We start from the raw sequence: 141,490 nt of genomic DNA on the forward strand, positions 1-141,490 counted from the left end.
CCCCCCCCCCCGCCAAGCCTGTTGTTCAGAATTGGCCATTCGATACGGCAGAAGACGCACGACTCAGTATGATCAGGCTATCGGAAAATCCACGTTCCCCGTGAAAAGCAGAGCCCGGTAGCTCGACATGTGGCATCGCGGGGTTGCTGATTCTCGTGATGTCACTGACACGTTTGAGGTGGGGGGGGGGGGGGGGGGGGCACAAAACGGTGGCCGTCCGCCAGCAAGATCTGTCCTTTATCCTGGCTAATACTCCCCCTCCATTACATCACTCCGAAAGTGCTGTGTAACTCCGATACGCTAATCGCATGGCACTAGTGTTCTCTCAATGTCATTGGCCTGTGAGCTGCAGCCGGGAGCCCGCACGCCGGTGCCCGGCGCTGGCACAACGACCCGCATCCCAGAGCCAGCGACAGCCCGTTCCTGGTTGCTAGGCTACAGCTCGGCCGATGCCTGGGCTTGTGCTCGGCCCGCAGATGCACTGCGTAGCGAGCCGCTATTAGCCACCGCCGTGCCCGCATGGGGCCTGCGGCATCTCAAAGGGCAAGCAGCAAGCAGGACGGCCTCGAGCGGGCAGCGGGGGGGGGGGGGGTGGGGGGTGGCGGGGAGGGAGGGGTGAAGTTTTGGGGGAGATGTGAGTGTTTCCCCGCGCAACTTAATGAACGTGCGGATAATGAATTTCCCAGCGTTCGGTAAATTGGGTTGTTAGGACATCAGACGGGCGTTCTCTGCCCTCCGCGTGAATGCCGCCGCTAATGAGACAGCCATTGAAGTCTCTCGTGGCCGGCCGGCCGTCTTGAGAAGCCGCCCAAAGGCACGCGGGCACACAATGGAGGACAGCGCCTCCGAGTCAAGCGCCCTGCCTGTATTCCTCCTGAATGAATCGTCCCAACAAAGGCCCCGTTAGCAGTCTCACACTCCCAGAGACATGAGCTCATTATAGGGGGGGGGGGGGGGGGGGTGGCGGCTCACGGAGGCGGGGGCACGATCAATGCTCCTCGGGTCCTTGGCGCGGCTCCGTCATCGGAGCGGATCCGCACTGCGGCTTTCCCAGCCTCAGCCCATCTGCCAGCGTCTAGAACCACCTGCCTGAACGCTGTAGAGCGGCTCGCAGGACGCAAACACAGCTCATGAATGATGTTCTGTTCCACGAGGGCAGATTCTGCGTGTAGGCTGCCGACAGGATGGATGGGTACTCATAACGGGCCGCAAAGAGACTGATAAATGCAGCGAGACCGGGTCATTGGCTGGGACATTAGAGGATTAGCACCCAGTGCTAACCGACAGCTGATGCGGACAGATACCGTACGTGTACAGAGAAATGAGACACAATCGTCAGACACACAGACCAGACGGAATCATATAAAGTAACCTGTGAAAATACAGCAGGTATAAAGGCAACAAACACGATACATTATTGTTTATTTAAAATGGACCATACCAGTTAATTCCAGAACGCGTGCAAGTGACCAGGGGTGACCTAAACCAGGAAGGACACCGGTAAATGTAGCGCCTAATATTTCTACAGGTATAAATACTTGATGTCCAAAAATGACACTGGTTAAAATGCTGCTTTTTCAAGAGAAGTCACACATGCCCACTAATATGAAGAAGAGAGCGTGGTTCACACATAATCAGGAGAACAGTGACCTGGATTTCCATAAAAAATCAATCAATAGCAACGGCTGGCATTTTCATTTGAGATCCAATTAAGCTTCGTAAGCAGGGAGTAACGTGCAAGCCCACTCCCTGCATTTCCGCAGGGCGATCCTGCTCCTATTGATCCGGCTGCGGTGGGGCGGCCCGGGGAGGGAACGGGAGGCGAGCCAGCACCCCCACCCTCCGGGACCATCATCCGCTTCCTCCTGAGCCGTCTGTGACCCGGCGCTCGGCTCTCCGGCACAGGTCTCCAGCATGGCTCGCGGCCGTCGCGCTAACAGACGGCCACCGCACCGCGCCAAGTCACGGCGGTAAACAAACGACGACCGAGCTAGGCTAACAGAAAAAATTAAACGCGGCGAGCAATTTTTTTCTTTTTTTCCCCCCCATAATTAGAAACAAGTCTAATTTCTTAAACGTTAATTTAATAAAGAGTCGTTATGAAACAGACACAAAGTTGCTCTGTATTGTCTTCGAGTGTCTTAACTCCTGCGATTGCCTGCAATACCAAAACCAGCCAACAGACGGCAGTACATGTCTCCTATTGGCTCAGGCTCCTAGCTTTTCTCTGGTTGGACAAGCAATCCAAAACAAATAACAAGGATTCGAAATGCACATAAATAAATCCAACTGGCAGTTCAGTAATGATGACAGAGTCTGTTTTGTTGCTTTCTGTGGCATGTAAGATTGAAAAGAGTGTCTCGAAATTAGCCACTGCGACTCAAGGGAACTGCTTTCTGAGTCGAAATACAGGAAATTCCAGCCCTGTGTTACCGTACTCCATGGACTGTTTTTAAACTGCAGCTCGGCACTGGGGAGTTCTTGTAGTCGACGCATGAAGAAAAGCACTGGAAAGCAGAACAGCTTTCAGAGAATAAGATCTGGTTGTGGTTCCTTAGTCTTTTAATGTTTTTTTGTCCTTGTTTTGAGAAACAGAACAATATTTTGCATCAAACAAAAAAAAAATCCTTTCCTGCTACCAGCTCGTTTAAAAACCCACTGAGAATGTTACACGTGAGATCGTGCCATGATCACTGAAGGCCTTGGAGGAAATAAATTTAATAATTTCGTTCTTATGTGTGCTAAGGGCGCCCTCTCGTTCTAACAGAGAATTGAAAGGAATGTCCTGTGTTATGGATAATTATGGATAATTTAACACACTGCGAGTTCAATGTGTCAGAAATGGATCCAGTTAGATATCTTTTCCAGTATTTTTTTTTGCTGTGATTTTGAAAAAATGTTCGGAGGAGAACTTTCACCATGAGCGTTTGTGCACAGACCGCCAGGTCAGGGCGCAGTCAGCGCACAACCGAACTCGTGTGGCTGTGGCTCTGCTCTCTGGTTTAAAAAAATGCACCATTTCACACGCAGTTTCTGTGTTTCACCCTTTGACTATTGCTCTCAGCCTCCATGTAAGAATGGCCTCCTGGGTTCCTTACAGCTCGGGTCCTTGGGCTAGCATGAAATCTCCCAGGTCGAAACAGACTGTCTCTTAAAACGCAACAGAGAGAACCTCAGGCCTGTGACCATTCCCACGCCTTCTCATATACGTGAAGCTTTTCTTAAGTGTGTTTCAAGAAGACTGGCAACCCAGGGAAGTCGGCAGGTACAGAAAATCTGCAAATCCGAGACGCGGTATGGGGTCTCTTCTGAAATCTGAGCTCATAAAACACTTCAAAGGCTTCTTTCCACATACAGGTCAAGGATAATCTGGACTGAGGTCCTTTCTCCAGGACCACGCCGTCGTTGCGAGAGTCTTCTCGTTCGACATGGCCGACAACGGAACAGAACATGTTGATGCGCAGACTGTTCCTTTACGGTACCTTGATAAGCTTATCTTCTGAACTGACACAGGGCGTGATTCGGGTTTGGGTTCCGATTACTGGATTTCGTTCAACTGCCTTTTTTTGACTTAAGCTTAATTGTCACGGAATGCATCCCCCCGAAATATAACAAGCTTGGGTGTGGGGGGGGGGGGGTTGTGTGTGTGTGTAATACACTCAGAAAGCCCAGGTGCACAACTACTCATGTGTCCGATGAAATCGCCCACCCGAAATTCTTGGCCCCGTGAAACAATGGCTTCTCACAGGTTTGAGGATTCTGGAGGGCACTGGTACTATATGTTCCTTCTGCTGGGTCGTCACGGCGACCAGAGATCGTCACTAAATCGCGTTGTTTCGCACACAGGGGAGACCGCAGACGTACGGCAAGCGAAGTGGTACTGAGGTGAAGATGTGCATGTTTGCATGCATGCACACATGCGCTGCTCTGCTGCAGGTCGCTGCGCCTTACGTGTACCGCACACGTGAAATGCAGACAATAGTCAGATAAGACAAAACCTTAAAGAAACGACTTCAAAGGCGACTGTCGCCTTTGATTCTCATCTGCAGCACTTTCGCTCTCTCCTGTGACGCTCCCTCTTCCTTCATCCCTCATTCCTCAAGGTTTTAGCCATCTCTCCGAGGATCCCTGAGTTCCCAGGGTCAGGGGGAGGTTCAGCTCATGATCGCACCTGGAGGTGGGGGCGGGGGGGGGGGTCCCAGCCGGTGACAGGTGGTGCTGGAAAGCCGGCCTCATTAGGGACGCCTTATGCTGCCCCTGGCCTGCGCAGTCAGCATACGGAGGTCCGCCTCCACATGTTACCTCACCTCACATGGCGGCCAGGGTGGGGGGGGGTTGGGGGGGGGGAGGAGGCAGGAGAGGAGGGGCTATGGGGCCTCAGATCACAGTTCTTTAAGCATAAGGAATTTTTGTTTTTTTTATTTCTGGCTTCCGGATAACGCGTTGCATGGAACATCGCCGTGCCATACGGCTGTGCCAGTTCAGCAGGTAGGTGGGGGGAGGATTGAATCACGTGCCCCCCCCCTCCCCCCTTGCATGTGCAGCTTATCTTCAGCATGACCGGGACAAGACATCCTCTTAAAACGAATCTGGAATGAAACTGCATGAAGTCGCAAAAACTGCACGCTGCCCCCCTCCCCCTCAACCCCCGCCCCCTCCGGTCATATGGGGCCATGTGCGCATCTGTTCAAGCGGTTCTGGTGCCGCCGGATTTATGGCTGCCTGCTCCGAGCGATGGAGCGACACCATATCGGATGACTCAGACCGCTGCCCCAAGATCGCCCTGTTCCGGACCATGTGACATTACTGTGCCACACCAAATTGGCTGCCCCCACTCCGGCCTGCCGCGCTGATTCAGCATGGAGCGGTAGGGGGGTCATCACTCTGGTTTGGCTTAGCCTTCTGGGCCCCCACATGGATGATTGGTTGGTACCATCAGGTTAGATGACTGTTCACATTATTTTGCTATCTTGCCTCAGCGACACTCCTGTGTACCATCCATGTCAGTAGTCTGCAATTTGTAAATTCATGGCTGTTTCTACAGAATCATTCACTTACCTTCCCTTATGGGTTAAATAAATGATCATCAGTTTTTCCGGTAACACTCTACTTGAGGGCCAGAAATACTTATATCAATAACTCAGCTACTACTGAGGTACAAATAATGAGCAAATCATAAACAAATATAGTTAAGTTCCTTGAGAGAAAAGATGCGTCATGATTCATTATTGTCAAACAAACATGAGATCAGTATTTCACTTGCTGTTATTCATGACTTGTTCCTTCAGCAGTTCACAAAGGTTTACAGAAATAGTTAATATAGTAATGACTTGGGATAAAATATGCGTCAGGATTCATTAATGATAAGTTAACATGACATCATTATATAACTAAGACTTAGTTTGTGGTTAATTAATACATAAGTAATAGTATAATACTATATTATTTCTGTCCCTTCAAGTGAAGTGTTACAGTTTTCCATATTGGTAAAAAAGAAAAGGTGGCTCATCTTTTCAGTCGCTTTCTATGATTTACTCTAACATGCTCTGCAACAATTTACTTTTGAAACATAGCAAAACTAAGAAAAGACAAGCGCTCATCGTCTGATTAATCGACTAATCAACCCATTTAGCATTGTTGTGTGTCAATAAGAAGGGTCAAAGCTGTCTGTTAGAGATTAATGAATTGGGAGGAGGTATGACTGAGAATGCGGTGCGATTTAGCCATCATCTTCTGATTCCATTTTGTTTCCCAGAATGCTCAGCTGAGCCGTGATGGGACGACGTCATAGCCTACCCTTCAGCGTGGGTTACAGTGGATCCCCGTTCTTCATGTTCCTGAGCCAGGCTGCTGAAGGACACCCCCGGACACACAGATGCAGAACACATCACTGCCTCTGGTGTACTTTACTTATGCCCGAGAACGCCGGTGAGACCCACCTCGCGTAAAACCAAGCGCAGCCGAGCGTGACTCATTTGCATCGGGTGTTTGCTGGATTGTAGCTTTATTTATTAGCTAGTGCAAGTTTTAGCAGGTCCTGGTAGCTGGGGGGTGGGGGGGGGGGATGGTCAGGTTTAGGGGCAAGGTTTTATTCAGAAACCAGTGACTGTACAAACTGGTGTGGTGGGGGCCCTGGGAGGTGGGGTCAAATTCTTTCAGGGGCGAGACCGTCTCTGGATTAGTGCGTTCTGTGCACAAACGAGTCTGGCAACAATGGTAACTTTGTCTTCTTGGGGGGTGCAGGTCACGTGGGGCCAGCCTGCAGACAGGCGGGCTCTAAAGCCATGATATTCAGCGTGGGCCCCATTCTCGATGTCGCCACCTTCAGGCGAACCTGAGCAGTGCAGCCCCCTTGCCGACGCCCATCAGGCAAATCCTTAACCTTCCGATTCATGTCATATTAAATGCTTACATAGCTCCTGCTCTGTCATGGCTACTTTACTTTATTTTACTTTATATTATTTTACGGACTTTATTTTATTTTTATGAACATAATCATTACTTTTACATTATATTATCAGTATTCTATTTTTATAAAGATAAATTGTTATATTGTGTTGACTGTTCTTGTTTGTTTTGGACAACACCCGAAGTAAATCCCTTGTATGTAAAAGTACTTGCCAATAAACAAACAATTGCGATCATATCAAAATCTAAACACCGCAGTAACAAAAACACAGCAGCATTTTGAGAGGATCTGACGACTGGAGAGATATTGTCTGTATATCTGTTTTTTCACAGGCAGTAAATCCCAACCCGCATGGCCTGAGCGAGCACAGCAAAGCCACAGTTTTCTTTTCCCTCATGTCACTTACTGTAAAAGCCCCAGGGCACAGTGTGCGGTCGACTTCTGGGTTTTCAGAAATATTCCAGTGAATAGCCTGGGTATGAATATACCTCAAAAATGCATCTCTAACTGTCCTGTGAGCATAATAGCCCGCTCTCTCAGGCACAGCGAGCCGGCTTCCCCATGGCCGATGCACGTAAAAAAGTCACGATCACTTGTTCCCATAGCCCAGGCGCCTCCTCGCTCCAAAGCGGCAGGTAAAGGAGGAGGCCGCGGAGACCGACACCTGACCCAGGTCCGGGCCCAAGGGCTGTCGAGGAACAAACTTTTCTCTTCTTTATTTTTTTTTGGAGACCAAAAAAAAAAAAAACAACAACAACATAGGGGCGATGACAGTTCATGCGAGGGGGAAGCAGGGAGTAAAAAGTGTGCACATTAAAGCTCTTAGGGGTGGGATGCAAAAAATTCGGATGAAAGGAGGGGAATGTTTTCCTAGGCTTTCCCCAGGCCTTTGTGGTTCTGTTTGTAAGAACATAAATACCAGCTTAAATTTAAGACGCTGCTGTATGAGAGATTACGGGTAACTCAGGCATGCACTAAACTCAGTGGGAGTTCACCCACCCCACCCCCCCCACCCGGTATTTAAACATACTTGGCAAAGGTGTAGTGGGGGTCTGGTGCACCGGGTGGGGGGTCAGTTTACTCTAGCGGTGAATAAGTTTGATGGATGCGCTGGTGTCACAGAGCACCAACTCCAGGAAGCCCCCCCCCCGCAGGACAGGGCCGCCGTGAGGCATCCTGAGTCCCCCAGGGAGGCCCCTGGCAGCAGCGTAGATGAGCCCCTCCCCCAGCAGAGCCTGCGGAGGCGGGAGCCGCACGCCCTGCGGTCGCACTGTCGCCAGCTCTGCGGCAGACGGCTGGCCGATGCTCCCCGCAGCCATGTGCGGTTTGCCGTTCGGGGCCCCGACACAATACCCAGCTGTCTGCTTACCATTAGCGACCGTGAGGCCGACGTCACAACACAGTGGAAAATGAAATGGGGGGGGGGGGGGCGCTATGGAGCTGCAGACATGGGGGCTGTAAAGGCAGCACAGAGCAGCCCTTAGAGACCCATGGAGCACACAGGGCAGTAAACCAGGCCAGGGAGCGGGTAGCACCATATAGGACACACAGACCACCGGGCTGTGACAGAAAAACCCTGGCAGTTAACTGTACAGTGGAGCTCTTATTGGTGGAGACACTGGCCAATGAACTGCTGTGATCCACACGGCTTGTTGCGGCAGCCTGTTTGGGCCAGATCCACTTGCTGTTGGCGGTAACATTTCCAAAGCTATAAGCGGGCTTACAAACATGAACCTAGGAGCTCGCAAACAGGGCAGTGGCCCAAAAGGACATTAAATGCAAAGCGGGTCATGTATGTAAGGCTGATGATATACAATATCCGTTATAAGAGGGCTAGCATCCCACCACCCAAAGCCTCTTCCCTCAGCGTGGGAATGGACCTCCGCTTTATGGCAGCTCAGCACAGAGACTGAGGTCAGCAAATCACGGTGGAAATCTGAAATCATTTAGGAGCACTTATGGTTTAATGACGTGCTGCAAAGATGCCTTCCTGTGTCAGCCGCGGTGGGCGTTTGTACCCTAAAACTGTGTCGTGCTCAGGGAGAGCCGTGTTGCAGAATAACTCGATAGCAGCAAGCCCCCAAGGCCGGGGGGGGGGGGGTTTGTGGAGCAAGCCATCACCCCCAAACTCATGCCGCAGCAAGCCCCAAGGCACAACACATGGTTTGGCCTGCGATCCTGGCACTCTCTCCAGTACCGTCGCCTTTCCCACTAACAGCAACTTCCTGGCTGCGCCGCAAAGACCGACGAGGGGTCCGGGTGGAAAAGGGGTGACAAGCTACAAGATTTGGGAGACCCAAGGAATGCGGGGCCCAAATCTACAGCTGGGACAACTCAATGAGTCCACAACGCGATGCTGTCAAGGTTGGAGATGTTTTGTGGGCCACGAGCAACAAGTGCACAGAGATGTGGCCACACCCACTACGAAGGACAGCTAATGGTATACGAACAAAGAATAAACAGGTAACATGTATTCTTTGAACGCGGAAGAGACACCTGGAAGGGTGGTGATTAAATTGACTAGTAGATCCAACCAGGAGAGAATAATGAAGTAAACAGGAATCACAGGGAACCGTATCCCGCGGATTCACTCCAAATCAGCGGCAGCGGCCGGATCGGACCCGGCCACAAGCTGTTTCCATCAACGCTGCTCATCACGGCGTCACGGACGCATTCAGCGTCCAGACGGTTAGCGAGTCCGCCCGCCACCCCCCGCCTCTGATGTCGGGAGGGGGGGCCCAACCCGAGGTCACAACACGTTCTCAAGTCTCACACAGCGTCGCTTCACTGCAGGGTTGGGGGGTAGTGGGGGTTTCAGATTTCAGCCGGTTCCGCCGTATTTCGGTTCCCGGACCCCAACAACCAGGCAGCTTCGGGAACCAAAATTAAATAACCTGCCGAGTGCAGCCTGTCGCTAACGATAATTGATTTTTATGCCGCTAAATCGCACACCTCATGAATGCACTTTGCTCTGCACGGACCCATCGAGTAACCAAATCATCTGTGCCTGTTTTGTTTTTTTTTTGTTACATTAAGGCATGGTGAGCAGACCTTGGCATCCGTCCAGCGCCAGGCCCTGTTTGCGGCTGTATGTCTGTGAAGAGCCCGTACCACAGTGTGGGTTTGCGATGGATTCGATTTCCTTTCAAAGCACCTTCACCGTCGTCTTGACTCTGCTCGACGCCACGCCATGATGTCTTGGCCGGTTGTAGCGCTTTCCATTCGCACTCCGGCCGTCCGCGGTCTCCAGCTATGCGGCGTCAGAAACCGCGGTGTCTGCTCCAATCTGCGGCAGACCTGGCCTCGTAGATCTGCCATGCTCTGGCGGGAGTCAGAATCCCACACAGGTGGTGGTCCAACCGAAGCCAGGGACAAGAGGCGTGGACCCATCGAGTAACCAAATCATCTGTGCCTGTTTTGTTTTTTTTTTGTTACATTAAGGCATGGTGAGCAGACCTTGGCATCCGTCCAGCGCCAGGCCCTGTTTGCGGCTGTATGTCTGTGAAGAGCCCGTACCACAGTGTGGGTTTGCGATGGATTCGATTTCCTTTCAAAGCACCTTCACCGTCGTCTTGACTCTGCTCGACGCCACGCCATGATGTCTTGGCCGGTTGTAGCGCTTTCCATTCGCACTCCGGCCGTCCGCGGTCTCCAGCTATGCGGCGTCAGAAACCGCGGTGTCTGCTCCAATCTGCGGCAGACCTGGCCTCGTAGATCTGCCATGCTCTGGCGGGAGTCAGAATCCCACACAGGTGGTGGTCCAACCGAAGCCAGGGACAAGAGGCGTGTCCGCAGGCACCATCCAAGACGGCAGAGACCCCGGCAACGAGCTGCGGACCGGGCCAGTCCCATCTGGGGCCGCATTTTTCCTGCCTCTGTACTCACGTGGTGCATCGTACCGTCGCAGGAAACGAAAGTGTATTGTTTTAGTATTTTCAGTTTATCCACTCTTCATCCATTCCTTCTCCTCAGCGGGATGCAGGCAGTCACATTTCCAGCATATGAGCATATTTTTCTTGCTTTCAAAGCAAGAAAAAAACAAAACAAAAAAAAGAGACTAAAACAACAGCATTTACATGGATTTAGCGAAAAGCATGTGATATCCATCTATGTCTACTGGTTATTTGATAGACCTGTTTTGTTGGAGCAGCACAGACGCACACACACACACACACTCAAAGTTTCGCTTTGACTGTGCTCGGGGATAGCTTAAATAAAAGCCAGTCAGGAGAATTCGATCATGTGGAAAATGAAAACGTTACCGATCTCCGAGCACTAGTTCATGTCAAAATGATGTATCCGGGAGGTCCTTGCACAAACCACCAATGTTTCACCCACATGCCGTTAAACGTAATGGAAACCAGGAACCACGGTCCTCGCTCCTAACTCTGAACATGCTACTGGTTGTGTGCCGGGTGCAGTTACCCCGAAGCACCACCGGGGCGATTCCACCCATGCAGCACAGACTCAGACACCATGGGAGGATAGTTCACTCACAGGAAGCCAATGGGGCAAATGTGTCAGTTACACAAGCAAAATGGGCCTTTTGCTGCTCTCTGCCAGCTTTCCTTCCTCCCCGAAATGTAGACACGTTCCCCAAATCCGCGAAAAACGACCTAGCGACGATCAGAGTGTGAGCAGCAATGAAAGAACCAGAAGGTGAAATGCCCAACAGGCCTTGAGTGTATGTGGGAAAAAAACAGCGAGTGGGCAGCCCTCCATAAGCTCAACGTTATGATGGTTTTTTGTTTTAATATCTCAGCTTGCGGCTTTCTGTCGAGGCCTCACTTCAAACGGGGCGTTAGCCGAATTTGATATGCTTGTTAAAAGAGCCCTTATGAAATGGCTGTAACTATTTAAGGTTTCTATTAAAAAAAAAGTATAGAAAGCCTTGGAGGAAATTTATTGCATCCCAACCCCAAAACTTGAAACCTTTGTTCGCCGAATGATTTAATTGCACTTTCTCCCCATTTAAGTACCTCAAATGTGGCTATTTATAGAAACAGTCATGTGAATCCAGAACGCGCCTCTCAAATGAGATTGGGCTTTCTTGCTGGCGCTGGGCGGGTCCAGTCGTTGGAGCTCTGCTCCGGTGCAGGAGTTCCATCGCCGGGTTGTCAGGGCAGGTGGAGCATCTACAGGTGAAGTGGGAGATTGAGTCCTTCATAAAATGAGGGACGGAGTAGAAAAGAGCGAGAAGCAGGTTCTGTATTTTGGCAAAAGGGACAACATTCATTCATCCTCCCGACACTAGAGGGCGATCTCCCCACCAGTCTTCTAGAAGGTTATGCCTCTCTCTTTGACTTCCAGCAGCCTCTGCAAGTTCGTGGCAGGAAACACCATCATATGGTTCACGGGCCGTGCCCAACCAGTGACCACGGGGTTCGTCCAAGAGGCTGTTCCTTGTTTTTGTCTGCAGCTCTGGACGCAAGTTCCCTGGTGCTAAAAATGCAATAAAACAACCCAATATGGCTAATAAGCAATAAGCAAGAGGTGTTAATGCCAAATGGTGGGCAAACTGCAACACAGATGGTTCCAGCACAGATCCTCATATTGACGCATATTGGCTCACTCTCTCTCTCCTTCTTCATCCCCCCATCTCTTACTCTTTTATTGCTTCATGTTAAAGTACCCACAATAGCAGGGACTCCTGACTGAACCAAGATGATAAGTGGCACCACTGAACAGAAGCAAAAACACGACCCCGTTTGATTAAAACACCCCCCCCCCCGCAGGTCTTAATGTACAACTGCAAGCCATCTGAAGTTCCATGTTTATCCTGCTTCCAACCAGGAGTCCTGTTGCCTATTAAAGACAAAACACTCTCCTCAAAGGACAAAGAAGTTGGCCATGGCGTGATCATTAAGCATGCGGCATTTTGTCGTCGCCTTTGAAGGGAGCGAGCGCATGCCTAAGACACAGTGTGTGTCGTTCCGTCGCAGTAAACGAGCCAGAGACATTTCGACGCGAAGAGAGGCGGCGTAGGGGGGGGCAGAGTGGGAGCACTAGAAGCCGCATATGCAAATCGGTCCGCGGTTCTGGACATCTCACACGACATTAATTTCAATCAATCTGCCCAAGTTGGCCGAGCTTCTGTTCGTTTTCGGGACTAATGAAACAGACACGCATATGGGTCCGGCTCGGCGGCGAAGCCCGTGTGCAGATTCACACGCCATATGGGAGCGAGTGAATGGAAAGATGCCTGTACCAATCGCAGGCCCAAACTTACAAAGGCAGCCGGCGGCTCGCTCCTCTGATTACCTATCCCCCTCGTCGCATGAAAGCGAAGGTCACTTCTCTGCATAACGGCTCCTTTGTGTCGCTCCATCTCCGCGTCTCCAGTCGCATATGTTGAGGTGTGCAGGCGGAGGGGGAACCGGCTCTCAGCTTTCAGTCGGACACCCACCTCTCCCCGAATCCATGTTTTGGGCTCGTGTTCCAAGGAGGGCTAAAGGCTCAGAAAATGCATAAAGGAGAAAACTCACGCGATTGCTGTTCAGTAAGACGACATGCAACCTGTATCTCAGTCTTGAACTCATAAAGGAACAAGCTGCACCTGTGTAAATCCAAAAAAACAGCAAAACTATTATGAATAAGAATAAATATCCTTCCATTTTTCATGACCGCTTGTCTTATGCAGAGCTGTAGTGAATAATTAGAGTCATAATAATAATAATAATAATAATAAGAAGAAGAAGAAGAAGAAGAATCTACTATTATTGTGTGGATTAGCCAACGCTAGTCAGCGAATCAAAAGCCACAGGCAGCTGCCCCCCTGAATACAGTCAGCTGGTTCACCGGAGCAGTTCCAGATACATTCTCACCGAGGTTTCAGATACCTGTTGGATGTCATGTGGAAAAAGACAAATTCAATTTATACCAGTTTTTACCCCCCCAGAGAATTTAATTTCCCTGATCGTGAGACACAGGATTGCCGGGTTGCTTGAGTTTGGTGATGTCCCCGGATTGCATCCCACCGTGCCTCTTTGCAGAGGAAAGGGTTAAATCAAACCACCCGGTGAGTGAAGTGCTCGGGGGGAGAAATTCTCATTTCATTGTGTCACGGCCAAAAGCGACCACTGCCAATGCTCTGGAACCGATTAGGGCGGGATCACACTAGCAGGAGAAAGCGCATGCTCATGGCTGCAAGCTAAATGCGACGCAGGGAGGCTCCAACCTGACGAAAAACATCACAGACCCTCATCAACATTGCCAGCAGCATGACGCCCATTTGCTCCACCTGTGCCAGGCGACAGTGACTACACCCAAATACGCATGGCACACCTCCGATGCAGCTGCCAGCGTTCGGTAAGCATGCCAGTGTGCCATTCCTTGCATCGTAGCACTGCAAGAAACTGCATTAAAACCCCATCATTTAGTTTTTATACCTCTCATTCTTTTTAACGAACAATTGCTGTCAATCTTTAAGTATGATGTCATGAGTCTATCTGTGATGTCATTATTAGTTTTGATCAACGTTTACAGTGGAGAAACCCTACATTACGCACTGCGGTGTTGTGAGGGCGTGTAATTTCCATGGGATTAATACTAAGTCCACTTATTACCAAAATGGGACACTCCCAGACTGTATGTTTCTGCTTGTCTGTCCCTTTAATTCTGTGTCTGTTCCTTCAATATCCTTAGGTATATTCATCTGTCTATCCGCCACCCAAAACCACCACCATAAGGAACTGTCCATTAATTTCTATCGGAAAATCCCTAATCCCAACAATGACAATCTTAAGCCCTACCCAGCCCTAACCTTAGCCATAAGTAATCAAAAAATACAAGATTTTTAGCATTTTGATTGTAGTCACATTGATGTTTTGATTGCACACACACACACACACACATGCACACACACACGTGCGCACTGGGTGGGGGAGGAGAGGCTCTCAGGGGTCTGGAAGAGCCCAGGAGACCACAGGGGGTTGGAGAAACATATGGCTGTGCTTACATCTGACCAGCCTTTCTTCAGAGCCCCAAACCACGCTGGAGTGTAGATTTGCTTCAGGTCATTATTGCTCAATGTGTGTTGGGAGTGGGTGGGGGGTGGTGGCAATTATGAAGAAAAGACTGGCTGTTAAAACAATAGCACTCATGAAGAAGTCCATATGCACCAAGCCCCAGCCCCCCCTTTGCACTGTCATTATCGCCCATGAGCCCTGAGACCCTAAAGGTACGTCATGCGCTCAGTTTCCCACTTCCCCTTTTCCATCACGGGAAAACACAGTGCATCAGCATAACCACCACATCCCATAAAGTGTACAGCAGAGCTCATTGTGTTCGCATTGTAGCTTTTTGGGGCTTGAGGAGACCAAGACATTTATATTAAAGGATAAGGTTAAAGGCAGACGTGTGTCAGTCATTCTTGAACTCATCCAAAGGGTCAATCATGTGACCTGGATGGAAGGTTCTTTATGGGTATACTTTATTTTTATCTTCATACCTGACAAATGGAGGCTAGAAAACAAACGCTGACTGCTTGGGCCCAGAATTCAAAAGCGACAATCCTCCTTCTGAAGACGTGAAGTGGTAAAACCAAAGGTAGAATGGAGCTAGAAGAAAGAAAGGAATCTGATAAAATCCAAAGGCCAGAGGTGGGTAATTCAGGTCCAAAGAATAAAAGTTCAGACCATGAGTTTGTTTCAACCAACCAGTTGAGTATAAAGAGTCACAGTCACAGAGTATTCAACTGGTTGGTTGAAACAAAATCTTAGTCTGGACTTTTACTCTCCGTGCCTGAACTACCCACCTCTACCAAGGGCTTATTTTCAAGCCCACTGAAATACATACCTGAAAGAAAGTCAACAAATAGAATCTAAACATGGAGCTTTTGAATGTTGATTCTGCACTGGTGCTGAAGTCCAATAATTCTTAAAAGCAGAGCCCAGTCGAAGTGTGAAAATAGCACGGCGAGATGGGGAAATATGTCCGTCAAGTTTGCGGCCTACTGTGAGTGGCGGACAACGTGGGAGCTCAGATCGAAGCAGGGGGGAGAGGGGGTTGTCTGGATGGTGAGGGGGGAGATTGGGTGACTCATGGAAACTTCCCGGGGGGCCTGAATATAATCACAGCTCCAGAGGAGCATCAGATGGCAGCCGCCTTCAGGAGGAAGCCCGCAGAGCCGGCCGACATGGGGAGGGTGCTGAAGCTGGCCAGGGGCCGCTCCTACGCCCGCTAGCGATGTGCGCCTACTCTACTTACGGACGATCCACATTCGTGAAGAAGGGGGTGTATATTCACAAAGAGCCCCCCCCCCCCAACATACGATATACCCAATAATTCATGTGAAAAGACAACGAACCAAACGAATCAATTCACCCATTGGATAAAGTTACCCGCTAACGCCAATTCATCACGCGCAAAGAACACACGTCCGCTCGCGTGTAAACAGAGGCGAGGCGCTCCCTCACGCCTGAGCTCCCATGTTTGTTTGCACATATGCAGCATATGTAGTAATACATTTTTTAAAAGACCTTCTGGATGATTCCGCATTGGCGTGGCATCCCGATTGTTCTGACCGCAGTGTTATTAGTGTTGGCCGTGTCCCCGAATCCGCCTTTAAATGTGGGATATGGTACGAGCGAGCATTTGGAGCGGGAGAAGGAAAAAGTTCGGATGAGCACGGCCGTTTAGGGGGAAAAATCCCATTATTCAGAGCCGTTCATCCTGGAAGCTGCTCCAGATAAGCCAGTGTGGACGGTAGGTCCCTGCGTCTACTTGACAGGCACGCAGTCCGAGAAAAGACCACCTACCGTGAAAAAAAAAAAAATAATAATAGCCCATCGCCGGTGATTTGGGCAGGAAAGAAACTTCCTTTGTGGAGCCAGAAGGCACGGTTTTCCCTGCATCTCCAAATCATTTATCCTTGTGCTTTTATTTTTTTTCCCTGTGTGATCCTGACAGGAAGACCTAAAGCCTTCCTGCGAGGGGAGAGTATGAATCATGCCTTCAGGCACAAAAAGTGGCATGGTGCGGATGTCCACTCCGCGGTGAATGTGGAGCAGGACTGGACCCCCCAAGTGGCCAACGTGCACCTTTCCACCACAGCCTGACTCCTACTGGAAACACTCCTGGAAAATGGTCAGCAGGCTAAGAGCCATTTACAGTGGTGTTTCCAGTAAGGAACTGGAGCTGACCTTCAGCCTTCCTCATGCAGGAAGGAAACGTAAGGAAGGAAGACCCCTTATCCTGGAAAAGGTTACCTGTGGTAACAGCTGGATAGTACCCAAGTGATACTAACCTGCTGATATCCAGTGTGACTGTACTTGTAGAAATTAAAAATGCAAACATTACTGTGTAATTGTTTAATTACTCATTTTCATTATCATTATTATTTTATCATTACTCATTCTCTCCGTTCTCAGAACTTCAGCAGGTAGGAAGTTCAGTGGGGGTTCTTGTCGCCAGGTTAATGTCAGAAGGAGAAATTAAGTATAAATAAAACAAACTCAGCCCAAATCCGAAATGTAAAAAATGCTTGTGCTAAGAAAGATCCCAGATCACGGCGTTATGCTTCCACTGTCCCCAGGTTATGATGATTTAATGAGATGGATCCACATCGGACTCCGGTTCCAAACCAAAAACAAAACCTAAAAATGAGTCCCCAAAAACCGAAAGATTAGCCCAAACCGTCAAGAAGACCTGCGTCGTCTTCACCACACACTAAAGACGTATTTGCATGCTGAACCTTAGTTTGAAGTACACAGCCAGATCACATGACATGTCTCCAGTGAACCACCGTCCATTAAGGAAGCATCATATGCTGACAAAGAAATGACCAGAGACACCAGCAGCAGAGTTTTTGGAAATTCAGCTTTGTGGGTATGTGCGCTTTATCATGCGTGACCCCAAATTCACCCAGCCCCCCACTCTCCAGTGCCGTACCTCGCTTAGTGCCAAACCTTCCTGCAGAACCTGCTCTTGACAGAAGAGGCACTGCTGAGTTCACTGGCTACGGTCGCCATGGCGCCGTCTCTTTGGACAGTAGCCTTTGTGTCTCTCCGCAGCAAATGGGGGTTGCTTAAAACTTTATTGCCTAGATAAGTATTCCACCCAAAGCAACTCATTCTTTCACACATTTAAACACTTGGACGGTTTTACTGGAGAAATTCCCATTAGATATCTTGCTGAGAGTTATAGCAGTCCAGAACGTCAGGCAGCAAACTTACAAGCTTTCTGCCTTTGAAACACAATGCTACCAAAGCTAGCTTACATTTCTGGTACCCAGAACATACATTTACAGCAAACTCATTACATATAACAAAAAAAAACTACTGAAATCAAACCAGCTGAAGAAACCACAAAGGATTTAACACAAAAAAAAGCAGTTGACCAACTTGACCTGAAATATTCACTGCTTCAGGTCAAGCTGTTAAATGTCAGTGAGTAAAACAGTGGCTAAATTGTACTTGGCAGCAAACATTGTTAGGAAGTCCTCCCAACACTGTGCTACCATAAACTGCCTTTGTCACCCACTTTGGAACCTCCACTACTGCTTTGAATTAACCTTAAACCAAAGCAAGGAAGACCTGCACTCCAGCCCTGGTCTTAAGGCCATTTCGTTTTTGCTTTTTTGGAAAATGCTTGCGCACCGTGCACATGTTACGAGTTTCCTGTACTTTCGCTGTTAATCAGTGACCCATTAATCATTCTGAGTCAGTGTAACGGTATCCCCCACTGGCAAACAGTGACTGGTCATCGTCAACGATTTACACCCCTGATCGGCCTGGGAGGAGAGTCACACAACACGGACCGCAAAAGGACCACCTGTCGTGGTGGAGTGGGTGTTTGAGCCATTCTGTAAACTCATTTGTCTTGAGCTCCTCCTACCATCTGTGGTTATAAGCAGGACGTATGTAGCTCCACAATCGTCTCTACAAAAATGCTGAACAACAGGTAAGCTGACCAGTAGCCTTGAATAAAATTTGGTTGGTCCACTTAAGCAGCCTGAGGACGTGCAGAGCTAATTTCAGCTGTTCACATTCTGGGTTTGCTGCATTAACGCTTATGAAATGATGAACTCCTGTCAATTGCCGGATACAGGTGACACCAGGTGCAGGACAGCATATGCTGCAGTCCCAGAAGCCAGTTGGGCTTGCAAACAGAGCTGACAGTCAATCATCGTTACCCACAGATGTGTTACAATGTGAAGACAGCTCATAAATTTGGCCCATTAAAGCCTAAGCTGTAGAATTAGTGGATTGAAAAGGTGGCACATGTCAAACGTAAGCGAATACTCCAGACTCCAGGCAAACACTGTAAAAACACACACACACACACACACACACACACACTGACATCGTGCACTCATAAGGTCGGCACGTCCATATTCTCTTCATCTCTGTGCATTTTATCCATACTGATAATTATAGGCAACTAAATAAAATGGAAACCAGCTTCCCTTAAAGGACATTTATATGACCCATCTCGCAGGTTTACATCAAGGTCTTCGGCCAGACCTCTATACGTTTCTTCAAACAGTCATCCCCACCCAAATCCCTATCACTCAGACATTCTATAGTCATCCCTTCCGTCTCACATGACCACTGAGGACCTCCTCTCTCGAAGCACCATCCAAGAAACACTAGCCCTGTTCATCACCCTCCATTAAGAAGGATGTTGTGTCTTTCCAGCATTGCACCATAATTTACAACATTGCACCATCGGACAACTTTTTCTCTCACAGCTGGTCTGTCTGTGTTTCACGCTGTTTCTGTAATACTGATACCTCGGGTCCCTCGCTGAGTGTCCAGTAAGACTATCACAGAATTAATTAACATTTTTAATTTAATGCTTAATGGTATGTGCCCGTGGTATCACAAACTAACCCAATATGCCAGGAGTGGATTACAATCTGTTGGGCTACATTCCTCAATTATAGGCCAACGGTTGTTCTTGTACCTCATCATAGCTAAACTGGAATAACAAACACTTATCCTCACAGACATGTACGATGTAGGTAAATCAGACACGCAATTTGTAAGATCATGAAACACTGACACATTCCATTGAAAAATGTTTGTTGGAGTCCTGGGTGGTTGGCATCTTTGATGTTTGGACTCCCACTGTTGTTTCAGGGGGAAAGTCTACAGCGAAGTGTAGAAAGTTGTCAAAAGTGAGCGCAGGCCTGGCATGGCACACGCAGCGGTACGTAAGCGCATGCATCGCATTGGATAGTACACGGGCCAAGCATGTATGAAGGTTCGACGAGTGCCATTATTCCTGCAGTGAACGGGCTTTGATGCGACGCTGGTAATTACGCAAATTCTTCATTGGCGACCATCCCAACAATGGCAGTAAACGCAGGCTCCGTAGCGTGTGCTGCTTGATTGCTCGCGATAATGAGACTGGAGTATGGTTATGGCTGCGTGGCAATATACAGATGCCCCCCTTCCCTCTGCCCCACCTTGAACCTCCCTAAAATCTGGATATGGGCTGTCATAATGCTCTTGTGGCATTACTGTGTATCCCCACGTGCCGAAATGTCCAGACGGGATCCCGATATCCATTAAACCTCAAACCTCGGATTCTCTGGCCTCGCTGAGCCCTTAAAAAGGTTTCCTATGTGTAAAAGCCTGTGATTTGCATGCTACTTGAATTACTGTTGCGAAACATCCCCGTTTTAACACATCGCCAAACTGGAAACCCTTTATCTGCGCATTAGTGTGGATTGTAAGACTACGTGGACACTCAATACCGTCCCAGGATTTCCTTGTTATTCTTTGCTAATCCAATGTAAAAAAAAAAAATCTGCGTAGTTTAGTTCCCAGCCGTACATGGAGGCCACCAAGCTCACTGAGAGCTGCTTGAGCTCATTAAATGCAACTCTCACCCATTACATCCATGTAGGCACAAACAAAAAAGCTATAGGACTGAATCGTATTAAAACCTTGATTTTATAGTGACACATGCATGACACACAAAACACAGTAGATGTTGCTTTGCTAGAGTGTGTCTATGTGTCTATATTGTAATGAGGGAGGTCGAGTGAGTGATGAAGACAGAAGTAAGAATAGGAACATTAAATTTCAGATGGTCCGGGACCCATGATGGTTGTAGGGCATCTTCAAAGACCCTTGCTGATGTCACAGCTCTCTTTACCATCCTCAAGTTTGTAGACAACCGTGCAGACCAGTGTTTCCCAATCCGGACCTCTGGGACCGACAGACAGTCCATGTTCTGTCTCAATGCTGAGAGCAAAAACATGGACCGGCTGTGTGCCCCCAAGGACCGGATTGGGAAACACTGGGGTAGACAAAAGAGAAGCCTTTTCCACGAAGCCATGAATCCTTGGTTCAGCCTTCTATGTCCTCTGGAGGTGCCGTTGATGCTCATTTCCATGTAGCTGCTGTGACTGGCATAGTTTCCTCATGCGGGCTGTTTAGAAGGCCAAGACCACAATCTGCCAGTGTTTACACCCAAACAGGCCCGTTCCTCTGTCTCACAGAGCCTTTTCTTCCCGATGCAAACATCCCCCACCCACTAGCCAGCACACAGAGAAACTGTCCAACCAAAATGTCCAACCAGGATGATTTCTATCGGAAAAAGAAAAGGCCTCAGTCATCCTCCGTCGCCTCCGTTTGCCCTTATAAGGAACATTGCAGCTGTACCGGAGTTAACACTATCACCATGGTGATCTAAGGAGTTATAGGCCCCTCTGGACGCCCATTGTTCTCGGGGTAATAAATCCCCTCTTCCTCGACTCCTCCGGAACGCGGCGTGCAGATTCCGCTCGCGATTAAACCACAGTTGGTCTGTCCTTGCCCACGGTAATCAGCCCTTGAAAGGCGTCCGAGGGGCCGATGGGCATTTAGGCCCCTTACAGGTGCCTCAGAAGTCCAGCAGGAGGCCACAGTCCTGGGCCCTGCCCAGTGCGGTCGCCGTGCTGTAAATCTCTGCTTACAAGCCAGCCGCGACAGGCTGCCCACCAACACCTAGCAAAGACCAGTTTGTCTGCAAATAAATCTGACAACCGTCGCTTTCTTTGAGGGAAATGAAGTACCAGTTAAAATCGGTTACTGGCGTCACTGGAGGACAGGAAAAGATTTAGCTCAGGTGCGAGACAAAATTACAGGAATGGGGACCTTATGTGTGTGACATAGGATAATTCTCCATGTAAACCCAGAGAAAATCCATTTCTTCTAGTCATAATTTATATCACCCATTGATCCACCTTCCAACTGCATTTCCTGGACAGGGTCGCAGAGGGTCTGGGGCTTATCTCAGGCAGCAGAGAGCATAAGACTGGCATATACACCATCTCACAATCCAATCACATTCCACGGGTGATTTAAAGAGACCAATCAGCTCGATTCCATGTCTTTGGACTGTCATGAGAAACTGTAATTCCTGTAAGAAACCAACATGACTCAGGGACAACGTGCAAACTGCTGATTCTGTGCCGACACACACACAAAGAGACTCAAACTGCCAACCCTTCTTTAAAGATCTTCCAATCATAAAAGTAAACAACAGCGTGTTCAGAAGGTGTAAACCTTTAAGTACCTTTTAACCTTAGTTAAAAAAGTACCTCATTTTAGGTAAAGGACGCATAAAAATGGCGATAGGAAAATGCCGTAAATGCAATGAAAAAAAAAGGCTAAGAGGTGGTTATTGTGGGAAGAGAGGACCACACAATACCCATGTGACAGAAGCTATACGTCACCTTATTCACCATACAATTACCGGGGTATTATGTCCTTTACTCCTCACCAACTGTCACGTTTACCCCTGGCTCCCAGGCTGCATGACTACCTTCCTCCCTCACACGCCGCTTCATGCCATCTACAATTTTCCCTCTCTTCAGATCTACAATATTGCAATTAAAACATTAGAATAATGAAATGTAATTAGCAACAAAGCCCGAAAAAAAGGGAGGGAAAGATACAAGCTTTCTTGTCTCCCTTCCCACTGCACTGTAGAGCACTCGAAACTCATTTTACTGCGCTGCTTCAAAACATAAAACAAATGTGGTGGGGGGGGTGGGGTAGAATGACGGACCGGCTGCCGGCAACCACGGTCAGCAGCATCATCAAAGCAGACAAACAAACAAGCGAATGAAGCAAACAAGCAGTGGGTCACCGTTCCACTTGGCCTGAGCGGTGCACCTGTGCCTCGTTCAGCCTCGATTAGCGGTGGCTGAACCCAGTGCAGGTGTGGGGACAACGGCCCCCCATAAGCCCCTTCTCACCAGACTCGTCAGAGACGTGTGAAGAAGGAACTGCCTCCCCCGTTACGTGCGCGCAGACTAAAATTTGGCCCGTGCCCTAAGGAGTCGCTGCTGTCAGGTTTCCTCGATGCATTTCCAAGCAGTTCGTGCCGGCCGATCCAAAGTGGCCCATTAGTGACCCGGACTAGCAGACCTGTTCTTCGCCCTGGGCAGCCAGCGATCCATTTCAAAATATGCATGGAGCTTCATTCGATATGCCAGCCACCCCCCTCCCTTCTCCAGACTCAGCGGGATTCTGGTTTAGTGCGGAAATACCAGGTCCTCCCTGTGCAGGTCCCTCTCGGTATCACAGAAACGGGCCCATTTGCAAAGGCCGGGTCTGCACCACTCCCTGGAGGGAAAGCAGGCGACAAGAGAAAGGCTTTAGCTGCTCAGCCTCTGCGATGAGATGTGGCAGGTGAGAGGCGAATAGGGCTGGGGGACCTCGAAGGACACAAGGACAAAGGAAACGTTCACACACACACACAAAAAAGAACAAAACAAGCCAGATGTACTTTTAGTGAATCTCCAAGCTGGGCCACGTATATAATACATAGATTTTTTCACAACTTTGTCTGTGTCCCCTAGTTTGCCAATGCCTGCATCTGCCCCCCCCCCTCCCAGCTTAGCATATCTAAAGGGTGCCGGCACTGTCTGAAACACTTACGAGGAAATCAGAGGCACTGCTTCCGGGGGGTGCCAAAGGGCGTGCAACGTGCCAACATCTGCTCTAACACCGCGATTCAAGGGCCAAGATTCAGGAGTCAAGAACTTAATTCCAGGTGTGCAGTGTCTCCGCAATGGGATTCTTAGTTTCTTTACTCATCTTAATGCTGCATAAAAAGGAAACAAAAAGCTATAGCACAGTGAATGAGCATATATACTTATACATACCTGGCATAAATAATAAACATGTTGAAGAAAACGTAAAAGCAGCTAAGGCTTAGGTAGCATTGTGCTAAAACCGTGTACCGTGGTGTTTTCCTTTGAAAATACTCCCATCCCCCTAAAGTTTATTGGGAATTACCATGAAAATACCAGCATCACCATCACTGCTATCAAAGTACTGTATACCGTGGTGTAGAACCTCTTGCTAGCTATTTGAACCACCGGTGAACAGCAGAACAACGGATTTCCAGGACACTGTGCATCATTCTCGGGTGTCAGGGGGCTGCTGTCAATTTCTGAGAGACTCCTGGAACTTTCCGGAAAAAGTGGGATGTTTGCATACATGCATAAAATATACATAAAAATATAACACATGTGTATGAACATTGACAGGTAATGTGCAGTTTATCAGTCCAGTAAAACATCGGAAATATATTTATATGCATATGAACACTCAAGAATAACACCAACACCCTACCGGTGTAACCCCCAACGGGACCACAAGGTTTCTCCCTGAAACTTTCCCAGGTGGTGCCACCCCCCCTCCCTTAGCATTAATCACAATTAGAAGGTCAGGCGTGCAAAGGGTCAGGTCCCCCTCCCACGCAGTGAGAAGAGCATCGTCCTACCCGAGCCGTTGTTGGCCGCTGTCCTCATCAGCCGGCCGTGCGGCCAACAGCGGTAAGAGGTGTTTTTCTGACGAGAAACATCTTTGTGCAGGTCTCCCCTTTAAATTGATGCTCCAGAATGACCCGGCGAACGTCTTGTTTGGAAACTGTCAAAAGTCATTTGAGAGTGTTTGGTTAAACATATATAAAAACAATGCATGCAGAGCAAAGGCGAGAGCCAGGCCACGGGCCGAAGTGCCGGCTCAGCTCAGCTGTGGGAGCTCTCTTCACCGAGAGCTCCATCATTTTCATGTCCCCCCCCCCCGTTTTTTTTTTTAACAAGAAGGTACATTTCAAGAGTCCAGCCATTTCAGCACGTGTTCAGAAAATAACTGTGTTAATACAGGATATTTGGGAAATAGCATAATTAAAAACAGATAAATAGCCCAGTTATAAGTGAACCAAGCTGGAGAATGAGCAGTAATGAAAACCATCGCATACGAGAACGACTTGGGTCTACGCTCTTAAAGTAGGAGATCTGCTCTGAACTTTTGCCGCTAGAAGTTTGAGTTTTCTTATTATTTTTGGTCTTCCCTGCTAACTTGTGTTCTAAAGAGAACAAGCCTACGTGCTCATTAAAACCCCAACTTTTAGGCAGCTGGCACCGAGGATATGAACTCATTAAATAGTGGTTATGAACACAGACTCCTCACCTTAAGGTTGCCGGTTCAAAGCCCGGGGGGGATGGAGGTGTTCTGCATTGCCATTGAGGAGCATACTTAACCTGAATTGCTCCAGTAAAAATACCCAGCTGTGTAAATGGACAAAATGGTAAATGGCTTTGGAACCAAGAGTTAGGGAAGGATACAATAAACTCTGTCTTGTGTGTAATCTGAGCCTTCGTTGAATTGGATTGGATTAGTTTAATCCTTCAGTTTGCCTTCTGTGACACTGGACCAGGATTGTAGTCCATCATCCGCCCAACAGGCTGAGCTCGCACACATGATGCTGTGGTCGGCTTCATCCCCCTCATGGGTCACATTTGCTTCAAAGGGTCCTGTCAGGCCTCGCTTGGAAATCCAGGCGGCGCCAAGGCACAACGAAGGCGTAAGTCACTGAGCGCGTGTCAGTGCATCTGCATTAATAAGGCCGGGAACGGGGCGCGCTCAGCCCGAAACGCTGTACTGTGGCACACCTCTGCATCCCGGAAGACCCCGCCTCCACGTCCATCTGCGGCACGCTGCCCAGCTCAGAGAGGATCGCGTTCGAGATATAGAACCAGAACCGGCAGAAGAGGAGGCAGTAAACATCAAGCGATGCCGGATTAGATCAAGTACAATCAGGGGCTCGAGTGACAGGGAAAGACCACGGCGCATGAAAACACAGTGATTCAGGGTAAAGTTTGTGATGTTCATGATTAGGCGACTTGGGACTGAATGATTTTGGCCAACAGAAAACAGAAAGTGAACTTCCTACACACCCAGAAGCTCTTATCTCCGGGGGACATTGCGGTGACGTCCATTCAATGCGGCACTTGACTCAAAAAGAAATCGATATCATTTTTTCTTTGGAACTAAAAATGTTCAGCGTGTCCCCCTGCAGTCCTCTTCTCAGTGTTTACTAAGCTTGCCCCAAAAATATCACCACCGTGTTTGAAATGCACGCACGCATGAATGTCAGTATGTGGCCAGGCAGTGCTCGCTAATGAAAGGAATGACACCTCCGAAAGCAGAATTTTGTTTTCAAAACGAGCAATAAATGGTCCCAAATCATTGTAATGAAACTTGTGGTTAACATCTGGTTTGATTCAGGAAAATGCCCCCAGCACTCCAACACTTTAACACCAGAATCCAGGTTACAGAAAGGAAAAAAAAAGAAAGTATGAAAGTACATGCAGGCCAATACATTTAAGAGTTTTACTTCAGCGGCGACTAACTTTAACATCCCTCGTGGAGGTGTTACTGAAAAGGCTTCGCTCCATTTCTCCTTACAGGCCGACTCTGGTGATCCTCCACAAAAGTTTAATAAAATAGCGGCGGGAATCTCACTGGGCAGTTTCCTCACGTGCTGCCTTTCTGCACGCCCCCCCCCCCCCGACCCCCCAGGCCCACTAATCGACTGCATCAGAGCTCCTTGGATCCATTAACCTCCATAACGGAGCAACGAAACCACCTAAGTGCAGGATACAACAAGAGAGGCAGCAGCCCTCCGTAATGAGAAGCACGTGGGCTGTTTGTCTGATAATAAATGGGCACCATGGATAAACAGCAGATTGAGGAGGACAATTAGACCGGCATCTCTAGATTTACAATGAAATCACTGCATCGTAAGATGGTTAATAAGGACTTAGCGTAAATTTAGCTCCCCGCTAACAGCTTCTTATTCTCAAGCTAATCTTTAAAACACTGGACTTAGCGCTGTTAAATTTGTCGGTCCTAAAAAAAAAGACTCACAAATTATACATGCCCGAGGCTGTTCAAAAGGTGTTTTATATAATGCTATATTTTAAATGTAATTATGTTGAAGATCCTAAGGTGTGCATTACTCAAAAATTCTGCATTTCATTCAGTGTTTCGCTTGCTATGCTAGCTTCTGACAACGACTCGATATTTCATGATTTTCTCCATATGTTTTTTTGGTACGAACTTGTTTTCTATCCCAGTGAAGACATTGGTAAGACTGCGTTGCGTTTTCCAGCATGGAAACATGAGACGCACACAACGCAAAACTGCGTCTGCGGTCCGCCTGTGTTTTTTTACGCATTAGCGAGCAGCTTTGCTGTTGTAATCTTCTCACCGGCAAGTCAGGGGGAGTAATCCCTTGGAATTTAACACTTAAGGCGCTGACCGTAGTTTATGTTCAACTTTAAGATGGGCCTTCTTCACACGGGTCGCTGAGGTCTTGCCAATGACGCATTTGTACAAATGGAGATCTCCAGACAGGCTGAGGTCGCCACGGAAACCCGAGAGCAGACAAAGCGAACGTTCACGACCCCAGGCAAATCCACAACGTGTTATCAGAGCAGTACGGTTGCGGTTGACACTGTGGTCTCACACCTCCTGTGAACTGTTGAAGGGTTCAAATCCCACCTCTACACTCAGGGATGTGGCTTGAAATGCTGGGGCCCCGTGGCATAATGTCCCCTTGGGCAATTAATTTTAGATATAATTGTACATATTTGAGGGCTCCCCTAAAATGCTATGCCCCCTGAATCTGCCAGGGTATCCAGACCCCTACTTTGGATATGTGTGTTGAGTTTGCATGATCTCTCTTTTCTCCCACGGTCTACTGATATGATGTTAGGCTAATTAGTGTCTCTAAATAGCCAGTATGTGTGCAAGCTTATGTGTGTGCGCCCTGCAAAGGGGTAGGGTGCCTTCCAGGGTGTATCTTTGCCCTGTGCTCCCTGGGAGTGACTCCAGGCCCCCCCCCCCCCCCCCCCCCCATGACCCAGAGCAGCATAAACGTTCAGAAGATAGATGGATAGATGAATGGGAGGCGATTGTTTAATGTTTAAAGCTTCAACGAATCGGCGATGAACTCACAAGCACAGCACCGCCGACCTCCTCCTCGCCCCGAGAAAAGGCGACATTAATCACGGAGATGTTACTGTTAGCCGCCGCGATGCGTGCCGAGGTACAGCTGCGAAACCTCAAACAGGGATTACAGTCGGATTTGGCCTTCTGTCTGTAAGCTGCCATTTGAAAAAAGACACGAGGGACATCTCCCGGCGGAGCAGGAGTGACAGGATTTATTATTTAAATGGACTTTTGACAGAATGCGGTTAGCAATTAATTTAACGAATGTGGACATGGTAGCTATACTGTATAGCCTGTGACAGAGCTATATATTAACTATATTATCCATTATTTCCATTATATTCACACCTGTATTACTACATGTACTGTAAAGCTTATTCGCAGTTTGAGGCCGTTTCCAACTGTCTCATCTTAAGGTTTAGATTAAGGTTTTCTTTGGGCATACATGAAATAGTTAACATAAGATCACCCGCATAAAAGCATGAAACCTTACAAGACGAACTGGGAGAGTGTGTCCTTACGCTTCCTCCTGCAGATTCCTGCATCAGTACCATTGTAGTTGAAGGTGAGTTCTTAATTGTCTTCACCTCAAACAGCAACAGAATATTCATAGAAAATGTCCACCCTATTGCACGCGAAGTGAACATAAACATCACGTCTTACATAAGCTACACTGACGGATCGTTGATGTTCAATTGCCCTATAGCGTAACGGAAAATAAATTATCGCACTACTTAACCATTCTGAAATGAGTACAACCACGTGTGCGCCGTAATTTAATTGGGCAATTAGTGACTGCTACACGCCACATGTCATTTATATATATATATATATATAAAATATGAAATATATAAAATCTTATGCTTTGCTGCAGTTGAGAATCAAAACATATTTTACACCAAAATTGAATGATATGTCTAAATAATACTTGTTGGACAGTTTTAAATATACTGTAATGTACAGTAGTATTGCTAAGGAACATGAAGTAAATTTCAGCTGAAAGCTGTAACCCTTATAGGATACTGTGAACTGGAATCAGCTGGTCTATATTGTTTGCCAGGAAACCAGACCCATAGCTAGAGGTAATGTTGTTCTTATTGTTGTTTGTTGTTGTTGTTGTTGCTGCTATTGCTGCTTATGTCTTTGTATATTTCCTGAATTATGGATTAGATTTTACCTTTACATATTCTTACGTCCATAAAAAACATGTTAATGTTCTGGTTTAGGCCCAGTTAGTCCTGTCCAGGGTGCCTTAGTGAGATTAGCAGCGGGCTCAGCTGTCACGTAACGAGACTTCGGGGTTCTCTGCGAAATTGATTCAACAGCTTGTTCATTTCACCATTCGGGACTGCTGGCAGGTAAGGCACTTTGGGGCTCCGATCCAATCAAACCCCCAGCAGTCGTTATCGCGTTTGCTGTCAGTTTTGTTTACTCTCTTGCTGAGCCCAGGTGATGGGATTTTTAAGGGCCTCTTGTAAATATGTGGTATTTACTTTTCTGGTAATATTATTCATTGTATCATAATGTGCTGTTCCCACATAATCTCTTTTAAATCCAGGTTTTTGCTTGTTCTATCTATATCTATCTATCTATCTATCTATCTATCTATCTATCTATCTATCTATCTATCTATCTATCTATCATCATCATCATCTACTTTTTTGTTGTTTTTCTGTTTTTCTTACATCACATTTCTTTTGTAGCTTTTGTCCCTCTATAGTCTTCATTTCAGGAAAGTAGTAATTTTTTAGATCATGTCCCGTCTGCGGTGTAATTTTTTTAGCAGCTTGGGCTGCTCTCCATGCCGGCAGCAGACATCGACATTCCGTTGTCATCTTTCGCTCTTCGATCGATGTCGACACTCTTATTTTAGCCTTGTAATACGGATTATGACCCTGTCGCGTGAGTTTTTGCCCCGTATCTGCTGCTACCCCTTGAAGCGTTCGGGACGATCGATGTGGAATGTGGTGCTTTTCTGAAAACAATGCGCCCGGTTTGCTGCAAAGGGCCGCAGCTGAAGCTCCACAGGAAGCTGCTGTCAGGGCGCTTCAGCGCAAATGAAAACCAGGGCCCTCCTACTCGCTTCTTCCAGGGGGGCTGGGGGAAATGGAGGCAGCCTCGCTCCAGAAAGTCCCAGTACTACATACACACACCTCAATTCCAGCCCTCCCCCCCCCCCAATGCTGTGTGCTCAGGTCTGAGTTTTCCCCTCTCTAACTCCCCCCCCCCCCCCCCCCCCCACCCATCTTTCTCCAACAGGCCCTGCTCACATTCATGTGCTGACTCTCAAGATTTACATCACCAGAGGGCCAGTGGACAGGTTTCGTTTATGTTCGTGTTTGACTATGACTGCCCTGTATGCAAAAAACAATTCGACTTGTGTGGACGTGTTACGACGCATTTTAGCGGGATTTCTGCGCAGCCCTGAGAGTATCCTCAGAAAGACGGTTTTTGAAAAGCTGGTTCTCTAAGACGGAAAAGGAGGAGAGACCTCTGCTGAGAAGAGTCTACAGGAGCACAGACAATGGGCCGGGGAGTGAGTGCCGACGTGTAGCACATCATGTAATAAGGTGTGCATGCTCTGGCCTTGGGTCTTGTCTTTAGCGCTGGTGGAATCTCCTCTGTCAAACCCATCTTCCTGCACCTGCATGAAATTTGACCACTTTTACCGTACATGACAGGGGGGGGAAGGGAAGCCTGGGTTTTTGCAGTTAATTAATGTATTTTTTGTGTAATTTTAGATGCTGGAGGTAGTGTTTTGCAAGCAACAAAAGGGGGTTTTGTGACTGTCTGAATGGCTTCACGACAGCTGGGTTACAGACCAGCTTTTTTATCTGACAAGCCGCGTTGACGGACTCGACAGCCCTGGCATAGCAAGCATACTTTCCCTCTCGTAGGTATTCCTTTGAAAAGATAGCAAGGCCTAATTATCATCAATTGAAGTTTCGCCTGTATGAATTAATGAGCCTCTTTATGTTTGATTGATTGCAGGGGCCACTTCTCACACGACGTAAACACAACGTTTACGGAAGTACTATGCAAACTTTATTCGAACGCATGTTTACGTCGAGAGGACCGGACCCAGACCTGCCACCGGCGTCCTGACTGCATTCTCTGCCTCAGCTTTCTCATATTTCAGCTAAATGGCCCCCACTGGGGCTGAGGAATGTATTGAGTATCATAAATCAAGGCCCTGATAGAACATTGGCGGTTGGACAGCGCCGCCGAGCAGCGAGACGGACAAGAGGGATATTTTAAGGTGAACTTTATCATTCCGATGAGAAGTTCAGACTTTGCAGGAAAAGAAGAGATGAGTGAAAAAAAAAAACATGAATTGTGCACTTTCTTTAATGACAGAGCAGCGGATATGAATAATTCAGCCTCTTACGTGACACATTTCCAGCGACTCCTTTGCATTCCTCACCCACAAATTACTCGGATTGCTCCAGGAGTATAGAGATCAATTCAGACCTAACCCTCGCTTTTGTTGTTGCGTGCCTCCTGACTGTGATTGGGCCTTGATTCGCTGTTCCTCCATTAGCGGGATGTTTTTTGAAATAAACCCCCTCCTCCACCAGCACCCCACCCACAGGAACGATTTTTGTAAGTGCAGAACTGGCTTGTGAGAGACTTCAGGACAAGCAACTGAATGGGAGATACACAGTATCCATATGAATTTAATTTGTATCAGTGGTCTAGGGTTTGTGATTAAAAGCACACAGGAAATACCGTGCAAAAATCTCACCCTGCAGTCCGAAAATCCCAACAGCAGGTCAATCCCGGAATCGATCCGCGATGTCAGCTACGGAAAGCCCGTATTGACTGCATAAACTTCCCACAATGCATTTTTCATTAAAATAACCCCTTCTGTTGTGACTTTGGGTCTGTTTCATGTCTACAGTCTATGTCAGCTGTTCGAGCAAGAAGACGCCTTTAAAAAATTCAACCAGTCCATCAAAATTTATTTGACGTTTACAGTAGATCCTCCGGAGGTCATACGACAGAAAACCGAATTCGCCTGACATTGTGATTTTTTTTTTGCCTAATCACACTGCGGGTAAAGAGCGCCAAATATGTTTGTCCTTACATACAGCAATCGCATACTACATTTGATTGCAACCGATAATGGCTGAGGGGGTCAGAACCAACATCTGGAGAGCTAAGCAATGAATTGGAGAGTCATTTTCTCAATGGTGCCGTTGCACTTTTTTGCAGGCCATTTTCCTAGAAACCAGCGTGCCCCGTTCTCAGGTAGGGGGCAATGTGGTAACCCAAGGACACACCTTATATGTCAAAAATCCATGTTTTTATTGCAATGACTGAGACGGAGAGCAGGTGAGGAACCTAAGGTGGAGACTTTACTTTGCTATTCCTGCGATGCATCGCCGGGTGAAATGCAGTCTATTTAACTTCATCAAATCAGTGACAGGAGCCGCTGATAAAAAAAAAAAAAAAAAAAAAAGATTTTTTTTTTTTCAAAAATATGTAGGACATGAGAGCAGCCAAAACTCTATAGACTCTGCACCGCTATTGAAGCCAGATGTTTACTTAACAGGCCAATTTTGATAAATGGTGTAATGATAACCATTATACATAGGGTAATTTTATATCAGTACAGGCCCACATTGTTTTTTGTTTTACAGCCAAATTAACTCCTTTCTGCCCAGGGCCAGGTGCCCGCTTTTCCTTAATTGATCCATGTTCAGCAGCGTTATTAATGTCCATCTAGAATAGCACGTTTTTTTAACGCACGTGACTCCGTATTCTATCCAATCGAAGGCTAAAATATCAATAAGACACAGTGTTACACAGAGTCCCGGACTAGAGGCCAGTACCAGCAGTCTGTTTAGCGGTGATGTGTTGCGATCGCTGGCAACAGACGCAGCCACAACTGAGTGAAAGTGCATCGCTGTCAGTTCTGTCGCTACTAAAGTGGTGCAAAGTGGTAAAGAACTCAGCCTGACTCAGAAGGTCAGGCCTCCGTGTCTGTGATCGGAAGGCCATTGGTTCGAATCTCATGCTTGGCAGAACAGTCACGGTTCCCGGGGGGGCGTTTAGACGGCCGACCCCGTGCTCTGATTCCAAGCTTTGCTTCTAACTCTGTGTGTGTCTCATAGCAGAGCAAGACGGAATGTACGAAAAAAAAAAAAAAAAATTCTTTCGTGCATATGAAGCATTTCATTCCAAATTCAGGAGTAACTCTTCTGGTTTTCCTTCCCTATTCAGCTCATGCCCCATGACTTACCAGTATTTCAGATGGGGACAAGGGATTCAGGTCAGACGTACTTGATTTCCATCGCAGACACCAGCTTTCCCTTTCTAAAGATCTCGTGTCAAATTTCAGGAAAGGCCTAGAAAGTAAATGCCAGCTGTTTGGAGGGGAGCGACAAAGCAGGAGGCCAAAGTCACCTTCCCCCATCTTACCCAAGTGACACATCGTCGCACAATTACACACACAAACATTTTAGTTCATAACAAATGAGAAACATGTATAGGTATGCTTGTTATGTGCAGAATTTTACATATGTGGCTGGTTATTTTTGCGGAAGAAATTCGGATGAAGCGTAATCTAAAATAAAATAAACACCGGGGGCTCCCATGGGATTTGAATCAGTAACGTTTAGGTTACAGCCCAGTATAGGTTGGGTTAAGCAGAGGCCTTGCGAGAAAAGGCACCTGGGCTGTCATCCAGAGGCACTTTGTAAAGGACCGAACCATTTTAAATTACATTTACCTTAATAATAAAATTTTAAGAGCACATCTTTCATAGTTGTGTGGAGTGAAATATTTACATTAAAAAAAAAAAAAAAAACCTTGCACACAGCATTATCAGTATGTGTATGGCAATAAACCTTCAGTGGATGAAGTGCACAATCCGCAAGATTTCTGGGCCAGGTGTACAGGAGTTAGGTGGATTGACTGAGCATTATGCAGTGACAGATTTACGAACGCGTCATGACAAATTGATGTTTCCTCAGCGGGAGAAATTACGCTTCAGGCCACAGTATTCAAATAATTTCGGTGAATGGCTGCTTTGCTATCGGTCCCCTATGCTCACGTCACAAAATGACGGTTATACGTAAAGGTGGGTAAGAGAGGGAATGACACTGACACAGAACGGCGAGGGAAGACGGAGGAGATGAGCACCGTATTTTGTAGCATAGCTCATTTTATTGTTTAAACAGTTTTGCATAGGAAATATGTCCACTTCCAGTAATTGACTGCATCAAGAGCAGCTGCTAGCAGAATAGGCTGGATATAACAGTAACAATCACAATAAGTCAAGCTTTATTTACACTGATTTTTAATCTTGTGGCAATTTTAGCCCCTGCACCAAATGCAGCTTTTAGCCAAGAAAATCTAAAACCATTCAAACAAAATCAAAACTGGAAAAACAGTCTCCCTGTTCCAGTAGCTACTCAAAGGACACCCGGGTTTCCTAAACTGCAAAATATAAGAAACAAAGAGTATAAATTCCTCTAAAAATTACATTCAGGTACCTACAAACTGTGCACATACCTGCAGTGTTACTACTGTTACTACGACAGCATTTTTTTTATCAATGTAGCTTTTTTTTGTTGGTCGTTGTTGTTGCTTTATTTTTAATTCGCCAGTTTTATTGTCGTCGTATTCGCAGAAGGTGTAAAAGTGCCACAAGACCCAGAATGGATCAACCCTGCTGTTTAGCTAGCAAGCTTTTTTTTTTTTTTTTTTAAACTGACAACTTGTCACCTACGGTTGTACTAAGTGCAGCACTGACAATCTAAAGAAACACACTGCCCTACTACTTTTTAATTCCTCATAGACAAATCAAGAGACAGGGGCCCTTCATCCCAGCTGACGAAAAATTAAATGAAGCACAAACGTTCTGTTGAGGACACATTCCAAACCAAACACAAAAGGAGAACAGACCAGAAAAGAGGTGCCCCTCACATTGTTTGTTTGCTGACAAAATATCTAACAAGAATTTTATTTACAACTGAACTCCACTGAGACTGTGAGCTTGAACAGGCACTGCTTAAATCAATTTCTAAATTTTTTTAATTATTGTTTTTTTCTTTTTTTTACTTTTTTTTTTTACTTTTTTTGGTAAACATTACATATGCTGGTTTTTCGTGACACTCTTGTTTACACACACCTGATGTTAATTCATGCCATAATCAAAGCCCTCCGAAAAAAAAGGGAAAAAAATATACAGATCATATCGCTTAAAAGTCACTCTTCAGCTAGTGCTAATACGTTTGCTAATACCATCGCAGTCCCTGCAGTGTGGTTTTACAGCACATTCAGTAAAAGGTCAGGAATTACACAGAGATTGCATTAGCGTCACTGGTCCTCCTTGCATACGAGGGGCAGGAAAGCTTTGTGGGTGTTGCCCTCTAAACAGGAGCCTTGGGGTATGCTAAGGGCTGAATTCGTAGCACACTTCTGTAATAGGACAGTGTCACTGATGCAATGAGAAGATGCAATGCTGTGAACGAATTTTAATCATGTACACAACAACCACACTGTTTAAAACAATCAGCCCTTTTAAAAAAAAAAAAAAAGTGTCAGAATTGCAACAAAAACAAATAAAAATTGATCATACAAACCTTTTATCCCCCTGTAACATCGTGTCGCAGCAAGAAAGCATAACAAGGAGTGACCATTGCATACAGGAAAACACTGGTGTGGGAACGTCAGAGGAAGTGAAAGGGTAATTTATAGCACTGATCGTATGCAATGTAACCCTTAGCTGACAGTGATATTTCTGTTTCTGTGGCTGCAAAAATGACACCTCCAACATTTATGAAATGTCTCCATAATCGAGTTAATCAATACTAAATACAACAAAAAAAAAAAGACCTTCATAAAATATAAATTTTCACGATTTACAGTTCTGTAAAGGATAATTTACCTCTACTTTTTAAGTACAGGAATATGAAAATGGATAGTATTTTTAGATTCATAAATTAAGAGGAACTGGAGAGTTGTAACTCGAGTCCAGTTCCCATTGCATGTTTTTTTTTCCTTTTCGTTTTATTGTAAAATGGAAAATCACACAAACCCCTTAGCATGGTAACGTTACTACCTTTACAGGACAGGGCATGGAAAAAAAAATACTAAGAAAAAAACCTACAGTGTACAAACTGCTGTCTAGAAGGCAGGCATTTCAATAGAAAGACCCTCAACTGTCCCCCATCCTGCAGCTTCAGAGTCAAAACACAACACTCTGCAGAGCTACCCGAGCTGACGATTACCCCAAGGCCTATTGCCACCATTTCTCCTTTATGTACACGTCTCCTTCACTGCGTTGACTTCCTCGAGAATTAAATAAGGCCCGAAACATTCTTGTCATGCCAGGGGAAATGCACTTCAGTGTCGTTCCAGTGGCCAAAGAGCTGCAAAGCACATACGTTTTCTAAAAAAAAAAAAAATAAAATTAAAGAAAAATGCAAAACAGTGCACATAGAATGGGGCGGCTTGTTTTTATCATTTCTTTTTAATTTATAGAGATTAGTATCTAGGTGAAGCAGGAGACGAAGCCTGACTTGAGCTGTGTGAGTCGGACCCCTGCACGGTTGCTATGGAGATGTGGGGCGGGGCTGAGTCGACGCACACGTTCCTCAAGCACATTCTCGCTCGCTCACACGCTCTCTCTCGCTCATTGGCCGTCCTGGAGACGGAGCTGGTGGATAAATAAGTATAAATGGTATCGTGAGGGCGTTGGGGACGACATGAGATTTAGGCTTTAGGCGATAAGGATCTCCGATGGGATGCGACTGAAACCTATAATGCCCCGTGACTCGGTATGCCTGAGATCTGTGGTCGCGGATTAACGGCAGGGTGTTTTCCTGAAGGACACCACGGAGAGAACGACTGCCAATGCAATGCGAAGATGCCTGCGTTTGACCTGCTTCTGACCTCGACACCTCAAGGCAGCTGGCTCCGCCCCCTCTTGCTGAAGTCCATAGCTTATCTAACTTACATTGAAACGATAACACCTCCATATGGAGGCCCTTCCCCAGAAAAAAAAAACATCTGGTGCACACTTCCTGGATAGCATTATTGAAAATAATTAAAAAAAAAGATCAATTCTGATTTTGTCCAGTTTAGCATGCATTGTGGGTCGGTGATTGTAACACGTTATTTTAAGTCACTTAGTTTTTTTTAAGGCCTCTGCTTGGGAACTGATTTGCATACAGCTACTTGTGTCAATACAGCGTCGTCGGCGAACGTTCACTTTAACGTCAACGTCAGAGATGCGGCAGCAGCGAAAAGGCCGAATCCAAGGCGGGGATTCATGCTGCGCGCAGTTCGTTCGTATCTGCGCAGGACAGGGAGCAAACAGTCAGTTATAGGGGTTAATTATAAGGCTGGCTTGCTCTGCCCTGCCTCTCTTTAACTGTACGGGTATTCATCGCGTGATTATTCTCGTTTAAATTTTTTATTTGTGTCTTCCCCCCCCCCCCCCCACTTGATTGTCCCACTCAAGTCACGCCTCCTCTCCTTCGAATGTGAGCCTCTTCCAGGAATCGTGCTAGCCCCCCCAGGTGGGAAGTTTGAAGAAGGAACTGGTTTGTCACAGTAGACAGAACGGTGACGTTGCAGCCAAAAAAGACCAAGGGTGCATTTCTCACAGATGCACTGTAAAGTTCAAGGAAATAAGCCTCCCCCTCCCACCCCCGTCACCCAGAATTAAAAAAAAAGAAGATCAAACACGCCTAACCATCTTTCACTACACTAAAAAAACGACCTTGTCACACACTGCATAGAGAGCAGCCCCCACTTTGGTCAATAAAAAAAAAGGAAAACGACAACAATGACAAAATAAATGTGTACGATATTTTCTATCTCAATGCTAGCTTCTAATATTCAACAGAGCTAAAAGCACTACCTACATAGGCAAAACTTGGTATTGCATAATTCTTATAAATCTGAAATCCCCCCCCCCCAAAATAGTAATTGGAAGATGAAAATATAAACAAAATAAAACGACAACGACATCAACAACAAAAAGGAAGGGTTATTAGAAAACCCGCCAAAAATACTGAAAAATAATGCTGGTTGATTATAAACTTTAAAACGGCAACTATACACAGCCATGATATGCATTATAAATGTGAGATAAAGTAGTAAAATGTAGTTAAAAATCAATGATGTCACAATTTCATCCAGAGTACAAAATATTTTTATCATAAAAATGTTAATTTTTTTAAAATGGTAATAAATGCAGCAAAAACAAGTGTAGTGATGTCTCTTCTATATTCAAAGGCAAGGCACGTAACGTGGGCTATATATCTTCGTGCAAATTAAGAGTATTGGAGAGAGTAGTGAAATATATCTGGGTCGGAAGTGCAGAGGCGAAGAGTCAGCCACGCACACTGCAGATCCCTGCGCACGGGGCGGTCGAGATCCGTCAAACGTCGCGTTCGCAAACACTGTGCAGCTACACTGCACCTTCACAATCACTGTAGTGTTGCACTGAGTGCAGATTTTAGAGGTTCACTCCTTTCTTCCTGATTTTAACAGCCTGCATTCCCATCATGACGCTCTGTAAACAGTAGCTTTTTAAGCTTACAGCCGATTGAGTTCTTCCTTTTCTTTCCTCTAAGAACATGTAATCATAAGCCATTTATACACTATTTGTGTTTCGCTTAATTACGAATTTCTGATTACGTAATAAATAACTGCTTCCCGGCCTCAATAGAGTATAAGTGCTGTTTCGGTCATGCTCAGTTCTGTTCAGTTACACACTCCCTGTCAAGCGTCGTCTGCATTCCGGCATCTATGTTTTTCCCCTAATTTATAATTGAGGATGCAACTTAAAATTGTTTACATTTTCTTTTTTCTGTTTTCTCAAAAACATTTAACCTCCCTCATTTAGAGTCTCGGGGCTGACAGACTGCGATAGCTTCCCTTCAGTAAAACATTTAAATTGCACTTGCCTCTTAAGAGAATTTTTTTTGTCTTTTTTTTTTTTGTTAATCCTTTTTAAAGGTAATAACCAAGATTAATTTTGCTCCAAAAGGGGTAATCGGCCTAAACTAATAATTTAGGTTCTCGCATGTTAGTGCACATGCTAACCCTTAACTTATTAGCACTGGGTCAACAGAATAACAGGAAAGATTTTAGCTAACAAATAAACAAACAAAACAACTCAACTGCAGATATTCAAAGAAACACATCTGATTTCGCTATTTGTTCCTATGGAGGTGCAGTGATTGGTTCAGCTTATGAGCCTCTGTTAGAGAAGGCAGATGTACCTTGAGAAGAAGCTTGCATTCTGCAATATACCAGCCAGTCTCTGTGTGTTCAGATCTATTCAACCTGCTTGTAAACCAGGACCAGAACTCCCAAAAAAAGAACTGGAGAAATACAAATAGAAACTAGCATGTAATGCAAACATTAAGGCATCTAACGTAGTATTAGTTACGTCACAGTATTTAACTGGGGGGGTGAGGGGGGGGGGCTTCACACAAAGACTGTCTGGCGTGAGCATTGTTACATCATTAAAGAGCTTCAGCCATTGCTCTAGTGTTCGTAGCCAGAGTCCCTCTCGGGACAGTGGAGATTGTATAAGTGCCACTTGCTGGTTCACCCGCTGCTCCGCTGCTTCGGGTCACTTCACTTCCTCCCAGGTCTGACTTCAGTTGCTTGTCTCTGCCTGAAGGAAGGGCTCACCAATGATGTTTATGCTGTAGTTCTGGACATTTGCTGGCAGAATCGGAGTCCCGTTCGACACTTGGAATGGAACTAAGCTCGCCCAGGTACCAGGACTGCTAAAACACAACAGGAGCAAGCAAAGGTAATTGGGTTAACAACAGGCCTTTCGGGATGGTGACACTACAATGAAATACACTCCTAGACAAAGAAGTCTAAGTCGACAATGTACCATAAAACTTCCACGTGTGGCCTGGCCACCTGTTCGCTTTTGCTGTAAAGGTTCTGCCGCATTCAAGAGCAAGAAGCTAATCTACTCCAAAGCTTTTGCAGGTCAAGTTAATGCCAACTACTGCTGGGGAAATTACAGAGCGGACTGTTAAAAAAATCTCATTACTAGGCATTTTATAAATTACAAATTCATTCTGCAATTCTTAAACATAAACTTTTTAAAAAACCATGCCTACTTTGTTAGATAATGCTTCATCTATGTCAATGGTCATTATGTAACCGGAGAGACCTGCTTCTTCAAAAAAAGGATACAATAGCTATCGACGGAGGCTGGCTATCAATGGAAGTTTTACAGTACAGAGATCAATGAGACATTCAGGTATAACAATACTCAAGAAGGGTTCTGTTGACTCTTCATAACACCCAGCCAGAATGAATATAACATGCAACGTCTTGGAACTTCATGTACCTCTCAAAAAGACATTCACTAGAGACACATTGCAAACACTTGATTCAACACCGCTTTGCCTGCATTGGTTACATGACTGCACCGGGAAAAAAATCTCTTTGGTAATAAAATCTCAACACGTAAGCAAATAATGTGTTTTTCAAAACCATTAACGCCAATCTCCAGGCCCATTTAGCTAAACCTAAATCCTGAAATAAAACGTTAAATTGCACCTGTTCATGGAGGCCTGCGCTACCGCCTACATTTCCCACAAGTCTCTGTGACTAGCTGCATTGCATAGAGGTGTGGATATGAACAGCGCCGAATAATAAACCATCTACAGCATTGGGCTGAGGACCAAATTCTTTTATGCACAGAACTTTTACTGGCTTGAGAAACCAGCACATCTGTCAACACGCATCTGGTTTATTGGGACGAGGGCCTGAGGACTGTCTGCAGCCTTCAACACCGCGGGAGACATCTCTGCAAAATCTAACATCGCTTATGATTCGGTTACCCACAAACCACTGTGCTGGGGCACACGGTCAGGCAGGATGGGTTGCCAGAGTTTCTCTCGACTCCTGTTTTTGGAAACTGTGTTTATCCTGCATTTCATTATATGGAATATTAATAATAACAAAAGTGATATCTTTATGGGAAAGGCCTGAATATTTAATCTTGATAAGTAACAGATTTCAGTCTTCGTTCTCAGTTATAATAAAAAAAATCTGAGCCTCCCAATGTCTTTGATCAGATGTTTCAACACGATGATGCGGCTACTTGTGTAAAATCATATATATTTTTTATTTGTGTAACTTATCCGGACTGGCTTATCTCTGAACACAATAATCATCTTTTTAAAGCAATTCCAGGCAGCTTCATTTTATTAAGCGCACTCAACTGCCAACCCTTTTTGTGAAAATAATCCCTGGCTAGATAAAGAATTTCCTGCGAGGAATGCATGTATCTCCTAACCACAAGCAATCGTGCCCCAAAAAGACCTTGCATGAAGGGCATTTAAAGTTAGAGCCAGCGGTAACTAATATTGCAGTTGTCAAGCATTCCTCAAAAACAGGCTGAAAATGTTTTACTAAAGCGGCACGGCTTAGACCCCGCATATAGAGCCGTCCAAGGGATTGAAGTGGCGATGCACCTCACCACCTGATCCTCTGAATCATGCCGCTAAATGCTTCCATATTCCACTGAGCCCCAATGTTCTTTAAATTCAACCAAACAAAGGTGTGAGTCATGCATCCGTACTGCAATAACGATGTATTCTAAATGGATGGCACAAGCCACAGTTCAGGCACCCTGTCACACTGCACAGGCAGGTAACCTTAAATTACACACAAAACACGCGTCGATTGTTGACTTTAACACATATTAGTGCTGCGCTTGCAGCTTCCACGGCCTTGCAGTACATCCGTGTTTCTTTAAAGGTAAACAAATGCCCGTCACGTCGCACGCTTGACTGACGTGTTTCACATTTCCCCTTCCCCCGACGGCGTTGATCACATGACGGCAGGCTGAGCCGGGGCCCGGGACAAAGGGCCCCAGTGTGGGATGGCACGGCATCTTGAGTACTGAATGATGTCAGATGCCCTCAGACGCTTCTGTGCTAGATACGTTCTATTTTCATCAATAACGGACGAGCGGGGCTGCGATGCCCACCGGCCCGATCTTTATTCATGGCATGGTAATGGAAGAAACAAACAGCTCCGCAATTGTTAATTGGGGGACACGGCATGTTGCGAACAAAGTGCCAGCTCCATGCAGCTGGGTGCTGGGGGGCCCTTAATAGCACGTATACGTGTTGAATAATTAAGAAGACAAGAACCCCCCCCCCCCCATACTAAATACCTGTTTTGCACAATCGCTTCTTTCTGTTTTCAGATTAGGGGGCACGGTCAACATTCCGTCAGCTGGCCCCCGATACAGACAGGCCTGCTTTTGTGTTGGGGGGGGGGACGGGGGGTGGTTGTTTGAAGGGGCAGAAAAAAAATTGAAAAGAAACTCAACTGTTTTTCTGTCCGTCTCACTTCTTATTTGCAGGTGCAAAGCTTCCATAAGACAAAAAGAGGCTCTTGGGGGCCTGTTTGTTTTTTGTGGGGGGGGGGGGGGGTCAAAGCCAATACATTGAAGAAATAAGCAGGGGACCTCGGATGTAAAACAGTGGCCTTATTCTTTCGGAAGAAGCCCGCAGTGCCGGGAGCACCCACTGGGGGCATAATTACTGGGCTGTTTTCTGCGAGTCACAGAAAGACGGGCAGACAGACCCCTCACCAAAAATAACAACCTTTGAAAAGATCACGGGCCGAGCTGCTGGATCGCATTTCACTGAATGGGGGAAAAAGCCAATCGTTTATTTAGCTAAACTTAGTCCCAAAAGGGTTAAAAACTGTGGATTATGCGTACGAACTATCTGGCATGGCCCTCTCCACCCACTACGCGCGCACACACACACACACACACACACACACACGGACACGGCTCCCACCGAACAAACACGCACATACTTCTCTCTCCCGCTCTTTCTGCAGCTCACTCTCCGCGGACTGCCAGAAATCATCTGACAGGAAATGAGAGATTAAGTTTTTCCTACCTTGCTGAACAAAGGCTGTATAGAGGAGGACATTTTTGCAGCAGGCCAGGCAGGAATCCACAGGCCTGCTCAGATACAGGGCTCTGTGGAGTGTAAAATACTGGGGGTGGTGGTTTTGGAGGAGGGGGGGTTCACTCCTCCCTTATCCTGGCCACTCACACTCCTCTTCAGAGGTTAACCTAAAAGTTGCCCACGTAGGTTTGCGCAAATGGGAGTTTATTGATCGCTTGGGGTCCATTGTCCTCTTTCTCTTAAGTCCCTAAAGTTCAAGTTCAATCTGCCATTACCTCATGTCTGGTTTCCCCGGGATACCAGACGGCTTGAGACATGACTGCCACAACAGAGAAAACAAACAACTTTCCTCACGCTTCGCCTCCCTTATCAATTCAGACCCGAACGCCTCCCCCCCCACCCCCCCACCACTCTAACTGCCCCCGCAGCCTCCTTCTCTTTCCTCCGGCCCGAAACTTTCCATCCGACCCACCCTTGCAGCACTCTTCCTAGCATGCGGCGCATACTGTATGCGGCATGGGTAATTTAGGGATTAAATTCCAAATTAAATTATCAAATGGCATCTTAATGGATTGGCGTCCCATTTCCTGCAGAATGTCAGCATGCAAGTCTGGTTGCAATTCAATTTGGGTGCCGGCGCAGAAGGAACACGACCCCCATCTTGTCGAGCACGGGCAAAATGTTTAAATGCGTTTCAGAGTGACTTCTACGCCTTTTCATTTCTATCACATACAATACAATTATCGCTGTTTCTGTCACTGGACTGAAAATATTGACAACAAAAAAAAAAACGAGGCACAAACGTAAAGGGACGCCTCGCTCCGGAGCTGTAGGCTGCTGTTTCAGGCCTGCAGGCTGTAATGTACCTCCCCTCTCCCCTTAGAAACATGTAGGTTCTGACACCCTGTTCCCAGGCAACCATACTAGCCTTTAGCGAGAGCCGCGGTAATGACGGAAAACACGTTAAGACGTCTGCAGTCTCCCTTCTGGTTTTTTAAAGCTTATATTCACTGCAAATGTAAGCGAAAGGAACATGTGAACATCGGCGTGCCTGTTCAGTGAGGCCCTCTTAGTGTTCCTGTCTCTATTAGTAATGTCTGAGCGGACACAGAATAAGCCAGGAGAACTAAGCGCTAACTTGCTGCTTTGGCACATTTTTGCCTTACCTCCTGTGCTCTGCTAGGAGGCACAAGAAAGGGGTCCCTGCTTTTAGGCTTAATGTAAAAAAAGAAAAGGAGGGGAGGGCCAGAGGCTGCCAAGAGAGACCCCCCCCTACCCTCAGAAACCCAACCAGCCTGGCAGCTGTGCCCCCCCCCCAACCCTCAGCATAAATGAGCAGCAGGAAAATGCTGACCCAGGAATTTTGCCCATGTTAGACTCCTTGAAAGGAACGGCTGAAGCGCTTTACTTTTTCCCCTCCTGCCGTTTTCCGACAGAGGCAATAGGGGCTCCTGTCCCTTTAAGGGCGATCGTGGGCCGGAATGCAGATGTGCAGAGGACAGGGAAGGGGACCGGGTCACGCCAAAATCCGTGTCGCCTGACGGCCTTCTCCAAAGCATGACCGCTAATGTGCTGTAATCATTTATAAGTGCACCAGAGCCGATAGTGAGGCCAGTGTTACAAAACCGGTTTCTGTAAAGCAAAAAAAAAAAAAAGTAACACCTATCCATCCATCTTCTAACCACTTATACTGCTCAGGGGTGTGAGGGCCTGCAAGCCTGTCCCAGGAAGTATAGGACGCAGGGCATGGATATACCCCGGATGGGATCCCGGTCCATCACAGGGCACACAGACACTTACTCATAAGCTATGGGAAATTTAGTGACATGAGCAAGCCAACCAGCAGTGCTGCAAGACTGCAGGAGGAACTCTGATCACCTGAAGGGAACCCAGGCGGAACCGCAAGAACACGCGACGTTTGGGATTTGGACGCCCGGCCGAGGAACTACGGAGCGACGGTCACCACCCACTGAGCCGCCGTGCTGCCCTTGGAAAGTTCTATCTGCCTTAGACTGCAAGCAAAACGCATTTAGAAAAATCAACCTCCTTATCGGCTTTATCATTTTCGATTTAAAGGAGAGTGCTTCAAATACGCAGTGGAGCGATTCACCTGTAGGTTTCGCGATCCTGTTTCGAAGTGGTTCCCCTGTACCAATGCGAAACCCTTCACAGGAATGAGGGAAAATAATTCCACTTATACTGCTATGTTGCTCTTAAACAACAGAGGTGCAAACTGAATACAAACATCTTAATGGTTTACAAGCCTGCCAAGTCTATTTGTTTTCAATTGGCTGTTAAAACAGGCGCCAGTAATTATTCTTAATTGGAAGCCTGTTTCTTTTTTCATTGTTTATCCTGCTCAGTGACTGCATTTGGATCCTTGTAGATCCAAACAGATTTCGATTCAGATGTTATCTGCCGTCTCCGTCCCCCACCTCCAAATGTACATCCTCGGCGTTTACATTCGGCTAACTTCGCGGCCTCTAAAGAAACACCAGTTTCCATTCCGATGGAATCCCAGTTAGCCCTGCCGCCGTTTCTCTGCGCGCTGGGCATGTAAGTTACGGGGAAAGACCCTGTAGGGACAGGGGACGCAACTGCCGTTCACCACGAGTCAGAAAACAGACCAAACGATGGACGAAAAAAGCGACGAGACTGGACTGGAAGCGCCGACCTGGAGCTGCTATTTATGTGGGTCCCACGCTGGGCCCTAATTCGCTGAGCGCAGAGGGCCTCAAGCAGATGTTTTATGTGTGCTTTACTCTCCCTGTTTGCCCGGGCTGGCCGAGGCCTTCGTCTAAGTTTACATTCATCTCCAGTTAAACATAACAATTCCGCCATGAGCGGGAGGGCCTGGATGCAGCTACGTGGGTTAACCGTTAGCGAGCCGCTACCCATCGGCCAGCACAGCCACTCTCCCAGATCCAACCTCCCCCAACCCGTAACGTGGCCTCATTCCAGGGGCCCGGTCAGCCAGCGAGGGCTGTGGCGGGCGAGCCCCAGAGAGCCAACTGTGTGACAACAGAAGGGGGTGTCCGTCGATGCCTGGGGAGGGCAGCCTGGCCATGGAGGTGGGGGGGTGGGGGGGGTGGGCAGAACGTGCACAGCAATCAAGCTGCGAATGCTCAAGGCAGCGGAACCAGAGCAGGCATCGCAGTAGACACACTCTCAAATTTCACAGGACCCCTCTGCTTGTCAGATTTCTAAATAAGCCTTTGTTCATGTAAATCCACAAACACGCCATAAATTGAAATGCAACAGAAATAGCAAGTGACGTCAGTGTCGCTCCCCTTTAACAAACACCACTATGATTACTCGTATCATTAATGATTCTATAGCAAGCGCTCCTTGGCGTGAGCGGCAGTGACCTCACACAGCGAGTCTTGGAAGCTCCCGTTAAAAACACTGGCACGCAGGATTGATGTGCAGTTTACCCAATTTTCTCGTTTTAATTTATAGAACACAAAATCCTTCAATTTTGCCTGCCTACGATGATGAATTATACGCACAGAACAGCCCGGCAGACTTGTTTATATGTTACCATGTTTACATCAAAAGCCACTCTCCAGACTTCAATCGATGCATGTAGGTAACTAAAAGACAGCTGTGTCGAGTACGTTTCACGGCGTCAATGATTATTTTAAACAATAAAAACACCAGTTATGTATCTATGAATCTGAACGCACAGGTCTGTTCCCTGTAGAGGAATGTACAATTACTCACTTGTCATCAACATTTTCTCATAATGCGCTCACATGAACCAAAACATTTAAGGTGTGACATTCTTTGACAATCTGTAAGCAAAATAGTTTTTTTTTTCTCTTCAAAGCAGTGAAAAAAATATGTGTTCTGCTAAGCAAATAAATAGATAATACTTACATGGCTACTTACTGGCTACTGCGTAAAACAAACAAAAAAAATAAAAAAAAACATTAATACGTGGTTGAGACACATGGTGTGTACATTTCATATACATCTGATTTGAATAAGTCACGGTGTGTGTTTATTAAAGTGCTTACTGGGGCCAACCAAAGCAAACACAGAGTGATATGGAGAGACGGAGCAGTAGAGATTTTGAAATAATGAAAATATTACCTTTGCCAAGTAATCCCCAAAGTATCCTCACTGGCAGTTGGGTAACAATGCCTGCCGTTTTGATTCATGGTCCAGTCACAAATCCTCAGCTGTCAATTGAAACCTAGCAGTCAGATAAGGGGTCGGGCACAACTGCACTCTGATTGTTCTTCACAGAAGTAATGCATGCAAACCTACGCTCTTTCCTGCTTTTATCAAGGGCTCTACGCTTAGCTGCTATCTCTTCATGATCACATACATCACGAGCATTCAGTAACATTAAAATTCCACTGTTAAAAAACAAACAAACGAACGAAAAAGAAATGAAAAGAAGGATTATTATTCATAGCATGCAATCACATTAGTGCTGTAATCAGTAACGGACCTGGAAACAAAAAAGAGATGTTAGTATGCAGAGGAGTCATGCTTGGGGTGTATGGGGCGACCTCGCCGCTGTCTGCCTCTTACGCGTCATGCAGTCGCCTTACGCCTGGACATGCGGCATCATCGCGCTGCGGCCTGCAGCCTCTGAGCACACACACGCTCCCACATCAATCTCCATGACAGTGTCAGCTTACAGTCGCTCTTCCGCCGCTTTGCCGTCATTCTCTCTCTCTTTCTCTCTCTCTCTCCTGCCCTCGGTCTTTTTTAAAAAAAAATTTTTACCGGCAGGAATTTGCGAGGGACAGGAGCTTGCTGGGAAATCTCTCGCTGCTACGTCTGCACTCTGACAAGGGGACAGCATCCACGGCTCTCGGCCACCTGACTTGGGCACGGACCCGATGGTCTCCCGGTGCAGGGAGACGCGAAACCTGCCTCCCTTCCCTGCAAATGCTATTTCCCTTTTCTGGTTGCGATCCACAACAGACAGGCTTCGCATCCCTGTTCTGCCGAAAACATCCCCAGCAATGAAATCCAAACGTAGAGAGACCTACACCTGCTCGGCAAGGAGCAGGACCCATCCGATCCTGCACCACGTGCCTTGACAGACGACAGAACTCTCTACGGGAAGAGGGGGGATTCTTAGAACTGTAGGCAGCCCCACAGGTTTTGTGTCGAAACCGTGAAGTGAACAGCGGCCCATCAGAGATCCCGCCGCACCTTTTAATACGGAGTTATGGAGTGTAGGCAGGAGCCCAGGGAAGGGGCCCATCCCTGACTGCCTGCTAGCTGCGGCCGCCTTCCAGGAGCCAAGGTGCTGAATCTGACACTTAGGTAGCAAAAAACACACCGAATCAGACAAAAAAATTAGAAGGTAAAACAGAAAAACGAAAAACACTTTCCCCGGCTGGCTGTAAATTTCACTTGCCAAAAGGGTTAGCTGAGGTCGCCGACGTTAGTTTGCCGTTATAATAAAATGAAGCTTAAAAATTGCCCCCAGGACCCCAAAAGCCCAGCATCTTGCCTCTGTGTCCCCTAGCAGACCTCTGCACTCGGTAGGGGACTCTGACAGCACATATGTGAGGAATGGCTCCATGAACGCTACGCTTACTCTGGGACTATCAATAAACAGCAGCGCATGCTTCATCATCCTTAGCTACTCTGAAGCCCCCCCAACCCCTCTCCCGGGCCACTCCACAGACTGGAAAAATTCTGCTTGTTCTGGAACACGAATCTGGAATCGTGGTCGAGTCCCGTTTTTTCCCGCAACGGCTCACAGAAGGAACAAAACAAAATAAACCTCCTTTCACCAAGACAGATGCGTGTAAAGCGTAAGTACTTCATATCAGTCAACAATACCTGTAGTAAAGACTGAACCAAACTCCTCTAAACCGCAGAGGCTGACAGACTCATTTTGTATATTTAATTTTTATATTTGCTCTGACTGGAAGGAACTTATGATGTCATCGGAAGGAGCCAATGATGTCATCAGAAGACGCTTGTGACGTCATTGGTGCTGGACGCATGGAGAGGACCTCACGAACAGGAGCTGCAGTCTAGTATAGGACAGCAAACAGCCTGTCGGAGCCCCTCCTGACCTTCACGGCACCTTTACTCAAGTACATACACTTAGCATCTCCAAAACTAAACTCAGGGGTCCACTCAAAGGCAACAGATAGGCCCTATGTTTTAAAGGCTGCTCACAGTGTAGTATTCCGACTTAACTGTGGAAGAGCACGGAATCCTTAACTTGCACATGGTAACAATAAATAGAACCACAGTCAGACACCCAGACGTGCACACACACACACACACACACACACACACACACACACACACACACACACACACACACACACACAAGACTGAGCTCTGTAAGCAAATGATCTTATAAAATAAATAGTTTGTCCGGCAGAAAGGCTGATTTATTTTATTTGGACTGGCTGTGGGGTGGGAGGAGGCCCCGCTGGTAGCTGGGTGTGTGCAGTGAGTGGGGGGGGGGGGGGGGGGTGGCATGTGGACTCCAGTCTCCCTTGTTTTGACTGAAGCTTCCTCCAGTGGCACAGGGGCCACAGAGTGACCATGTGAGGGGTGACCCCTTGGCCCCTGGGGTCCCGCGAACACGTCAGCCGGGACGGAATGGGAGCGGCGCTGGAGCTCAGGGCCCCGGCTTCCTGCCCTGGGTCCTGGAAGTCTGCGCTCTCCCCCCCCCGTCCATTTGGAGGGAAAACAATAAGCGTTCAGAGACGGGAACGCAGCACGACGTCCTCTGGCTCTGCAGTGACTCAGTGGCAGGCAGTGGGGGCGAAGGGAAGGGGGGCACAGAAGAGGGACGGGACGCGGCGCTGTGACCCCGGATATCCGGCCACGCTGGGGCCGCCGCTCGCACACAATGGCCACTTCAGCTGTTGCTCGTTAGCTCCGCTTAGCGCCGGACGCACACGTCGTGTCCTCCGACCTCGGCGCTGGCCACTCCCTCAAACTCCCTTCCCCACTAGATCGCGGTGCGGGCTGAAAATGCGGCGGGCGAGCCGACACCAGCGCTGTGGCACCAGGAGGCTCTCGGTGCCACGGGATACTAAAGAAGCTGGGTTTCTCTATCTTCTGTGGCCAACCATCTATCCCAATCTAATCCGGCAAAGCAGAGGTCGACTCTGGGTTCCGCTGATGTTACCCAGCCCGGCCCGGTATCGCATGTCTGCATGTCATGCCTGCGGCTGCCAGCTCGGCCACCGCCTGGTCCGACTCGGTCTGCTGTCACCGCCCAGAGAGTGAAGTCCCATCCCTGGCTCGCACCTCGCCGCGTTTCCCCGAGATCCGGCCATCTGCGCCCCGTCGCCAGATCAAACCGGTGAAGCGGGGACACCGGCACGCCTTTTTCATGTGGCCAGGCATTTATGACGAACAGATGCAGGGAGAAGGTGGATTATCAGACGTATTTGCATAAAGCCGGGCGACATTTAATGAGTGCTCACACCGGCATGGCCGGGCCCAGCTCACCGGGGCTGAAGGCGGAGACCCGGCCAGGCGGCCTCTCGTTCTGGGGGGTTTCACGTCAGCTCTGAAGGCCCAGATGCGCCCAACTCGCACGTGCTGGGATGGGCTTTTATGCTGCTTACATTTCAGGGAGGCAGGGGGGGGAAATGGCTAAGGAGTGGGGCTTTTAAGTGGCTAAGTACCTAAAGGTCAGGGGGGCACTCTCCGAGCGGGGGTCCCCCGCCACTCACGCCCAGAGCAGGGACCTCGACCCAGAGTCCCAGGAGTGAGTGGCTGATGGCACAGAACTGGAAACTAAACGAAACAAACAAATACTACTATTGCTGCTACTATTATTCCCATCATTATTATTGTAATATTATTAATAGTAATGATACCTGCTTGGTACAGTATGTCACAGGCAAACGGCCGTCTGCACCTGTAGGCCAGAAATCTCAGCTTTACATAACAAGTTGCTGACAACGATGTTTGCCAATCCGGTTCTCTGGGACCCACAGTCGGTCCTTGATTTTGCTTTCTCTGAGCTCCCTGCCAGACAGTCAACAGCAAAAACGTGGACCGGCTGTAGGTCCCGAAGGACTGGCTTGGGAAACACTGGCCTACTATATCTTTTCACTTCTGCATGCAAATGATGTTTTCTCCCCCCCCCCCCCTGAATAACTAGAGCCCCCGAGCGAAAAGAGGGTCAATGAACTGGTTCTCAGCGGCCAGAAGCTGCCTGGGAGGATACAGCCTGACGGGCCGGGATGCGTCTTTTAGGCAGAGAGACGTCCGTCACGTCAGTGTTTGACCTTGTTCATCCTGAATGACATACGGTGCCTTTCTCAGAAACGAGGGATAAAAAAAAGTAAAGGGAAGGGCGTCCATTAGCATAATGCCTACATCCGGAGTGGGGGGGCGGGGGGGGGGCTAGGGGCCCAGTTTCATGTTCCCAAGTGTTGATACTATACATGAACTCTGGCTTTTCGTCTTTGTCTCCCTGCGTTCCTGGGGCGCGTCACGTCGTAAGCCCGGCCCCCCACCCCCCCCCGGCCCCCCACCCCCCCGGTCCACATTTCAAACGTCACACTTAACTAGAGGAGGTACAACAGAGCCACCCCTACCCACCCATTGGCTACATTGGTAAGGAATATAGTAAGAATGGGCAAAGATCAGACGATGTACTGGTGCTGACTGGTGACATCGCCCACAGTTACTGCAGGGGGGACAGCAAACCTGCATCACTGGGTAAGTCCTCACGGACAATGTGGCTTCTCAAGTCTAATTATGGCACCCATCCATCAGATGTCGGGGCGTGAGTCCTGGGCCTGAGATGTAACACTGCACCCCCCCCCCCCAAAAAAAAATAAAATTGTCTCCAAGTCTAGACGGCTTGGGTTTTCAGTTTTCCCAGCGGACGCTGAAGCCCCATGCTCCAGGTGATCACGGCCCCCTGCCCCCAGAGACCATGCACACACTGTGTGTTTGTCCAGCCTGCCCCCACCCCTGCGGAGCTGTAACAGAGGTGTCAATGCACCTCATATCCAGGGAAGACGAAGCTTGTGACAAAAAGCAGGAAGGAGCCTGTGAACTTGTGTTCCTCAATGGAGCGACGCAGGTAAGAGAGCCCCCCCACTGCACAAATCACACTTCATACTTCCAGGAAGCCCCCAGCCGATGTAAAAATGATGAATGGACCTTTATTTATTCCTGTCGATTTTATAGCCCTTTTCACTTAGGCAGCGTACAAAGTGCGCTGAATACCTCTCTCCCGGGGGGGGTTTTTCCACCTCCGATCCTGAAGTGTCACTGTAAATCAGTCAGGCTTGCCTTTTCTTACCACCCATAATGCACTGCCACAGTGCGGACGCCCTTTAACAACAGCGACGGGATTCATCATCAAATGGAATCCATGGGAAACTAGCTCCGTAACCGACAGGTTCGACAGCAGGAAGGAAGCGTCTCGCTACAAAGTGTGAAGCTACATTCGCAGGGCAGTCGAGGGTGTCCTGCTTACTGGAAGAGAGACCACGAGTGTGGGCATTGCTCATGTGCACGATTCCTCACTTTTTCATCTTCTGGGCTGTCCTCTAAAGTAGGAGTTCCCAACCTTCGGATAACCGTTTAACTTTACCTTGTGTGGGGACAGTTTAACCGTTTCCATTTTCCGTGGAACGTGACTCGGGAACATCGGAGGTCACCAAAAAGGTCCAGCGTGGAAATATATCATTTATCCGTTACCCCCCTTCAAAACTCACAGCATTCTGTGGTCCAGCAGAATACTTGGGGGGGGGGGGGGGTTGGAGGCTCCTACTCTAGGGTCATGGCGTATTATGGCTAAAACCAAGCCTGCGCAGTAGTCCAGTGGGCCTGGGGCAGCTAGTTGCGTAAGCAGGACGGTCTTCCATCTCACATGTGCTGAAACACTCAAAAATTCGGACCTAAGACGCCACTCCCAAGTTCTTCTGAAGCCTAAAAAAAAAAACCTATTCCGTCGCACCATCCAGCCGCAGATTTTCGTGACATTCCACCTCTGCCGAACTTCAGAGCAATAAAACGCAGACTTGTAATTACGTCGCGCAGGAATCGGGTATGCAAGACCGCTAATTATTATTTAGCCGTGTGCAGATGAATTCAATTAGCGCTCGGTGGAAAATGTTGGCCCCCAACCAGGTCTTTGTGTGGGGGAGCCAGCGTTTTCCCAGCCGTGCCGCTCCTGCCCGTATACTTCAGGAACCAAAACAAACACGTACCGCAAACACCCGGCCTGGAGAGGGACTCGCTGAGACTAGGCGCCCGCACTCCCAGCGGATACATTTACACACACACACACACACACACACACAGGTTTGTAATTATATCTTTGTGGGGACTCCCCATTCTTTTCTATGGGGAAAACTCTAATCCAAACATGGCAACCGTAACCCCTACCCAGACTTAACCTTAACCATAAGAAACCAAACTAAATACAAGACTTCTGGCATTTTTAGTTTTTTGATTGCATTCACAGACCTTTGTGGGGACCTGAAAAATGGTCCCCGCAATATCAAAATAACACTTGGTGCTCACAATATAATACAAGTCGAATCCAGACAAACGCACACCTTTTTTCTGGCACTATCTTCATCTGCCGGGAAAATGAGTTGCACTTTGCGGTGGAAAGTGACACGTGATTTAAAGGCATCTTAAGAGCGACCTGCATTTTGGCAGGAAGCGCAGAGTAAACAGTGAACTAGTGCAGCTTTCATATAAAAAAAAAAGGGAAAATGTGGATTAACTTAAATGCTGGTAACACTAATGAGTAGTGTAATAAAAATAACTTCATTAAAATAGATTATATATAGATGAAAAGGCGGAAAATCAGGGCTACCACAGGTTAACTGAGGAGACGAGTCAAATAAAAAAGATTACAATTATTTTTAGGAGATAACAATATGTGTATTGACGCTAGACATGCATTATAGATAGGAAAAGGACAAGGAAACGAATACCTGTCCATAAGTGTCTGGGGACACTGGAGGAGCTGATGAAGGGAATATTATAAGTTATAGAAATACACAACGCGCCACCACACCATCTCCTGCATCACAGGCGGGCTGTAATTCCACCAAGGGATCGTCTACAAAGGCGTATCTCGCTAAACTGTTCCGAACCCTAATTAACGTCATGTTGTCTTATTTCTGATACACTGGCCTTCCTGTCTGCATGTTACAGCGACACCAGCCTGTATAAACGCACACTCTGCTAACTCCAGAATAGACCGTTTGCCATCCATTGTTAACAAACACGAGGGGGGGGGTTCATGTGACCGCCGCCATAATGGCTTCTGGCTCAACACACACGTGTGGCGGGACGGACCCCGATCACGGGAACGGCGGCTCACACGGCACACAGGCCCACTCATCACCCCGTGAAAACTAAATCACAACAATTACAATGGAGGAAACAACCGAGCGGCGAAGTTTGTCTTTTAAAGAAACTAAAACACAACAGAGAGACGGGTCTGTAATGGGCTTCTGAGTGTCTGAGTGACGTCGCCCTGTCGGGGGGCATCTTTCGTACCCCTGTCGCACACAGTCACCCCCGAAAGCAACGCCTGGTTAGCATCTGCTATGCCACCCAGGGGCCAGGGCATGCCATACTCACACCACAGCCCTGTAAGGCGTGGGGGGGGGGGGGGGGGGGGCAGGGAGGGCTGGGTCAGGCGACAGTCCAGCCTGGAACTGAGGTTGTGGGGGGGGGGCTCACCTGCTGCTGGTGGAGGAAGGCCGGGTCTCTGGAGCTCAGGCCCACAAATCGGTTGGCGGTGGGGGTGCCCGGGGCGGAGTAGGCTGGATAAGTAAACAGAGAGACGGGGGCACAGTTTTTATGCGGTCTCTGAAAACCCCTCCCAACGCCTCAGACTCCGCCCACCTCAGCTTCCAGACAGGTTTGTGTTGGAGAGTCCCTAGGGGTGGGGGGGGGTTAGCGATTCATTAAGAACTGCAGCCCATGGGCTGAAGAGGCCCCCCAGCCCTCAAAATCTAAGGCAGGCGGGCTGGGCTGGGTTCACAGGCCAACAACCTTAAGGCGCCATAATAATGGCAGTTCCGCTGGTTAACTGGATTTAAAAGGAGTCAACACTAGTGACACGTAATGAACACTCATCCCGTTTCCTGTGAAAGCTGTGATGTCACCAGGCTGCTACCCTCAAGGAGCCTTTCAACAAAGCAGCAAAACATGACTTTCCAACACGCGGAGTGTTCTCTTCTGAATAAGTAAAGACTTAACTGTGCTATTTGAATATTTTTCTATATAAAGCCCGGAAATCCTTAATTATGTCTGAGGATCTGAGTCTGATTCCCTAATGGAAATTTGTTTGACAGTTTATAAACAGAGCACATATTTGAAGATCACGCTGCTCGTGTCCTGGGTCAATCTGCGCAGGAAAATGCTGTTTGAAGCTCTGCAGAACCAGCATTTAACGGCTCGTAATTATAGCAGAAAAAGGCTTCAGTTATTTCTTTACGTTGGATCATGCGGATGAAACCAGGGAAAGGGACCAAATTAATTCGGGTGCAATTAAGTGCATTTCCCCATGAACTCCGCTGCGCTTGCAACGTGGCAGCAGCCCCGCTCTCCCCACCACCAGTATAAAACAGGCCCCAACGGTTTCATATTTAGGGACTTTAAGGGCCGCCCTCTGCACACTAATTACGGTGCTGCAGAGGTACCGTTTAAAATGTGCGGAAGACTTCGGGAGACGGCTGGCCTTTGCCACCGTGCCAAGGCCTCGTAAAAGACACGGCAGCCGTACATCTGGGCCCTAAATGGCGAGCTAATTTCCAGGGAATTACAGCATTTCCTGCATAATCGAGTGACAAACCTAAGGCCTAAATTACCGTCCGGGAGGCGAATGGAGAGGAGGGGTGGAGCTGAGGAACAAAAGCAAAATGACACCATTGTGAGTGTGTGCGTGTGTGTGGACGTAGCACCCCCCCTCCCCAACCCCATGCCGTCCAGTGGAGGCGGCTCTCACCTTCCGTGGAGGTGGTAATGGGCTTGGTGTCAGGCATGGAGAGGGAGACGGGTCGCACTGCGCCATGGTGCGGGGAGGGTGCCAACACTGGGGTGAAATGGCCAGGGAGCTTCCCCACACCCTGCCCGCTGCTGTTGGGCTGCAGGACACAAGGAGACGGTGAGGGGCACGTTTGACACAAGTGGGATTCCCGGATGGTGAGGGACGCGTCTGGCCGGCACGAGCAGGATTCCCGGATGATGAGCGACACGTACGGCCGGCACAAGATTCCCGGATGGTGAGGGACGCGTCTGGCCGGCACGAGCAGGATTCCCGGATGATGAGCGACACGTACGGCCGGCACAAGATTACAGGATGGTGAGGGACACGTCCGGCTAGCATGTACAGGATTCTTGGATTCAAACTTGCTACTTAAGAATTCTCCCAGCTGTCATCAGCAAGGGCCGTTCGCTCTTTGCTCCCCAGAAGGTGCAGCTGTGGCATTAAATTAACAGCTCCTTCCATTCAGTGGTTTAGGTAAATAGTGGTGGGAGTGACTCCAGGGAGGAGTCGCAGAGAGCAACCAGGAGAATTGTCTTTACGGGGCCCGGGGCCTCAACCACAAATAGGACTTTATGAAAAAGAATGGTGTCCATGGGGTTCCTTAGTGAGGAGAGAATGCTTAATTAGACTGTAATGTGATCTGTGGCAAAGCAGGCAGAAAAATGCTCTGGCACCAGTCCACAAGATTATACCCAGAGTGCCACTGGCCAAACCTCTCCCAACCGCAGTCGGAAATCCCGCACGCAACTCCGTACGCTCCTCTGACCCGCATTCCCAGGCCGGATTTCTCCTCCGTCGTCCCCGTGTTTACAGAGCTAGCGATAAAACAAGAAATAAAATATGCATCTGCGTTTCTCCGCCCTCTATCAGAAACGGCAGTTCACCCTTAACGTCCGAGGATGTTATGGGCCCGGTCACGGCAGGATTTACGCACGCGGGAAACGTATGTAATCTTTTACGACGCAAAAGCACTGCTTCTTGCATTATCGGGAGAAGTACGTCTTATCTGGTGATAATTTTTTGAATGTCATGTTAAACATTCCCTTAATCCCACTAAAAAGAAAGAATCTTACAGGATTATACGTTTCAAAATGAACACATTACACGTTAAACGACTCTGATTTTTGGTGCGAGAAGGAAATGGCTTAAATCCACCCAAGTATTTCCTTTACAGCTTACCTTCATATCACATCTTAGATTTATATCTGCATGGCTGCTTGCCAAAACACTGGAAAGGTGGGTAAGCCATGAATGAAATCATATCTTCAACAATGTTTAACTAAATTAGACTTACACTTAATGCCTTTCCAGAATTATTAAAAACCGAGCGCTGCGTCACCGAAGTTGTTTTGATTTATCCTAGGGAAGCATTCTGTATTTTTTAACAACGCCTTAAAGTACTAACTGAGACGGGTCAGACACTAATTTACATCTCGCCTTAGGCAAGGGCCGATGAATCCAGATTAGCTAGACGAGACGCAGGACAGAGGAAGGAAAAAGGTGAATGTGAACAGAGTTTAAAAATGAACTTTTGTCAAGGCAGCAGAAACGCCGTTCTCCCAGGACAGGTAGGGCATGAATGCAAAATAATTGTGAAATGATGCACGATTTCCTGTGTACTTTAATTTTCAGTGAAAGCCTACTGACATGCTGGTTTATCATAATCGCTCTCATGCAGTTCAGATTGCTCACATATGGACATGCTAACGGCTTCTTTCTTAGTCGCTGTTTGTTGTGTCTTGGATATTGGTGATCACTACAGCCCGCGATTTACCCTGCCTGCATGGGCCGTCCTCCAGCGTAACAAACACGGTTAGACAGCAGCATATTCACATTACATATCACGTTTCAGTTAAGCCCAGACCTAAATGCAAATGAGTGCGGTGACGGAAGAAACCACTAACGACTTTGGTTTGCTAGTTTGCACGAGGTCAATTATGTACTCATGGGTATATCTAAACAACTGCAGCTTAACGGCAACCTGTTTCAAGGAAAGCTCCACAGGCTAACTATTTCATTACTGCCAGGACTTCAAAGCTTCCCGCCAAAATGCATCATTTCAATGCAGGCAGCAGAGATATTATACATTAGTATGGTCTGTCTCACGCGACCTGGCAAGTCAGTTACAACTGAAAGTTGACCCAGTGAATCCAAACATGTAACATTACCTAACTTTAAAGAGCAATATTTATACTTCGATTAAATTGATGCATTTATGATTATAATTAAACTGCATATTAAAAAGAAATGAACAAATGCTTCAAAAAAACTTAGGAATTCCGCAGATTTTTGTTCAATGTTTGATGACACACTGGACAAAAGCCAACATTGAAATCCCCACCTGCGATGCAGCTGGCTGAAGCAGTTCATTTATTTTGTATACAGAGGAAACTTAGGAACTGAAACACTTTTGCAAATGACAATGTCCAGCATGTCCTCTGGCGCTTAATGGCATTACGGTGAATCTCTTATTCTGAATTATCCCGCCGGCCTGGCACGGCAGCCGAGTCAGTAGTTTTTGTGACGGGAGCATGAGCACTGCGACACCAGCAGGCCTCTACGTCCCCTTCAACACTGCAGGCCAATCAGCCTGCTGGCTAGCAGATGAGCCACCGATCAACCAGCATTACCCAGCAGCCAATCAGACGGCACATTTACAGCCCAGTAGCCAATCGGACGGCACACAGAAAGCTGAGCGGCCTATCCACATGGCTCCCTTAGCTGCATCGTTCTGAATCTGCAGTAGACGCAGAGAATATTCAGGAACCCTGCACCTGGTACATGGTCTTGAGTTTGGTGACTAAAAAAGCCCTTTGCTCTACTCCTTCATTTAAATGTATCTTACAGCACCTCATGCACCTTGACTCCAGTTTCTACGCCAAGCCAACACCACTGCACTGTTCACTGCGACTAATGACGAAAGCCAGTCGCCTTAACCTTAGGCACGGTTTTGCTTCACACTGCAATGCCTTTCTCCCAATAAGAGCTTAGTCCTGGCGCTACGTTTCGTCATACTGTCAATAGATTCCTGTCGCTTTCAGCAAACATGATGACCGGCCCATAAACCCCTACAGATGACCTGATATGGGAATGTTTAATGCCATTTAGAGTTTGGCAGTCGGAGTGCAGGGCGCATATTAGCTTATTTTCTGAGAATGACCTTTATCACAATCATTCACTCTGTACTTCCTGCCTGCACCTTATATTCTGGACTATCTCAAGTATAAAGTTGCACGAGCATAACTTATATTTATAATTAATTGCATCTGTATATAACATATTCGCATCTGGTTAGGTGCTGGCTGAATTTCACTGGCTCTATACTTATACTTAGCACAATGACATTAAAGTTGAATATAAAGCAGTCTAACTGGGTGAAAATGCACCAAAACAGGAAACCAGCTACTTAAACTTAGCAGTAGGTGTCCAGTAGTAGCCTAGATGACAGGTTCGAATAGCTGCGGCCTGACACTCACCTGGCCGCTCTGGGGGCTGGATGAATCATACGGAGGAACGTAGGTCTTCAGAGCATCAGGGGGGTTGAGATGCGGTGGGTAGCGGATGGTGGGGTGGGAGAAGTATGTTGATGGGGCAGGGGGAAGGATTGCTGGAGCAGAGAATTGCAGTGGTGAATGCGGTGGGGGGCTCCTGGTTGAAATCACTGTACCAGAAAAAAATGGGGGGGGGGGATGTACAGTGTAAGAACAACAACGTCAACAGCAGAAGCAGGAATGACAGCCGCTGCTGTCACAGCACACACCTGACATCACTTCTGGCATCAGTATTTGTGAGGACGCCAGCTGGGAGGACCAGACAACACTGATCCCTGATTGGGTGGAAACAAACTGAAACTGCGGGGGGGGGGCGGGGCGGGGCATAATCATGCATTTCACACATGCGCTAATCCTCACACCCATGAATGTCTCCCATAAGCGAAGTCTCTTACCACTGTGTCCCACCCCCGTTAGCCCTGGGTGGTGATGCGGTGGAAAAGTGCTCAGTCTTGGGGAGGAATCCTGCGGGGAGGTGGGGCTAAACAATGGCTTTTCTGGCTTTTTCATGGTGGGGGAGGCCATGTCTGCTGGGGAAGACAAGCACAGGGCGTCTGCCATGAGTCTCGGTCGGGGAACTGCCAAGGTCCACCATGTCTTATGGAGGCTGCAGAAACATTCCAGGTAATCGGGGGAAAATGGCAATTTTATTAAACCCTGATATAAAAGGATGAGTGAGTGAATGTGCTTCTTTGTAGGTCTGTGAATTCACCATTCAGCCAGGCTGAACACCTGGTTTACAGTGAGGTGCCCTGAATCTTCAACAGGCTGTACCTGAGCTGCAGTTGTAGCTCTTATTGAACGCAATATAGTCAAATCCCAGCAGCCCAAACTGCCTGAACACTCCAAGAGAACCCATTCTCTTTGTCTTCCGTCCTTTGAAGAAGACACAGTTAGGATACTTCTCTCTGCCATGGATAGTTAAGCTAAAGACATATGTACCATGTATAGCTAAACTAATGGCATATGTACCATGTATAGCTAAGCTAATGGCATATGTACCACGTATAGCTAAAGTAATGGCATATGTACCATGTATAGCTAAAGTAATGGCATATGTACCATGTATAGCTAAGCTAATGGCATATGTACCACATATAGCTAAAGTAATGGCATATGTACCACGTATAGCTAAGCTAATGGCATATGTACCACGTATAGCTAAGCTAATGGCATATGTACCATGTATAGCTAAGCTAATGGCATTATACTGTGGGACTGGTCCTACAGGAAGTCATGTGACCCGTGCCTGTAACGGACTGCAGGATAACCGTACTGCAGTAAGCACCACACCGGCCTAAGACCGAAAATGGGTGCCAATGCAGAAGCCACACCAAAGTCATGGAAAAGAGGCCGGGGAGCCGCACGATGCCTCCTGGGGAAGCCGAAGACTGGCAGAACTTTCTCAAAAAGGTCATGGAGCCTGTAGAGAGGCACTGGCACAATGCAGGCTGCTAAGGGCTGCTAAGAGGATCCAAATGGAACCACAAGCAGAAGCACGATGGAGTGGCCCGAAGCAAGAGATCTGTCCTGGTCAGCGTCTCATCCAACCCAAACCCAGAACATGCAAAGGCAAAAAACAGCACAAAATAAATACATACTGACAAGGTAGCTAATGGCCTAAGTGGGGTAGTACTCCACCAGGAGACAGCAGCCATCTTCCGCTGGCTTTGTGTGAGTAAATGCTCTCAGATGTCGAGTCTCCTATCCCATAATTACAGCCATCATACAGAAAGCCTCTTCAAAACCATCTTACTGAAGCATCTCGTGATGATCATAGATCTTCCTGCGCTAAATGAGCAGAGGCTCACCCTGACGGAGGAAATGTAAATAGTTTCCACCCATGAGAAAAGCACAAAGGGGATAGAAAGCCTGGAGATGTTTTGTACATTTTGTTTGGGTGGAAGCGGCGCAGGACCACATGGATACAAAGCTGGAGAAACAGGGACGACCCGAATCCATTCATGAATGCTGCACATATACAGAACATCACTCACATAATGACTTTAAATCTTCATTTCTTGCATTAAGTATTGGATTACTAAGGGCCCAACAAAATGAACTTTCTTATGAAGCTGAGCGTACTCGCTATTTCGGAAAAACATCAGTCTGCATGCTTCAATGCAGGGAAGGATATTTAAAAACTTCTTAGGAAACAATTTGGGATTTTATTTGAGTCTTCCCAGTTTAAAATAATCAGAATCTATATATATATACAATATAGCCAACAACTCTTGCTTATTCAGAATGTGCCTGGAAAAGCATTTTTCAAGGTGCGCTTTTACACCGTCGAACCTCCTGACTTTCCGGCTTCACAATGGGCTCAGCTCGAGAAAGGCTGCAGATTTCTGCAAATCGGTGAGCTGGAAAAGCGATATCCCCCTCATTGCAAACAGCTGTTTGTTATCACACCATTTCCCGAGTGAAACCTCCACGGCCGTGCCAAAAGGGGAGGGCCGGAGGGGGGGGGGGGGGGGGGGGGGGGACAGCAGCTCCTCTTAGCAGAGGGAGAGGTACGCAAGGCTGCAGAAAAATGACAAGTAATTTAAGCTAATTTTATTTTGTCATTCCCGGTTCGGGATAACTGGTAAGCCACTCCCCCTGCGTGTAAGGGTGGTACGATCCCTTGCTGCGCCCCCAGGATAAAAACGAGCTTTGGGGCCAGCAGACAGCTTCCTGCCTTTGCCTCATATGGCTTTAATATCTTCCCCATTTTCTCACTAATACTTTCTCTCGGAGCACAACGACTTTCTCATGGCCACAACCCCTCCCTCTCCTCTCTGCACCCAGTCCTGCATTACTTCATCGGTTTCATCAGCATGTCAAGCCCACAAAGCAGAGAGTAAAAAAAAAAAAATGTAAAAACCGTGAGCGCTCATTAAATAAAGGAGGGATTGAGGGGGGAGCTGGTGAGGTAGAGCGCCTCTAGAACGTTCTATGCCGTTGTTAGGCTTGGGCTACGGTTCATCCCAACGACAAGGACTGACCCGGAAATGTCCCGGCGGCCATTCGATTACAAAGCACAACAGCATATGATAATGAGCCGTGCCTTACACTGGCTTCCGCATCAGAGTGGCCCCCGGTACCCCTCCCCCCACCGCCGCCCTCATTCCCAGCAGCCGGCTGTCACTGCTGACACTCCTGGGATCCGCATCACATGACCTACCAACTGGCTGGCCACCTGTTCATCAGACGACTTCGGCACAGCCTGCTCATCCAGGACAAGTTCAAACAGCCACCGCCGCACCTGCCCGTCTCGCACACCTGTTCCCCCTTCCTCCGGGGGCCCCCGAGGGCCCGGGGCCGTCTGTGATCCTCATCCGGCTGCCATAATCGCAGGAAACGCCCAGAATGCAAGACTGCGGCCTGTGCCGCGCCATTTGCAGGACGCCGGCGCAAACGGCATGCGGCGGCTCGCCACGGATCACCGGGACGAACCCAAATGAGCAGGGTCCCATTCTGCAGTTGCTGATTGGTGACTTGTGGTTCTGGAGAGGCGGGACTTGCGACCGCGGCAGCGAAGGCTCACTCGAACCGGGTGTCCGAGGTTGGGCCGGCGCTCATGGGTGTTGCTGAGAAGCACGCAGCCACACAGCAAGAAACGAGGCAGAAGGTGACACTAAAACGCCAAAGGGCCCAAGAGAAGCCCCGACATGAAAATGCAGGACTTCCTCATTCATAAGGCGCTCTCACAAGTGCAGGCTTGATTTACATGTCCCACGGTTACAGGCTTACAGACAATAGCTTGCTTGAAACTGTTTGCACTGTACTCTGGTTCTGCAGAATTTAAAAAAAAAAAAAAAAAAAACTAACTCACTGACACCCAAAAAACTTGAAATGAAGTTGCTAAACGGGACCAAGAAACAGATACATTTAACTTCAGGCTCGTGAGAACATGTCAGGCAATTATCACACTTACAATCTTATTTATGAGAGTAAAAATAAATGTGATCAATCCAGAAACACCAACTGCCATGTAGATTTTCTGGCCCGAAGAACCGCAGGGGCGAAAGGTCTGAGTGACAGGGGCAGTGATGTGCTGTGACACCCGACGTGTCACAAACTTGAAAGAATTCACGTCATTTCTGCTCAGAACTGTTTGGGACAAAGGGCACGATACAGGTTTGTCAGCATTGTTGAACACGGTGTCTAAGCGTGGAAAACTGGGAGTATCTTCACAGCTAAACGGAGACACTGCGCACAGCTTGGACACCGGGTTTACAAAAACAGGTCACGCTGCCTTCATAGAAGCTTCTTTTCTCATATGTGCTTGGGCATGTCTTTCATAAGAATTGGAGGTAAAAAAAAATACAATAGACAACTGGTGACACTTATTTAATGAATTACGATAAGGGATCTGTGTGTGGGTGTACAACAGCCGGCAGTCCCACACACACACACACACACACTGTTCCCGTCATGTTCCTCCTGCAGATGTCTACAAATCACGAAGCAGGCTGTTCCAGTCGCTCCTTAGACACTGCCATTCACAAACACAATCGCTGCACCGTGGACCATGCCTAATGCCCCATTCTTGTGCACTGGGTTGGGGGCTGCAGACTGACTTCAGATTGCGTTTGTCCTCCAAAGGCTGGATACTGACTGGACTCGATGGGGTCGCCCCCTTGACGCCTGGCCTTACCTTGCTCCCTCTCGTGCCAGGGCCGGCTGACGCTGGCCGGGGAGTTGGGGGACGAGTAGAAGTCTCCGGATGGGCTTGTCTCCATGCTGTCCTCAATGGCGATGGTCTTGGGACGTTTGCTATGGAAAGAAGACACTCAGAGTGAAAAAAAAGCTTGATACTGCCCTTTGTCACAGTAGCTATAATGTAAGAGAGTTCCTAACGGCAAAGCTGCGGCCAGCTCAGAAACACTCAGCATGCCTGACGAACTAGTATATAAACACACATGACTTTAATCAAAAAAACTTTCCATTATATATCAGCAGTGCTGGGGAAGTTACGCACAAAAGTACAGACGCTCTTCTACTTACGAACTTTCAACTTACGAACTTTCGGACATACGAACGAAGAGGACCGTAAGTCCCAAATTGTGTTCATTTGGGCTCCCGTTTCCTGTCCGCAACATTGTTTTTTTTTCTGCGCACCATTTCCGCCTCGTACGACGTATAGCCGCTACTCCCGCCGCACCAGTAGGTAGCGTGCGTACTCCCAGCATCCTAGTTCTTTGTACTTGCGTATACCCTTAAAAATGATGTTCAAAAACGACTTACGAACATTTCAAGTTACCAACGGCCGTTCAGAACGTGTCTCATTCGTAAGTAGAGGAGCGTATGCATTACAGCAGAGGTGGAAAGTTCAGTTCATGTCCTGTTACAGAAAAGAATGATGAGAGAGTATCGGATATGTAGAGCTGGGTTGAAGACTGACCTGCCAGGAGGGGAAGACAACGACCTGTGGAGCCCCACACTGGAATTCAAGTCATGGTAATATGGCTGACTCGGCATATCTGTGATGGAGAAGTTCACAGCAGCTCCCTGGGTAATGGGTGCTGTCGAGAGATGGGGAAAAGAAAGGCTCTTATTGGGTATGGCGTTAACACATGGTGCTGGTGGGCAAATGTGGTTTAGCAAAAAGGAACTGATTTACCAAAACATGCCTCGCCACTACAAGCCTGATTTACAAAAAAACTAGGTACTTGTTTAGCAAATGCTTGCTAAAAGCTAAATTCCTGACTTTAGCCAATACTTTCTATAAGTTAAATCCGACCAAATGGTAACCAACCAAAAATCTAAATAGATGGTTTAGACAACGCTCACTAAGCACCAGTTATACGATATAACCAACAATCTCTAAGCAGCTGGTTTAACGAATACTTGTTAAATGCTTAATGTCTGGTTTAGCCAACAATCGCTAACCACTAAATACTTTGCTTTAGCCAACAGTCACTAAAAGCTAAGCAGATGGTTTAGCCAACACTCACTAACCACTAAGTACCTGGGTTTAGCAACACTTACTAAACATAAGTAGCTGATTCACTTTTTCACTATTAAGTACAGTCAGATGATCCAACCTAGAGAGCAAACTAAAGATTTAACCAGTACTTTTGTGTAAATTGGCACCGGTGCCAAAAAACCAACACAAAAAGATTTAATGAGAATCAGTCACTCTGAACATAATTTGCTTGGAGGCAAACCTTCCTCTAAATAAAGACAGCTTTTATGAGGGATCGCTGGAACCCAAAACCACAGGCCACAGTGTACGCAAGCATACAGCCTGTGTGTGGGAGCAAGCCAAGCTCCTCTTGCCGAATATGCCAAAGAGGGACGCTGCCAGCCTGACACCACACGCGCGGTCACTTCCTGATGGCACGCACAGCGACTTTGGATAATCCGCATGATAATGAGCAGTAGTTCCTTTTTTGGGTTCCAGTATCGCCGTGCTAATCAGACTACATTTCGTGAAAAGAACTTACGGTGAATGAAGTTACGCAACAAGGGACAAAGCTAGTCGTAGCTTTTGGTTCATTCCTTTAATACTTAATAATGTGCAAGTATGCACTGAGTAATTCTCCATTATGGCGATAAAAATAGCTCAACTAGAGTCACAGAAGTAGTTATGTAATTTCCTGTGGACTAGTTTGTGTTGTTATGGTTAGCTAGTTTTAGCGTTAACTTTAAATCAATGCTCTTTTAATTATTTATTTTTGTCTGACAGAAAAATCCACACGACTCATAATATACCTCAAACAGGCAAAGTGAGATTCGGTAACACGATAACGTAAACCAAAGCCATTTCTGATAAAGCCTTGATTTTGTTTTGTCAAAGCGGCATCAATCTCAACTGTCACTGCCAAGAAAAGTATAGCCCTTTGCTGGTAAGGAGATGGAGCGATATGCACGTTTTCATAATGATCTCAGCCTTTATTGCGTATCATATTACGCATTATACAAATGCGGAGGCCAGCCGAGGCGTCGTTAGTGCCCGTTTCCCTCCAACAATAATAAAGAAAAGCTCTAGGCATTCGGTGAAGCTGAGAAAAAAAAAAGTCAAGCAGAATACAGGTATAAGCGAGCGAAGGGGGTAAACACCGTGTTCAGGAAGTGCTTAGTTGCCTTGACTTGTTTGAGAGAAACAGCTAGGAACATCTCTCCATGAGTGCCTAACAGCTGCTGAAACGCTCTCGTTTCTGCTTAATAATGTAGCGCCAGTCCCTTGGACCCCCCGCTCCTGGTCTCTAGGGCGTTTCTTTCCCTGGCTTCTCGGCACAGGATACTGTTTCAGGAGGGGATGGCAGTCAGGAGGCCCTGCTATACAGGCAACTATTCTAAAGCACTTGTTTGGCTCCCAGAGCTCTTGAAGTCATTAGGACCCGTGAGAGGCAGCGGTTTGGACCCGATGAGTGAGCCGTCTGAGGTTCTCCAGCTGCCTGGCACTACCCACAATTGGAGCACATTCCTCTGCCATTACTGGCCCCCAGGGGCATTTATAAGAGCTGGGGAGAGCGGGGGGGGGTGGGGGGAGGGTTGAGGGAGGACATATAAACAAACAGTGGTTCAAAACCGTTGTATTTACATCCTGAAGATGACACCTTGCTCATCAAGTTTGAAAGGCCCAGCACAGTGCCTGGGCTATAGGGGAAAGGGGCCTGCAAGACGTTGTTTTTTCTTCTTTGAGGCTTGGTGGACAGAACTAATGTGAGAAAAAACGAGGTGAAGCGGAGCAGCTGGCTGTGCTGATACTCACGGGAAGCACCAAAAGTGCAGTCTGCAAACAAGAGTTCTCAAAAAACTATCAGAAGGCTCCGAATTCTGACCACATGATGGAGAGTACTCCTCCATTGGCTGATGGATGCCTCCACTGAAGACATCAAGGCCAGTTGCAGGACTTTTCCTCTGTCTTTGAGAAATGGTGCTTGAAGGTGACTGGCCCCCGGCATGTAGAGCATTACAGTCTCGAGGCGTTACAGCCAAACTCTCGTTGACAGAGGCTATGCTGCCAAGCCAACCTTGATCTCCCCCAGAATGAGGAGTTGGCCGGTCAAGCCAAGCTAACAGGGGTGACTGAGCCAAGGCGCCCACTGCCCTCAGCCTCCCCCCATCAAGGTCTCAAACGTGACGGTGACACACTTACTTCTGGAAACTCGCACCAGCTCCGAAACGCTGAAGACGCCCGACTTAATGAAACTGTCCTCCAGGTACCCTGCAGGAGATGAACAAAGAGGAAATGGCATGAAGAACATAGCAACCAAAAGCTGCGTTGAGTTTAGCGCTTCATTCGGGAGGCACAGACTGCGATGACTAAGGGTGATGATTGCACGGTTTCCCAAGGAGAGATGGAATTTCAGCACATGCATCACCAGCTGCCAAGAGGACAAACCATAAAGCCAAGACACAATGAAATACCACTCTCACTGCTCACTTACATGCTGGGAATGCCTGCTGCAAACACAGGTGCATGTTCTTTGTTTTACTCTTTGCTAGAGGGATCTTACCATACCAGGGTGAGGTAAACCCCTAAACCGCTATTAGCATATAATACACTGAGAATAAAGGTAGAGATGGGGTATAGATGGGACACTGCATGTAGCATAAGGATTGAATAAAAAATTCCTACTCAAACTCTAAAGATTTGATGAAGTGATGATACATCAGTCCCTCCAGGCTCAGAGTTCAAATCCTAAGCGTGACAGAACAGAGCAGTATGCTCGGTATAAATGCCGTTCCTCAAAAGGACGGTCACCCACTCAGCAGAGATCTCCTTGGGTTGTAATGCTGGCCCGTCCCACCGCGGGATGCCTGTGGGCAACTTAGCTGTAGAAAGCTCCCTCGGACTGCTCGCTGCTGCGGGTGGTCTCTCCCTCAGCAAAGACCAGAGGACCACGAGGTGGGCCGCCACGGCAAGCTGGGAGGCTAGCACATACCCACAATGCCCTTTGGCGCGCCAAAGAGCCCGGGATCCTCTCCAAGCCTCTGAATCACACCGGCCTGCTGTCATATTTCACTTGGCAGGGGCGTTCCCTGGCTTAATTACTCTCCCACTATTTTCATTCTTAATGCATAACACACCAGCACTGGCACTAAGGAGAAAATACTATTCAGTGGAGGAGCGCAATGAGGCGTCGAATCATTTGTAGCAATGACAGGGCTGCATGACCGACAGGGAAGTTAATAGTAGCCCTTGTGCGACAGAGTCCTTGTCTGATCTGCAGGGATAAAGGTTCAAAAACTCGTGTGCGTCTGGCTGAGCACCACTTGGGACCCAGTTTTATGTTCTCCCTCCCTTAAGAATGAATTGAAGTTCTTCACAGTCCTCATACAGTGTCCTGTCCAATGCCTCCCTGATACTGCAGAGTGAGACCGAAAAACTACAGGCAGTCTGGAATACAGACCTGCGTCTGTTTCAGGAGAAACACAAAAGTATTTCTGTATATTTCACTACCATGGAAATTTGACCCAATGAAACTCTCGGAGCATCTATTTTCAAACAGGCTGCAATAAGATTTCTGGCAATTAATTTCGCTCATTGCTATGTTAACAGTTACATTGTTGCCGTTGCATTTGAACGACTCACAACATGTCACCATTTCAACCAAGGGGCAACAAGACCAGGGAATCATTGTCTCGCTTGTTTTAGGTGAGCACAAGTAATCTAGAGGTTACATGTTCCTTATTCCTAAAAGTCTCCAGATGTCCTCTACTTTAGGTATCGCTCATCTATAACCAGAACTGCAGCACTAAACTAGCTGTATTTTGACCCTTCTGGATAAATCTGCAATTCAGCAGGCTGAAGACTAATCCCATCAAGGTCTAACTCCCCAGTCCCTCAAGCCTGGTCCACTTCCAGCACCACTGAAGGTCACCTTCTAGCTCCGAGTACCATGCCTACTTTTACTAACACACAATATGTCCACTCGGCTACCACAGAGGGGACGGCTTACCCTACCTACAATCCATATCCTACCAACAATTCCTGGCCTGCCCACAAGTCCACCATCTATGCCACGACTAGATGATGCAAGCCTGCATTAAGGTTTGGGGGATGCCCTCACCTCACATGACCGCGCCTTCCCATCTACTGTTCACCCGGTTTTACAGTCCACCACATCCCTGATCTGCTTGTGACATTTCACACTGGGTGGTTTTGCACTGACTTGGCCCCCACTTTGAGCGGAAAGGAGTATCCCGCCTTGCTCCGTGGGGGCTAGTGGTTCCGTAGAAATCAGACCCGACAAGGCAGGAGCAACTTGATTCCCTACGATTCGCATATCTGGCCCATCATCCACAGTGCCACACAGGGCCAGGGATGGGGAAACAGAGTGGGGCAAAGCAGCAAATGTCGGACGTGAGAGAGCACGTCTGGATTTTGGCCAAATCACTTGGGGGGGGGGGGGGTGCTTTATTTTAACAAAAACAAAAGCAGTCCATCATGAGATATTATCTATGCACCATCTCCAAATGGCCTGAGGAAAGAGGTGGGCTGCATATTCAATGTGGTCAGCCCACCCCCGACAGCCTGCCCAGCAGAACACAACGCATCCTTGACAAACAGCCAGTGGAGCCGCGAGCTCACGGTTAGCTAAGAAAGACATGCGCCCATTACCAAAGTAATACATTTGGGTCTCTGTTGTGTATCGCACACTCAACAACACAATCAAGAATGAGCACCATCTGCCAAGTCTATCTGATGACAACTGAGACACAAAAGAGGGCTCGGCTCTGCAGGACGAGCGGCCTTTCCGGCCGTCTGCATGACGCACAAACACTCCCGCTCCTCAGATTTCTCAGGGTGTGTGTGTGTGTGTGTGTGCGTGTGCGAGTGAGCATGTAGCACGAGTGCATAGTTATGTGCTATCTGTCACAGGAAAAAATCTGAAATGAAGATACCACTCCTTAAATAAACGTTGTTGCGATGTTCCGCAAGAAGCTTTTAGACAATTTGATCTGTTTGAAAACCTTCAGCACCAGCATGTTTTGTCATCAATTTTCAGCTCTCGTCTATTTTTGAGATTTGTCGGTTCGAGGGTCGATGAGAGGTCCCAAAAAAGACGGGAACGCAAACATGTGTGAGTGCTCTCCTCTGGCTGCATGTGTGTATGTGCGCCTGGGTGTGTTTGTGTACGCTTCTACATGTTTTCTTAACTCTGCAAACCCTGGAGGGGCCCACATTTTTTCCCACAAGCTAAAATACCACGATTTTAAAATTAGTCTTAACTTATTTAAAACAAATATCTTACTTTCATATCATAAAAGTTTTGGCGGAGATGGAGAAAGGGACTAACTAAAATCTTACCAAGACGATTTAATGTGTATGTGGAAAAAACATTTGTTTGGTGATGGAGTCTTTGGAATAGTTAAAGTAAAACGAGTCAATGAGGAAACCATGCTAATAAAGCTAACCAAGTAGGGTATACCCTGTGTGTGTGTGTGTGTGTGTGTGTGTGTGAATGGGGGCTCACCTGGAGGGTTCTTTCCTGGCTCATTGTTACTGGGACTTCCTGACTGCTGTGAGTCTGCAGAGAACACAAGGAGAAAAAAGAGGCATGTTAGAGGAAAGCACACAGTTTTCCTGAATTCCAGTATTTGTTGAACTGGCGTGTAGAACATCACAGGTACAGTTAGATCACCATCAGGAAAAGGGTCTTACTCTGTTCTATCTCAAAAATGTGTCAAAGTGACACAAAGAGAAGTGATTTTCAGCACTGCCCTGCAAAGTCTGCAGGGCTAATTTACAGCTCTGGGTTTTTCAATTCAAGGTGCTCCCAGTGTGACTGAATCACGCACCAGCGGCGCAGTAACGGCTGGCTTTCCTGCTGCCGTTTTGCTCGCTGCATGGAACGGCTGCGGCTTGATCCAAACACGGCCCAGATGTGCATAAAAACACCATTTCAGAGGGGCGGAGTGAAGTACTCTTTCCACAGCTGGCCGGTTTTGGGGTAGGGTGGGGTAGGGGGGGGGGGGGAGGTCACTGACCAAGGATGCTTGCTGACCCCAGGGGCTTCAGCGGCCATGATTTCCCTGCACGTTCCTAGCTGCACACGGCACTGCTACAGATGCCCCAAAAACAAAAGAAATCGGGCTTGGTTCTGGGTGACGTGGCCTTACGACACCTTCGGAAGGCTAATCCTGCTAAGTGTGTGCCCAGTCCTCCCGCCTGCCCCAGGGGAACATCCTGCTCTGCTGGGCTGCTCTACTCAGTACTTAAGGTGAAAGCGCTCGGCGAGCACCGGAGGGACACAAGCATAAAGCGTCTGGGGCATAAACGGCACAGACAGCGGTGTGATTTACCGCTCCGTGCACGGTGACTCGCTCACATACGTGTGTCAGCTGGACGCAGCTTTTCAAATGAGAAGCGCCCAGCACGATGCGACTGCGTCTTTAACACGAGAACCTAAGGAAAACAGCTGGGAGGTGAACTCACATACCCTGGTGCTTTTTTTTGTTCCCTCTTCCCCCTTACAAAGCTCTTACGAGTGTTTGGAGGTACAAGGCGGGGAGGGGGGTGAAACATAGTGGGGCTTATTTTTTTTCCCTAAAACTCGACCATTAAAGAGCGATGCAAAAACGGAATGTTCTTCGCTCAGTGTCAGCTGTAAAGGAGGGGCGGTTGAGGGGGGTACACCATACGTTAAGCGAGTGGAAAAATCCCCCCCCCCCGAGTTAACCCTTGCAAGGCTCCTCAAAGCAGATCAGCCTCAAGGAGCTTCAGCAGGGATTCGGAGCTGCCTAGAACTACAGCCCGACTTCCAGACCTGCCCTAAACGCCACCTCACCCTACCACTTATCCATCACTATCTCACACATCCTACGATTCCCACATTTACTGCAAGTCAAGACTAGGTTCTTCCCTACTTTGCTCAGGGGTACAACGGCACGACTACCCAGTGCTCTGCCTGCTCCTTTCTTCCTTTCCACAATCGGACCGGTCCTTCACCCACGACATAAACACCCGAAAGGGTTTCCAGCAATTGGGCGTCTCTCTGGCCCAAGTCAAAGCCAACGAGATAAACAGAAGCGGGAACAGCCGCTGACATCGCGATGACACAGACCTACCACTGCAGCCACGGGGAGGTTTTAGTAGACGTCAGGCAGTGAAATTTGCTTTTGCAAACACCGCGAGCAAATTCCAAAGAACAAGGAGTCATTGGGAAAATAACAATGAAGCTGATAATAATGATTTGAGAGAGACAACAACATAGAACAGTGTTTCCCAATCCGGTCTTCGGGGACCCACAGTCGGGCCATATTTTTGCTCCCTCCCAGCTCCCAGTAAACTGTCTGTGGGTCCTCGAGGACCGGATTGGGAAATACTGAGATATAGAGAACCAAGGTGTCTATTAGAAGCAGCTATTCACCAGAGGACGATTACCAAGAGAGAGTGAGTGCCCCCAAAGGTATGCTGAGAGGCCAGGAACCCACCAGGAACTTCCTTTTCTTAGAAGGGGACAAACAGACCAAACCAAAGTAAAAAAAATAAATACACCAGAAGGGCTCCGGACCATGTGGTTTCGAGGAGAAGCCTCCGGAAAATGGGAATATCACCACCCCCATTTGATCATCATGCCATCGTCTGCAATATATTTTTGCTTGCTCGATGTGTATCTTTTAGGGTCGAAGTGCACAACACGCCTCAAAAAATAACCGTCTTATTTTTACCAAATGAGGGCATGTGGTTTTCACCCCGTCGAGAGCAGAAGGGACAACAAACACTGCTTCCCATTTCTGGATAATTCTGATTCATTTTCCGAGTAACAGCCTTGGAGCATTAGCACCTTGGTTTCCTGGAAACCACAGTTTGCCTGTCAGGAGTGGGGCGGCGAGCGGGAGCATGGTTATCTACCCAGATGGCAGTTGGTGTGGGGGCACATAGTGACACAGTCCAGCCCCCCATTTACACATTAGCAGCGCAGATAGAAACAGACGCAGCTCACATGTCAGTCTTCCCCCTGAACACCAGAGAGCCGGAACAATTCTCGCAGGGCCGAGTGCATTGTGAGATATGTCCAACCTCACGTGCACATAGAGCTGCAGCGGACTGGCTCCTGGTACTGTGAGCCTTGAGCTCACAGCTAGGTAACGTAGGAAGGATGTGGGATCTATACACACAGGGGCAGCCGCTCGTCTTTCTGAGGCGATTTAATGCAAACCATGATGGCTACGGAGGGCCCACTTTTCTAAAAGCCTTGTTTACAGCCATGTTCCTGCTATAGGGGGAAAAGGGGCTTCTGGGAGGTTGGAATGGTGAGGGCAGGGTTCAGAGCCGCACTGTGCAGGTGCGCCTTGCAGGCTCGCTAAGCAGCCGGTGCCCTTACCCACTGCTTCATTGGCAGCACAGGGGGCACCGAGGGAGGGGGCGGAGGGTGGACTGTGTCTCCTAGCAGCTGGCAAGCAGCCCGGGTAAAATGAGGCTGGCAGACAGAGGGCTGGTTGTCGCTGGCAATGAGCAGTGGTGGAGGGGGGTGGGTAGTTTTGGGGGTGGGGGGCTTATCAGCATTCCGTCTGAGCCCCTCTGCTCACAGACACACAACAATGCCCTCCACCCACCCCTGCCTGGCTCTGGCACTGCCACCACCACCATTCAGACCCCTCCTGCCAGGCGGATGGGGGGCGACCTCATCAGACAAAGAGAGGGGACCCGCTACCCCTGATCTGGCTGCTCTGAACACAGCAATGGGGAAGGGAAATGGCAGGTGGCGAGTCAGGACCAAGCTGCAGAACTTGCGGGTCCCTCCAACAGCCCAATCAGCAGTGGCGATTGCCAACCGCACCTGCACACAAACACCCCCAGCAAGATCTTGCCAGGCTTCGAGGATTCACGTTTCCCGTCATTGCAGAATAAGCTGAATCGAGTTCCTGGAAAAACTGAGGAGCCAGTAGCCCAGACCAGAACTCTTGCCTGGATGTGCGACCTGCTGCGACACCCTCATCAAAGGCTCCCTGCAAGGGGTGGCCCCAGATCAGTCAGATGAAACACGCGCCCCACCACGTCTAGGCAGGTGGAGATAGATAACACAGGGGCGTAAATAAGCAAGCCTGCTCTTACCGAAGCGTCCGACTCCAGAGCCGGGTGAAGCTAAGGGACCCTTGGACACGCCAGAGAGATGTGCCAGAGTGCTGCCCTTTGTGCCATGCAAAAGCGGGGGAGGGGTGTGGGGTAGCTCGTACCCCTTCCAGGCTGGAAAGGGAGCCTTAGTAAGGCCGTGATGCATCAGAATACAGGCCACGTCTTCTGTGAAAAGCTGTTGCTTGGGCAGTGTCTGACTGGAACAGTCAGTACCCCCTGTTTGCCAACCCACTGTATGCAAGTATGCAGAAGAATGACCCACAGCTTATGGACGTGCGTGGACACACACACACACACACACACACACACACACACACACACGCAAAGCATACATATAGGCAGTGATCAGACACGTACTCTAACCCATGCACACGCACAGACCTGCATGCACACACACACCCACATGGACCTGCACAAACACAAGCACGCACACACACACACACACACACACAGGCGCTCGCTCCGTGCTGTCGACATTTCGGGAGGACCCGTTTGGCAGCCATTTTAGACACAAGCTGCGCAGTGCACATGTGCAGACGGCCTCCCCTGGCAGGGGCGTGCGGTGGCCCGAGCCAAGGCGAGCCCCACCATCGGGGGAGGCAGCTTTATGGAGGAGTGCTACAGAAATATCTGCTAATTACAAGGCGCTCACGCCGCACTGTTTTAACAATACAGCTGTGTTCATGTAAATGTTTGACTTGGCAGTGCACTCCACCCACTTTCCCCTGCTCTGGCTGTGTTTGCGGAAGGGCGGGGCCCCCCCTCTCCCCCACACAGAGCGGCCCGTCCATCCGTCCATCCACGCACGGGGCCCGGCTGGGGGATCGGGGTTGGGGGCGGGTGGGGCGCCACGTCCTCGCACTCCTGGCTGTTATCAACGCCAGCCGAGCCAAAATGACTTCACTTCACGGGGCCCTGACTGTAAAACTAACAATTCGGCTTGGCCGCGTGCAGCCGCCCTCTCTTGCCGCTCTGTTGACAAAACACGGCGGAGCTTTATCACCAGTGCCGCAACCCAAACAAGGTGTCGGGGGAGGGGGGCACGAGAGCGCAGAACGCGGGAGTCTGATCCTGTGCTGACGTCCTGCGTGACGCCCCCCTGACGTACGTCCCCAAGAGACACGCCGGCTACCCCGCCAGGCGCAGGACCCCGTCCGCCCGCATCCCAGCCAGTAATCCGATAACACTCTGCTTAGTGCGGGACCTCGACTGGCCCACAGCGTAAACATTTACGCCTGATGTGCAGGATCACCGCAGATCTAAGTTCAACTCCAGTGGCGAGCTTCTGGACTGTACCAACATGGAAGACATGCGTACCAATGAAATGACTCCATTTTTAATAGACATGCAGAAAACAGAGGGGGAGGGGGATTCTGCGATGTTCTCCAGGCTCCCCTGCCACTTTCATGCCCGTGCAGATCCGGGGACGGCGGCAGCCCAAGTGGAGACGGCAGCATGCGTGCCGTTATCTCCTCATCTCCCTCGCGGGGGGTGCACAGGCAAGTTGCAGCATGCGGTAACACACAGAGAGCACCCTCCCCCCCTCATCGCAGCTGGGAGAAGCATGAAGGCTGAGCGTCTCGCGGCTGATTGGCCACATCTGTGCAGGGGTGGGGGGATGGGATGGAGATGGTCGGCAAGGTGCTGCACCGAGCCGCCGCTGGGTGTCAGCCGTCCAAGGCGGACCCCCATCTGTGGGGACCAGGTAACCTGACTGGCCATCTGGAGCGACCTGACCCCCCACCCTCAACCTAAGAACATCCAGCGGAGGCTCTCAGGCACCCGCCGATTATTCCATTACCCGCTTTCTGCTGGCTCGTCCGCGAGGCCCTTTATTAAAGCCTAATGGGGACAAGATGGTATTTCTTATGAGCTTAAATCTGATTAGGTTAAAGTTCGTTCTGAACCCCCTCATCCCCCCGTCCGCCCCCGCATTAGCCTGCCTGTGCACACACACACACACACCTCGTATCGAGTATCTTAGTGCCAGCGAGGCTCCGGACCCTCGGCCTCGATTCTCGGGGCGTGCGCTGCCCGACTGGGCTCCGCCAAGCCTGGGCCCAAGTCAGCTGCTCGTAATGAAAGGGGAGCAGGCCGAAAGAGGAGGGAAAAAAAGGAACAGAAAGAAAGAAAAAGAAGTTTCCAGGCAATGAATTGAGGGCCGAGGTGGATAGGGGATGTGGGGGGGGGGGTGCAGGGCTGAGGGGAGGGGAACAATGCCCCCCGGGCGAGACGGCGGCGGGCTGCCTAATGAGACGCACAGTTTGAGACGGTGGAATCAAGTGCGACTGTAGCGGGATCACGGCAGAGCGGCCCAGACTAAAACAATGTCGGGGGGACGGGGGAGGCGTGCGGGGGGGGGGCTTCAGTGGTACCGCGGCCCGCAGCCCTCACAGACGACCCAGTGTGCGACTTTCCCCCACAGACGCTGACGTGCATATTAATGGCCTCCTTTGTACATGCGGCCGGCCCCGGCTTTTCCTGGCCTTGTTTTTGTTTTTGTTTTTTTCAGACAATGCTGTCTCCTTCTCAGGCCCCCAACTCCCCTCCCCCGCCCCGCCGTAGGGTAAAAAGGGGGACCGTTTCAAGACGCAAAAAGGGGGGAAACAGACGTCCCATTCAGGAGGACGGGCTCAAGAATGGCCTCCTTCCCAGCTCCTGGAAACGTCGCGTCTGCAACACCACCCGCTCGCTTTAGCGGAGATCAATTTGGAGGTGACCTCGGTACGCAGGAGGGCTCCCCACCCGGGCCCAGCAGAGCTCAGGACCAGAACGCGGCCGGATAACGAAAAGTCGCAGCACTTTCAGTAATAAAGGTTCCAAGAATCGTTATTTTCCCAGGAGATCCTAACAGCATAGTGCCGACGTCTGCTCAGCATTATGGGATATTGCAGACCGCGTGTGTCACATCGCAGGTGACGCTGCGGCAATTTCCATCCTGTGGCTCAGCAGTGCAGCCGCACACATGGTTACCGTGAAGCTCCCGTGCCTCAGCTACCCCGCACCGATGCCGCCAAAGCCACATGCAACCCCGGGCGAACTCCCTCACCGCGACCTGACCCCCCGCTTGAAGCTAAACATGATTTGCAGCGGCACTAAAACCCACCCACCCTCCCCCGCTCGTAGGCTGTAAATCCGAATGGCGGAACAACATATGTATTAAAAAATGGTTTGTTTTATCGCCGCTTAATCGCCTGATTGAAGCACCATTTGCATTTGCTTTGGCTTCCCAGTCCCCGCGTGTCGTGCGGATAACAGGACAAGAGGCGAGGGCGCATTCTTCTGGAGCCATCTCCGCACCCTGGCCGACGGCCAAGCCCCCTTTGTACGGAGACGGAGAGTGAGAATATAGATTTAATTATGCATGCATATTCCCGCTCATTGTGGGGGGAGCCGAACGATGGACCCCCCCCCCCCCCCAACCCCAGCCCTGGGAGGAACCCTAACGAGCCGATGCCCGGGGCTTGGAGTGCAGCCAAAACAGTCCATTAACTCCTCAAAAGTTGTTAAGAGGTGGGGGGGGGGGGGGGCTGGAAGAAGGTACGAAAGGCCGAGTCTGACTGGGCGTGTTTTGTCGTTGTGAATGAAACAGCAGGCAGCTGGGGTGGGGGTGTTGTGTGGGTGTGAGAGGCTGGGGATGGGAGGGGGGGGCGTGTCCCAGCCGGCCGGCGCGGCGCGGCTGCGAGCAGCGGGGACTGCTGGTGGGAAGCGGCTGAGGGGCTAAATGTTAGCGCAGCGCAGCACAAACACACCAGACAGAGCACCGTTTGGCAAAAGGCGACTCCCCTCACCCCGGTTAATCACAAGACAAAGGCGAAGGCCCCTTGTGATGAGTGGGCTCCTGGGTTCAGTTACCCCCCCCCCCCCCCCCGTGAGAAAAACAGAGCGCCAAAGCTTGAGCGTACGCATCAGGACCAGCCGGTCACCCCGGCAGTGCCAGGCGAGGCAGCCCTGCCACTTCCAGGCTTCAGATGCACCTTAAACTGCTGCCCTCTCCGGAGCGTATCGGAGGTCCTGCGATGTGCCTCTTTCAAAGTCCACAGAACCAGGCACTCTGTGGTGTCAGAATATTATCCAGAAGTCGACTGGACACAGAACAGTCATGCAAAATAAGACACGGCCTCAACGGGTAGCGGCTGAACACGGGCGTCCTCGCAAAGCACAATCATGACAAATAAATACACAAGACAAGTAAACTCACAAAAGTTTCTGTTCCCAAATAAATAAAAAAAATCCACAATTTGGTAAATAGGGAAACAACCGCACCATACCAGGCTCTGGCTTCGGTTGCGACCATCAGCATTTAGGAATGCCTTACAGCGAGCTGCATGATTCAGCCCCGCGTTTAAGGAATGGCTGATAAAAATCAGGATGGAGGGCTGCTTTAGTGACACCCACTGCTATATATATGCATACTGAGAATAGCCCCTGCTTCACAACCTGGGCATCCTGCTCGTTTCCTGCTGCCATGAGTCATTCAGCCAAGGGCATCCACACTCTGCAAGGTCCTAAACAGCTGCATCGTGCCATATCAGTCTCTACTGCGATGAATTTCTGCTCACGAAAGTTGTTTGCATAATTACCTGTGGCCACTTGCCTTTCGGAAAGAAAAAACTTCAAAGTCAGAAAATGACACCAAACGTCCGCCTCACACTTCACACTATTTCACAGTTACACTATTTATCTGCATGTGAGGATTTATCTGGTTCTGAAGGCCCAGAAACCACACTCTTGGTATTCAGAATCTGGCACAGGCACTCGGAGATAAAACGGCAAGATGAACCTTCTGGTAGAACTAAACAATCGAAAGTGCATCTGTCTGATCTTCGCGTAAAATGTGCCTTGACTTTAAAGTTTTAAAGTATTGTTAGCAAACCCACGGAAGAAATATGGCCCAAGCTGGGAGTGCGGATGCATTATAGGGTGCAGAAGGCCCCATGTCACTGACGATCAAGCGTGCGTGATAATCAAATGTGCCCTGTGAGCTGGATGGATCACGGTGTGCAATCAGGCCATTTAGAGCTAATGAAAAGCGCTAACTCACAACGTATAGCGTCCCTAATAAATCTCCCACAGGGCTGCGGGGACCGGATTAACTACCCCTATTGTGTTTCCAATTGTCTGGGAGCCGAGAATCATCCACTCTCCAGCCTGGACTGACAGCATGCCCTCCGGGGTGGGGGCTGAGGTGGCAAGGCGGAGGGGAGGGGGAGGACTTGGCCAATGGAATGCAAGCTGGTAAGAGAAGAGGCGGGGCAAGCTGCCTTTCTTGGCACGCACAATGCCCCCCCCCCCCCCCCTCCAGCTGACTAAGAGGTGACCATGGGACATTACCTGTCACCATTTGTACAAGTCCCTCGCCCTCCTAATTGAGACCAATCAAGGATTTATGGATGACACCACTGGTTCTGGTCCAAAAAGTTCACCTAGCTCTCTGAAACCTCCTCAGCTAAGAGGACAGTGAAGCAGAAGGAATGAGAATAAAGTGTAGAGACACCCATGACTCTGAGGACCTCCAGAACAGAAGTTCACACCCAGTCAAAGGGGTGTTAAGAGCCCCACTGAAGGCTGAGGTTTGGTGACCTGACTGGATGTACCAGTGAGGAGGCATGGTTTCCTTGACTAAGTAATACACTTAAGACCATGGTGTAGACCGAGCAACAAATTGATAATGATCACAATCACGCTAATGGCAATGTTAACGATAACGATCACCACTTCATCTATGCCATCAGCAGGCTCAAATGCCAAACCCTTGTCAGCAGTCAGGCCCGCCAACAGTAGCCATCGTGATTATCCAACACGTTTGCCGGAACACAGGTGGGCGGAGCCAAAAATCCCAGGTCAACCCCGCGGTGTGGACCTGAAGGTGGCCGCCATTTTTCCACCGATCCAGCCAACTCTTGGCCCCACTGCACCCCCAGAAACCTCCCGGAGCTCTCTGGTTGGCCCGTTCACTCTTATACGAGCAAAGCAGCGGCAACCCAGGTCCAACGTGGCCAGTGAAAAGCCATGCTTCGCTGATGGACCAGAACACCACAGGCCCAGGCTAAATCAAACCAGGCACTGGGGCCGGGGTGGGGGGGCCCAGGAAGACAGCGACCCTGAACCCCGTGCCCTACTTCATTGGATTAGAAAAAATAGAGAGACGCTGTTTAGAACCAAGGGGCAAAAGTTCTTCCCTTGATTTCCCGAATAATGGAATCAAGCTGGAGCGAATGTGGCACTCGGACGGCTGCCTCCCAGAGCCTCGGGCAAAAGCCAAGAAGGGTAGGGGCGAATCAAAGCTCTCCATGGTGACTGGGCCGCTCTCTGTCTGCGGGGCTGCGAGAAGTGCGTTATGAGGAACAGCCAGAGGCCTTTTGGGGGGGAGGGGGTTTGGAGAGTGAGAGGGCACAGATGTCCAGCAGTCTCACCACGCCCTGCCGTTTTACTGTCAGAACACTTGTCGAACTTCTGCAGTCGAAATACCCACGGATAAAATCTGAAGACATTCCAGCTGTCAACATCAGCTACGCAACAATAAAAATAATAATAGCCATAATATTATGTCAAAGGAACCCTGATCTATAAAACGTCCCCCCTTCTCCACAACCTCCCGCACTCCTGCCGCTGCCTCACAGAGAAGACCCTCCTCACACCGCCTTCCGCGGCAGCAATAATAACTTGTGGTTTGGCGACGGGGGCTGTGTTTACATGGGCAACTGCGCGGACGGGAACCACCAAATTAATTTCAGATCCTCTCTTTAAAACCCATAAACAATGTTACTCAGACTCTGGCAGTGGGGGAGCAGGTCGCTCGGAGAAGGCGGAACATCTTCCTCTGGGAGGAAGACTAGAAAAGTCATCCACAGCTATGCTGGTGATGTGGGCTCCACATCCCGTCCCAGTTAATGTCATCACTTCCATGTGAAGAGCTACGTTCCACTTCCTTCTGACGCCTTCTTGTCTACGAGTAACATTGTGTTCCATTTACCTTGGAGGTCGGAAGTCGGAGCTAGGAATGATGTCGCACCTTTTGTTAACCGCATTCCAGTAGAAGAAGTCGGAAAGTCATTTAGCGATACCAGTTCTAGCTAGGTTCATTGTTAGCCATTGTTAACAATATCCGCTAATAAGAAGGTATTACGAGGAATTTTGCGCATAAAAACACCGTAGCATCGTGTCCATATTTGGCGGTTGGATAGTACTGTGTCTATGACTGATTTAATAAAGTTTTCACTTCAGTGGATGAAGAGTGCAGCCATGTTGATTTCTGGGATGGGGGATGTAGAGATTCCTCCAACATCAGAGGGCATTCCAGTTCATTGGAACTCAGAAATTCCGATTTCCCGGTTCAAATGGAACGCAACATAAGACCTCCTCAAAGCATCATAAAACTATGCTCTTCCCTTTTCCTCATTCACATCTCTATTTTTTTTTCAGTCTTACGGGGGGGGGTGCAGCTGAACTAGGTTGGTGACTCTGTACTTAGCCACCCTGTTCAATTCGCTAATGTCCTTAGCGAGCAACGGAGAGACTGGAATGTTCCAGGTCTGTGTGAGAAACTCAACAAAAGGCCAGGGTAAGATGAGACAACTTCAGTAAGGGAGACAAGGCGACCATTGAAGGCTGAAGGCAGATCGGGGATCCAATGCTGCAGCCGACCACGACTCTCTCCACCCGCACCGCTGCTGCCTGCCAAAGTGGGAGGAGGGACACGGTCGAGGTGCTGCGGCAGCGCGAGCGGGAATGCCGCCTGACATCCAGCCGGATACGGCTCTGCTGGCCAGTTGCCAACACGTAAGGATCTGCTCCGTCAAGGCAACCTGTTCTGACTGGTTCTGAGTTGGGGGGGGGGGGGGAGGGGGTCCGGCCATGACATTGGCTTGTCTAGTGGCTGGCAGCAGGCTGCCCAACCCACAGTACCTGGCTGCCTGGCATTTGTGCAGCATTCTCATTTTAATCAAAATACCCGCTTCAGATATGGGCAGTTAATGTGTCAGTGAAGCACTTAGCCCTCAATACCCCCCCCCCCCCCCGAAAGGCAAACCCGGCTATGGGAAGGTCTGGAATTCCCCATCCGCGCTCCCTCCTTCTGGGGGTGGGGGGTGCCGTCAGGCTTCCTTGTCTGCGTGGGTCTTTACACTCGCCCCCCCCCAGCCAGCTTGTGGCTTTTCATCCCCTCAGTCATCCAAGCGTGTCCTTTTCACTTTATCAGCGATGGGGGGGCTGTCAGCTCTGGGGCTCGCCACAGGAAGGGGAATCGCAGCGGCTCGGGGCCGGGCTGTTTACCTTCCCACCCGCTTTCCCCTTTCCCCTTTCCAGCCGGACTTGCTTTTGAGGCGGCCGGCCCGGATGTGCGCACGGGCCTGCTGGAGCTGCCGGTCCTTTCAGACCCTCGGCGATGGGTCAGGAGTGCGAGCGCTTGTTCGCTCTGAAATTCCAGCAAGCGCCTTCATCTCAGAATTATGCACCCACCCTGCCCCGCAGGGGAACAGAGAGAGAGAAGCAACATTCAAATTCCTGATTACCGCCCAGGTACACCACCATCGCGCTATTTCACGATGACAGCCTCTAGCCATTTTCCACAGACTGGAGAAAACTGAGAATGTTTAACGGCCTTCTGTGTTTTTCACATTCATGTCCATATTACACGTTCAGCTCGTTCACCCAGACTCACCCCATGTTCAGGAACATAACCTATCACACCCTTCTGTGCTGGGTCGTTGTCTCGTTCCGCTGGTCCACAGTGCCATCTGGACTGAAAGCCTCAGGTATGACATGTAATGGTGCAAGTTGTTCATCAGGGGGGTTTAATACTTTGTTAAACAATTTAGTTGAGGCCCCTTTTTAGCAGAGGCCCCTGGGTTTCGGCCCGGGTGAGCCTGTGCGTTATGATGCTGCAGTATCTGACAGGTTCAGCAAAGCAACACTCCCGACGCGAGAGGATGTAACAAAGAGACGAAGAAAGTGTTTACTGAATGTGGCACGCGGGCAAAGTGGGAGGAATGACAGCGTCATGGCAGTAAGTCCGCGATGGCACGTGAGCAGCTCCGGGAGGCCAACACGCCGCGGAAACCTCAGCAAGTCTGCCTGGCCACTGCCAACCAATCAGGTGCAACGTTCACAGGAACATGCCTCTCCTGGTAAACATACTCTCTGCAGCAGATTTTACATTCCAGTGAATACTGTCGTCATAAAAGCCGGGCTGGGGTGTGCCATCACGGGAAACCGGAAAGCATATCAAAGAACCCCCTGCAGAACTAAATGGCATAATCCAGGTTCCTGGCAAAACCAATACCTCCCCCTCCCACCTCTCCAATGTTCAAGCCTAACTCAGGAATTCTCAAAGGAACTTTCTCAAGCACCGCCCAGGAACAGCAAAGCATACCTGGCGTAGGACTAGGACTGCCTGGCCTGTTTCCAAACCTTCCTCCTACCCCCACCATTACCACCCAGGGGCCGTGGTGCCCCGAGCCAAGCCACACACGCTTGGCAGCACTCACCTGGAACAGCCCAGGACCACTTCTGTAAACACAAGCCGGTGCACTAGGCACCAGACACTGATGGGGCTCAAGCCACTAAACACAGAAGGGCCGCAACCACAGGTTGGTATAACACTCTTAAGGTAGGTTTTTTTTTTCACTGACTGAGGAAATGCCATCAACTCTCTGTGCCTGTCTTTCTCACATGGAAATGGTCTGTGCCACATTTCTCTGGGTTGGTCTTGGGAACAAGCAAAAAAAACCTTTCAGAGGTGGGATGTAGGAGGTGTGGGAAGAATGAAGAATGACATCAGCGTGAAGTCTCACAGTTACATCTCGCTGCTTTGATGACGCATCCAACCGAAGCGGCTTACCATATTCACCCAGTTACCACCTGGAAGGCCAGAGCGAATGTGGCTCTTGCTGCAGAGTTTCATGTACGACAGTAAGGATCACCTGAACTTGACCGCCACCAGGCCACCTCTGACGCCACAAGGTAAAGCCAAATAACCACGATGCAGCTTATCCCCAGTTTCGGGCACCAAAAAAGTTGAACCCACGGGATGGTTCCCGACACTCTCACCACTGGTGGCTCACTTAGCCTCGGATCATAGCGAAGAGGTGTGACACCAGGCTGCCTTATCTTGCCGTGCGATGGAACGCCAGGGGGTTGGCGGGCGAGGGCCATATCCGGCCCCAAGTCCCAACCCTCGTAGACACAAAGGTAGGAAACGGCTGGGACCACAGTGCACATTGTGAGCAGGCCGGTAAATAACAACCCCCCCCCCCCCCCCCAGCTTCACCTCCCCCTCTTTATGCACATTTCAGCAGAGGAAGCCATAAACACAGAGACGGGCTATAAACCCAGTCTCTGGAGGCTTCGGCCGAGTACAGATACTGGGACCATGACCGTGTGGCAAGGTGATCCACATGCACACCGGTAAAACTGGCGCAAAGAGGCCTCCAGCTCAATCGTTCATCTATATGTGGAATAGAAGCCGGTCCAGCCAATCATGCTTACGGCTGACACACCTGCTGTAGCCCTACGTGATAGGGCAACCCAGGAGCACCTTTATAGACACTCTTTGTCATCTGTTAAATTTGATTGCCCTGCTGCTCTGTTTGTTCCTTTGTTGTGCGCAGCTGCGCAGTGTATTTGCCTATGTTTAGGCAAAGAAATATGCACGGACGCTTGAGCAACTCCTTTGCGGTCCAGGGGCGCACACTAGGCGAGGACCGGCCATAAATCACGGCATAATCCAAGAGCGCAATCCTGCAAGGGTGAAGTCCATAACCTTGGGGGATGTAAATAAACAAGTGGCTGAAAGTGACCGTTCCTCCGCCATTCTCCGGCAGCATTAGCAGTCCATTAGCACTCCATAAAGGAGCCCTTTCTACAGCATTCTGCAGCAGATTAACCCTGACCTCAGGCACAGCGGCTCATCGGCAGCAGGTATCCACCGACCCCCACCCCCCCCCCCCCTCCACCATCCCCAAACAGTGCCTCTCCCCAGAATATCTCGTCATGAAGATGAGCTGAAAAGGTCAGTCATTTCAGACCGCCCAGTTCCCCGTTGGCCTCTCATTCACGCTCTATCTCATATTTTTGGGAGGGTAAGGAGAGCACTCTATAGGAGGTAAACGAGTGCCAGTCAGTGGAGTCCAACGGTTTTTCAAAAAAAACAGGAACAGGGTGGATGATGTCGCACGGGTTAATGAGAGCCTTAATCGACAAACCATTTAATGGAGGATAAAGTGGGAGAGGCAAGGATGCACAGACATGACAGTGAAACGGGCGCCAGGCTGCAGATTAAGTGTCACTCGGGGTTGTTGACTCAGAAGCTTAGATGCCACCAGAGGATCAGCGTGCAGAAAAGAGCGGCAAACAAATTACATGGGATGGGCACTAACTTGCTGGGTTAGCTTCTAGTCTCCGGTTTAGCCATCATGCCGCAGCGCGCGGGCTAATGCACCTCAACGTCAGAGGGATCTTCGGGGTGACTGGGGTGTGGCTTGTGAGCGAAACAAAAGCAGAACGATGTGTGCTTTTGCTGGGGGCCAAAAGTGAAGGAGTGCAAAGGCTTCCCGGTATTGCGAGGAACCATAGCTTAATGAAAAACCAGCCTGACTGCATGGAGTTTTTCAGAGAGTAAACAACCTGCCATCACCTTAGATAACCTTGGCAGCTGCTGCTTAAGCCATGCTAGCAAATGTCTCCTGCAACAGCCCTTCGCTAACAGGGACCCTTTGCTCACAGAATAGTGCTCAGTACGACCTGGAAGCCTTCCTGCTACCTTCCATGGGTTACTCTTCAAAGTTAGTACCGTTCGACCAATGCACGGTTAAAGAGCGCTAGCTCTAGGCCAACAACAGCTAGCTCAAGTTGGATTATGGCTCACTTGAGAATCAATCATTGTCCTCAATCACAGTCTAACGCTTTCGGCAATGGGGAGACTTTGGTCTATTTTTATTCAGGAGAAGCTCTGGTGTGACATAGTAATAGTTTGAGTCAGTAAGTGACAAAGAGCATGCACTCAGTGTGGCCGGGGATTTAATTTTAGCCCCCACGCCCGGACACACTGCCCCCCAGTCGCAGATAAGAGCATTCTTGCTCTATGACCCCCGATGTGGGGTCTCTGAAGAAGACACTGAAACGCAGCATCTCAGAGAGTCTTTGTGAATTAGGAGCATGACGGCTTCAAAAGAAGCTAGCATGGGCATCTTCTTCGGAGGTTTCGGATTCCCTGCCGCACCAAGAGATGCCAGCACCAGCCTGAAAGTGACCCGATGCCAAAACACAAGCAGCTCGAGTGTGGATGCGCGGCAGCTTCACCAGAAAGCACACCGTCACTCATGGATATCGCATATCCATAGAATTACCATTTTTTTCTTCTTGTTCGTATATCGATAATGCCGGCTCACTGAGGTGCATGAGTGACGCTTATCCGAACGCCGTCACCTGGTATCTGAATGCCAATCCTCTGGCCGACCGTTTGGATCTGAAGAAGCGCCGGATGTTTGCCACCCACCCCTGCCATCTGCTCACTGCAACCAGAGACGCGGGCCTGGAGGGGTGGGGATTCGAGCAGGGTCTACATCATGTGCGAGCATTTTCAGCCCACAGGACAAAGGATAAGGATCAGAGTGCTGTTATCTCCTCTGAAGAGTACTTTGGCACTGTATAAACAGAGGGGCACTCAGTGTTGTGACTTTCCAAAAGATGATGGAGGTATGGGTAAATGGGTACTAATTTTTGTCCATTACAATTCTGCTTTCATTCTTGCTGTGGTAAAGCATGGATTCTCTTCTTTGACTACCAAAAGGTACAAAAGAACTTTTACCAATGACCATTAAATCCTAAGGAAATCAACACTAATTTGAAGCAACGTCCCTATAAAGCTACACATGAAATTCATGCGCACCACCTCATCACCATCAACACGGGAAATATACAGTGATGGTACCACCGATAAAGCTGACAAATCAAACAAGTGAAGAGCAAATTTCCAAAACTCACCTAGTCCACGGGATATGTGGACCAGATAAGCTCATAAGTAAGCACCATTTCTGTGGATTTTGTAAGTTTCGAAAAACAAACTTCATGAAAAACTACATGCGGATGACTGAGTTTGGTTGCCAGTCCTGTAGCACATGATGAGGAGGTCTGACAAAATGGACTGAGGGAGTTATGGAAATTTGCCCTTCACTGCATGACACGGCATTGTCTGTGCAGACGGCACAGACTAATCTGTGTCCATGACCCCATGGCCCCAGCCTCATTAGGGACACTTGGGGCGTGCTCCGGAAACTCAGGTCACAAGAACAAACCATGTCAGGGACCCCTGGACCCATGGAGGCTGGGCTGTTTTCAAGGCTTTCAAATGCACTTAATAATGCCTGCCTTGCCACTGAACTTACAAAATAAGCTGTAATGGGGGAAGCAGACGCAGAGCTGAACGGGGGCCCTGGCTCACAAGGACGCCAGGCCAAGCTTGGAGACAAACCCTCACTGATCTTCCCTTTGAGGGTCTACCCACAGTCTAGCCCTGTCTCTTTTTCCAATTGCAAAACAAGACAATTCTTACAATGTTATAACACGATGTTTCCAATTGCAATCAGGCATCACAGGGCATCGGTGCTGACTGAGCAAGATCCCAAACCCCCCCCACATGTAACGGAAACACAAGAGGCTTCCGTCCAACGCAGGTGACAAGTGTCGATCTGGGGATAAGTACTGCTTGTATTTGTTGCACCAGTTTGGCTCATGAATAACAAGCCGACACTGTGTGGGCCGATTGTGGAACGTAAAAGGTCCCCCGGTTGTAGATGTGGATGAGACCACAGAGGGTAGGCCAAAGCAGCTTAATTTGTACACAGATTTGGAAGTGAAAAGGTCCAAGAGCAAGAACCTGAAGAATGCCTTTAGGGTGTCTGCCACTTCCTCTGGGAGCTCCGCCGGGGATTCCGTGCAGTTAAACATCCCAGCCCTCCAAGTTACACTTCAATTTCTGCAATATTAAGCTCTTTTATAAAGGTCGTTCCCCAGAGCCAATATAATGATGGTTTCTACTCAAAACTACTTGACGATCACACAATTAACTATTATTAGAGCTTAATTACAGTATTTGATATTTTTGGAGCTATTATAAATGTTTGCTTTAGTTTTTCTTCCGAATTGCAATATGACATATGCTGCACAAATTTCATTCAATTCATTAAACATAAAACAAATATTACATATTACTGAAAAGTGATGTATACACTGTTGTATATACTGCAAATGGCTAACAACTGTTTGCAAGAGAATAATGCAAGGTTTCCCATCCTCTCGCTGCCCGGATAATCTGTTTTCGATAGGACTGTGCCCACCTCTGTGTGCGCGCACGTGTCTGTAAACACCTGTAAACGAGGAGACCTGTAAACGCGCGACCGTGTAGAGACAAAAATGACAAGCCGTTGTATAAATAAGATAAATAACATAAGGCTGTTTAGTTTGCTTAATAAAAGGACAGCATACAGACCTGTTCAATAGGAAAGGTAACATTAAATGACTTCTGTTGTGATCTGGTGCTATATAGAAAATAGAATTAAATAAAATTAACTTGACCTTCAAGGGGGGGTGGGAGGTCCCGTTGGGGGGGAGAGGCGCCCCCCCTAATATAATGGTAGGAGAAATACTGAGCTGGATGGGATGGAGTCACGTGACAGGACACATGGTAGTATGCTTTTAAGGGGATATTACATGAACACACTCGGGAATGTATTAACAGATTATTTTTAAGTATTAACAAAATTTTAAAAACGAAGTAAACAACATGAGCAAGACTACGTCCATTAGAGGCTCCGAAAGTCGGTTTTGCTTAATTTTCAGTTAATTGCCCAGTCCTAACAAAAATAGTCTCGCATTTATCAGATTCCGGTATGTCATCCACACTTTAACCTCATCTTGCACTGTCCAAAGCAACATCATCTGGTTCAAAGATGCTCTTCAGAACAATGCAGGGGGGGGCACGGCTGCATTGTGTGCTCGATTAAATGATTACGGCCATGCCTGGAAATGGCAAACAGTCACAATCCATGCGTTATGTTATACGTAATTGAATAACCTGAACTAATCCATGTCGGCTGTTCTCCGAGTCTGGTTCACTGAGTGCAGGTTTTTCCTTTGATTGTTTTTCAGGATGACTGGAAGAAAATAACATTCTGGAAAGTTAAGAGTGGTGTTATCGCTCCTTATTAATCCTTTGTTTTCGCCCAGAGAGCAGCACGTCATAATTGAGAAGGTGTCTGATCCTGTTCGAGGGACTTGGACGTCCCTGAGAGCGAGAATAAAAAGGTTTTTCTTTTTTTTTATCAGTGATAGAGGCTAAATACCAGTTTAAAAGCAGTGAACCTGAAAAACGCCCAAAGCTCACTGTTAGGTATCTGGGCAGCACCGTCAGTGAGGCCCGACCTCCTACTGCACTGAGAAAGTACCCGGCAAGGCAGCCACTGCTTTGGAGCTTCTCAACAGGCTGGGCTCCCTGCTGCCACGATTCCTGCCGAGGATGCAGTTTCGTCTGACCTTTCACAGCCGTCAGGAGGGTCCGGCCGCACGGACACCACCGTCCAGGAAACCGAGGCCAGCTGGCTTTGTGGATCTTGGGCAACCAGTGGACTGGACTGGCTCCGAGACGCGGCCTCCTTTCAGGGCCACACTCGCCGGCCCGGTCTCAGAGAAGCAGTCCAGCTGGACTCCGGCCCAAGGGAAGGAGGACGCAAGCGAGTGCCGACTCCAGGCCAAGTGGGCCCCCCTCCTCCGCCAGCCAGCTCCACACGAGCAGTTGTTTCAGGTGTCGAGATTCTCTGAAATGGTCCAAAATCAGACTCGGAGGGAGCCAATGAGTCAACGAGCCAAAGGATGAGCCAGAGGACGCGGAAAGCAACACGGCACAGGAAACTCGGAGGGGGGGGGCCGCAGCTCACCCGTCCTTCTGCCTGCCTTCCCAGGAATCCATCCCCCAGTGCATCCAGCAGCCAACCATGAGGCCTGGGAATCAAAACATGCCACCCGCGTGCTTGCGTCCACCACAGAGAACCACCCCCCCCCTTGGGGGTGACAGCATCCGCACTGGCGACGGACGGAGTGTGTGGGATCCTCGGGGTTCCCTGGCCCCCCGTTCACATGCTGGGGTGGGAGGAGATGATTACAGTCACTGTCTGCAATCAGGCGCCCTTGCGATGACAGTTACGAGCGCAAGCGTGTTTTTACAGAGACGGAAAGCTGGACCGGGGGGGCCTGTGGGAAGGAGGCACTGCTAGCTGCTGCTATCCATCCAAACACCCACCATGCACTTGGGGGGGGGGGGCACCCATATGCAAGCTCATCTACAAGCGTTAATTTTGGGACGAGCCCCGGGCTCTGCAGGCTAAGAGAACTGCTGGCTAAAGGTCGCCCTTGTCTGCTTTTGGGGGGTTTCTGGGCCATCCCCCAGCACAATATGGGCCCTTTTACAGCCGCGTGCCGAGATACGGTTATGGATTCTCAGACGCGGAGCTTCTGGGAAGGGGGGGGGTGGGGGCAGCGAGATTAGCGGCTTCCTTAAGCCCACCATACGATACAGGGCCGCTTTCCCTACCCCACTGAGGGCTCTTTGTCACTGAGCCGGGGGGGAAGGCGATCCGCAAGAGCAGATTACGGCATGAGAAGAAAATGGAGGAGACATGACGAGACAACGATCCACAGGGATAACCTGAGGTCATTTGTTTATATACGCACCACCTTCAACTGCGGCCCACCTGCCGCTGTTCATCTCCATACGAGGGCGTCCTACCGCAAGATTGTACGCCGGCGCTGCTCCAGCGGTACCTGAAAGGCCATTGCGGCCCAGAGGTCACCCGTGGCCTGCATGCGGCGTGTGGGTGTGTGTATATGCTCATTGTTCTGGCTTACTGACAGCGGGGGGGGGGGGGCTTTTCTCCGGAAAAGGATGGGGAGAACTTAGTCAAACAACAAGCGCAACGGACTCGCTTCCTCGGAAGGCCGTTAAGATAGCTGCTATTTATACAGGTGCATCATAAAGCGGCCTGCCGGCACTCGGGCCTGTGAGTGATGGGCGCTGGGGCACGTAGGCCAGCCCGCATCAAGGGCAAGCGAGCATCATTCAGCCGCGGGGCTTCACAGGGGCATGCAGCACCAGAGAAGGTACATTCCCACGCTGCCCTCGTCCTCGGAACAAATGATACAGCACCCCCACCCACCCCCTTTCCCAACCAGAGACACAATTCAGGTCTCAACGTCCAGGGCATCAGAAGCTCTGCTAACAGTAATAGCTATTCCACAAGTGAGGGATGGGTGGGGCTGGTTAAATGGCCCCTCCCACGCCCCAAGCAGAAGCTCTGACTCGCAGGGGGGGGTGGTGGGCGGGGGCGCGGTTACGTTTTTATCAGCAGCTAGCTTGCATGCTGCTGCACCTTGGCTGAACCTAAATCCTGAGTGTTTACCCAAGTACGGCGGCTGTGAGTTGGCTCCGCGCTCCCCGTAACGCTCCCCATAACGCTCCCCGTAACGCTCCCCGTAACGCTCCCCGTAACTCTCTCCGTAACGCTCCCCGTAACGCTCCCCGTAACGCTCCCCGTAACGCTCTCCGTAACGCTCCCCGTAACGCTCCCAGTAACGCTCCCCGTAACGCTCCCCGTAACGCTCCCCGTAACGCTCCCCGTAACGCTCCCAGTAACGCTCCCCGTAACGCTCCCCGTAACGCTCCCCGTAACGCTCTCCGTAACGCTCCCCGTAACGCTCCCCGTAACGCTCCCCGTAACGCTCTCCGTAACGCTCCCCGTAACGCTCCCAGTAACGCTCCCCGTAACGCTCCCCGTAACGCTCCCCGTAACGCTCCCCGTGACGCTCCCCGTGACGCTCCCCGTGACGCTCCCCGTGACTCTCCCCGTTAACGCTCCCCGTGACGCTCCCCGTAACGCTCCCCGTAACGCTCCCCGTGACGCTCCCCGTGCCGCTCCCCGTGCCGCTCCCCGTGACGCTCCCCGTAACGCTCCCCGTAACGCTCCCCGTAACGCTCCCCGTAACTCTCCCCGTAACGCTCCCCGTGACGCTCCCCGTGACGCTCCCCGTAACGCTCCCCGTGACGCTCCCCGTGACGCTCCCCGTGACGCTCCCCGTGACGCTCCCCGTGACTCTCCCCGTGACGCTCCCCGTAACGCTCCCCGTAACTCTCCCCGTAACGCTCCCCGTAACGCTCCCCGTAACTCTCCCCGTGACGCTCCCCGTAACGCTCCCCGTAACTCTCCCCGTAACGCTCCCCGTAACTCTCCCCGTGACGCTCCCCGTAACGCTCCCCGTAACGCTCCCCGTAACGCTCCCCGTAACGCTCCCAGTAACGCTCTCCGTAACGCTCCCCGTAACGCTCCCCGTAACGCTCCCCGTAACTCTCCCCGTAACTCTCCCCGTGACGCTCCCCGTAACGCTCCCCGTAACTCTCCCCGTGACGCTCCCCGTAACGCTCCCCGTAACTCTCCCCCGTAACGCTCCCCGTAACGCTCCCCGTAACGCTCCCCGTAACGCTCTCCGTAACGCTCCCAGTAACGCTCCCCGTAACGCTCCCCGTAACGCTCCCCGTAACGCTCTCCGTAACGCTCCCCGTAACGCTCCCCGTAACGCTCCCCGTGACGCTCCCCGTGACGCTCCCCGTGACGCTCCCCGTAACGCTCCCCGTAACGCTCTCCGTAACGCTCCCCGTAACGCTCCCCGTAACGCTCCCCGTAACGCTCCCCGTAACGCTCCCAGTAACGCTCCCCGTAACGCTCCCCGTAACGCTCCCCGTAACGCTCCGTCCAAAAGCCTTCACTCTGTTTGCGTTTCCTCTTAACGTGTTAACAATTTTCACCTGCCACCGTTGTCCCCCCGCACCCCCCACGACTCCTCGCCTTTGATTCATCGGCCTCGTCCGCCTGTACGAGTCGTCGGTTTCCCACCTCCGTATTTTTTCCCTCCCCCTCCCCCACCCCTTTTTTCTTTCGGACACGGACGTTTTTCTTCTCAGTCGTCCCTGGGAACAATGAGGCGTCTACAGGATCAGCAGACACAGTGAAGGATTTCCATTTAGCACCGCGCTGCCCTGGGGGAATAAAACATGTATGGACACATTTAATCTCCCCAGGGCTCTCTGGGGAGGACCCCCGCAACACTGACAGCAGGCATAATAGTGTTTTGTCTCTGGGGTTTTGTTAAACGTCCAGGGGCTTATGGAAACATCAGGCATCACAAACCCCCAACGGACCCCCCCCCCCCCACCACCACCACCCAAACCCCAACAGAAGCCTGGGTGGAAGAGTCTGGCCTGGCCCCTTGAGGCTGGTCCAGCAGTTGACAGAGACCACCGCTACCACTGTGGCCTACTACCAGGAGTTTGGGAGAATAGGTGACAGTGGGAGGGGCTTCTATGAAACAGGGGAGAAGCCAATGGTGGCAAGCTGGAGTCCAATAGGTTGACCAGTTTGTTGGTTTTGGGAATGGAAGAAGCAGGCCATTAGCTGACGATCTTTGGCCCTCCATCCCGCATCTGCCCGGCTGGGTCGCCCCTGGTCTCGCTCCAATAACAACATCTGCTTGGCTGAGGCTCTCTGTCCCACTGACAATTATCTAACAGGGGCTTTTGTGCTGCGGAGTTCGCTCTACTGAACGAGATGCCACTGTCATCTGAATAAAGGGGCAAAGATAGGGGAGAAGAGGAAAGGTGGCTTTTCATTATCGGAGGGGCCGAGGTCACCCCCCCCCCCCCCGAATAAAAAGCTGGGGTCACCAGTGCCCAGTGTCGGGTGACTGATGATAACTCATAAAGGCAGTGTGGGACATTCACCAGTGAAGGTGTGCGGGCAGCGTTCTTCACTGGACCTTCACTTCAGACGTGATCACCGTTGGGCCCGAATCCTCAACACACATTGCAGAGATTCCCGTCACGACGAACTCTCACAGGGGGGGGGAATCCCAAGATGATGCAAGTTTGATTAATCGTTCCGTAACTAGTTCAAATCCAGCCATCCAGAACTGAATTAATTACGGCTGAACTAAGCAGGCCAGTGACACATGAGATGTCGGTACGGGGGGGACGTGTGTCCCTGTGGCGACCCCACCCACCCCCTCGCTCAGATCACTGAGTGACCTCACCGCAGAGCGCTCCAAACACCCAGCGCATGCTCTCGTCATCGAACACACAGTCTAAAAACGGCCCTGCTGCCGAACATACACATCACAGTAAGGCACGCTAACCAGCTGCTGGGCTCGATCTCCTCCTGAAACTGTTCACCATGCACCTCACGATTTACAAATGCATTTGGAAGGTGCCGGTTAAACTCACACACCTGTTTAAGGTTTGGGTCAAACAGGTAGAGCCCCCTTTGGCATTGCAGGCTGGCAAAACGGCAGGGTCTTCAAATTAGTCAGGTAACTGTCTTAGGTCTGGCCCAACAGCCAACCACAACAATCTGTTGACTCCTCTGTGCTTGTGGGACTCTGCTATTGTACTCTGAAAAACTTGGCTCTCAGCTGGCGAGTGAGGGGAGGGGGGGGGTCACTCCACACAGTTTCCTTATGTACAGGAAGGAACTTTAGCACGCAAACAAGCTATATATTCGCTGCGGGCCGAAATGGGAAAGGGAGAAGCGGCCTGAGCAGACCCAGGGTCCTCTGAGGTGAACGAAAAGAATTTAGGTCACCCCATGTGAGACTTTTAACCACCTCAGTCTGTCACTCGGTGGAAATAGCAGCAGGGGCCAGGAGGGGGATAGGCGGAGTGCAGGGTGGAGACTGGTGGCCCAGACACTCAGGACCGGCGGTCCCTCAGCAGCGTGCACGTGTGAAACGTGGCCCATGGATTCTCCTCCTCTATCTCCCTCCCTATTCCCCTCTTACTCACTCTCTTATCTGTTCATCAGAGCCAGGACAACAACCATCATCTAAATTTTCAATTTCAAGAAGAGTCCCAGACGTCGCTCCCCTGTCCCGTTGAAAGTGGGATTCACCTGTTCCAGGATCAGTCAGTTCCTCCTCCCTCCCACCTCCTTCCCCCTCACCACCGAGAGAGAAATACCCCCCTCCCCCTCCCATGGGGCCCGACTCGACAGCAAAATGACAAAAACAGGCAGACAGAAAAAAAAAGAGAAAAAAAAATCCTGCACAATGTAAACACTCTTATAAAGTCAGGACCCATTATATAAACACAGGCAGTGGACAGATTCTATTCAGGTTCCCAGACCAGGGGAACAAAACAGCCAAGTTGCCCTGCATCCTCACAGACGGCGGGAATAAAATCCAATTATCGGAGCCACGGTGTTAACATTCCAGCAGTCTGGCAGGTGACAGCTCCTTCTTTTCAGACGCGCGCCGCCACAAACATGGAATAATGTCGGCCTGTAGCCCCCGACAACCCTCACCCCCCCTCCAGCGTCAGCCCAACAATGAAGATACACACGGAAGCCAGTACCGAAACCCCCACAAAGGCCTCCACCAAAATGAAGTTCCAGGATCTGGATGGACCACTGCAGCTTCACTTCTGCACATAGCTTGCAAACCTTGGTCAAATTAATCCCCAGTACTGTACCTGGCAAAGTAATACATTAACATACAGCAGTACAGGGAACTTGTGAACTTTTCAGACATTTTAATTGACTTCACATATTTTGATATTCTATCGCTTTATTGTCTCTACTTTGACTGTAGCTATTAAAGGGAAATAAGCTCATATCCAAAAAAGCCCCCTACATTTCCTACCATTATATGCGTGGAAAATCGTAAACCTTCAAAGTGAGTGTTTCTTGACCCTTATCCGTTCAACCCACAACACGCAGTATACTTAGGCTCAGTTCAGAGATCTTGTTTAATTAAGCCTGAGTGAGGTGCTCATTTAGTGCATCACACATTTTAACATCAGCTGAGGACCTCCTACGACGACTAACCATCTCGATGCAGTGCATGCAGCGTATTCGCTCTCGCAATTTGATTATAGGTCGCATTCAAAACAAACGAAATAGCTGATTTTATAATTAAGTGTTGTTCGATTCAAATATTAAACTCTGGTTTACTCATTCATGCAGAAATATTTTTAAAACTTCAGTTATTCATAATAACTTTTGACTTGCAAATGTAAAGCTCAATTATTGAGAACACGGTTCGATGGAAAACCTGGACACAGAGGAGCTGGACTGCACCAGGACAACAGTGGTAGTTTGTAGCTGTTTGTGTGGACTGGTCGTGTGAAAATGACAAGTACATTAAAGTGACTCTCCTGGCTTTTCCACAGCTGTGCTATTATCACTGTAGCGGAAAAAACGCACCAACAAACTAGCTGCTGAACTTTAATGTGGGGCACAGCCATATGCTTGTTATCCATCAGCATTACTGCGCTGCAGGAATGTCACTAGTTGGACTCCTAAGCCATGCACCGTGTTATTTTAAGACAGCGAGTCAATTAAAAGGTATTTAAATCTGCTTTTTATGTGTCGTTCCCAATGTAAACAACACCCCCGGCCCTTCGGTGTGTGCGGGGCACGCCAAAGCCCATGCAGACGTGGCACAGGAGTGCGGCCCGGGCAGGAGAGCGGCGCAGTCGGAGGGCGCGCGCAGACGGCAGTCACGCAGCACAGCCTCTGCTCCTGCGCTTTATTTGCTGTTCACGTTCCCTCAGCTAGCCAGGCGTGTTGGACTTTAGCGGTTATGGCTGGTGTTTAACTGAATGGCAAACACAGTGGCTGCCGACGGAATGGGGGAGGGTCCACGTTGTAAAAGCACAGGACTGCGTTAGCTACTACATGGAAACGTAGCTCCTATACAGGAGTGTGTTAGCTCCTATACAGGAGTGTGTTAGCTCCTGTGTTAGCTCCTATACAGGAGTGCGTTAGCTCCTATACAGGAGTGTGTTAGCTCCTGTGTTAGCTCCTATACAGGAGTGCGTTAGCTCCTATACAGGAGTGTGTTAGCTCCTGTGTTAGCTCCTATACAGGAGTGCGTTAGCTCCTATACAGGAGTGTGTTAGCTCCTATACAGGAGTGCGTTAGCTCCTATACAGGAGTGCGTTAGCTCCTATACAGGAGTGCGTTAGCTCCTATACAGGAGTGCATTAGGTCCCATACGAATACTTACCTGGCAGGCACTGGGGGACCCAGAAGGGGCCAGAATGGGGCAGGATCTCATGCCTCTTTACCCCCCCACACAGCACTGGCTTCCTGGTCCTTGGAATGCACTCTTAGGAAATGCTAGCATTCCTGCTTCCTGGAAACATAGCAATGCAGGAAAAGGACACATGCCCCCCCACCTCCAACCCTTCCCCCGCCATCTCGCCATACAGTGAAAAACTCAGCTGAATCTGCTAAATGCCCGCCCCCCTACCCCCACCCCATGTTTGTCCTTGACACCCAAGTGCTGGAGGGGGGGGGGGGGGGGGTGGAGGGTGCAACCCTGCATAGTGACAGAAGCACACAGAGGCCTTACTGAGCCTCTGAAGATGAAGGGGCACCGTGAGGGTCCCCTGTGAGCCCATGGTGCTGACTGGCGTGGAGCACGCGCTGGGGACCTGAAATCTGACACGCCGAGATCTGTTCTTTGTACCAGTTTCGGCCAGCAACACCATCGCCTCAGCTGGGGTGGGGGGGGCTACAGAGTATGGAGTAACATCCTCTAAATGACAGTGAAATATGTATGTTTACCCTATTTCTGTGGACATTGTACACTAAATTATGCCTTTGGGGGCTGCGTTACATTGTTAACTTTGAAGGAAACCGATACTGTGGCATTTAAAGAAAAAGCACACACAGAACCATACTCTACTACAATAAGTCAAAGGTACAAACTCCTCGCTGTTAATTGTTAAACTGCAAAATAAATATATCTCATCCATTTTAGTTAACCTATCAACAGACTTCACTTCCTGTAACCCCGCTGAGTTACTAGCTGCAAGTGGGAGGCGTGGGGCTGAAACGCCCGAGTTCATCACAGTTGGGGAGAAGCCACTCCTTCATTCGCAGATGCATTGAGCAGAACTCTGAGGGCGTTAAGCGTGCGGAGGGCGAGCTTTCTCCACGCAGGAGGCTGCAGGAGCTTTCTGACCATCTCCCGCCTGTACCATTATGGTCCGGTCCTTCACAGTCTGGTCATTCTCCTGAGTGGCAGTAATTGGGGCTTTGCAGGGTTTACCGCGGTTCAGTCGTGTTGCTTTAAACAATATTTACCGTAGCCTTGAATTTCTTATCTTAATATAAAAAAAAAACATTCTGGATACTCCAAAGTACAAAGACATGTTTTCTTTCCAAAAGATAAGAGGCCTAGAAGCCGAAAGAGATTGCATTTAAAGCAGAGAGCAGAGGCGTGTTCTAAGCTCACATACAGCCTACAAACGGCGGGCGACTTTCGGAATGGACGATAACGTCAGAGTCGAGGGGCTCTTTGCTCTGCGGCGCACATGTGAACCAAGACAAACAGCCGGGGAAACCTGCTTTCTCTCCGTCCGCGCAGCGCCAGCTCCGAGGTAATCAGCCATACGTCACGGCCCGGTATCATTTAAGACCTGTCATAAACACAGTTGCTAGGCTAAACAGTTTTAGGGCCGCTATGAATCAAAGTACAGATAAAACGTAAAGCAGTGTTTACTCAAAATACAAACGGAGAGGAGTGGAGTGCAGGAAACGAGTTACAGAACCGCATCTGGGATCATCGTCCTGCCCTGAACCGGCCTTCAGAGCTGCCTTTAAATTCTGGTGGGGGGGGGGGGGTTCCTCCACCATGTCTGTGTCTTTCTGGAATGTCCCAAAGACGCAATGACTGTCACACCCTCAATCCCCTCCTCCACCTTCGAGGTATATTCTCATGGCTTCCAGATCTTTCCAGATAACATTCGACACCAAGTCAAGGAAATAAACAATTTCGTTCTTTTCCTTTGGCCTCAATCTTGCCTCCACGGATGCATGCATAGACTTCATGAATGACAGAAATCTAAAGTCCTTCACTGACTAGTGCCATCTGGTTTTGGATGGTACTAATTCCTAGGACTAGCTGGGGTTTGAGAGCACATGCCAGTAGTTCACCTTCTCCAGGCACTGTGAGGGACTCACCATAGAACATGGAGGCACTGAGACCTATGGCAGTGTGTCTTGGTGCAGTCCTCTGTGTAAGAATGGAGGGATTCTCTCCAGAGGAGTACTGAGGCACTGGAGCAGGCTCCTCATGGGAACACAATGGACATGGGGGCTTTCCCGAGGGGTGGGGGGCCAATGATCATCCTGCCCTCGCTGCCCAAATTACATAAATACAAACTGTCTCCAGAATAAGCTCTTATGAAAACAAAGTGCGTACTTTTAATAAGGAACCACCTGGTCGCAGGCAACCCTCCCTCCAGTCATGATAACACACAAAACAAAGGAAGGACACCAGTTTAGAAGGAGATCCGGTACCACATTCCTCAGATCCAGGTGACGCCCACAGGGTCAAAAGAACAAGTCCGAGTTTGCAGAAAGCTGCAGGCCAGGCGTACAGGTGGGGCCCCTTCCTCCCTGGGGCAGCGAGCAAAGCCCTTTCTCTTCCCGAAGCATCCTATTCTCCATCCTTTGCAGTGTTTAACCCCAGTTTAATTCTCTGCACATGTCTGAATGGGCTGCGGTTTCTCACACAGAAAGGGCTTGTAGAGCCACCAGGAACGGCTGCCTCAGCCGCCCTGTCATCACACTTCACTAGAGGATTAGGTTGCCAGTGGCTCTCTGGTGTAAGGGCCCAGAGTCCAGGGTGACACAGGGAGGACCAATTGCGTCTGAGCCCCCGGCAGCATGACCAATTGAGTTTGAGCTCCAAGCAAACTGACCAATCGCATTTGAGCTCCAGGCAACGTAACGAATTGTGCTTGAGCTCCAGGCAATGCAACAAATTATGTTTGAGCACCAGCCATGACCCCAGTGTGCACGGGGCACGGAGTACTGCATGCACGCTCCAAATCCAGTTTGTCGGGATGCCGGGGAGCCGGCGGCCTTCAGAAAGGGTGGGTGCAGCACATGGTTTACGGGGCAAAACTATGAAAAGGCCTGGGCGTTTCGTTGGTTCGTAGCAGCACCATTTAACGTCACCACAGCCAGTGCCGGGCTGAGCTGGGGTCAGCGGCCAAACCACCGCTGAGGGGGCGGACAAACTAAAATGTAGCCGCTGTCTGTCGCGTGGCAGACCTTGTAGAAGGGTGGGGGCTGGACTGAGCCTAGCGTGTCCAGAGGCTGTCATAAATCACAGGCGCAGCCCAGCCCGTGCTAAAGGCTAAAATAAGCAAGCAGACAGTGGGGTGGGGGATTGAATTAAAAAAATAAAAAATAAAAAGTAAAAGTCTGTCATCAGCTTCCGCCGCCATTGAGTTATGCAGAATCCTAGTGTCTTTCCCATCAGTGTCTTTGAGATTAACGAGAGAAGGAGAGAAACCCCCCCAGACAAAGAGAAAGACCTGAAGTCTCAGGTCAGGTGACCATGCAAAATAGAGACCCCGGGAACGTTTCCCCCGCCCCCCACGCTCTTTCTCTCACCTCTTCATTTGTCAGAAAAAGGACGTCACAGAAGCAGGTTGTTTATTGGCTGACTGTCACCGGTGAGAAGCTGTGCTTAATTATTTTTGGATGCGGGGACAGGGGTACAAAACAACAACAACAGCGGTTTCACATTTGTACTAGTTGGCTCCTGCACCCAGCCCTCTGCCAGGCACTCAAAACCAAACAGGGTATTTTTTGAATCAATAAGTTGTCTTAAGGGCGGGGGTTGGGGGGCATTGAAAGGATGTTTAGACACACCCCTGGGCCCCCCGCCAGATCGCGAGCTTCTGCTTGCGGCTTCGCCGGATTAACCAGATGCACAAAGTGCTCTCTTTCTAGCGGGACGGAGGCGTAGACCCAGCACCTCTCATGCCGCGGCGAGACGCAGCAAAAGCTGTGAAGCAAAACAAACTGCTCCCATGGATGCTGCGTTGTTGCCTGCGCCGCCGCTGCGGTGAGCGGACCGGGCTGGCGGTGCGCAGGGCCTGTACCTGTAATTTGAGGCCGACATGGAGCGCAGGCCGCCCCAGGACAGGGAGCCAGAACAGAATTGGGCAGGGCTCTGATAGTCGGGCTCTGCCCACTTGGGCGTCATGGCGGCGATAGGTTTAACGCCAGACGGGGGTCTCTCCTCACCCAGCAGACGGGGACGCTGCCGCCCCCCCCCCCCAAGCTCACATCTGCGCCAGAGCTGAGCCCCATATTCAAATGAGACCCTCGCAAGGAGAGGCTCCTATCTTCCGCTCCAGCTGTCTGGGATCCTGCGCACCCAGCAGTCGATCATCAGCGGGACCCGCTGGGACCGTGTCACTGACAGGCTGCTTCCGTGGGCCGGCCGGGCCGCTCTGTCAGCACAGACAGCTGCGTGTGTGCATGCGGTGTGTATGCATGCGTGACCGGACCTCGAACATGGGTATCTCACGTGACAGAATGAAATGGAAAAAAGAGAGAAACCCCAGCTGGAGGACAAACACACACATCCAACTCCGGAAGTTCCAAGCAGGCAGGGGCGGGACGTCGCCTGAGCAGCACCCGCCCCAGGGAGGCCAAAGATGGGGGGGGGGGGGGTTGGGGCCCCCACAGTGGCCCACTGTTAATCGGGCACCATGTGTGAAAGCTACGCAGAGATTAGTTTGTACAGCTGCTGCCATTTGTCATAACTGCCCTTAACAAGACACACATGGCACCGTGGGCTGCTGCCGTAGACAGGGACAGACAGAGGATGCGGGTCTCGGTGGCAACAGCGAGTCCGGGCCGAGGTTTAAAATCGTACAGGTAGAGCCCCCCCCGACCACCTCGCTCAAACGAGCCACGGAAAATCTAGACCCGCTCCGCCCCCCTCCCCGCCGAGACCCAAGCAGCCGGCGGCGGCCGCTGAGCCGGCGGATGACGTGGGCTCGGCGTGACGCTTATCGCTCGGCGGCACGGCAGCGGATTAGCCGGGCCAGATCAAACGGCAAACGAGGCTGGGGGGAGGCAGACGAGCAAAGTCGAGGGCGTGCCGGGAGAGCACTGGCACCACGAGGCTGTGCTCCGTGGGCCTGATCCCACTGCGGGCCTGCCTGGCTGATAAGGCCTGCTGCCCTGGGCCCGGCCTGGCCCACCCCGTGCACCATCTCAGGCCCTGAACCCCCCCCCCCCCCCCCAATTACAGCTAAACGCATTAATACTCCGCAGTGCCTCAGCCTGATAAAAGCTAATCTCCCCTGGTTCTTCCGCCCGCACCAGATCCCAATCTGGAAAGGGGTATTTTTTCACCCCCGGAGGGACCGGAAAACAAGGATGACCCCCCCACACACACACACACACCACCCCCACCGCCACAAACACATCGATACTGCTTCTGTGCCCATTCGAACTGGAGGAAAACGATAGCGGGCAATTCTGAAGACTTCGATCTGCCTTAGAGACTCCTGCAGGTGCACGGCCACACTTTCCCTCTCTCTCACTCGCTCCCTCACCCAGACATCTACCTCAGGATATGACACATTTGGCCCAAAGACCAGGCAACATTTTTGTGCTGAAATTCAAGGCAAGGGTTAAGCATCAGCCTAAGAGACAAATGGTGAATTTACCCATCATGGCCCTCCAGGCTGTGCAGTTATTCGCAAAAATTTCATTTGCAGTGAGACACGTATCCTCTTTTGACTTAAAGCACATTAAAACTTCTGATGACAGTCCACAACTGTTTAATTTCTACTTAAACTCTGAACCTGGAATCAGAGATGCAATCTAACACGGGGTGAGGAGCCTGATCCATGGAGAGTCGTTGCCGGTGTGGGTTTTTGGATAATCTCTCAATCAGCCAATAATAAAGCGGCGGTTCTCAACACCAGTCCTGGGGACCCACTGCTATTGGCTGATGCACCCACACCGATCCTCCATGGATCAGGTGACCTTACCCTTGCTTTAACAAATCAGATTAATGAAATGAAATTAATGATAGTGTTCTGATCACTTGATTTTTTATTTTTTTTTGGTTTGCTTGTAGCTCAAAAACCCTGTCCTTCTGTCCAAGAGGAAGACTATGGGGTCCAGTGATGATGTCCTTGACTTTGACAGTAACCCTCTCCCCCATCCTGAGAGACGCCAGAAAATATAGCCTAGTCCTCTTGACGTCATTTCTGCGTGGCAGGGGTGCATATGCGGGGTGGACGGGGGGGGGGACTCAGGGGTCAGTGAACCTTATCGCTGTGTCTGTGGCCTGAATGCAGCACTCAGGATTTTCAAGTCTGTAACCATGTTTGCACGCCCTGAGTGTGAAAAGACCAGCCTGGAGGCCAGACTATGTGTAAACAACTTTAAACGGCTTTGAAGAGCTGACGGGTCTGACGGGTCTGCCCGCTGCCCGCTGCCCGCTGCCCGCTACATGCTCTCTGCACCTCCGCCACCCTCCGACTCAGGAGGACGGGCGAAACCTAAATGACAAACACCCAATCTGTCGGTATGGCACCATGCACACGAATGAAAAAAACACTGACTTCAGGGTCTAGATATATGGAAAGGTCAAAATTAATCAGCCTAATTATGGGGGACGCCGAGGTGGACCTGGAGTGGCCAGGGGGGGGCCTCGAGGCTGCACACGCGGACCGGGCCACAGGCTGGTCTCACAATGCCTGCATGGGCTCAGGGAAGAAGGGTGGGGGGTGGGTGGGGTTGCACGGCAGGGGGCACCCTGAGAAGGGCGGGACTCATTAACACACAGCCCCCCCCTCCTTTCATTAACTGGCGGCCCCCAATGCCGAGACCTAGTCTTTAATCACATCTTCATTGTTCCAGATTTGAGCTTCTTCCAAAATGCTCCAAGCGCATGCCCAGAGAGGGCTCCTCTAGACGGACGCCCCCTCCCACCCCTCTGGATGGCCCCCCCCGCTGAGAGCCAGCGCTGACCGACTGCCCCCAGACCTCGGCGCAGGTGAAACGCACTGAGGAAAGCAGCTTGCATCCCATGGCGCCCTAGGGTTTGTGGGGGGGGGGGGGGGGGGTACAGCGACAGGCCCAGATGGGGGGCTCTTTCTTCCCTCCAGCTACCTGCACTAGAAGATCCTCTGTTATGCCACATCCCCACCCTCAGCGAGACGGGGGGTCCCTATGGGAACAGTGCAGACAAAGACCCAGGGGACAGTAGCAGAGCTCCACTCACTCACAACCCCCCTCGCCATACGGCAGCCCCACATGTCAGGACTGTTTTTCTGGACTGTATAGAGTTGGTGTGAAAACAGAAAGGCCCATCACTGGGGGAGTACACAGCGATCGGCCAGGAGTGTTTCGACATCTGTCTTCTCTCTGCTCACTGACAGCCTGTTTTCCGCTTCGGGGTTTACGCGTCACAGGACGGCACTCGTGCTCGCTGTCTCGTGCTCGCTGTCTCGTGCTCGCTGTCACATGGCGTGTGCAGGCGCCAACTTCTGGCGACTCTGCTCCCCGTGCCCTGACAGAACAGAGCCGGCCACTGAAAGGGGGATTAACTAGTCAGACGCAGCCTCCACTTTGCAGGCCTAGCTTTGAAGCTGCGGGGTTGTGTTCACCAGTCCAATCTGCGCATTATGTTCCCCAACCAGCCATGCAGGCAGACATGGTACGCTACAGAATAAGAGAGGAGGTGGTATGGGGGCGGGGCTTCAATCAGGAGACAGCAGTGACAGACTACACAGAAGGACCCCTCCCCCCAGAATTACTGCGCACGCCGCACACCCCTCCTACCTGCGAGTGTCCATCTGTCCTCCAGAGCCTGTGATTCCCACACACCATCTAAGCGACTAAGCCCCTCCTCCCAACCTGCCTCATTACCATCTTGTTCTTTTGGGGTGGGGCCAGCACCCCCCCCCCCCCCCACCAAAGTGGAAGCCCACAACCTTCAGTCAGAAAGTGCTCAGTCTGTTGCAGCACCACCGCCGAGGACCCAGCCTCCTCGCACACAAGGCACAGACGTTCTCAAGAAGCCCGTGACCCAAACACACACAGAGTTCATAACCCCCCCACCACTCACCCACCCCCCCCCCCCCCCCCCACCCAGCGTCTCCGCGTTTCCCACCCTATTAACTCATTACCATGGTTAGCAACACCGTGAACAAAAGAGGAGAAGGTCATTACTCTCGTCCAGCCATCTACCCTGCCGAGAATAAAAGCCGCAGTCGGGGGGCGGGGAGGTTCCACCAAAGAAAGTCACGGTCTCCCTGGCAACAATGCCAATTGTCATGTCCCCCGCCCGGCAGCCATTCATGTGACCGGCCCGATGAGGGATGTCCCTGCGTCTCTTCCCAGACAGAGGAATCCTCGTCTTCCCTCTTCCGCAAGTGAGGCCTCGTCTGGCCAGACTCCGCCGCTGCAGCTGGTCAACCGAGCACCTTGTGACAGGGACTCCCCAGCCAGGCGGCGGGCGGGCTGGTTCATGGGGGGGGGGGCGACCGTCGCGCCTCCAGTCCCAGGTAGGAGGTGCATGAGGAAGCCACAAACTTACCGAGAAGCAACCCTTCAGTGATGCCCCTGCAATCATTCCCAAGCCAACATATTTCATTTGAAAATTAGTCAGACCATTCCAAACTTATAAGCACTCCAATCACCCAGACACTGACTCATCCTTTTACAGAAGCCAACACCGTGCCTGTGATTAGGCTCACTACCCCGAGAACACCGTGAACAGTACCATTTTTTAAGGAAACATCTTCCATCTCGGAAGGCGACACAGAGCCAAGAGCCAAGAGAAAGCCTCTTGAAGTCCCACGGCCTCCACCCCACTTGGGGCACCGAGATCGCGTATCCATGACGACTAATGTACATACGCCAGTGAACGGTGCAGTGAGGTCAGGCATCTGCTGAAGCCGCAAGGCGTCTGTCCTGAGCCGGATGCTCTGCAGATCACATGCGGGTCATGTGTGTGTAAATTGCGACATTTTCTGGGTCCACGAGAGTGATGCGAGCGTGGACACGCATGCGTTCCTGTTAGGAAGAGCACGGCACTAGAGGGCTTCATCTGGGGGGGTGCAATGAGCAGGAAAAAAAAAATCAATAAAGTGGGCAGAAGTAGTGGGGGGGCGTCACTAGGCAGCCTTAAATGGATTAGCTGGGGGGAGCAGTGCGTTCGATAGGTCACCTCTCAGTACGCGTCGGCCACCACAGAGGCTAGCATACTAATCAGGCCACCCGGAAGCCGTAGTGAAGTAGGGCCCAGAGCGGGGCGCAGTATGGCCCAGTGGCGGGGGGATAGCCCTCAAATGAGTGAGACCGCCAACGAGGCGCGCCTCCTCACATCTGCCACGTTCGCCGCACCTGCTCCCGGCCGGAGGGGCCGCATTCCTGCGAGGCCCCTGGCATCCGGAGGAACTGAGCCGGACGACCCCGAAGGTTCGAGGGGGCAAGGGGGGCTCGCAAGCAACGGTAATACAGGCACTCAGAAAAACGTGCGGACACACACATACCTGCAAATGTGTGCGGAACTGACAACCCATGGCACAGGGGTCTGTTCCTACCCCCTGACTGTCAGCAGCCCCAGCACCACCCCACCCCCTCCCAGGGGACACCTGGGAGCAGCCAGGCTGGGGTTACTCCTCCCGACCGGGGTCACTCCGGTCCTGACCACGGAGGCGGAAGACCAGGTCAAATCGGCAGAGCATTAAACACCGGAGGGGTCAAGTGGCCGACAGCAACCCCTCCGAACCCGCTGACCTCGGCAGCTGGGGGTCAGGGGCCCCCTTGCCTGTCCCGCCAGTTGGGTCAAATGGCTCCCACTCCCATCCGCCCCCCACGTGCCACCGCATTTGTTTTCACAGATCGGTTTTGGTCAATTACACTTCACAGGGCACAGACCGCGTCGCTTTGCAAAGGTTCTGACACTGAGGCCAGGAGTTGAGGCCAGACTCGTAAAACAAGGATCCTAACATGGCGGAACAAATTAGGGGCAATTCAGCCGAGGCCGGGACCTGTCAGGCCGCTGAAATACTGTCTGAAGCCCCTGACACGTGCAAAAAGGTAAACGAAGGTAACCCCGCCTCTCTCTGTCTCTCTGATCCTTTACTAATCATTTCAGGATGATCGGGTCATAAGGTCATGGGGCACAAAGCAGCACAGCATTGCTGAAACGTTGCCTTTCCGCAGAGTGTCACACAAACCCTGCGAAACGCACCAAAAGAAAAACCAATTACGTAAAATACCACCACAGTTGGGCCGTAGACATAGAGCTGTGATCTCATCCCCTTTGTAACTTAGAAAAACATTTTGTAAACATTACGTTTTAAATTGGGACATAATAGTGGCCAGACTTTTGAAACAAACAGCAAATCTGACTTTTATAAATATTTACGTTACTCATAAATCAACACTAAATTCATACAGAATAGTCCGAATTTTTGTGCTTTCTTGGTTTATTTTATTTTAACAACAAAGTCAGTCAAGTCAAATTCTAAATCAAACATCACTAAGGTCATGCAGAGAAACACACTCCAGACTGTAATTCGCACTAATAGATGGACGGAAACCCATAAACAAAATGTGGAATCGAGAAACACAGATGTGTCCTATTTGTTTGTATTTTTCTTTTGCATTACATGGGCATTTTTCTTTCGTCATGCTACACTTGAGCTCTGTCATGCCAGAGCCAACCGCGAGCGGGAACAGAACCGGGCATCGGTGCGGCATTACCACGCAGGAATTAAAAGACGCGGATCGTTCCAGACGTGCAAGGAAGGCGCTGGGAGTGAGGCGGCCTGTGCGATGGGAGTGGATTTCCTTTGGTGGGCACGCCGCTGTGGCGGAGCAGCACGTGGGCTGGCAGTGCCGTACGACGGCTTTGTTTGTTTATTTCCAGGACTCGACAGCCATTGGCCACGACGCTGACTGGTTACGAAACAAACCTGAGCAGTACTGACATGCTTCTCTCTGCAGGCCCTGACTTGACTTCTTCGATCCCTGTGAACGTTTACCGGGGGAGCAGAACCGGGACGCGGTGCCGATGGGCCGACGCCAAAAGGCCTCCGTTCACAGGCCAGCCAGAGATCACCTTAAGGAGAAACGGGCCACACCTTGTGCAGCTGAAGGTGGAGGGGTTACACAGGCGAGGTGGAGGTGCCTGCTCGCCCCCTGCTACTTGCGCCCGCCCACTGGGAGTCGCCCTGGCGACGGCTGCCGCATGATGCTCGCTCTTAGGAACCGAGGCACGAGGAGCAGAGGGGGAAAAGTGGGCTCTGCCAAGGACCACCAGAGAGGGGGGCGGGCGCTTCAGAGCTGCCTCTAAATCTCTGCACCCCCTCCTCGCCCCCCCAGCAGCACCTCCCCCAGCCCTGGCAGGGATTCATCTGGGCGGGCACATGGGTGAGCCAGAGCAAGGGCACACGCCCCACCCCCACCCAGTATCCCCCCGCCAGGACGCGCTCCTCACTAGACTGGGTGTTTGTGGTCACGCCGAGGTCAAGCGCTGTGGTTTTCCAAGGAATGGGTCACGGTTGAGTATGAAACGAGACGACGTCAATCAGCACCGCGAGTGACCGCGAGGCAAAGGGTTCGACCGCTTCACGCCATTAAAGGAACCGGAATGGCCCACACGGATGCTCCCCGTCCCTTAATTTGCAGTTCGGCGCGGTGCGCAGTGCGCGGTGCGCGTGAGCGTAGTCGCACCCGTCCGGTACGTCCTGTGGCTGCGGCAGAACAAAGCATGGCCGTCAGGAAACTTCCCGGTGTGCCCACCGCATTGCGGATGCCAACCGACGAATCAAAGGCGCGCTGCAAGCAGACAAAGAGGGTCCGATGCCAACCTCCGCGCCGCTAACAACCATCACTGGCATCAGCCGGTTTCCCTGCCTCCCTTCTTGGCACCAGGCTAAGAAAATGGCGCCACTCCACCCGAGCGGACAATGTGCCGCCATTGTCTGCCATGGGCACCGCTGACTGAATGCTAAACACTTGTTTCCCACCAAGCCCCCAGAACCCCCCCCCCCCCCCAAAAAAAAAAAAAAAAACCTTATTTTCTCCCCCTTTTCTTCACATGTCGGTTTGCTTTCTCGGCTTCGCCAGCCCGCGCCCGGCTAACTGCACCGTCGAAAAAGCAGAAAAACGTGCATCCGTGCCCCCTCCCCCCTCCACCTTTAGACCAGATCCTGGCCAAAGTCTGCAAGATATGTCCAAGACAATGAATATCCAGCCTGACACTTGGCTGCACCGTCGCAACACATGCAATTAATTTTATGGGGAGGCAGTGGAGAGGGCCATCGCCGTTTTTAATTTCGATACACTCTTTATTTGCTTCTTTAATCAGAAAAGTTCGCCGGAGAAATTAGCAGAAAGCCAACCCGTGCCCGCAGAGCCCAGACGGGAGTCCGTGTGGGTCTCGGGTGCCCTGCGCCAGGCTGCGCCTCTCTCTCTCCCTCGCATGTTTTCATGCGACCGGCCGCCGGGACTCTTTTTTTTTTTTTGGGGGGCTGCGGCACTATCTTTCGCCTTTTTTAAAAACGGGTCCACGAGGGGCCGGAAGCTGCGCCGATGCCAGCGGGGCGATCAGGCCGCATTAAGCAGACTTAAAGCTTAGACGGGGGTGCTGACCAGCCAGCCACTGGCACCCGACAAAGAGACAAAGGAGGTTCTGATGCCAGCCTCGGTGCCAGTGGCAACCATTATCACTGCGTAGCAATCCCTCCTCCAGCTTCCCCTGGCACTTGACGAGCACAAAATGGAGGCTCACAGTTAGGGGATCAGGGGCTATCTTTGAAAATCGCTTCTGCAATAACTCGCCTGTACGGGTGCTTTTATTTAGCTAGTTTTCATTAAAGTGCTGAAAAGAGCACAGGGGGAAGCGTGAAAATTCTGCAGGGACGCCGCTAACAAATAACCTAATAAGCTAGGAATCATTCTAAAGATATTTTTTAGGCATTAACTGCAATATTCTACAATAGCGTGATTTAAAATAACACACCTGAATGATAAAATAAAGTCTAGCCATGTTACGTGAAGCAAAGATTTCGCACTTTTTTGAATGGAGATAAATTGGTCTTCCTGGTAAATGTCTGCTGTGGTGTGACTGACTTTTGCTTTTTTTTGCATAACTTTACGAACATTTTAGAAACGGAGGCACCAGCCCAGTTTGGCGGTGGTGATTCCCGTAAGCCCCAGGACAGGTGGTGGGGCAGGGAGGGGGGGGGGCCAGGAAGCCATAACACCGCAGCACGGCGGTTCGATTCCGCCGCCTGATTTAACGCCGACTATTCACATGCAGCTCTGTCACAAAACCTCAATTGCAGGTCCCGAAATTACCCATAATTACTACTCCTTCCATAAGTTCTAGCCAAATACAAAAAAGAGAAACAATTGGCACAAAACCACACAGTTCTTATACTCACCTCCACCGGCTTTAAACGATATTGTCATTCCAGAGTGTGTGTGTGTGTGTGTGTGTGTGTGTGTGTGTGTGTGTGTGTGTGTGTGTGTGTGTTTTTCCACTCTCATCAACAGTAAAATACATCTCTTTTCCACATAACTTGGCAGCCTCAATCTTTGGATTTTCTTTGGCTTTTTGCCTTTTCTGAGTGTCGGCGGTGGCATTTCTCACGCACTTTATTTATCTACCCCATCACCTCACTGGGACGAGCCAAGCGGACGAGGCCCCGGATCACGCATCGCCTGGGCAGACCGGCGTCCCGAGTGCCGTTCGGCCTGTGGTTGGGTGTCGTGTATCTGATACACGTCAGTGGTGTTGAGGCACACACTCTATGGTTCATACCTTCAAGCTGATATATACATTTCTGTTCATAGGTAATGACTGATTAATGTGATGGTGAATATGATACCGATTCATTTCCGGGTAAAGGTGTCGACCGTTAGTCATGTGATGGCATTTTATAAAACAAGCCGCCAACTCAAACTCCGAATGGGGCATCGGCAGCTCATCGGCGGCAGAGGGCAGAGAGCAGCTGCCTGGCATAAGCCCCGCCCACTCGTCTGCCCTCCCCCCCCCCCCCCCCCCATTCCCCCGCCCTTAACTCGCCACATACACGTACCTGGGTCCTGGACATAGTAAGCGAGAAACAGATCCAGCTCCTTCACCGACACTGTTATGTGATGTGGCTGGACGCAAAGTGCGGGGTTGGTACAGTGGGGCGACTTGACGAGCCGCTCGCCGTCCGTACTTTCCAAAGGGATGCCCTTGAAGAGGATCACCATCACCAGGTCCAGCCGCCACACCTTGTCGGCCTGCCGCAGGCAGTCGATCCTGCGGATTTTGCCCTTCTGGTCAGGGTTGGATAGAACGCAACAGGGATGCTTCTTCCCCGTGACGCTGAGCACGAAGTCCTCGCGATACTCCTGCCGGATGTCCTTGCGCAGTTTGGCCAGCAGGCGGGACGCCCACTTCTGCTTGATCTCGGGCTTCTCGCTGAGGAGCTCGTCCTTCACCGCGCGCTCCTCGTCCTTCGACATCCGCTTCTCGTGCTTCTTGAAGTACTTGCGCTTCCGGGCCTGGAGGTTGAACCACGTGTAGGCGATGGCGCGGACGTGTGGAAGGAGGGCCTCGATGAAAGGGTGGAACTCGTCCTGCAGGTGCGAAGGAGGGACGGAGAGAAAAGACGAGGAGAGTGGGGGGGGGGGGGGGGGGGACGTTAGCAGGAACAGTCATGTAACAGAGGTGACCTCCTGGCAATAATTCCTGCCCAATTAGCTCATTCCATTCTTAGCCAAAAGAAAACAGACAGCACTTTATGTGACAAAATACACTGATCTTAAATCATTACAAACAATTTGGGTGGTGTGCATTACAACAAGTAGCAATTTGGTGACTATGACACATTTAAACCACAAAAAAGCCCTTAAACTGGCATCCTCTGTAAACAATCGGCCATTATGTAACCACACCGTGTTTACTGTGCTCTCAAGCCCAGTTTATCTAAAGTTTTACTGGGGGCAGTAAATTAAATATCCATATGCCAAAACAAAACAGCTTGCACTCCCTCTGCAATAATATACCACATGAAAAGTGGTAGAAAGTGTCTGTGGCTGACAGTGGTGCCACAGGCTGGCATGGGCACAGTGCACAGGGCACGCTCCAATAACGCGCCCACGTGCCCAGCTTTTTGGAGGAGAGCTGCATCCCTACACAGCCTCCGCCAGCGCCCCAAAACACACACATGCACATACATGCGAGAGCCCTTCATGCAACTGCCTTATCGGACCACACTCCGGCGCTTGGCAGCTCTGCTGACCCGTAGGAGCCCGGCCCGAAATGGGCGCGAGGCCCGGCGGCTCTGCCCGAAACCAGCAGAAATCCACCCATCCGTCAGCCTCGCTCAAAAAAAAAAAAACATATCTCCCCACAAACAAAAAGAAAAGGTGCTTACAACACTAAGGGCAGGACTGCAGGAAGGCAGCGAGATTTTCTCACCGACAAAGAGTCCGGGGAAAATCTCAAACTGGGATTTCAGGACCCACCGGTACCTGTTTCACCTGCTCACAAGCCGGGAATTTTTACTCAACTGAACCAGCAAAACTCGACCAAAGCAGAGAAAAAACCTGGCAGGCGAGCGGTGCCACTTCGTGCCACGGCGGCATGCGGACGGACGGCCGTCTCCCAAAGACGGCCACGGGTTTCCGAGACCAGCGCTGCGCTGTTATCATACACAGGCCACCGAATGGTACCTGGTCCTGCCCTGCTTCAGCGGTTGGCAAACACGCTTCTTCCACGTTTATCTTTGACCGTGGCGGTCTGATTTTTACCCCCGCGCACCATGCCGCACGCAGGCCGATTAAGCGTCAAGATACAGCTGCAAACTGAGTAGCCTAGTCGCCAGAGAAGCGCAAAAATAAATCTAATATCTCACCGTGCCGTTCAGGAACTTTTCACATCAATAACATTCATACAAAAAAAACAAAGAGCGACAAAATGTCACTGCCATCGGCCTGCATTTTTTAAAGTTTTAATGTGCTAATATAAAAAATTATTTTAAGAATAGCTAAGTGGCTTTATAGCCTGCAACCTAAATCTAAAGGCGTGACAAAGGAACTGTGCAAACACAACAATTATCCGCACGATTGTGCAGGATTAGCGGGCAGCCGGAGCTGAAACGCGTTACACAAAGGCCACTCGGACAAGCAGAGGTGATGCCACAGTACTTCGCCCCGTCTGTCAGTTCCCCTTTGCACCGCCGAGCAGCCTCTGCTGACTGTGCTCTGCTGGAGAGCCGGCTACAAGGGTTAACCACACATCGCGCTTTGTTTAAGCAGGCTGCAGCGGTTTTTGGGGGGGAAACCACCGGCAGCAATCCACTCCTTATCGCGGCTCTTGAGACAGGCTGCACTCGGAGGGTGCGATGCCACTGAAAAAAAACGACCTGAGTCACACAGGACGGGTTGGCGCTGGAGTCTGAGCGCCAAGCAAATACAGGCGTGAAGGTCAGAGGCGAAAAATAAATACATCTAAGTATTCACAAAATGCTTGGTATGTCACATAGATTACCTGCGCCATACAATGGGCGTACAGAAGAAAGAGAAAGTGGTAAAAAAAAAAAATAATAACAATAATAATAATAATAATAATAATAATAATAATAATAATAATAAACATTCAGTGTGGCATTTTATGGCTCATTCTTAAAATTTTAACAGTTACTAACTGGGGCTTGATTGTATATCTGATTTGAGGTTTAAGATAATTACTTCTTTGACACTTCTTAGAAAAAACTGCTTTCAAATTTCCACAATTGTTCCACTGAGTACAAAACCCGTGCAACTACTTTCCAGTACTATATGATACATATATGCTCTCTAAAGCGTAATGCCTAAAAATTAGGATACATATTTCTAACAGGTTAACAAATAATTGCTCTTGCAGCTAAATATATTAAAAGCAATTCCACCGTGTTTTGTGATGATTTAACTTAGAATGCCCTGTGAGATTTGTATATAAGTGCTCTTAGAAAAAAACATCTGCAGCTGTAATGCAGTTCGTGATGTTAAAAAAATGCACAAAAGACATTCTTGAGAACAAGTAAAGCTGCACCTTAGACTCTGGGTTTTCCGTGGTAAATCTATAGTCTTCATTTGTGCAAAGCAAACCCATATCTCAGTCAATTACTTTCGGATGCCAAACAAAATATAAACACTAAAATTGTGTCAGCCAAAAATCTAGAGGACTCTGTCCAACCACTGAATCAACCTTATCGTTGCTTTCATCTCCATTCACAATGCAGGAGCGCCTTCCCTTTCGTTATATAAGGAGAGTCCTTTATAAAACACCAATTTAAATACTCACTTAAGGACTGCTTCAGTCGACAAACAATTCTTTACCTACTGGCCATTTTCAATTTTTAAGAAACTGTAATGAATAATATATAACGTTCTCTGCTGCATTTTTTACAGGCAAGACACCGGACTTTACAATACTTTTAACTAAAATACAAATGTAAGACCTTCAGCGTTATATATTACCCGCGCAGCATACAACACTGCAATTCGAATTTTGGGAAAACAATTTCGTATACCATAATAATCCATATTATACACACATTACTGTTCCATTGAAATTTATGAAATTAACAAGTAATACATTGTTCCTAATTACATTTAAATTTAAATAACACCAACAATTGTCTTATTAATCTCCCTTTGCGCAATAACATATATAATCGAAAGAATAACCTACATAGTTACCATTCAACAGAATTGATTCCCGCACAGCCGATTGTCTTACGCGCCTTACTTTCTCTTTTTTTAAGAAATTAACAAAATTGGTGATAGACTTGAATACGTTTTCATTATTTGGTGCAGTCCTGGTCGCGAACGTCCACATGCAACCTTGAAACGCAGAACATATCTAAATATCTTAATTACTAAATGAAACGCGACTAGCACGGCGACGCAGCAGTAATTAAAACAAGAGAAAGGGACTATACCTGTGTTAGACAAATTGGAGAATACATCATGACCTTGATTAACACAACGCTACTTCACTGAGCCGCAAACGTCCCTGGAGTGGATTGATTTTATCGATTCATTCCTCCGTGTCCAGGGTGCAGCGCGCACGGACACTGAAAAGTTTGTGTCATTAAAATCGCAGTCAGATATTATCCAATAGCGTAAAACAGCTCCGTCGATCCAAGCCTCCTCATTAAACTGTTCAGATTCGGCGAAACATCTGATATACACTAAAGGACTTAAAACATATCATGGTTGCATCCAAGAGACAGCAAATCCTGAACTGGAGAAAGACGGGGGGGAAAAAATAGCGTAACCGGAATCAGAGATTAAGTCAGATTTTTGCTGCTGGAATATCGTTCACAAGTGTATTATAAAAAGTTGCAGGCGCCAAATTTCTGATCCTGTGTTTGCTTTTCTAACTTGATATAATATGGACCGGGAACACCCTCTAGTCTGCTCGATCCTAACAAATCAGTCTCGAGTTTTTTTTCCTCGTTTAATTACACAGTCATACTCCTCCTCTTCCAGCAAGCGCATTCCATTTTCACCAGCCCACGTTCGCCGCACTTTCAGGAGCCGCGGCATAAACGCGATTTCTTCCCCCCCCCCCTTTTCTTTGGGATTTACGTTATCTGCGGATAGTATAAGAGCGGCACCCCCCCCCCCCCCCCACCCAGGTCCTTATCGGAGCGAAACGGAAAATCCCGTCACGCCGCGCTCAAGTCGGCGGCCTCATTCCAACCTGAACTTGCCATTGAACGCAAAGCGCCTCCAGGCATCCCATTACAAATGGTGCCAGATTGTGAACATACCCAGTTGCTTATGAACATACATTTTTTTAACTTTCATACCTCCGGTGACTTTACACCAAGGATCTGTGGAAATGCAGTCGCGGGGAGCGTTAAATAAGCGGGCAAAGAGACCATTCGATTCCGCACGTCGGAAGCCGCGCAGCAGCGCTGTTGCTGTAACATCAAAAGTTCAGCTCCTGAATTTCGACCCCCGCAACCGCACAGGAAAGCTGCTTTGAGGACTTGATTTGGTCTATAGCGGTTTATAGAAAAACTATAAGGACTTCGAGATGAAGTCTGAATGCAGATCGCTTAGGGCTGGTAACACGCTGAAAACGTGCGCTGTAGCATATAGAAATATGTACGGGCTTGGGTGAGACATGGCATAACTACAAAGCACATTTCTCACTGCATCTAATCAGAAACTATTTTCCTAACAGATTCTTTACATTCTCATTAACCGAAATAACACTATGACTCCCACCAACAAGCTTGTTTTATTTACTTTCGGTTATTTTGTTTGCCTAATACTATCAGCCATAATCAATCCTGTGGATTAGACTTAAAAGACAATGTTACGCACAGCACGTTTATTCAACTTTTCGATCCCCTTATGGATGAAATACAATGGACAGTTTCGTCGCTATTATGAGCGAGAAAATGTAGCAAATGTCGCATTTCACTGTTTTATAACTTTGGGGTTTTGCGGTAAGGTAAACGGAACTGTCAACAGGCCGGGCTCAGTTGTAAATTCCACTGCGCATCTAACGGTATCAGCAGCATTTCTATTTAAGAAAAAGCTTGTATTTTCATTGTGCTTTTTGTAATCATAAGTGCAGCTATGCGTAACAGCATATTAAGTGTTATCACATCTGTAAGCAATACTGTGGTCACCGTGTGCATTCTAAATTACTTATGAGGGCCTGAATAATGATTCATCATAAATGAAATTAATTGAACAAGTCTAAGGTCCTTTTTTAACGCAGAAATCCAGCTGTATCACATTATTAAATACTGAAAATTACAAACGACCTAAAGAAATTAATTCAAGTTATGCCAATCCAGTGAAAGACTAGGCAACTTCCATTGTTCTATTAGCAATGCATGGCACCCGGATACAGTGTCCATTATGCACAAAATGTTTATTTATAGTGATCTCCATAATAACACACCCTATGTCGGGCATATAGGCCGAGAGGTTTGGTGTAAACTCACACGCAGGAAGTCACGTTTGATCATAAGCGACATTTAGGTTAACATTTTAGATGACTACGTAAATATATTAATACATTATATTATATATTAATATAATTTTTTAAAACTGTTAAAGAAACACGCATCAGGAAAACTAAACAAAATGTCTATTAATATACGGACTGCGATTTTTAATAAACGGACTGCATAAATACACGTCTAAATAGCTCGAAGTGATACTGTTACTGTGGCGCCTTTTTATGCAGACTCGTATTACAGCAAAAGTTTGAGGATCGTTATGTCTCTCCTTAAATTTAACTGCGGTCCAGAAAGGAGGTGGAGAAGACGGGCCTGTTCATGGGACTAATAATAATTCACATCACGCCACATCGGCATCTTGTGTCAAAGTCGAATCTGCCTTCCCCGCCCCCTCAACCCGCCACTTGCCAAGTGTTCACACACTGCGTTCAACCGCAACTTTATGGAAGACATATCGCCTGCATTTAATAGCGTGATGCAAGGAGAAGTGCGAAAGGAAAACAATGGAGCGCACGATTTGTGCAACACCACTGTCTACTTGTGCATTCCATAGTGTTTGACCAACTGGCTAATCTCAGTCGTGGCGCACCACGTATATTTAGAAATTATAGCACATTATTTATAAAATACAGTCTGCTTTTAGATACACAAGCGATTCACAGGAACAGACTGAATGCGAACGCATTTGCAATTATACTAAGCCATAGTATCTACTGAAATGCAAACTACTTTTGCTAATCGATGTCAATGGTCAACAGTGACTATACGAAGGCTCAAATATAAAGTCACGTAAACGGGAAAATAAACTGGGGGGGAATGACAATCGCCTGCAACCATAGAAAACTGAAGGTAAAACCCATATCGCTAATGTTTCCGCAGCATCACCTCACATCTAACGCAGCGAACTGCCAGAATCGGAGATGGAAAAAAAAAGTTAGCTAACGCAGGAATTGTGCCAAGTGCAGCACTTTGGGCGCTTGCTCTACCACCGACTTCTGACATTACTGTGACCCACATAGAAATGTTGCCAATTCAAAACAATCAAAGATCTACTACCGTTTTCCTCCACCCGGCACGTGCAATATAAACTCCCCATTTCCCTCAGACCAACATGTGATATTTTTTTCAAACATTTGAATGCAATACAGTAACAGTTTGTAAAGCATACATCGTTTTAACAAAAGTACAGGATATTCCATGTTCACGTACCATTGCACTGTATTGCATTTATCTATACGGGATCCTGGAATCTGGGTGAAACAGAAGCCGGTACCTTCACATTTCTCAAGTTCAAATTTGTGCTTTCTCAGTTTTTTTTTTCTCCTCCTAGAAGTGCTTAAAAAAAACAACACCGGAAGAGAATTCTTGGCAGAAAGGCGGCAAAGTCAAGGCAGTGAGCACCTCGGATTTTTTTCTTCCTTCCTCTTTTAGTTAGACTTTTGGATAGGTTTTTGGTTGTCGAGTTGAACGCGATCCAGAAGAGGCAGAGTTTTTGGAACTGGGCAGGTCTGCGCCTTTTCTTTCTCTGTCTGGCTGTCGTCGCTGCTGCTTGCAGAAGGCAGAGGGAGCTGCGTACTTGGAATGAGTTCCTCGTCTTCTATTGGTCGAGAGCACGGCGGCCCTCAGCGCTCCGTGCCTTCAGACCCTCACTTCCGCTCGACAGGCATTTCTCATTTGCATATTAACAGACCGCTTTAGCCTATCAAAGCAAGACTGGCCTAAATTGAAACGTGCGGCGCCAGATAGGTCAAAGACCTAAAGACAGATTTTACCCTTGGGATTATACGGCGAAATAGTCTTAAACTGAGCAGGTTTCAAGAAATGTAACGAAAGTATGTTTACTACTTTAACGAATATTATTCGCAGTTCTATAAAAATCACCAGCCTTTGATTATCCTACAATAAATTTCAGTCTATTGTGTGAATTTGATATCGTTGAAAGTTAATGTTTGCGTAGGCGTTTAAAGTGTTTTGGCAGTTTTTTTTAGTTTTAAATACTTGGAGGATCTACCGAAAAAAAAATCATTTCACGGGCCATAATTACAATTTTCCCTTTCTTCTTGCACATTAAGTTATAATCTAGTATACAGGGCTATATTAATTCTGCAGTTAATGCCCATTGTGTTAGTAGGGTCCGTCCCAGTGCATCATATTTGCACATTGAAACTGAGAAGTCAGCATCCGATATTCTTTAAATTATAATTTTTTTGATGAATCTGCAATACTGAAATGTTGTGTAAACCTGTTACAGACTAAAATTCCTGTCTGGCACAGCTTGTCGCTTTTTGGTTCATCTGGCACTGAAGCTGGTTGGCATTGCCGAGCCCGACACAAAGAAACTTAGGACTGCATATACTGTGGAGCACAGCTGAGACACACAGCGGTACATATGTGTTTGTGTGTGATAATGTAATAACGCAATATAAAACTAGAATTTTGTATTTTCAGCAATAATTTATTTGTTGACCGTATTTGACATCTGAATATTTCATGCATTCAACTTCCAGTTCAGTGACATCATATAAAGCAAAACGACTTTAGTTTTGAGGGAAATTAATTAATTGTTAAATTGCTGGATGCCCCGCTAAAATGGTAGAAAAATGCTTGAAACTATCAATTTCAGGCTTCTGTAGAAATGATATTGGATTTCAAGCAGCCAATTAATGTTCAGATTTTTTTTCAAACGGAGTTTTTAGCACCTTAACACTGGTTCACAAAAAGTGCTACTATAAAACGCAATTGTAAAATTAATTGATAATTGTATTTGTATTATATATAAATAATACATATAGAATTACGACCAACATTTATGTTTCACCATGTATTTGTGGAAATATTACATACATTTAAGGAATAAATAATTTAAAGTTGCAGTGCTTAAAAATAAATTAGTAATATAAAGACTGAAGGCACTAAGTGGATTTAAAATTACTTTTACCCTTATTACACAAATCATAGAATTGTTGATACACTGCAGATTTTTACAGCGAATACCAAAAAAAAGTGCAGTAAGCATTCTGCGTTCCCTGCAACCATACTCCACCTCTGCAATTATGCAATTATGTAATTATTATTCATAATGATATTTCGGTGACAATCTAAAACCAAGGTCTGAATTCGCACAAAATGAAGTGTATTTAAAATTCGTGTTTTAAAATTCCACTACAGGAGGAAATCTTTTTGCAAGATGACTCGGAAAAAAGGTGTGCTTTCTGCCGCTTGGCTTGCGCCAGTCAAATTTCACAGCAAAACGGGTTCTTGCGTGAAATTCACGCAGTGCGACTAATAGAAATTTGGGAACTCCTTTAGCGCTGATATGTTCCAAAGCCTTACATTTCTAAAGTACACAACGACCCGTCCGAGCTGTGGAACAAAAACAGGCTGAACTTAGGCAAGCTGGAACAGACCCGTCGAGAGGTGGAGTATAGAGCGATAGAAAAGAAGTGAAAAGGAAAGTAAAAATTGCGAAGGCTAATACTGGGTGCTCGTAGCGCAAAAAGTGAATGCAAATCATTGTTACGTGGGCAAACTGGGTAAGCCGCGTGCCACTGCTCCAGTGGCGTTATTCCTTACTATTACATGTAGTTTGATTTAGCAAAATTATTTACGTTCGTCAGTTTTCCCGTTGAAAATTTTAGGAATGCGTCGACTTTTTGGTATTGCGATGAAATTATCCATATGATTTTGTCTTATGCAAACTATAATCTCGTTTTCTGTATCGTTCTAACTTCTTAAACATTTTCTACAAGAATTTTATTCCATGTTATTTTTAGGTTTAATCTAATAATACAATCGACTCATCGTGTTATGTTTTACATTGCATACGCTGTATTACAGTTTTTCAGAAGAAAAATAAACAATTAGTTTATTATGTTATGTTACTCGGTGTATTCGGACAAATTAATCGAATATAGTCTGTTTTGGTAAAGACTTCGTTCGAGTTAATATCACTTAAGAACTTTGAGAAGAAACTCATAGATGACAATTCTAACCATTCCGTCCAATATAAGAGTCGCGGACATTCCCATATGTTTTTCTTTGTCATTCACTATCCACTTTTATTTTTGCACAACTGTAGTGCGTTAAATATTATGCGCGCCTTGATGTATACACGTACGGCGCTCGTGCGGTAACAAGCCGATAGACGCCGTGTTCTCTAGAGAAAATTATGAAAAACTACGGAAACATTTATTAACATATAGTAACATTTATTTTAGATGTAAAATATTTCAAATAAATTTAAATATTGCGTTAATTACGCACATTCACTCAAACTTAAAAGTGGGTGTTTATTTTATTCAATTAGTTACAATATTAAAAAACTATACGCTGGATGAATTGTTATAATGCTTTAAAGATAAACATTTTAATTACATTATATTTGTGAATATACATTGTTATTTCGAAAAATCGGAGAGACACTTTTTTATTCAGCATTTACACCGAACGGTCCAAAATTGAAATAAAGTTAAGAATAATACAAAATGTTTCTGTCTACGACTAATCACAGTAGCATAATCAGCGAACAAGTGAATGATTTAATGCAATATGATAAGGGGTGCGAGGAACCGTTTTTCAAAACCATGCCGATTAAACATCAATAAATTAATTGTACAAGACTGGCTTACTTTAAGATTTTACAATGATCACATGTGTTTTTAAAAAGTGTACACGCATTTCAAATATATAAATTAAATTGGGGAGTGGGAAATAACCCTACGCCGGGACGCTGTGTTCCGTCTATTATTTAACGATATTGGTTTGTTCATTTTTATACTATGTATATAAAAGCGGCATTTAACCTCTAAGTCTGTATGAAATTATGTTTTAATACTTGGATCATTTTTCGCAGTAAACGAACACACCAGCCCTTATAACCCATCGTGAAAGTTAAAACGATTTGTTTTGCAGTGCAACCCAGGGCACAATACAAAAAAACAGATTATTGCATGAGATTAACTTCATCCATCCTGAATTAGTCTGATTCATTCACAGAATGAATAAACAATATGAACAAATAACGTCTTATACATTTTAATTGGTTGTGATGCATTGTACTTTCTGCCTGCAAGACAAACAGAATGAAGAGTAAGAGAGGAGAGATGTTCAGTACAGTGAGATGTGATTTGGCCGAGAATCCCACACCGCACTGCTGTAGCGTCAACCTGGGTCTGCAGTCTCCGCCACACACAGATAACTGGCTCTCTTAGTCGTGGTGTCTGTAAAGTCTGCCTCCTCCTTCTGATTTTCCAAGCATGAGCGAAGCGTAAGTTAGCCTTGTAATAAAAATGTCACCGTCAACGAGAGCGGTGACCACTACCGTGTAGGATAACCGCTGTACCCCAGGCGTCTTGCCGTAAATGCTGGCTTTACGGCCACGTGCACGTGTGGCGCAGATGAGCCCGAGACAAAGGTATGCCCTGGGTGAGCGTCGAGTGAAACGGGGTCAGGACGAGGAAGTGGTCGAGGGCCTTGCAGCTTCCGCCGATTCCTGCCTTTTCACCGCCTGAAGTGTGACTCTCGGCATGTCCGTGGCCAAGATCGGCAGAGAATGCAGCAGATCTGCCGGCCTACCGTTTCCCTGCGATGCCCATGCAATGCCCAATGGGCCTGCGACTGTGCCAGGGACTGCCCTATTGACCCTGTGGGCCTGGGATGGTTTTTCACCATCTGTGATGTCATGCCACTGCCAGTAGCAGCAGCCACAACTCCCCCCCCGAAGGCACACTCACACCCACTCACTGACTCACACACACACACACTCACACACACAAATAATACACAGTACCAACCCAGCATCCAGGCATGAACCAAGCAGACTGCCTCGGCCCCCTGTGATTGTGGGCACAGTACAAACGTACGGCACCCTACTGGTCCAACTGGAATCACTGGGCAGCAAGGACCCACAGTATGGGAGTGTGCTAGAAGCATCCCACCAAAACACAGCAGAAAACATAATACCCTTTGTCCCGCAAGCCTCATAACCTTAGCCACGGTGTCAGTTGACTTTGGTCTTTCCCCTCCTGATTACATCATGTCTTTTCTCGTGAACCGAAACCAAATGCACTGGCACATCGGAATGAATGTAAAATAATATCAGCACTGGTACTCTTCATGCATCAGGCATGCGGATTGCTTTCGGAACATAAGCGCCGACACACCATGCGGCCAGATGTCCCCGCTGGCCCGGTGAAACAAAGAGCACGCCAAGGCTGGATGGACCGTTGCAATCTAAATTCGACTCCGACCCAGCCAGGAAACGTGAGATGACCAGTTAAATAAATACGCAAATAAATAAATAAATACAGAAATAAATGAATACATTTACAGATGCATTTTGCCAATGCTTTCCTCTTTTCTGCCTCATAATTTCAGCCTTTGTATAGTGGGTTGGCACTGGCCCACCTCGAACAGCCTGCATGCAGGACCCCCCCCCCCCCCCCCTTCCATCCCCCAGCGCTTGCAAACCTATATATAAAACCGCGGGGAAACGTTGACGTCTTTATACATATATTTTAAGTTTAAATTAATGTAAATAATGAATGAGTGTGAAGTTTAGGTTATGTCCCCATGTTCTTTTTTTGCCATAGAAAATGTTTAATAATACGACTAATAATAACCGTCTAATTAATCCCCAGACCGCTGTACTCTGCATAAACCCATTGAAGACATGCCATATATATTGCAATTTAACTGCTGTTTCTGTGTACAAGTATCATTTTTTTATCAACTCGATGAAATCATTTGCTCGCTAAAACTGGGTACTGAAACGCACTGGCGAAACTTGCACTCGCGTAACGTAATACTCGACCTTCAGACGCACAGGTCGTTTGCTCGCTGTTGTCCGCTGTACACCGCCGTGATCGTGTGCAGTTTAGTAATCTGCCTTGCGGCCGCTGTCATAGTTGCACCGATTCAAGTCACGACAGGAGCGGCCGCGCTGCGGAGAGATGCACGTTGGAATGGAGCAACTAGTGCTACGCGATTTATCATTTCAAACCTAGAAGTCACTTTCCCCCACATAAGAGTATTAAACGTTGTATCAGACCCTGTGTTTTTGGCACGTATTGATAGGCACAGAAAATGGTAAGGAGAATTTTTGCACAAAAAAAACTAAGGTAGCCTAAACATTTTAATTTAAAATAAAAAAGCTGTAGTTTTTTTAATATATCCCCTAAAGCTTCAACTTTGGTGAAATATTCGAGAAGTCAAGCGTTGATTTACTGATGATTTCCAAGTAAGTTATCTAAATCTCCGCCAGCACATTTTATAGTTTTTTTTAATCCCTGGCGTAGTTTCAGTAAACCGCCAGAGAGGTATATGAATACGGCGAAACGTTACTCAGGTAGACTCTCAAACTCCATTTCTAACACAGCTGCAGGTCCGTAACATCAAGAAAAACCGTAACACTGTAAACATTTCGGCAAAACATGTCTTAGTATAAACCTACCGTTAATGCGAATTTCATTAATTGCTCTGATAAAGTGCGTTGACTTTTTAGTTTACGATGTACATTTAAACAGTAGCCACTGAGTGTGTGAAACGCAGAATACAGAACATGCTGGCTCGTTTAGGCCTAATTAATCCGCTTCAAAGAGTCGCCTTTTAAATATGCCTTTTTATTATTTTCTTTTCAGCATTTTGGGTTGATATGCAGTAAGGCAAATAGTCCATCTTTAAACTGGTTGTTTTGAGATGCATCTGTTAGATTTCTAACCTTCACTAAAAACAGAGAAACGGCGTATTAGATGCCCTGGCAGCGCAGGAAAACAGTACACTTTACATTCAAAAAATACATTTTTATAGTGAGGTCATTTAATATGTGCAGCGGTACAACCCGTGGTCATAGTCATTCTGTACAGAGAGCGACTGCATGTGCGCGCCACTTATGTAAAAATCCAAATTCCTTGGTTTTTACGTATACTGTCTGATTCTGCTATAGTTCATTTTTCGTAATGTAGTATTTGGAGGTCATGCTTGTGAACATGTATCTGTTCCAAGTATACATAACAATAAACTTGAACCAGAACCTTTATCCAGCAAATTGCAAACCCCCACCCCTGAGAAAAGTCATCGCACCTAAATTTCACTTGTAGTATGACGTATTCATGGAACGTCAGTTAGAGAAATTAATTTATGAGCTGCAAAAATCAATGCGTACCACTCTGTTTCTCTACATTGAACATATATCGTAACGAAACATTTTTTTGCCTGGGCCTGAGTTGCATTATGTTGAAAATATCACTTCGTAACCAATAAAAATATTACTGCTTCTAAAAGTAATGCATTAATGATAGCATTGCAGTGGCTATGGTAACATGATTTTGCTCGCTATATATATATATTATATTCTGGTGGTTAAACTCAGAAACTAATGACATTTAAACATTTTATGACGTCTTTAACCGCTGATACTTGCGCGTCAGATTACACACCGTTGATCCTAAGAGCAACCACTAATTGAAACAGATGTTCTGACACTTGTTAATGCAGGTGATGACATATACCTACTTAAACTACGAAGGAAAACACGATTTTTTTTCCCTTTGCAGACAAGAAACAGAAACCATGTTTAAGCGATGAAGAGATGCGGCGAACGATGAACGGGACAGAGAGATTCAGAGGGTGTTTAACCTAAAGAGCGCTTCTTAATAGGTGGATCGCCTTTTTTAATGTGATCTTACTGCACGTTCGCGTCGCAAAACCCCACAATTCCACGAGTTAAGTGGCGGCCCAAGTGCATTTGGCCAAGCGTTTCAGTCAAATTAAAAAAACACATACACAGAACATATTTTATGAATGAATATTTGTGAATAGCTTATTTGTATTTTTTGGCTAATTGTGAATAAAAATTGCGTAATAAGAAAATAACATAAACAGTACAAATTAACCACAGGGCAATTTTTTTTACATCAGTGTTTCTAATTGCAAATTGTTTTCATAAATATTTTCACCCGAAAAGTTCACTTTTCATTGCTGCAAGTGATTTCACTGAGGTCTTTTTTTCTGCAATTGACTCAACTATACCACGTTATTCTTGCCTGTTTGAGTCTATGCGTGTGTGTGTTTTCGTATGTATATATTACATTGTGGGGACCAAATGTCTTCCACAATGTGATAAAATCTAATAATGTAGTAAACCCCGTTCTTTTGGACTTTGTGGGGACCATTTTTTCAGTCAATCAATTTTGTAAAAATCTGTGAGTGCAACCAAAAAACTACCATGTTTGGTTACTAATGGTTAAGGTTAGGGCTGGGTTAGGGTTAAGGTCGTCATTGTTATGATTAAGGTTTTCCCCAAAGAATAGAATGGACAGTCCCCACAAAGACATCAATACAAACTTGGTGTGTGTTGTATACACGTTATAACACACACATGCACAAACACATGTATATTTTTTTGTCTCAGGCAAATATGAAGCTCATTATTTCTAAGATAGTGAAAATATTTTTTGATTCATTTCTCATTATAGAAAAAAAAAATTCTGAATTGGGTTTTGGAATGGAAAATTGTTCCATTCATCTGCAAGTTCTTTCCAGTGGGGGGGGGGGGGGACTGGAGCCTAATCCGTGCAGTAAAGGGCATAAGCCAGGGGTGGGCCAAGAAGGAGATGCCAGTCCATTGCAAGGCACATAAACATTCACACACTACAGGCAATTTAGTTTACCTAACTGCATGTATTTGGACTGTGTAAGGAGGAGTCAGATTAAATATATATAAGTATGAAATGATCTCACACAAACACTGCAAAACACATCTAATTGACTAACGAAAATCAACATTCAAACGAAAAAAATTCGAATGGTTAAAATTAATCAAATCTAATGTTTGATACTGCTGCCATCCATTCCGTGTTTATAAACTGTTCGTATCAATGATGCTTAAAGGAGTTATACTGGAGCCGTAAATACGACATTCATAGCGTCGTAAATTAATAAGCAATAATAGTTTTGCATTTTTCCATTGTTCTCATTGATTTTTCCATGTCCACTAGAGGGCGACCCTGCCATTATTTCACAGAATGAACCACGGAACAATCTCACAGTGCAATTTAACAAGCAGTATCGAAAAACCTTCTGCCCATCTGAAATCTCAATTAAACTGATCATATTAGCTTCAGCCCCCATTCTTATTTTTACGACCCCCCCCCCCTACAAAAAAAAATAAAATAAAATTATTAATTAAAATAATAAATAAAATAATGAATTTCCATTCATCCTAGACACCATAGTTCAAAATTAGGGACTTCGCAATGTATTCCAACCGTAATATTTATAAATGCGACATTAAAATTCTGATTTACAATATTCTTTTATTGCGTGATGGCAGTAATATTGTCTATGTGTGTTTGTTTTCGTGAATGTCCATTAGCTAATGTGACTTGTACATGTTGCTGCACCCTCTCTAACTATGCTGGAAATTATCTATCACTAACACCAATCGAAATATAATGATAAACTAGGCCTGTATGAAAATATTCTGAACTGCTCGTTGATTTCAGAAACGATCAGATCTATGTGTCAGACAAAGAAAGAAAAAAAAAAACGTGGAGATATTTTTCAGAGTTCAGCTAGCAGAGGAGTACACGGTCGACTCTTTTGTCGCGAAAGACACACTAGATGGCGCTGTGTAAGCTACCTCACGCGCCTCGATTTGGGAGTCCGCGGTGTTCAGGTTTTATACTCAAGGCGGAAGAAGCTCTGTGATGTTCAAAGAAGCGATTTTTAGTCCACTCTCGGGTTTCAGGATAATTGAATTCTTCTGCGTGGTGTATAGAGCCTCCTTCTTCCTTCAAATGTGGTTAAAGTAGCAGGGTGGAAACAGACGTGGTGGTGACCCCTTGGCCTTTCAGGGCTGCAGCTAAACCCAATAGGAGCTAGTGGACCACTGCCGTCCCTGGCTCGTTTCCCTGGCTAACTGCAGAGTGTTATTAGCGTTGCAGACGAAGGAATCCCTATAGGGTTTTTTAATAAGAGCGGACCTGATTCCCTCACCTTTTCATCTACATGCCCTCGACTTGCCTTTCACACTGCATTGCTGCGCAGCAAAGGGTTGCTCCCCGCTGGCCGCGTGGGGAGGCTCTCGCAAAGGCACACAAGGTCACTCTGTCCCACTGTGCCATTCTGACTAAAGCAGATGAGAATCGGGCCAGGAAAATGGACCAGGAGGTAAGAAGCACCCCCTTTCCCAAAAACAGGAGCATGCAGTGAGGCTTCACGTTAAATATGCCGATACCGTCAACTAATAATCACCCTTGACAGGTAATAAAAGAACGGCATGCAGAAACCAATGCGAATTTTTAAATATACTGCATGTTTAAAACCCCAGTTCTTCTCGAGTGTTTTCCTAACGGTCATCGTTTTTGCAGTTTTTTGGAACTGGAGAAATACCAATAAAATTGGGAGTAGTGGGTAATGCTGCCATTTTAAAATTACGTGCACTTACTGTTACCGGCGAAGGACAGAGTGCAGCCTACAGGAGGATCCCATTCCTTCTTCCAACCACTGACATGTTTATACTCAGCAATTGCAAGAGAGACGTGCACTCAACAAATAAACAGGAATCTTTGGCCACGAGCGAGAAACGGCTCCCATGTGGACTGCATTTAAACTGGGAAACGTCAGCGACCCACACTGCCCACAAGGATTTGCTGTGGGGGGGGTGGGGGGGGGGTGCTGAAAGACAATGGCCACCTCGTTTGTGGAGTTCATCTTCCATTGGTGGCTTGGAGTTTGGAGGCCTGTGTTAGCCAGGAGGCTGATCTCCCACCGCTATCCAACCAACAATGTTCCATGTTGTGGATTAGCACTGTACAGCTGACAGAGGCAGAGATGTTCCTGGGGTGACAGGAACAATGGCAGCCAGTGTCCGGCATGAGGCGATGCGCACCTTTAATATGCCCTGAAGGGGGCGACACGTGGCCAAAATCTTAAGCAGCACTGTCCAGTCACAACACATGGAACCGCCGCCACTCTAACGCAGCCTGACATCTGCTATGCCTTCGTACTTCATGTAACCAGGAAGCAAACAGATTTAACAATTTGTATCATGGACTCAAATGACTCTCCCGCAATCTGTATAGAATGGAGGAGAAGAGGGAAAAGCCATTCGAAGGTAAAATTTTCGGCTTGTGTTCCACTTAAAAAGCCGCAGGGTCAGATAAGGACGGAAGAGACTGGGTCAGCTGACCTCACACCTCAGACAGGTTGCATCAAGCTGTGGTCCCTTTGGGCAAAGCTGCACATCAGTCACCAAGCAACTGGGATACCGTGAAAAGGAAGGTGACACTGTCACTGTACATCTAGTTAATTCAAGCGTGTAAAACAGCACCAGTACAGACCAGTGAGTGCAGTGGGACCAGTGAGTGCAGTGGGTCATCTATGCATCCGCTCTCCTGAGAATAGGCACATATGTGTGTACATGGGGCCACACATTTACGTATGTGGGCCTGTGCATTGTGTGTGTGTGTGTGGTCCTCCGTGTCTGTGCATGCGTGGTCTACATTCCAGCCGCAGTTGGGTCCCCAGAGTTCTTCACTGCGTCACGTCTCCAGTTCTCTCTCGATTCCTCTCACCAACGATCCTTTTATATCTGAACACTTTATGTGACTTTATTATGAAAAACCCTTAATCCGGTGTATATTGACAGCGTGGCAAAGTTTTCGATTATGTAAACTCTCTGCAAGCTTCTTTTCTGATTTTTTTTTTTTCCCCGGTTGGTTCCTATCTCTCCATAAAAAGGCTTGTCAAGCTTACAGAATGCAAGTCCCAGGACGCTTCATGCTGACTGGAAGGCATGTTTCTGTGTGTGCGGTGTGTGTGTGTGTGTATAACTGCTTCCATTGGAAAGTGTGTGAAATGTGTGTTCGCATATTTTACTGAGACCCAGGAGACGGCTAGTGATATCACTCACCACAACCCCTTGGGAAGCAGCACATAACATGGGCATATGTCTGTGCAGAGTAAAGTCTCATTCATCTTGTGTGTGTCAAACTGAAATTCCCTTCTCGGTTGCCTGAAATCACCCCCATCATTTGTCTGTCAAACGTAATCACCACCATATTCTGCCTGTCAAAGTAATAAAACCCTTATCATGTCTGCCCAAACTGAAATTCCCCTCTTTGGCTGCTGTTAAACTGAAATTACTCCAACATCTGTCTGTCATATTGAAATGACTGAAATGACTCTCATAGCTTGACTGTCAGACTGAAATCACCCTCATAGCTTGAACGTTAAACTGAAATCACTGTCATAGATTGGCTGTCAGACTGAAACCACTCACATACCTATAGTGTCAGATTGAAATCACTCACAAAGCTTGTAAGACTGAAATCAATCTCATATCTTGTCAGACTGAAATCACTCACATAACTTGTCAAACTGAAATCACCCTCATATCTTGAGTGTCAAACTGAAATCACTCTCGTAGCTTGGCTTTCAGACTAATTTCACTGGCATCATCTTCATACAGGAAATCTCACAACAAAAATGGCTGTACTTAAATAATTATCATTTTTACAATATTTTCAAGCGTTTAGCTGGGCACCTTGCTACAGCAACTCAGGCTCAAGTGTGCAGCTATCGCACAAGGAACGGAGGCTTTCTGCTTTGTGTGGCTACAGTAAAACCAAACAGAGGTGTCCATGCTGCAAGAAAACTCCACACAGCAAAGAGGGGACGATAAATATCATTATGACAGTGAGAGTGTCACAGCAGAGCGATGAGGTTCACCTCTGGGCTCGGGTAGCTGGTAGCTCGGCCCCCACCGCGCGCAAATGGAGGGCAGCTTTGGGAAAATTAGGCGGGGGGTTCATGTCTCTCCTTTTCCAAGAGCGGGCAGATCCCAAGGCATCAGCGAAGGGCACAAAAGGGTCTCTAGTTCCCGCAACGTCAGCCGCATGCTTCTTTACATCACCTCGCCAAGGTGAACTGGAATCACTGGAGGGCACAGCCATCACTGGCCGAGTTTGATGTTACCCGGAGACAGGTGGCTCTGCTGGACGGCAGGCCTGACAGAAGCAGTCCAGCATTCGGTATCGGTGCTGGAATTTCAGTGTAGGAATTTTCAGTGTAGCAGCGGCAGCCATGGAATGTATTTATATAAAATATATATATATAAAAAAACATACGCTGTGTAGAGACAGTGTGACGTAAGGGAGCTTTATGCTGGCTGTGCACGGTCACGTGAGGGGAGGGGGGGTCAGAGTATTACTGTGATCTCACTGAGCCCTTTATGCCTCCACATGTTAAACAGACGCAACAAACTTTAATCAAGGTGGTGACTTCAGTACCTATGAGAGACAATGAGGAAGATAATCCACTGTAGACAGGAAACCCGTCCCGCCATGTGCTGCTGATTAAGTGTCGGAAAGGTTAGAGAGATGTTCATATATATATATGTGTGTTATGAATAATACAATCCCACTGTCACGCCGCCGCACGCTCTGGCTTTTCCCCGGTTATATTAGCATTAGCATTACATTATAATTGAGGCAGTGAGTGATAGCTGTGCAGAGCTTCAGCGGAGATCACATGAGACAGCACACAGCAGGCAGGTGAAATTTACTCACTCGTGTTAAATTCCCATAAAATGTACAACTGTGCCTGCAGTTATAAGAGGATGAAACTAATTGCGAATCGCTGTTTTGTGCACAAATTCAGAACTAGTTACTGGGGGGGTGGGGGGGGGTGACGGTCGTATCATACTTCACGCATCTGAAAATCACTCACACTCACACTTTTCCGCAAAATGTCATTAAAGCTCACCGTGAATGTGGCCAGGGCGCAGTTTTCAACATTATTTTAAACCATTAATCCCTGCAATTATTGCCTTACTTAATGCTAATGTTATTCATGATTAGTTGGTATTATTCTAATCTACAACCCAAATTTATTGAGACCCGTGTGGCATCGTCTAAGGACCAGATTGCTGGAGATGGTGGGGGGCGGGGGGGTGGGCTTTGGTTGTACACAAACTGACATTAGCCTTCCAGCTGTACCGAGCGACTGCGGCGCAGGAACATCCCTGACAGACAATAAAGGTTGCATTAGTTGCGTATCTTAATGAACAACTGTTGGTGGTGCAGATTAGAGGCTGGCCGTAGTTTCCCCTCCACGACCGAGCCCAGGGAGCATCTGCTAAGAGGGTTTCATTTTTCACAAGGCCCCCTCTGACGGGGGGGGGGTTTGGTGGAAGACGGGGGGTGAGGGGGGGTGCTAGTGAGGACGGCCTGTTCGCTCAAGAGGGAGGCTAATGTTTCAACTAATTGAGCTTGTTGCCCAGGTTTCATTAACCCTTTCGCATGCACCGCGGTGCTGGGGAGGTAGGGGGGCTGAGAGGCTCATTTGGGAACACATTATCCCCTTATGTTACCTGTGACCAGGCCACAACAGAGGGTCCACTGTCTCCGTAGGGGGGAGGGGATTCTGCAAAACTGTACCATGTTAATGAGACCAAAGCACAAACATAGAGGAACAAATGAGCAACAATCCCCTTCAGGGCTGAATGTGGGATCTGCTCACAGAACGGCTCTTTCGGATCCCGTCTGTACCGCACACTCAACTGTGGGCTTGGATCGACTCATCTGCTGTTCTGCTGGGGGGGGCAACACGAAATGGCAGTGCTTCACACGGGGGTGCCTCCCGTGCCACACATGAACGTCAGCCCGCGCCGACCTGGCACGGGTCGCTGTTTGTCGTTTCACAAAAGACGTGGCCCGAAAGAGGGGAAAGAAGGCTTACGGAGGACAAAACCGCCGCAATATCTTTTCCCGCCAGCTGCACAGGAGGGTCCCGGTAATTAACCCACTGGGAGTCGAGTGGCAGACTCTGATATCAGTCTCAGGTGGTGCTGAGATCCAGCACGTCCCAGGGTGGCAAACCCTCCTTCCTATGTCTTAATCTGCCCCATTGTTGTGCGCTGGGTCTGCAGTGTCCCACGGCCTGACGCCCGTGGCCCCCTGTCACCGATACGGGACGACTCTCTGGCACCGGCGGACTCCTGTACATAAATACAACTATTAAATTACACATAGCTGAGGAGTGGCAACCTGCTTAACGTGGCTTTCGCTTTCTGTCATACGTTCGTTTTCATTGCGAATCAGTTTACGAGAATCGATGTAAGAATACTGAAAAAAAAGAAACATTCCTTAAATTCAGCGGCAAGAAACTGAAACACAAATTAAGGTGGACGCAGCGTTCCGAAGCAGAGCCTGACATTGCAGCTGCAGCGTGTCGTACAGAGTTTCACGGGAGACCTTGTTTGTAAAAACACACGTAGCCCCCTGGAGCGGGTGGCTGTCACATCTGCTGCTCCGTCTAAGACACGTCAGCGGCGGCGTGTTAGAGATCCCTGCACGACCGGCTCTGGCTGTAAAAATGTCAAAGCTAAGCGAGCTGAGAAAGGAGAGCTCCAGGCGCGGAGACTCCGTTCGGAAACGAGCGACGCCGACGCGAGTCTCTCTCGCAGCCGTCGTTAAACGTAGCGGCAAAAGGGCAAAATCTGAATATGGCCGTCCCTTCCCGCTGAGTGCCAGGCAGCAGAGTCGATCCCCAACACCTCCCCCCCGAAAAAGAAAGCAAAAAGGCGCGTTATCTCGGTGCAATTTCACATCACGTTTCCAAATTCACCATCCCAAAATGTTTTCCTCATTTCCACAGCTGCAAGCCAATGAGGGAATATGGAGGAAGGATGACTAGAGGAATTCCGCCCACCCCCCCACCATTATCGCCGGAAGCCAAACGGAACAAACTGGAACAGAAGTCGGCGCCATATAAAACAATGGCCGCCTCATGAAGGGGACCTTCCACTAGGCCCGGGCGTTATATATTAGGTTATTTTTGATACATTTTGACCTATGAAATGGCACAATAATGTATTGTTATATTGATTTAATTTATTTATTGTAAATGTAGACAATATGGTTTTCCGGAAAATGGCAGGACAGAGAGACCGGGCAGTGCCATGCACACACACACCGGCACGTGCCAGGAAATGCAACGCACTGTACACATGCTCAGCAACGCTGTGAATGCGCAGACGCGCAAGGTACAAGTCAGGCAGGGATCGGGTAGTGAGAGACACCCCCACAAAGCCGCCCCCCCCTTCCACACCGCGTCAAAAAGAGGCCAGATAGTGGAACGCAAATAAAAAGGGAAAGAAATATCGCAAAGTGCAACAAACGTGCTGCGAAGGGAACAGTTAAATGTAAAGAAAAGGAAACTATCACAGGAATATGTATATTAAAAAACATTGACAAAGAAAAAATCCCTCAATTCATCAGTTCTTTTCGCAATATATACATGCTTTTGTCTACAGTGCACACATTTGTCTGCAGCGCTATGTGGTCGCAATTTAACTTCCAAACAACATACGGTTGACTTTTGACCAACCTAGGTGTTAAATACTTAAAACATCATATTTTTTTACATTCAGTCTTTCCAACCATCAATTTTTGTTCTGTTTCTTTTCACATATTTAATTCTTTGTTTTTTTTGGTTCATGTGAATCAGTTCAGCAGAGGAAGAAAACAGTACGGAAAAAATTATGTTATTCAATGGTTTATTTTGAATGTAAGGAATTACTTGAACAATGTAATTGCTAAATACTTGAAATATTTGTTTACATTCCAGGCACTTGGATATTTAGTCAATTTGTGTCTTCTCTAAGAAGAGTTTTTAATGTCATATTGTTACGCTCAGCAGAGATGCACTTTTATGTTTTCCAGTTTGGAGACATTGATGTAAATAAATAAAACCATAATTTTGAGTTTCTGTCCTGACTTTTAAAAAGTATTTTAGAGAAATATATATATATATATCCACCTATTTTCAGGAATACCCCCCCCCCCCCCCAGATCAACATCACAAAATTATTTTTAAGGTTCATGGGGTGTTTCTCAATACCAAGAGCACAAAGACTGTACTTGCGGTCTTGGCCAGGCCGGTCTCACTAAATTGCCTCCCGAGAACGGAGTTGGGACGCAGTGAATCATGGGATTGGTCTGGTTTGGCAAAGGATGCAACTGATGGATCCTTGAAATTTGAGCAAGAGTGACATCTGGGGATCTATATCACCCTCTGCACTTCTGTTTCTGAGTATTGGAACCGGCCTTCGGCAACGGAAGATGACGTACGTCGGGTACACGAGGACGCAAGTAGGGTCAAGTGTGCACATTGAGACTCCATGCCTATTATTAAGCTTTCTGTGAGTTTGCACTTTACCCCCGGCAAGTCTATTACTCAGCCTTTTGCTCGTCACCCTCTCACGCTACACGTGACACACTTTCATGATTCTCTGTGTGCCGCAGTGGTCACAGACAAACACGTCAGTAAAAGAGTGGAAACGCCAGACATACGATAAACACGTACCACGTACTCACCGCACTCAAGGCAGTTATATGGCCACCAGACTAACGTTTGATAAGGCAAATTGTCAGTCCTGGAAAAATATGGCGTGGTCTGTTCCTACCTGGAGAGTAACCCCACATTAATTCTTCTTTCTGTCATCATAAAATGGCAACATTGATCTGAATCATGTAATTCTTTAATTTCCTAATTTAAATGAACAAAAAAAACACTTAAGAATGAAACTCATCACAAAATGAAATATGAGATATAATTTGAACGATCTAATCCAAAAGATATGATTTATACATTTTAATATCTTTATTTTGTACATTAATCCTAATTACTGTATCTATTTGAGCATAAAATAGAAAAGCTCATGAAATATGAATATGGTTGAATCCCAGAGCCCAGCAAATTTGAATAGCTGGTCCAGTTCTGGGCTGCACATGAAACAGCCTCAACTTAAGCTGAACATCACAGCACAGGCATGGGCAGTGAGGAGCCCCTAGTGTGGAGAGCTCACTGGAACCCAGTAACATGGTCCATCAAGACTGTATGATCTTTCAAACAAACATTTTCACAGGTGATTTATCTGTAACGATATAATTCAATGTGACATAAAAAAAATATGATTTCACATACTTTAAAACCACTGTCCGGTTTTCAATAGTTCAAGCACCTGAAAATGTGTGTCCTATGATGCTTACCTGTGCATAGGCTTTGGGGAAAAGGTGCAGTATATAGATTAATGAAGGTGCCGGACAGGCAAACAAGCCCCCCTAAAAGCACCTATCGCAGACTGCCGCCCTGCACTGGCAGACACACCTGTTTCCAATCAGATTAAAGCATCTTCTGACCATTTGGATAAACTGGTAAGTATGAATGTAATATGCTCTGAGTACTGAATGAGAGTATATTTAATAAGTGCAATTACACAAAGGCTGATTAAAATGTTAGAGAAATAATTTTTTGCATTATTTAAAAATTACAATAATTAAAATAATAGAAGAATAATAATAAGGGACAATGATATGAATGAAAACGTGGGGTATTTTGGTAACTGTGTTTGGTTTGCAAAAGCAAATGAAACAATCTTTCCCTTTTGTATACTTACAATGGATAAAATAAATAATTACCTCAGCAAGTATATTTATATCTAGGAAAAGAAGTTGTTTTTGACATCTACTCACAGAGCATATAACTATGGTGAGTATGTTTGAGGTCTGTTACCCGACAAGTAAACAGCAGAGAGTAATGCGCAGGCAGCGTGAGGTTGGGGGATCCATGCGTTCCCTATGAAGTACTTAAGAGTAACATGCTCAATTTCAGCTACCACATTATATGTGCTACATGTATCAGCTAGACCCTTTTCCTTTTTAAGAATACACACTCACACACACTCACACACACATACATAGACACACAGTTTTCAAATGCTGTTAAATAATAGAATTCGTCACCTTTTAATGGGTACAGGTGCCATTTCAATCTGGTCCTGAAGTGATTAAATTTGCATTACTATATAATATAATATAAATAAATATCTCACAATAAAATAAGGACTTCAAAACATTTTAATTGGCTTAATTTTTTTTTATTTAACAATCATTTCTTCAAAATCACTTTAGTCGCTATAATAGAAAGTGCAAAACAGGCACACTAAGGAGCTGACGTCAAACATCAGGATCTTTAACGGCACTTAGAATATAGCACAAATGCGGCGGCAGCAGCCTGCTGCGTGCAAAGCCGGGCTCCAGCTAGGGCGACGCTTACCTGGGTAAAGTTATCAAAAGCATCTAGAAAAACATGCAAACAGCGAATATCTGATACGGACAGTTCAGGTGTCAAGATGCACGGAAACAGCAGGTTTTGCAGAGCGGCGGCCGAACCGGGCAGCGTGTAGCCAGCGGGCCGGCCTGAATATCGGCGCGGCAACCAGACAGAACCATCCCCTCTTGCAGAAGTCAGACTCGCCGGCAACACAAAGGCCCTGTTGTCTGGCCCCAAAAAAGTGAGACAGCGGACAGAAAGGTGAAGTTCCTGAGCTCAGATTCCCGCGGCTCGGTCACTCCGCGCAGCGTGGCGGAGACCCCGTCCAGGGTGGATAACAGAGGCAGTGCCTCGTTAAAAAAGAGCCCGAGTAAGGAGGTGGGGGTTGGCGGGGAGGGTGGGGGGCAGCCTGAACAAGGACCTGGCGTCTGATCATCTAGGAATAAAGTTCCCTCTGTCTAAACACTGGGTTAATTGTGCGTTGAGTTTAGTGTAGGGTGGGGGCACAGTCGGTGCAGTAAGCATAATAATTACTAAGACCAACGAAAGAATACATTAAAGAAGGACATGAAATTAAAAATCCCCCCACACCCAACTCCCGCCCTCACCAGACGAGACGAACTTTCAGATGGAAATTAATATTCATAATGGGACATAGGCCAACAGAAGTTCCTCATTCATGACAGGGCGAAGTCGTAACAAGAGGCTATTGTCTGAAAGGGCCGGTTCACACGGAAAATGTCCTCTGTACCTCTGTGCTCCTCGCCGGAGCGCAGGAGGCGGCAGGTTGGCGGAGCTGAAACGTAACTGTCCGGGGGGGGGGGGGGGGTGTTTTCAAAGTAAAGCTGTTTTTCTGTGTGCGTGAGAGAGTTCGAACTGATTTGAAAGTCCTGATGATCCCATGAAGGTCTGAAGCAAACTACAAGTTTGTTTTCAAGGCGCCCCGAGTCGGCACCGTCGCTAGCCAAGGCAAGGAGGGAACCGGGCCGTACGCGAAGCTGGCTGAGGCCATTTCCACGCTTGGGGCCGGCTGCCTGCACACGTAGCAGCCCGGACATCTAACCCAGCCGCCGCGGTGTGACCCGTCTCACGTCTTCGCTCGTCTGGCAAGGGCCCATCACAGAGACGCGTCGCAAAACCATTCAGACTCAACTCACGCACAATTAGCCAAAAGCACAGTGACACTGCAACCCCCCCCCACCAGCACCACCATCCCACCCCCCCCCCCCCCCGATACAAGACCTTTTTCATTTTAGCGACTGAGCCTCTGAATAATCGAACACATGCCAAGTTTGAGAAAAGGGTGTGGGGGAGGCACCACAGAAAATTAGCATTTTGTTGCCCTAACGAAGTGACACCAAACATGGCTCTGGGGGGGCGGGGGGGGGACGCGTCCCTTCAGAAACAAAAGCCAGCCCCGACGGCCGGGACATGAAACGGACGGATTTCTTCTCCTTTCTTACGATGCAACAAAAAAACGGAGCTCCGCTGTCTCAGGAGTGGCTGCTCCGGAGCTTCGCTTAACACGTGCGTTTGCACCGGCAAAGGGGGGAGGTACTTTAAGCCCCCCCCGCACCACACACACACACACACACACACACACGCTGCAAAAAAAAAAAAAAAAAAATGAGAAAAAAAAAATAACACGTCAACTTACCATCCACCAGGTCCGGGCTGACATGTCATAACAGAGCTGCCATTTTATGGTGTCGCCCGTCGCTGAAGCCATCACTCTGTCAGCTGCCTTCATCAGATGTAGTTCAATGGAAGATAAGACACCTAATCAGAGAAACATCAGCAGCGGCATGCCGTGCTACATGTAGGCCAATCCTTATCAGACTGCATCATGGGAAACGCTCTCGCACCACCAATGACTCCAACCTCGCTGCTGTAATGACAAGGATCAGCTTTTTTTTTTTTTTTTTAACCCTCCATCCCCCCCCCCCCCCCCCCACCCCCGTCAACCACCACCAACCACTACCAGCAACCACACCAGCAGCAGCTCCACGCTGCCCAGCTTTTATTTTTTAAAGGACATTCGGGGAAAAGAAAATAAACCATGATCGTTCCGTTCGGAGAGCCAGGCGGAGCCGGTGGGCGGCTGGCTGCTTTGGGACACGACGCTGGCTGAAGTTTATTTGCATTCTTGTCTCTTGTATATTGTTAAACTCAATCCTTGTGACCCCCCCCCCCCCACACACACACACATTACCCCTCCTTTTCCCTTTTACCCCCCAACCCCCCGCCACACATCTCCACGTAGATGAGAGGAGGCCCAAATAGCCAGGAATTAATATCTCCAAACAAAGAGATGTGAGCCTCCTTGGCTGAAGTGGTGCGGGAGCAATGCTCTCCGGTGGGAGGGGGAGGGTTGTGGGGGGGGGGGGGGGCACACAGGTAGCAGCCGCGACTGCAGTTCCGAAACGGCGTCGGATTGCCATCGGTCACCTCCGGAGCACCTGCGAGGAGCAGATTTCCTCCGTCCCGCACAGCAAGAGGAGCCAAACGCCCAAGGAGGTGTTCTCCTCGCAGAGTCCCGGCGCAGGAGCGCTGGAGCCACCTGCGTCTCGTCCCTCACCTGCCACCGTCGCAGACGCCGAGATGCACGCTGGGCGAGGTGCCACTCGCCGAACGCTGTCACGCACAGCTGCAGGTAGGGACATCTGCTCCTCCTGTGCCGAAACCATCCGCTTTTATTTACGACTCATGTGCTCAAGACAGAGGAAAGGCATTCATTTGATTTTTCCAAAAAATATTTCGTGTTTTAAATTAACTTCATGGGCTTTTTAAGAACGTTTGGTTTTATATTTATAATAGTATGTGTGGAATAGCTGTTTACTGTCAAGAAAAACTAACAAAATAAAAATAAAAACATAAAAACTGACCCTCTGTTATGTTTTCTGACTCTAAGAAAAAGTTATTTTTTAAGTTTACTCTTAATGGGACTTGAGGAAATATATATTTTTCATATATTTAAGAAGTCTGCGAGAATGCTTTATATGTATATTGCGAGTGTATTCAAGTTAAATACTGGACAGCTAGGTGCTTAAATCGAGGCGTAATCCCTCTAGTCACTATTTGAACTGACAAAGAGTTTTCAGAGAGACTTGCAGCAGCATCGCTGACGGATTAAGGAACTCAAATGGAGGTTTGAGTGACAGACATAAATCCCCTAATCAGGTCAAGCTAGGAGACGGCTTCTCTTTTTATCCAAAAACCGTCTGCGGGCCTGATGCTGACACTATGATGGGGAGGTATTTTGATAATCATTACAGTATGCTTAATTTTCAAGCACCATACACAGCTTGGCCCTTAATTGAGTCAGAGGGCACGGATGGTGAAAAGCCTTTTTCAGGGAGCATGAGCTCCACAGACAATGGCTGTTTTGTTCATGGCCACACAGATGAATATGTGCAGACAACCCAAGAAGGGTGGGGGCTCTCAAAGTGATTTATTAAAAACTTTACAAGTCAACAATGTGATAGGTCACATACTTGGCTTTATAAAGTAGACGAGTCCAGATACGAACACGATAAAAAAAAAGCGACAGACAGGCACAGGTACAGGCACAAGCACAGGCACAGGCACAGGTACAGGCACAAGCAGAGGCACAGGTACAGGCACAGGTACAGGCACAAGCAGAGGCACAGGCACAGGTACAGGCACAAGCACAGGCACAGGCACAGGCACAGGTACAGGTACAGGTACAGGTACAGGTACAGGTGCAGCCTCACAGGAACGCCTGCCGTTAATTCCGGATGTGACGCACAGTATTAAAGAGAACAAAATGCCTCAAAGCAGAGAAAGACTTACATGCCTAAAAACAATAATTAATTTTTGTGTGAGAAAATATATATTTCACTTAGGCAGATTGCTTTTAAATAACAGAAGGGAGGCAAAAGAGCAAGAAATGTAGGCCAGACACTAGGCTGGGAACTGTCCAGAGATTTCTGTGTGCTCTCGAAGCGACGAGAATGTTCCGGAAGACAGAGATTAGATGTGGGTTCACCAGACATCGGGCCACATTCAGGCCCATTAGTCAGATTCCGGTGCCTGGGCTGGGAGGGCGGTAAATATGTTCCCAGATGTTTATTAACAGCTCTATTCATGCATCCACCTTTCACAACTCCCCTAATGCTAGTTTAATTAACATTAATACTGTGACCACAGAGCACTGAGGCTCCTTCCGGACGGAGTTCAGCCCAGCCTAGACCCAGGACAGCTGAGCTGTGTACGTGTGGCTTACATTGTGAGGCTCAATACATCTGATTCCCGCCACAGACACACCACTGA

The 141,490-nt window shown here is 48.5% G+C and overlaps 1 protein-coding gene across 11 annotated transcripts; it reads right to left on the reverse strand.

Annotated features, from left to right (window-relative positions):
* Window positions 1-33,808: 33,808 nt before the first annotated feature.
* On the reverse strand, window positions 33,809-118,657 carry LOC125704540 (nuclear factor 1 B-type). Of its 11 annotated transcripts, none has more exons than XM_048970211.1 (13): window positions 115,031-115,654; window positions 111,149-111,680; window positions 70,553-70,606; window positions 67,228-67,296; window positions 64,525-64,645; window positions 63,778-63,896; window positions 59,531-59,665; window positions 59,061-59,245; window positions 55,543-55,681; window positions 54,273-54,355; window positions 46,689-46,777; window positions 46,473-46,490; window positions 39,279-39,419 (listed from the first exon to the last, which is right to left on the reverse strand). In XM_048970211.1, exons 1-12 carry the CDS (start codon window positions 115,058-115,060, stop codon window positions 46,481-46,483), a joined length of 1,566 nt encoding a protein of 521 aa, XP_048826168.1. In that variant the 5' UTR covers window positions 115,061-115,654; the 3' UTR covers window positions 39,279-39,419; window positions 46,473-46,480. The 11 variants fall into 11 exon arrangements, with proteins under 11 accessions (XP_048826163.1, XP_048826170.1, XP_048826164.1 ...); XM_048970210.1 differs by having other exon boundaries at window positions 39,280-39,416; XM_048970206.1 differs by lacking the exons at window positions 46,473-46,490; window positions 115,031-115,654 and adding an exon at window positions 118,289-118,657 and having other exon boundaries at window positions 33,809-39,419.
* Window positions 118,658-141,490: the final 22,833 nt, after the last annotated feature.

Source organism: Brienomyrus brachyistius, chromosome 12, assembly GCF_023856365.1.
Source record: "Brienomyrus brachyistius isolate T26 chromosome 12, BBRACH_0.4, whole genome shotgun sequence".
Lineage (NCBI taxonomy): Eukaryota > Metazoa > Chordata > Actinopteri > Osteoglossiformes > Mormyridae > Brienomyrus > Brienomyrus brachyistius.

Bases quoted from the DNA above. Each gene is read 5' to 3' on its own strand.
- LOC125704540 (XM_048970202.1), bottom strand. From the start codon at position 115,060: ATGATGTATTCTCCAATTTGTCTAACACAG. The intron at 59,666-63,777 runs GTAAGGCCAGGC...TGTCTTCCCCAG, and splicing joins CTGGCACGAGAGGGAGCAAG to CAGACATGGCCTCCCCCACC. The intron at 55,682-59,060 runs GTGAGTGTCAGG...TGTGTCCTGCAG, and splicing joins CCAGCCCCCAGAGCGGCCAG to CCCAACAGCAGCGGGCAGGG.